At 43.6% G+C, this 123,871-nt stretch overlaps 4 protein-coding genes and 1 long non-coding RNA gene across 10 annotated transcripts; 3 read left to right on the top strand and 2 right to left on the bottom strand.

The window, feature by feature from the left end:
- Positions 1-4,741: 4,741 nt before the first annotated feature.
- Positions 4,742-24,358, bottom strand: FAH (fumarylacetoacetate hydrolase). The gene is made up of 14 exons (XM_013192842.3): positions 21,149-24,358; positions 18,654-18,764; positions 17,938-18,059; positions 16,990-17,039; positions 15,572-15,662; positions 14,956-15,053; positions 14,645-14,697; positions 13,679-13,778; positions 12,808-12,938; positions 12,052-12,127; positions 11,426-11,472; positions 10,533-10,634; positions 9,421-9,538; positions 4,742-4,985 (listed from the first exon to the last, which is right to left on the bottom strand). Exons 1-14 carry the CDS (start codon positions 21,227-21,229, stop codon positions 4,906-4,908), a joined length of 1,260 nt encoding a protein of 419 aa, XP_013048296.2. The 5' UTR covers positions 21,230-24,358; the 3' UTR covers positions 4,742-4,905.
- A 146-nt stretch (positions 24,359-24,504) lies between these two features.
- On the bottom strand, positions 24,505-68,811 carry ZFAND6 (zinc finger AN1-type containing 6). 4 transcript variants are annotated; one of them, XM_013192786.3, is made up of 7 exons: positions 68,516-68,811; positions 59,432-59,526; positions 38,104-38,273; positions 36,781-36,892; positions 34,487-34,587; positions 26,053-26,166; positions 24,505-25,434 (listed from the first exon to the last, which is right to left on the bottom strand). In XM_013192786.3, the coding sequence occupies exons 3-7, from the start codon at positions 38,252-38,254 to the stop codon at positions 25,286-25,288; spliced, it is 627 nt and encodes a 208-aa protein (XP_013048240.1). In that variant the 5' UTR covers positions 38,255-38,273; positions 59,432-59,526; positions 68,516-68,811; the 3' UTR covers positions 24,505-25,285. The 4 variants fall into 4 exon arrangements, with proteins under 4 accessions (XP_013048240.1, XP_066860135.1, XP_066860136.1 ...); XM_067004034.1 differs by lacking the exon at positions 68,516-68,811 and adding an exon at positions 62,000-62,140; XM_067004035.1 differs by lacking the exons at positions 59,432-59,526; positions 68,516-68,811 and adding an exon at positions 55,767-55,916.
- Positions 61,786-74,480, top strand: LOC106043369 (uncharacterized). 2 transcript variants are annotated; one of them, XR_007166175.2, is made up of 5 exons: positions 61,786-61,920; positions 63,130-63,218; positions 64,683-64,769; positions 71,284-71,449; positions 72,644-74,480. It is a non-coding gene; the product is annotated as an uncharacterized lncRNA (long non-coding RNA). The 2 variants fall into 2 exon arrangements; XR_010834288.1 differs by lacking the exons at positions 61,786-61,920; positions 63,130-63,218; positions 64,683-64,769 and adding exons at positions 68,945-69,541; positions 70,354-70,386; positions 70,502-70,555.
- Positions 74,481-87,842: 13,362 nt separating this feature from the next.
- BCL2A1 (BCL2 related protein A1) lies at positions 87,843-92,133 on the top strand. The gene is made up of 2 exons (XM_013192750.3): positions 87,843-88,671; positions 90,178-92,133. The coding sequence occupies exons 1-2, from the start codon at positions 88,252-88,254 to the stop codon at positions 90,280-90,282; spliced, it is 525 nt and encodes a 174-aa protein (XP_013048204.1). The 5' UTR covers positions 87,843-88,251; the 3' UTR covers positions 90,283-92,133.
- Positions 92,134-93,425: 1,292 nt separating this feature from the next.
- On the top strand, positions 93,426-119,966 carry MTHFS (methenyltetrahydrofolate synthetase). 2 transcript variants are annotated; one of them, XM_067004033.1, is made up of 3 exons: positions 93,426-93,994; positions 97,448-97,712; positions 119,281-119,966. In XM_067004033.1, the coding sequence occupies exons 1-3, from the start codon at positions 93,470-93,472 to the stop codon at positions 119,301-119,303; spliced, it is 813 nt and encodes a 270-aa protein (XP_066860134.1). In that variant the 5' UTR covers positions 93,426-93,469; the 3' UTR covers positions 119,304-119,966. The 2 variants fall into 2 exon arrangements, with proteins under 2 accessions (XP_066860134.1, XP_047927973.2); XM_048072016.2 differs by lacking the exon at positions 119,281-119,966 and adding an exon at positions 116,862-117,661 and having other exon boundaries at positions 93,461-93,994.
- Positions 119,967-123,871: the final 3,905 nt, after the last annotated feature.

The following is a 123,871-nucleotide window of genomic DNA, read 5'->3' as shown; positions in this document are numbered from 1 at the left end:
GCTCACCCCTGCAGCAAGTCCTCTGGCAGAGGGACCTTCATGCCTGCAACCCAGCTTGCCACAGAAGCAAAAACCCACTGATAAATCATTAACCATGTCCTAGTCAGAAACAGACTGCAGCCTCCATGCTGCTTTCAGAGCAGCTACTAGGGCTAGTAAGAGGTCAGACCTGAACTGAAGCCAGCAGTGGCTCAATTTGGGCAGACGCTCCAGGAAACAGCAAGCATAAAGCTTTTTTTTTTTTTTTGAAAGAAACAGGGACCGATGCCAGCCAAGAACCACACAAACACTGCTGCAGCATCCAAAGGTGTCCCCAGCTCGCTGGGCCCTTGCAGGTCTCAGCAGGTAACTTCAGCCCACGCAGCTGGAGCTCAGAAACCAGACCAACACAGGATTTGGAGGGAGAAAACACTGTGCTCAGACTCCAGCAGTCTCCACAGCACACCTGAGGAGGAGGTGAGCACAGAGACCCTGGCTATTGACCAGCCTCACTTTATCAGCCATCACTGGTGCCCCAGAAGAGAGAGGGAGCACACGAAAGATGAAGGCAGTGCCTTTCCCAGACAGACACAAATTCAACTTCCCCAGAGCCAGACTGATGCTGGCCCCTCGCATTATCTGCGCACAATCCCCGTTAGCACATTCGGGCCATATTCAGTGCATTCAGCACCATCGCAACAGCTTCAGCTGAGCTGCTTATGCTGTGAAAGTGCTGCCTAATGCAGGCCGGGCAATTTAAATTCCTCTTTTCCTCTGCCTCCCATCGCTGTCTCTGACCCTGTCAGCCCAGATTTGCCAGCCTTCAAACCACTTGTTTTAGCTGTCCTGTGGTTTTACATCTCGGGTGATTTGATTTAAATAAAGGATATTAAATCCTGAATTTTAACCATGTCTTTATGCAGCCATGGGAATTCTTGATTTCAATCTACATTACTTTGCATTTGCACTTAAATATATTTTCTTTAAGAGTAGTTAATACCCTCTGGCCAGCATTCTTTTTTGCTAACCAGGAGAAAAACAGTGATTACACATACATTTTTAAAACAATGCACAGCTTAAAACTCCTAGACGCATTTATTCTCAGGGTTCAACTCAGTCAGCACACAGAAGTATTAGGAAATGTTAGTTGCAAAGCTCTGTGTTTATGACTGGGACTTGGCCAGGCATCTCAGAGGAAAATCAGAAATCAGTCAAAATACATTAAAATTGCATTAAGCATGCTGAATCCATAAGGAAAGAGAACTTTAACAAAACATATTTTATATTTAAAACTAAATGGATTTTTCAAGCGCAGCCATGCTATCATAATGGGTTTGTAAGGGGCAAGATGGGGCCAGTGCTTCAGCATGTTCTTTGCGTACTTCCAAAGACTTCCAAAGCTTTAAATCAATTTTAAGGTTCCAGAAACACTCTCCCTTTCTCTCACTAAGCAGTGACCATGTGAGCATCCTGGACAGAAGCTGCAATCAAGCCTGAAAAATGGCCTCCCATATTCCTGCTTAAGGCCAAAACCTATGTGAATATCATTATCAGCAGTGCCCATTTTAGCAAAGTCACTACCTTGACCCTGAACAGCCACTGAAAAAGCATTATACTTTGAATAATTACTGCCTGGTTAATAAAGGAATTAAGAGTATTGCACCTGACTGCTTTCATCAACACCAATGGTTTTTCTCATCATATTGCATCAATTTCTAATTAGAACCTCTGCAGAAAAATATTTTTGGTGAAAAAGGCCAGTATTTCACACTGAAAATCCATTGTTTTGTTTAAATTCAGAACTATGCTTTAGGGTTTTATTCTGCTCTTTTCTTTTGGCACTCAATTATACCACAGTGCTATCATAAATTATACCCAACTCTTTCGTTACACACCAAAACCAGCTGACACTTTGATCTAGAAAAAGATGCATCTTAAACGGTATCAACCAGAAGCTGCCCTTAGTGTTTTTTTTTAAACAGCACAATAAAACCAGACGGATTAAGGTACAGGAATATGATTCACTATGTCATTATAAAGCAGCATGATGCCGAGGCACACCCACGCCCTTCCACCCAAGGTCTCCCCACTACTCGTCCCCAGGATGGCAGCGGGGAATTGCCACGAAACACTCACCGGCATGGAGGGAGCTCCAGGCAAGTGTTGAAGCTGAGGTTTCCATCAGCCGTGCTTTTCCCTCTCCTCTGCCCAGGGAAGCAGCAGCTCCCTTCCCATGCAGTATTGCACAGCTCCAAATGAGGACGCCTGGATGGGTTCTACTTTTCCTCCAGGCCTCTGAAGACAGAAGGAGGAATTTCTTCCCCTACATCCAGGTAGGAAACTTGGTGCTATGACACAGCAGAGGAGCAGGAGCTCTAGGTTTGACTTTTTTCCTTTCGTTGTTGTTGGAAGCCAGTATACAAGAAACCTAATGAAAGCAGACTTATATTGAATTAAAAGTAATCAACTCTGGAAGCAAAGAGAGCCACGCTCAAATCTAATTGCAGCAAAAGCTTCCAGAAGCATAGAGGAAGCTCTCTGTAGAGACGGGGAAGCCATTTCAAATGTCCCTTTAAAAAATAAACTCCTCTCAGTACGAGGTCTGTATGCTTCACTAAAAGCCCCTGAGCACCCTCCTGCTCCAAAGGCCTCATATCAAGGCCTTAGCTTCCTTCCACCCCTGCAGATGCCTTCCCCCAAAGAAGGGAGGCTTTTAGCACCTTCATCTTTTAAAGGCCGAGCCCACAAAGTAGACACAGCTGCCCCAGGTGAAGTCGAGCCCTCAGGAGGTGCCCGGAGCACCTGGGTGTTTTCCAGAGCTTTCTTTGTGGTACTGTGGTGCCCATAGCACTGCTGGTTCCTTAGCAAGTGAAAATAATGTGATTTTCGGGACGTTGCAGTGCAGATACAGCCTCACGTCAGGCAGTCTGCCCTGGCAGGGGTGGGGTCAGTGCTGTGGGCAGCCTGGGCCTGCTGGGCCTGCTCCCTGTCCCCACAGTGCACACCCAAACCAAGCCCGCGTCTTCCTCCTGGGGGTGAAACGTGTCACCTTGGGCATAGAAACCATTTCTCTCCTTTTTTAGCTTCTGTGGGACTGTGGCATTGTGACAAAGCCACAATGTGGGGCAGCCACAGCTTTGCATCAAGGACAGCATGAGTTATTTCTAAATCCGAGGGAAGGTATCAATTTGTGGTTGTCCTTTGGGGTCAAAAGAGAGCACAAAGCATCCTATCAATTGACAACCAAGTCACAGTACGATAAATTAAATATCTGGCTAGTAGTCCAATTCAGAGTATCCACAAGAGCCGGAAGAAAAAAATTACTTTTTCTTGATAAACAAAGAGCCACTGTTTTCCTGGCCAGGCCATCCCTTCTGGTAACAGTGGAATGTCTTTGGCTAAAATTTTAAATTGATTTAGGGATGATCCTCCCAGTATCATGCTTGGAAGGGACTATTATTATTGCACACTGAGGCTGCCTGGAAGAGAGCCCATTTCAGCAAATACACCCCGTTGCAGTGATTTATCCACTCTGTCACATTTTTTCATTAATCTTCATTCCAAATTCACTTTTCTCTCCTGCCTGGCCAAGGGGGTCACATTCCTGATGAGTACTGGATGCTCCCCCTGGATGACATTAAATATCAGCATGGCCTGATGCCATATTGCCTAGGCTTTGAAGTGGATGGGCCCAGACCCTCTCCTACAGGGAGCTCCACAAACAAGACTTTTGAACTCAAAAGCTCCATCTAGCCAACCCTCCTGCTGCCCACCAACCCCAGCACGAGGAGCTCCTGGCTCTTGGGATGCAGCTGCAGCTGTAGGTGGCGATGCTGTGGGGGCACATTGCCCAAAATTACCCGCAGGCCTCAATAGGAGCAATCGGGCAGCCATGGAAAACAGCTCATCCTATTGTCCCTGCATGAAGCCAGCAGCCTCATCAGCCCCTTCACTTTGAGGAACAAGCAAATATTTAGCGAGTTTCTCTTGCACCGTACCAGAGTTCATTATCTGGTCTCCCGAGCTCCTTCAGTCAGTAATACCCTCTAATTGATGTGATCTGGCACTTGGCCACAGAGTTAAATTGATTTGTAGGCCAGCAGGACGTAGCAGATGCCCTTTACACTTGAGAAAAGCGTCGTGTGGCTTTGTTTGCTGCCCGCTGCAAGGAGCTGCCATGGCACTGGGTGGCACAAAGGAGGGGGGCAGCCTCCTCCGTGTCATGGCCCCTGCAGGGTGACAAGGTGGGACAGCCACCGCTGGGGGCCTGGGGACCATGCCAGCCACCACGGTAACACTGCCTTCCTCCCTAACGTCAGGGAAGCTGGTGCACAGCTTTCGGTACAGCGTGATTTATTTTCACTCTGTTTAAAAGGTTGTTTAGTGCCTTGTTTCGCTTTCCTGTGCTTTCAGTTGCATCAATGATCACATTTGCCAGTTGCTTTGTTATGTGTTAGTTGAGGGCATGTTCCTGTAGCTCTTCTATTCGGAAAGGTTCATAAGTTTTTAGCATCCATCTGAAACTCACCTTCATCAGAAGATGAACACTGGAGGAACCAGAAGTCAGCATTCGATCTCTGCTGGTATCATCAACCCAGTGCTCTGAATATTTAAGTTTATTTGAAGACCTTTTTATAGCTGCGATAAAAATATTAATACAGAAGAGATAAAAATCTCACTTTCTCTTTAAATCACCCTATTCTCATTCCAAGAACATTAAGCTAGCATTGAAAACTTTTTCTTACCACACCACAGAGCCACATTCATCTTGAAGATATTTATTGATAATTAAAAACAGTAAGATTCCAATTGCTCATATAAAAATAATAAATCTGAGTAAAGTCGCATGTCTATTGGGGGGGGGTCCTCCTTCTCTCCTTCTCCTCCTTCTTCTCTTCCTCCTCGGACACCACCTTACAGCAGTCATCACGGACCTGACACGGCTGGAAGGATTTTTCCTGAGCACTGGCCGAACCCCACGCGGTAGCCGCTGCCCTGGCAGTAACCTGGTGCCAGAAAAGAAGGGACAGGTTGTGGTGTGAGGACAGGAGGGTTTTACCAAAAATTAAAGTATATAAAGATACAAAGAGGCCAAAAATGAGTAGAAGTATCCTCAGGTGGATATTTGAGGTTAAGAGTACAGCATTCTTAAAGTTTGACTGATAAATAAAAACTTTCAGAAATGCAATGGTGGAAAAAAGTTCAAATAGGCCAGGACTGTTAAAAAAAAAAAAAAAAAAAAGTGAAACACAGCAATATACAAGTTCAGTGAATATGATCAAAGAACAAACAAGATGTGCAATATTCTTGTTTTCAAACCCAACCTGCAGCATCATCAATCTAAGCTGATTTGTGGCTGGCTCAGCCTTGAAAATACTAAAATAAACCTGGGTTCTCTCTCTGCAGCATTGGGACTACTCATGGGACATCAGGGTGCTTAGAACCAGAGGGACAGTCATTAAAAGCCCCCAAATGACAGGACCTAAATAAAGCAGCATAGTTCCACGAGAAACTCAGCAACTAACACAAAATATCCGATTATCCTCTGTTGTGCAGACAGACGCCACAAGTGAGCTGGCTGCTGCTGAAGCTACCGGTCTGTGATGACATGTCCCTCTGCAGGAGGGCGCAGACCTATGGGAGAGGTGACACGGTGACACAGGTGCCACTGCAGCCCTTGCTGCCACGGGCCAACCCAGCATCCACAGCACAGCTGCAGGGGAAGGAGGGGAGCGGACACAGCAAGGGGCTCCCGGCCCATCTGGGAAGACTATTTTGGGAAGAAGCAGCCGAGGAGACCTACTGCAGCTCTCCGCTAGCAACGGCTGATCAAAGGAAGGACACAAGTGGCATATGCTGTGCTGATTTCATAGTTAGAGATGGGTTTCCTAAAATAATGGAACACATCATCTTCGCCGCCTGTGATAAAAGCCAGCTGCCTTTGAGAAGCTGGGGGGGATGTGAAAACAACAGAGCTCAACCCTCGATCCCCACCCGCAGGGGAGTCAGGGGAGGAAGAGGAGGATGGGGTGGGCTCAGGCTGCAGCAGGACAGACCCTGCCAGCACCAGCCCACCAGCGCTGCTGTCACGGCCAGGCAGAGATGAAGTTTTCCCGAGGACAGCAGTGTCTGTAAGTACCTGTATAACAGCCGGCCTGCAGACATCCTCCCAGTATCTGCTGGGCCATCCTCAATCCTCAACATTACCGGAGTAAGATGCTTGCTTTGAGGCTCAGCTCACTTTCCATTTTTCTCATCAGGCTCCATTGCCAGCTTTCCTTTGAGCACTGGCTTATTATTTCAGTCCAGTTTAGTTATCCCTGCTGTCAACTGCGATTTAGAGCAGCGCCAAGGAGCGGCACATTTCACAAAGCCAGCTCTGTGCTGCCGGCAGTGTCGGCCGGAGCAGCGTGCCAAGGAGCTGCGGCGAGGTTTGTGCAGCCGGCTGCTGCACGCCCTCAGAGAGCCACCGCTAACAGGGCTCCCTCCCCGAGATGTACTTTTTGGAACAGAGTATTTCTCTCATTTTGTGTGGTAGGGCGCTGAAATGGTTCCCACGAGGGGAGAAGAGATGAAAGTGAGCAAAAACACAAAGTTGAAATGGGAGACAAGGAGTTATGGGCTGGGCACTTGGCAAAAGCTAGTGGTGCTGCCTGGGGAGAGGATGCAATAGCAGCAGCCCTGCCTCAGGGGTGCCCTAAGGTGCTGGATCTGCCATACATCACTAAATAGGAGCACATCCCAAGCCGTCCCAGCAGGCAGTCCCAGCAGCACATGGCTCTCGTGAATGGCGTGATGCCCCCATCACCACAAGCTGCAGCTGGTTTGAAACAGCACAGCAGGCTGCTTGATGTGAGACCGTCCTCCTGGGGCAGCAGTGCCTTCACCCAGGTTAGCAGCAATGTCATCATACCAAAAGGCATTCAGGATTCTTGCTCTGGGCATGAAGGTCAACATGGGTTACAGTCTAGTCCCATTGTCCCTCAGCTGGACACCATGTGCCAGCAGCTCCCAAACCGCAAGGTGCTCATTGCAGATCAGGATGTCAGCATGGAACTCCAAAGGGACATTCGTGCACCTAACTGTACCCTAATTTAGGGTTTCTGGCATAGCTACTTGAGAGAGACCTGCACCTCTAGAGGGCAATGGACAGCAGCATCAGACATCTACACACTGCAGCATGAATATCCAAAGGCTTGTTTGAGGGCTGAAGTATGTCAGAGGTACCAGGGACTCCTTGGTACCTCTGTCTCCATCTCCCTCCAGCACATCTCAGTCTCCAGCTGTCTCAGCACCTTGCTATGGAAAGCTGGCAGCACCTCACAGAAACTCAAACCTCATATGGGGGCTGCCAGACAGGAGGCACTGGGGCTGCGGCCCCACTGGGAAAGCTCGCACAGCCATTGCTGGCAGACTGGAATGCAGCCATACTTATTTTTCTCCGCAGAAAGGTCCTTGCTTTTTGTTTAAAATGTTTCTGAAAGAACGAGAATTTTTAGACTGCTTTGGCAAAATTCCTGAAAGTCTTGGCCAAGAATAGCCCATAACCACCACTCCGATACATGGGGAGTGATAACTACAGCACAAAAAAAAGCTGTTTTCCAGCAAGGAGTTGTGTGGGAAAGTTTTGTGCGTTTTGACTAGTTTCTAAAAGCTAAATACAGCATGTGTCTGGCAGTCATTTACCCCAAGCTGGTTTGCAGTGTTCCTAGTTCCTATCACCTCCTGCCTCGGCTGAGGGTGATCAGAGCCAGCCAAGCCCTGGCAAAGAGCTAGGACAGTGGGGCAGTGCTCTTCCGAAAGTTTTAGCACAACATAACTCTGATATTTCACCCTAAAACAAACAAACAAACAAAACCCCAGCCATTCAACCAGCATATATATGTAGCTTATATATGACCAGATGGGCAGGCCCAGTGGCCATTACTGCGTGCAAACCCTCTTCTTCCTCATGCTGAGTATCTCAGAGGGGAGGTGCTGCGGACTGTGTGGTGTGCACCTACGTGCGTGCTGCTGGATTTTGTCACTTCATCCATTTCAGCATTGCCATGAACGCTGCTCCAACATGTGTCCTGCATAACTTCAGGCTCATGTTTTGCTTAGATGTGCTTGTGCTTTACCACGTTGGGTTTTCTCCAATTAAACACCTCTGTGGTAGAAATACAGCTAGGTAAAGGACCTTTGATTTTACCTGCATTAACTAGATCAGGCCATCATAGCTTGCAGCACATGGCACAATCTTATTTCGCCAATTGCATCCTGCTGTGAGGCTTAGCGTTGGCATCTGGATCACTGCTTGGGGAGTTAAAAAGTTTAAACGGAGATACTAAGGGGTGTGAAGTAAATGCCTTGCAGTGCAGAAAGAAAACAAAGTAGCCCATGCTTTTGCAAACACCAGCACTAGGAGATGCAGGCATATGGCAATGCCTCTATTGACAAATCCCATCTATTCTTATTACCATGTGGGCTGGATTAAGTAGGCAAAGACCTGTGAACACATACTACATCACGCTTTCACATCCTTCGAGTTACTGCATAGGCATTAGTCACTCACATTTTCTCTGTCCTACATCACATTTGTAAATGTTTTCTCGTCACTTCAGAGCCAGGCGTGTTACTGGCTGGGCCTCAGAGTGGGAGCTGCTGATGCACAAAATCCCAGCAGATATTCTCTAAAAATTCATTAGGCGACGTAGCAAGGCGTTTGAATAAAAGTTTCACATGACTGTTCTTGCCAACTGTTTGCCACCTCAAAGCCATAACGGGGTTGTCAAGATGAGAGGAAAGGAAAAATAGATTTGTCTTGCACTGGACTGTGGATTAAAAAGAGGTAGGAGTGGGATCTGGATCACAAACGGCCATGTTAGATTTTAATGCATAAAATCCTTGGTTTCTCAAAATGAAAATTAAAACCATGGCCGAGTATGAAAGAGTTCTCAAGCACATCCCTTTTCTGAGGGGACCTGGTCAGCTGTTCTAGCAGGCTTCATGCTACTTCCCACATATTGAATTTGCAACCCATTTAATTGGATATGCATATGTCGCCAATTAAATATTATTTGCAAAATGACTTCTTTCAAGATTTGCCAAGATTTGTAAACTCAGACCATGGTGGCAACAATTTATCAGATAATGCTAGTCCCAGGGTATTTCAACCCATAAAGGCAAACCGACCCCAACATCCCATTAGCACTCACACAGAGGCATAGCAAGGTCATTCACTCATTTAACAAAACAAATTAACTAACCCAGAAAGCATTTATTACAGGGAAATTTCTATCTGCCTCCTTTTACCTGGTGGTAGGTGGGATGGAAACAGCTGGGGCTGCACGGCAGGCACGTAGAGCACTGCCTGTGTCCTTGCCAGGGGCTTGTGCCACTGCCATCAACATCTGGAAACATCTCTTAGGTACAGTGTAAGAGCACGAGCTTGGCCATTACCTGTTAAAATGATTTCGTCTCCATCCTGCAGGAATTTACGAGACTGTCCACTGCCAAGGGGGATTTCTTTTGTCCCGTTCCAAGACAGCTCCAGCATGGAGCCAAAGCTCTCAGGTTCCTGCAGCAAAAGTTATCAACAAATAAACAGCTCTTTAGCACCTGTCCCACTGCTGAGCTACTTGCTGCTGAAGGTAGATTCAGAAATACATAAAAATATAGAATGGGCTTCTGCTGTTAATTTGATTCATTGATACACTGTCTTATTGTTTTGCCTTCACATTTTAATGTCTTGCTCACCGTAAGCAGCCGTGCCTTCCAGACTTTATCTGCTCTGTTTAAAATAGTCCTAAACCCTTTAAGAGAAGTTTGAGCCTGCTACAGCAAGAAGGGAAACAAATATAGGGCACTCCTGCAAATCCAGTGCTTTCATGTAGCCGTGGTTCACAGTTTTATTTACATTTTGTTCTTCAGAAGAGCAAAGCTGGCAAAGGTTTGTACATCTTCAATGTCAATCTGCAGTGCAATGAGTTAGAGGAAGCAGAAAGCACTTCAGGAGTGCTCAGAATGGAAGTACAGGTAACCCTGTCTGGAAACCACTTCCCTGAAGCTGTCTTCCAGACAGTGTGAAGAGCATTTATATTTGATGTTTCAGCAAGTGCCAATACCTTACTCAGATATTGCAACAACTGTCTGTACAAGAAGAATAATAGCTTGTGAAGTTAGGTCCATATATGTAGTATTAGAAAATCTACAAGCTATGCCCATGCACCTTTAATATTATCTTCACAAATAATCATAATTTTAAAAGCTGCATGTCATAAAGCAAAAATAGGCTTGTGTGGATGCTTATACACAGAAATTAATTTGCATCTAGAGTTAAATAGTTCTTAGGGAAAGGAACACAGGAGAGATTAAAAACAACAACAAACAATTTAAAAACATCTCTCAGTGTGATTTTGGGGTTGCAAAACCATTAGCACAAAATGCCTGGAAAGGAACTGCAAGCATTTTCATGGCTGCTCAATCCAAATAGGACTTTGACCCAAAGCCCTGCTCAGTCGGTTTTGGACTACTGACCAGGTAACCGTGGCTATCGGTATTTGAACACTCACGGGCCCACTGATGGTTCCTGATGCCAGGAGGTCGCCAGGCCTGAGGTTGCACCCGTTGATCGAATGGTGAGCCAGCTGCTGCTTCATGGTCCAGTACATGTGCTGCAGGAGGGAGGAGGAGGAGGAGGCTAAAGCAATGAAGGACAAACCTCTCGCATGCCTGTGCAGGAGGTATTGCATTCTCTGGATGATGCTGAACAGACTGTCCCTGAAGAAATTCCCTTATTTAATGAGGAACCTTCAGCAGCCTAAAAGTAACATCCACAGCTACTTCGTGCTCTAGTTTCAATAGTTACTGTGGCCTGGCTGATTGCTTTCTAAATGATGACAAGGAGCTGTTATGTACATACGAAATTCAGATTTAACTTGTAATTTTATCCCTTAAAATCTCTCCTCTTTCAATTAGATGTCAATTCCCCTTTTCTTTCTCTTTAAGGCCAGCATTGCTATAACAGGATCCATGGTCAGGCCCAGTAGGTTCACAGAAAAATTTCCTAATTGTTGATTTGCTGACTACTGATTTACTGATTAAGGTAATTGCTAGAGATGCACAGAACCACGTGCGAATATAAAATTGACTGAGTCGTGCTGCAGCTGGTCCACGCGCCCCCTGGCTTACCATGCCCCCATCAGCCCACACTGCCACAGCCACCAACCACCCTGCCCACGCAGCATCCAGGACAGCCCCGGGCTTGCAGCTGTGTCCATGTGGAAATTACCAGCTGTGACCGTGAGGCTCTCTTCCACCTCGGCACAGCAAGAGGCAATTGCCTTTGCCTGAATCCTAAGCCGAGCAGCAGGAGGAGCTGCTCCTTTTTTCAGTGCTCAGGCACCAAACTGGAGCTGATGGCATCAGCAAGATTTCCAGCAGAGGCAAGAGACCGGGGTCTTACCTTGAAATTGGATCTGCATATAGTAGTTGGCGTGCTCATTCCTTCTCCTGAGGAAAATAAAAAATAAGAAACGGGAAAACAACTCGTTTGTGTTGGATGACTGATGCTAGAGTCTTTTCATTTTACAGATGGATGACTTCTTTTATCACTGCGATCCCTTGCAGCAAAGAAGCAATAACATTTTCCATTCCCTTATGAAGGCCAGCATTTCACAGAAAACAAGCGTGTGGCTGGCACCAGGGTAACATCAAGCTACCCATTTCCTATTCTCTACTCTACTACAGGAGCAGCAACTAGACCTCCTGCTCAGCAGGGCCATTAGCTGGGGGCTGTGCTGGGCTTAAATCTGACAGTTGTGGACAGCTGCTCCTTCCATGCCCTGCAGGCAGCCCCCGTAGGGACCCTCCTCCTCATGAGCTGATCATCTGCAAGCCCCGGGTGGGCAGCATTCCCTCCTTGGTGCATCGCTGCATGGCCAATGGGGAGCACGAGGAGCTTCCTTCTTTCCCTGACAGAGGCAAAAAGGAGCACTGCAGAGCCAAGAGCAAATTGTCTGAAGTACCCGGTGGGTCCTGCAGTCCTTAATTGGCAATTTCAGCTTTATAACTCGCTCAGCTTTGCCGTACCTTTAATGGCAACAAAGAGATTGATGTCGAAAGTGTAGGGTTCTTCATCCTGAAGGTAGGGAAGTGGCTTGGGATCCTAATAACATATAAAAGGCATGTCAGTCTAAACAAGCAGAAAGGAAAAATTCCATGAGCCGTCCCGGTGACTTTTTGTTTATGCAGGCTGTGCTGCACGCTCCATTTACTTTACCACTATTACTGTTCAGATTATTGCTTTTCTTGCTCTCATGCACATGTTTTTAAAGACCTTTCTGAGCTGATGTGATATCCACAGATCCAGATTCCCTCTTTTGCACTTGGGCTCCAAAATCCCTCTCCATCGCTATGGCATGGATGTTAATCTAAAACAAATATGCTGCTGGCACAACTTTGTTCTCTGCCTGCACAGAGAAGATGGCAAATTCTCTGTGAGACCTTCATTATCTTTTTCCATTTTAACTAAACACCTACATAACGCAGACAACCGGAAACATTTGAACAAAGTGTTTTGGAATGAGTCCACTCTCTCTATCTCTACTGCTTCTTGGATGCTAAGCACTACCAAGAAGTTCTCTGATCAGTTTATTTTCAAGATGTTTTGAAGGAGATGATTTTTCTGCCCTGCTTGAGTAGGCAGAATGGCAGTCAGGGTGCCATGTGGCCATGCCAGTGACATCAATCAGCATTTGACTCAAAGAGTTCAAGGTTTCTCCGTGTATTTGGAAGCAGGATCATGCTTGTAAACTCTTCAAAGTTTCAAGTCTTCCCCTTGCTAACCTGGACAGGGTTGGGCAGCAGAAATGGCATGAGAGCTTCCATGGTGACAACCCAAGGCGAGATGGTTGTGCCAAAGCTCTTGCTCAGGAATGGGCCCAGAGGAACATATTCCCATTTCTGGATGTCGCGAGCTAGGAAGGAAAAATTGAAAGGAAAGCCATTAAACACAGTAATTGTTGTGAGCTTTCACATTGGTTGAAGACACAGCTCTCTGCACAGCTACAGAACCAGCTGCATGGACTTGGAAATGTCATCACCACCCATTTCCAGCCATTGTGCCCAAACCCTGATTAAAATCCATCCCTTTCTGACCCTCAAACCAAATTTCCCAGACAGGCTAGATTAGGAAGAAAAGGCAGGGATAATTAAAGTAGCCAGACCGTCCTCAGATAACCACATTTTCTTCCCCAGTTTAGTTAATGCTTGGACACCCAGCCAGGGGTCTGTGCCAGTCATAGGGCTAATTTCACCTCGATAACAATGCTTTTGTCTGCTTAAATCTCTGAACAGAGAGAGGGATTTGTGATTGTCAAATCCTTTCCCTAATCCTGACACTGAAATCAATCCTCTGATGAAATCACCATCCTTAGGGCTGCTCCATCCCTGCTCAGAAGAAACTAGATGGATATTAGCTCCTTCATAAGTAAATAAATCTTCATTAGGCAGCAATCACTGGTTCTACTGATTGATCAAAGATGGGTTTAGAAAGAGCTAGAGAAATGCAGGTAGTGTTTCATTTTGATCCCTTTCAATCACACACAGTGGTTTCAAGCCCACTAATCTGTTACTAAAATACATCCTTTATCCATATCTAGGGTTTCCCGCGATGCTGTGATCCCCCCTCCAGGCAGGTGCCCGCAGTGCTGGTTACCACTCCAGTCGTTCATAAGGACCATCCCAAAGATGTGCTCGTGGGCTCTGCTGATAGGGATTGGCTCCCCGTACTTGTTTCCAGGTCCCACAAAGAATGCCTGAAGTTAAAAAGCAAAGCGTTGATTAAGTTTCTGAAATCGGAAATCTTTACCATACAGACGGTTACATGTGTGAGCAACCAAGGCTGGGCAGGACGTGATTCTGCATCATTTCCCAGACACAATTAGACAAGGAACGTGGCCTACTCCCTCTCTCACCCCCTCCTTAAGGCTGGCAGCTTTGAAGTGCTTGGGAGCGTTGTGTTGCCAAGAGCCAGCCATTAAACAAGGGCTTGACTGCATCAAAACATGGGAGTAATATGGTCTCCCCTAATCACAATCCAGATGATATATATTGTATAAATTACAAACAACAATCCTACAAAATGCTCTCCTTTAGGACCAGGCTAAGCCACAAAATGCACTTCCCAAAGATGTTTTGTTCCAACACCCACAGAACAGGTTTTCTCTTCTTATCCAGGGCGAGGTGCTTGGATGGCACTTGCAGCAATTCCCGGCTTCCTCTGCTCTGGATTCATGGCACGGGCAGTCTGGGCTCCTAAAATCCCCATGTCTACTAAAGGATCCTGGCTGCAGGGCAAAGGCAACTGCTGGCCAGATAGCAGGCGGTGGTGCCTGATATAAAGAACATGCCGCATGCTTCCAGGTTGCTCAGGTCTGGCCAGACAACCTGTTTCCAGCCTGAAAGCTCAATTAGCAAAGCACCGAATGAGCTAAAACATCCTCCAGCCATCAGACAGGAAGATTTCCACCACAGAACTCTTTGTTGCCTGCTACACAGACCTATCAGACGAAATGAATGAATGGACCTCAAGACATTCATTTTAGAAGCAGCTGAATTTACCTTTTCTTTCCTGTCTTTAATGTTTCTCTATTACAATGGCAGGGCAAATAGCCTGTCTTACCATTTCTAACTCAATATCCAGACGCTTGCAAGCACCGAACACTGGAGGTTTATCTGTGGGCAGAAGGAAGAGTGCTTTATGAGAGGGAAGCAGACAGGGCAATGAAAGCATCATGCAGAAGAAACGAAGCAGCCAGTGCTGCCTGGCGTGCAGACATAAGATGGATTTAGCCCTGGGCTTTCCATTGCTCTCTGCCCTGACCCCAGCCTGGACGTCCCAAACCCTTGCTCCCTACTGCTGTACAATGTGGAGGAAAAATAAAAGTTAAGTAAGGAGTAAGAAGCCACATTTAAAGCTTGCCATGGTCTCACCATTGTCAGGTCTCATTTGTCCCACAGGTCTCCGGATAGGCGTCCCAGACACCACGACGGAAGATGCCCGGCCGTGATAACCCACGGGTAAGTGCAGCCTTGTGAAAGAGCATCACGGAGCATGGGTTAGTTCGGGGAGCATCACCACCCAGAGCAGCTTCTGGGGGCAGAGGCACCTCGGGGTCTGAAGTCTGAGTCCTGAGCTCTGCATAGATGAGCACAAACAATTACACCTTCCGTGCTCTGAAATAAAGATGTGAACAAACCACAGTCCTGCAGCCATGTATCTGTGCTTCTCCTGTGCCACTGCTCCCCTAAGTTCCTTGGAGCTTAAACCCCGTTTTCTTGTCATATGGCAGAACAATTTCTTAGGTAAATCTGCCCTTGAACCAGAGGTGTGCATTGCTATTGGTGCGGCTGCTGCACCAGCACAGGCTGGGGAAACGGGGCTTTTGGTTCTCTTCTTGAGCTCTTGACACACTCTCAAAGTTCACAGTTTCTTGTCCACTGTGAAATCAGTATTTTGCTGAAATACCCAGACCTTTAAAAATGTATATTATACCTACAGAGGAGCGTACAAAACCAAGTGCCCCAGAGAACCACCTGTGTGACCCACCAGTTGGGCATCAGCGCGTTCTCCTTCCCCCGGAACATGATCCCGACGTTGGTGGCGTGTTGTCGTGACGAGTAGAAGTCGGTGTAATCTCCTGCGGGGAAAAAAAAATTAAAAAAAAAAAAATATGGCTCAATGGTGGGAAAGCCCATCATCCACAGGGGCTAAAGCGCACGGTATGTGATGAGAAGAGCAGGAGGGGATGCAGAGAGCGAAGCAGGGCCATTCAGCATTTCACATTATTACTACGGGGCTGTGATGAATAGCATAAGAGTGGTGATTAACGTGGTTCGCCTGGAAAACGATGACAAAACCGGCTCGTTTTTTGGTTTCCAGCCCCCGGCGGCGAAGACAACCCAGGGGCTGGCGCGGGGCGGGCGGCTGCTGCCCTCTGCTGCCGCCGCTGCGAGCAGCTCGGCGGCCTGGCGTTCGTTTGCAGGCTCGGGGCGTTAATTTGCAGCCTCGTTGCATTATCTTGCAGCCTCGGTGCGCTATCTCGCAGCCCCAGCAGGGGATACAGGCAATGCTCGCTCTCAGAACAAGCAGGACCGGAGCACAAGGACGGAAGCGCTGCGGGAAGCTAAATAACGCACAGCTGCAAGGTGCTGGCAAGGGGATATTGCCAGGGTCGTGCTCTCACTAGCGGCGTGTATGGGGGCTAGGAGCCTGCAATTCTTCACCGAGATGTCTGCTGGGGAAGCACGGGCCTATTCAGCCTGGCACTTTTTGCAGGTGTCACGGTTCCTGCAGGAGAGGGCAGGCTGTCCCACAGCCCCGCTGCGCCCCGCGGGAACCAAAATGCTACTGAAGCAGTGCTTGGTAGGGGAATGGGCAAGCTCACGCGATCCTGGGCTGGTCACATCCCTCCAGTGATTTTGGTCAAGCTGGTTTTGGTTCAAATACAAATTTCTGTCAAAACCACAAAGATGCTTCTCGCTTCAAAACAGTCTGCGGCCTGATGTGGGCTGGGATGCAGGGTGACGGCCTGGCGGCAGGGACTCGCGCTTGTTTATGAGGCTGTGCCTGAGTACCTGGCTTGCAAAATTTTGCAAGATCTGGGTTATTTTCTGATGACAAATGGGGTCAATGTTTGAAATCGAACTTGTGTTTCCTGCCTGGCTCTAATCACAGAGGCCTTTGGTGATGCAAAATCTGATGACAAGAGTTTTGTGGTACCAGACAACCCTGATTTAGTGAAAATCCAGGAATTTTCTGGCTGCTATTGAGCTTCCCTGGGTTTTTCTATTCCTGTGTCGCAGACAGCACCTACCATTCATTACATACAATAATCTACTTCTGGCTCCTACAAAGCCCGCTCCCTGTCGCAGCTATGATCTGTCTGAGTAACCTGGACATAAAGCAGCTCCTCTGGGCAAGAGCAAAGGGCAGCGCCGAGCAGCCGGCGGCTCCGGGACGCTTACCGATGTGTGCTGGCAGGTGCATGGTAGCAGAAGCCTGAGGTACAAATGCTCTGAAATAAAAGACAAAGAGTTCAGCTCTCGGAAAAGTTGAGGCTCTCACCCTGAACTGGTTTACAAGCACGTAAGGGACTGAGCATTTCTCTTGAGAAGCTCCATCTTTGATTTGCTTTGCCAAACCTTGCAGTGATTCCTTTCTAAGTTTGGGGTATGCAGGAAAATTTAGACTGCGCAGGCTGCTGCTACGGAGAGGGTTACAACTGAAGCAGCACCCATCACGGTGGGCAAGGGAGGTGAGAAATGGATGCAGGAGCAGGCTGTTTTGCAGAAACGTGCTCTGTCCTCTGCCCTCCTTGGCGAGGAAGGGGTGAGGCTGTGTTTTGTGGATCTGGGGGTGTGCAGGGAAGGTCCCTGTGGCAAGCAGAGCTTCAACAGCTCCCTGGCACGTGTGCCACCTAGCAGGACAGGGAGGAGTGCCCTGCCCTGCCCTCCCCTCCCGCACCAACGCACTGCCACGTGTCTCAAGTCACTTTGCCCCAACAGGCTGGGGTTTGGCGAAGCGAGACGGCTTCTGGGGGGCAGCCGGAGGGGGCGTCCCCCTGGCAGAAGAGCCGCAGCCTGGGCAGACAGAGCTCTGCTGGGAGGCATGGACTGGAGGCCTCAAGGCCACCTCCCGAGTGGAGGCCGTGGTTGCCACAGCGTGTGTGGAGCCCCAGGTGTCCCCAGAGCCCAAGAGCCCAGCTCGTCCCTCCGTAGGGTTGCAGCAGATCCGGGCACACCCCAGGGCGTAATCTCCATGTTCCCAAGCAGGGGTTGACGCCCCGGATCTGCGGGCGGTGAGAGGATTAACCAGCGACATAACGAGGAGTGGGAAGCTCTCGGCAGGCCCCAACGCCAGGTTAAGTCCCCCTCAGACGGCACCTGGCCACCTCGGGCCTGGCGCTTGCTCACCGTTTCCGCAGGCCCGCGTTGTCCCGCAGCGTTGGCTCGGCGGCTGACAGCAGCGTCCGCAGCAGGGCCCGGGCTTCCCTCCAGGCCGTGGGGCCCAGCCCCATGAAGGCGTTGAGGGTGGGCTGGCGGGTGACAGAGAGGAGTGGGGAGGCAGATAACAGACTGTGCCTCGTTTCGTAAAAACACCCTTCAGGTCCCGAATCCCCCCGCTGCCCTGGCCACCTCCACAGCGACGGGTTCTCCTTCAGAGCAGAACACAACCGATGGCACAGGCCCACGTTCCCTGTGAGGGGAAATTTGCCCCAAATTTGGGCTCTGCCACAGAGACATGCCCCCCAGCACCAGACTCTGGGAAATTTGGATTCCTCTTTCTGCTTTGGATTCAAAGCCGAAGTTTCAAAAGGAAAGCTGCTAGTGCTGCTCTGTGCTGTACTAACCGATCTGATGGAGAAGGCCTTAAGGTGGTCTGAAATATTTTGCTAATTTGGGATGTTTCTCTTTCACCCGAAACGTCACCCGAAACGTGGGTGGCATTGCTTCATCGTGCTGCTATTTGACAGTTACACCAGGCTAAAACTGGACCAACAGAGCTTCAGTGCTGAGTAAAAGCCACCATTTACAGTTCATGGCCTACATCTCATCGCTCATTGCTAACAACTCATGAATATATCTAAAATGCATGCAGAAAGTCAAAAAACAGACTCTGTGATAAATACCTGATCAAAGACATGTTGGTGTTTGGCAAGAGCTGGTCCATTGAACAGATGCTTGATGACGCTGAGATCCAAAATCTGGTCTCCAATCGCTACCCCAATCCTGTGCCGAGGCTGCAAAGCGATGAGAGCGGGGAGAAGAGAAGAATTTATGCTTGTACCCAAAAATCCTCCAAAGAGGGCATGGGGAAATGCAGTGATCACAGGGAGCTGGATCCCTCAGGGACAGGGGCTCAATGTCACAGCCGTTTGCTACTGACAGCTAGCAGAAAAGGCTGGCTGATGAAAAACATTAAGGCTCGGAGGCAGAGCATCAACACAGACTCCTCACCGACTTGCAGGGGTGAAAGAGCACATTCCCCTCATCCTGGCCTTTTGGGGGAAGGAGAGGACAATAAAGAGGTTTCTTTTCCTGCTCCAGAAGTATTTGCCCATTCTTCATTAATGACAAACGTTTCAGAATGAGTTCACGTATTTGAAATAGGTTGCGAGGTAGGAAGATGCTATTTCTCCTTCACGTGGGGACCTGCAGCACAGACACGCAATGGGCAGGATTGATCTCATCCCTGTGTGAGTATTTTTAGAAAGAAATAGGTGTTTCTACACCCCAGCTCCGCCTGAGGTGAGAGAAGGTGCTCTGTGCTCCACTGCCATGCAACTTGCTCAGCCACGTTATCCCTGCATAAGGTTGAAGGAGGCTACCCTGCCTGGAGCATCCTCACAGCACACCAGCAGTCCACCACCTGAAGGCAAACCCTGGTGTAGATCCTGGTGTAGGAAGAGCTTCCTGTGCATATGGGAGGATTGCCGTGGATGCATTTGCCTGCCAGATGCACGCAGACAAACAAAGACCGCGTTCATTTGCTGCTGTCCTCGAAGGGCCCGCGCCAGGCGCGTGCTGAGCCTGTGGTGCCGGTGCCGGAGCAGCGCAGACTGTCCCACTGCAGCTCTGCCACAGCTGGGTGGAAATTATAGAAACGCTGCTGCGTTCAAAGACAAAATTTCAATTATTCGTGCCTTTAAGCAAGTAGAGACAAACTGGTCACAGTCATTATGAAAAGCAGAATAACAAAATGGGAAAATCATCGATGAAAATCCATGCTATTAAACCTATTTTTTAGCCTTTAATTTCTAAGCAAGTTTCCAAATGTGGTAATAAGTATTTATTCAGCAAACACTCCTGCAGAAAACTCTAAAGGTCACATCAGGTTAATTTGTAACTGGGATAGTCAGGAATTACATCAACTGCTTTAACCTGAAATCCTTGGAACATTGTACCACCTTTAAAACGTTATTTTCCCAAATAATTTCTGCCTTTTAATAAGATCTTAGCAAAGATGTTTTCTTCAGCAAACAGTCACTGGAAAAGGTGGAAAAAATAATCCAAACTTGTTAGATAACAACACATGCATCTATGAAGAGATTAAACGAACCATCTCATTTTATCTTGGGAAAATACCAGATCAGAAAACACAATCTTTGGGTTTAAATTCTTTTTTGAAATGGTGTTGATAAGCAGAGACAGCAGCAAGCAGGAGATAATAGCAACGTTTCAGTTAGCAATCCTCCAGTTTTTCCTTCCCAGAAATCACTCTCTTTTCCAGGGCACATTTCAGTGGCTCTGGCAGGTCGGGTGTCTGCAGGTCTGAGGTCAGCAGTCGGCCTAACTGGGCTCAGCACACAGGAACTAGGAGCCACCTTCTTTGGAAAAGGTTGAACCATGTTTTCTTATGTGATGGATAAAATATAAGGCCTGAAGCTGGCTCAAGATGTAGCCTTTGGGCATAGCAGTTATGGACTTTAGCACATTTAACTCATTGCTGCAATGCTTATGCCCAATAAACCACAACCGGTCAGCTGCAGAGATGGAAACGACACACTTTGTGCCCTGCTTAATGCTTCTGCACCCAGCTCTACCAAATTGATGAAGAGCAGGCTCTTAAAAGAAAACAGAACAAGGCACCCACTTGAAAATACAGCTATTTCGGGACAGAATTCATTTTTCCCCCTATGCCAGTTCATATTGTGCAAATGGGACTGGATGCTACAGAGTTAATGGCAGATGAAATAGATATTTAATGTGGCTTCTTGAGGGTGAAGGTGTAATTATATCCAGTCACAAAGAAAATGAGGAATTGAGTTCAAAAAAAGCGCAAACAGTGATGTGAAAGGATCAGATTTAATGATTTTACAAAAACAAACGAACAAAACACCAACAGTCAAAACCACATAAAAACTATAGGATGTATTTGCCAAAACACTCTTCAGGAGTATTAACACTTTCCCTTTCTTTTGCACAATTTCAAGGAAGTTGTCACAAAAATGACCACATTAAGCAAAAAGACAACACGCCAGCTACAGCTCTCAAACCAGGAAGCCTGCACCAATGTCCCAGCCCGTGAAGTTTTTCCTTATCCCAGGTTGCTGGGAATATCTCCTCTTACTCATAGGCTCCGAACAATTACAACAGCCCCAGTGTAATGCATGTTGTTACTCACCTCCTCCTTAGTGGAGAAAACCCCATAAGGGAGATTTTGGAGAGGAAAATCTGAATCCTTATCTACCTGGATGAAAGACATGCTGTACGCCAGCAGTCCCTGCTTACGAACCAGAGCCCCAACCTGCCAGGCTGCTGTGCTCCTACCTAGGAAGAACCTCACCAGATGTCGCAAAGGGGAGCACAGAAGCACCAAATCCCACCCTCCGTCCTCGGCCCCAAACCAATCGCAGCCCCGTCTCCATCCCACCCCTCTGCCTGCTCCTGCTGGCAGCCTCCGCGGTTAATTAGTGCCAGAGGTTTGCGTGAGTCAGCAGCTGGTAACTGTTCCTGGCGAGAAACAGGCTCTTCCTGCTTGATAAACCCTTCCGTGAAACCAGGGCCGCCTTTTACCGGCTGCATCCTTGCGGGTGGCCGAATCCCAGCAGACGGCTCCGGCTGGCGTGGTCAGAGCAGGGACACGCTGCTGGTTTACCTCCCGTGGGTTGCGTACCTGCCAGGGTGACGATGGTGCCCACATCCAACCCAGACGGAGCAGGTCTTCTCCCAGGAGCCCTGCAACCCCGAGAAAGTTGCACAACTTGCACCTGAAACCGCACTTCACGTGCACAGTAGTTTTGTAATGGAGTACCCAAGCCCTATTTTCCCCAGATAGCCCCCATTGCTTAAAAACATGTACAAACAACAAAACAACAGGTAGATTTTTTGCCTTTTTCTGCTCCCAGCCCCAGCTTTTTCCTACCCACAGGACATCCATATTTAGGAAAAGTAGAAACCAATGAGGGAATATCTGTGGAATTAAAACTAAATAGCAAAGACCACCCCCTTTCAATAAAAAGTTAGATGGCTTGCGACTGCCAAGCCAAAGAACTGAGTTGCTGCTCAACTTTTTAATTTTTTTTATTTTTTGGCAGAGAAGACTCATTAGAAGAAACGCAGCAAGCTGTAGAGCCAGATATTCAGTGTAAGATCACACAACACCATTGACAACAACCCATCTGTGACAGCTCTTCCCTCGTGGAGAAGAAAGCTCACATGGTGCTGTCTGGCATGGGGTCTTATTTAAAACAATACAACGCCTAGCACTGACTCCCGTAAAATTTCCTGTAAGCTAATGCAGTATCTTAGGTACAACTCCATTCCAATGACTGTTTAAAATGTTTAACACAATGAAGAGGTTTCGTGCCAAGCTTATAGGAATTGCGCGTATAACTTTACTCTAAAAACCAAAACCTTGGAAGCATGTACCAAACACTGCGTGCATCTTGAAAAAAACAGATTTATTCAAGTGTTTTGTAGTGCTGTGAATACGCTGGTATTAATTAAAGTGTTCATCTGCTAACCTCAAGCTGATGACAAAATATAAAGCATTACTGGTTATCCAGATTGAGAGGCAGATCAACCACCATGATAACATGGAGCCAATGCCAAAGCAAACAAAGATGACACAACTCTTATTGTTAGGGAAAGAAGGATTTCCAGTCCAAATGCAAGCTTATTGAAAGATATGGTCCTGATATATATCCTTAACTCCTATCTGGATAAACCAGGCCACAAAGTTTTTTAGGTTGCTTTGAGAACGATGCGTAGAAACAGAATTGCCTAACGCTGACCCAGGCTGAGTACTGCCACCACACTGCAAGTCAAGTTTCCTCTTGGCACAGTCACATTTCCTACCATACAATCAAGGGCCACAAGAGTTGTTGCTTCATAGCAGGCAGTGGTAAAGGCATTATGTGAATTCCAAGGGCAGCCGCTTTTCTACCCTTTCTTCTTCCAGTCTCTCAGATACCAGAGCTTACAAAGCTCAATTCTTTTTCCTCCATTGTTAAACCTACAGCATCTTCTCTGCTCAGCCCAGAAGCGTCACTGTCAGATGAAAGGCAGACTAGAGAGGGGCATGTATGAAAAAGACACTTTCAGGAAGAGAGCCCAGTAACAGTGAATAGAGAAGAAATCAAACTGAGAAGGGAAGAAGTAGCTAAGAGGAAAGCAGAGACAGCCATGAAAGATGCTGCTGCCGTTCTTCCATTGTCTGTGCTACGTCAGAGGAAGTCCAGCAAATGCTGTAAGGAAATGTAAGATCTTTGACCCATTAGAGCAGACCATTAATGAAACTTGCTGGAGTTATTTACACCCTCCTTTACTATAAAAAAACATTCCATAAATTGTGATTAAACCATTTTTGCAAGCTCAAGATACTTTATTATTGGGTCTTGCAAATCACTTTCCATTGCTATCTGATAGAGAAAGCTCCTTCTGCTGTGTAGTGTTTATATGCTAAATGTAGTGCTTTATCTACTAATTGCCAGCCATAGCTTTTAAAGAGCATTCAGAATTTTAAAGGATGCAGTCAGCTTTGATTAAAAATTTAACATTTTAAATAAAGCCATGCAATCTCATTTATTTCACAAATGTTCAAAAGCAGCAGGCGAGTCACCAAAGTGAAGTTTCAACTGGGGAGCAGTACCATCTGGAGAGGATTTGGTTCTACTTTAGTGTACTGTTACGTTCTGTGGTAAGCAACCCTGGCTGAATTTACCGTGCTACTACACAAACCACTCAACCTTTGTCATATAGATGACCGGGATGGATGAATAGTTGAGGCACTGACTCTGATCTGACAAAATAGGCAGTCTTAACTAAAAGGAAATTAATGAACACCCCCGACAAGATCATAAAAGAATACCCTCTACCCCCAAAGGAGGATTACTTACAAGCCTGTAGGTGCACTAAGGAGCATAGGGAGGGTGGTTGTGGCAGCGTTCGATGTTGAAACCCACAGATTTCAAACATCAAAAGAACAGCTCACTGGAGATGGAGAAACTGTCTCGAGAACCATTCTCTCACCCGTCTTTATCTTCAAGGAAGTTTGTGCAGTGCTCTGTCAAACAGTGGATCACAAACCCCACAGCAATATTACTTAGGACTACAGTCACACACACGGATCCACAGCCTAATCACTGACTTAAAGCTGGAGACATTTGTTCTTGTAGGCACGTCCCCAACCATAGTGCATTGTCAGACAGGAGTGACGCTGCACAGGAAGCGCGGAGAACTCCTTGTGTGGTATGGATCAATATATATAATGTAGAAGCAACTGGGCACATCTGAATAGCAGTGCGTACCACAGTAAGTATACAAGATAGAAAGCTTCTGGAGATCAGAGTCTTACCTGTAGTTATAAGTGAATAGGTAAAAAGTTCTCTCTATATATAAATCAGAACTTAGCTGGCATTGGATTAGGTACAGCCTATGGATCAATGCATTGTAAGTAAACGAAACACCAGTGTAAGGTCCCATGAAAATAAAGCAGGAAAAATCCAGATTACAGATGCTAGTGACAGCCACAGGGGCTCATTTTTTTTAATTTTATTTAATCAAAGTTAAGACGTGGATAAACATAAATACAGCACAGGTACTTCAGATCATTCTTCATATTTGTGTACAGACAGACTGATGGATGTAATCCCAATGAAACCTGCAGTCAGTGATGTGCATACAGCCTTCCCCCCATACACACAAAAACAAAAACCAATTTAAAAAAACACACAGACAATCTCAGCACACACTCTCATTACAAATGATTCATACATAAATAGGTAGAGGGTGCAAACAAGCTAATATGCGAACATGTATAACCTCTCGTTAATGGGGAAAAAAACAGAAGCAGCCATAATGATTAAAATACATTCAGTTACTGATAACTAGTTGTGCCATACAAGGCATTATCAAAAAAAAGGAAATTGTGCTGCAGAGAAAAGCTATATACAACAAGAAAATAAACTGCAAAGTTAACGCATGCATGTTTTAACCTGGAAAAGCACAGCCCTCCAATATTTTCTCCATGTTTGTTATAAAAGCCCTCTGCACTCAACTAAAATTAAAATGATCTTAAAGGATAATACTTGTAAAGTTTTACTTAAGTCTTCAGCCACAGAAACTGCAACGAAAATAAATGTTCAGTCATTTTCAAAAAACAAAAACAAAAACAAAATCTATTCATCTGATGACATGCATGATTAAAAGGTCTAGGCAAGATACACTGCTCTACATTCCTGATGACTAAGGAAAAAAGCTCAAGTCAATTTAATCTGCAGATGGTCAAAGGATTTTGTATTCCAGCAGAAGCAGCAGTTCAGATCTTCTGGATCTTTTCCCCAACAACTACAGGATTCTCTTTTCTGATTTTCTCAGCAGCATCAGCTTTATAATTGTAAGAGCAACTGTGTACATCTGAATAGCGGTGCATACCACAGTAAACGTTTCCACACCGACACTCGAACCCTGTGGACACAAATATTAGTTTAGACATTTCAACATTCTTAATTATACTGGCTTGTTTTAAATCCTGAATGTGTTCACTCACTATCAATAAATCTCAGTCACCAGTGTCAATCAGCCAAAGAGCCTCTGCTGCAGAAAGCATAAGAATCACAAATAATATATTTAAGCAATTACAGTAAGATTTGACTTGACCATTCCCTCCTATCACGATATATTAGTACAAAACACTCTTGGAGACCTCCTGCTCATTTAATTTGTTAATCTTCACCCCACAGAACTCAAGTTTCTCAGGCCCTTTCACTGAACCACTGCAAAGGGTGGTTAGTGAATGGCAGCAAACATCAGCCAATTCCTCAGCTATGAAGACTTCAAAAGGGCAATATCTGGAGTTATAAATTTCACTAGAAAAAAAAAAGAAACTGAAAAACAAAATGTGTACATGAAAGACTAAATCTAGTACAAGCCAGCTGAAAGCACCTTTGCCCAATTTTTATTTCAAATTTACAGCATTAAGAGATGACCAAGCCCCATTTTTGCCCTAAGAGAAGACTCTTTCAAAAGGTCCAAAGCCTAAATCTCCTTTTAGGAAAGAAGTAAAATAAAATTGAAATTTCTTACCAGTAAGTCCAACCTTCTTCCTGCACATGAAACAGCGATTCTTTTTCTGTTTTGGTTTGTCAAGTGACTTGTCTTGTTCTTCAGGTGTAGGCTCTGCATTCTCTGACACTGAAGCTGATATTAAAAAGTTGATGAGAACAGTGGAAAAGCATCTCTCTCTCTCTCCCCCCTTCCCCTGTTTAAGTCATATGATAAATCTAAATCCCACATTGTAAGTTTAGGCTCTGGGGTTAGCAATTTTGCTGCAACTTCCATGTCTGAAGTATGATGTACTCACAGTACTGGTACTGGAACTCCCTCCCTCCAAACCGTCAGTCTAATTCATGAAGAGAATTCACTGAACACTCATACAAAACCCACAGTACAACAATACCATAAAGGAAAAAATTGATGTCCATCCCTTTATACATCAGAATAATTAAAAATTAGGTTAAGATCCAGTGCTACCAGATTTCAGAAGAAAATGAACATCCAACACCAAGTGTTTCCTATTGGTGTTACTGGTCTGTTTCCTAAAATCTGCTTATAAAAAGTGTGAGAAGCTTTGCATATTATTAGGATTGGTTCAGAAAAACATTCCCTTCCAAATGCTGAAGCAACATTATTTTTTGCTGAAGGCTGCAATACTGAAGCCATACAAAGTGCAGTGTTTCAGAACAGTCTCTACTACTGTGATGCTGCTGCTCGTGTACACCTGGAGAAAGCCTACACAGGGGCTCGTCACTAATTAGGGGTAAGATACTAATAGCCCAAGATGCACAGAAATATAAGGGGAACTACACTACCCTGAAACTCAGGAGGTAGGTAAACACCTATCTCATTTTAAAGAGATTTGCTGGGACAACCTTCAGATTACCTTTATATTTTCCCATGTCTGAAAGGGACAGGTTACATGGAAGATTATAAACAAGTAACCATAGTATTTGCCTTACCTAGGTAAAAATAGATATTGGCTGGTTTTCCTCAAGTATTTGCACATTCCTTACATTACAAAACAGAAATAGAAACCAGAAAAAAAAAACAACACTTAATTCCAAGAAGTGCTAAGATCCGAGCTCTGCCAAGCAGCTATTGCTGTATGACAGGAGGACAAGTTACTAGTAAGGTACACAGAAGCTAGGAGTATTTGCAGCAAAAGAGGGAAAGAACAAAAGCAAGCTCCAGCTCAGAGGAGCATCAGTGGAAGCAGAACTAGAACCAGTGTGGTAAAGAACAAAATACAACAGCAAGCCCAGACATTTGTCAGGAAATAGCTGCAGGCATCTCTGTGCAGCTGGACTTTTGTTAGGCGCAGACTGTCAGATGCATCAAGGACCTTGCTAGTTCTGTGCCAGTTGACGGCGACTCTGCTAGATAATCCAGGTGGTTTTTGCTCTCCCCTCTCCTCGTGCTACTATTTCATTTTTTGGGCGGTGGAGGGTGGTTAAGGAAGTGGCACTTTGTCTTTTTTTTATTGTACCGAAACATGGTAGAGACATCAACAGCTAGCAAAATCTCTGAACAGCAAAGACTTTGCACAAGTGAGTAGCATATTTCAAATGTTAAGATAGCAAGGACAGGCTACTAAATATGGTTTATCAAACCATTTTAAAATCATCATCTATGTCGCAAGCAGCAGCTTTTTCTTTTCCTGAAATTTATAAAATAATAGTTTGCAAGTGGCTTTACATGGCTGTTAAAGGGCAAATATGTGTGTGGACAGATAACATTAAAAGGTTTGCAAGGTAAGTATAAAAGCAGTAAGGATTAAAAGATGTGCGGTAATATCAGAAGTAAGAGTTACTGAAATGAACTCTTGCAGTGTTATATGGAACAGACATTCCTGTGTTCATTAATTTGTTAAGAAAGCTTTATGCCATAAATTGGCATTTAGGAGCTAAAACTCTCCGGCTTGCATCTCCTCTTGTAGCAAGATCCAGTTATTTCAATATAAGTTCTACAGAAAGCCTCTAACTGTTAACCAAATTTAGGAAAAACTGGCGCTGTTCCCTGCATAACAAGCCTCTAATACATACATAGATCTTCTTTGTGCATATGAATCTCACACTAAAAAAGGTTTAAAAATATTTAAGGGCTGCTGCTTTCTGTGGAACCGAGTGGGAAGATTTTTCTACTGCTGCCACGAGTCATTTTGTATCTACTGTAGTAACCATAAATTTTAGATCCGTTTGCTTTTCCATGGAAGCCAGAGATTTAACTCAAAATCCTCTTTGATAATTATAGATGTCCTGACTACTAAACCACCTTTAGATAACAAGGCACCAGTGCTTAGTGCTCAGTCTATAAACTAAACATGATGAACACAATAGAAAAAAGCCAGGTAAAGTGCAATACCACCCCGCTTGGAGCTTGCAGGAAATATGTTGCAACCACTCCCAGCTGCTGTACTTTGTCTGGATTCCAGGATGCTGCTGCCTGCATTGCTTGAACCGGTTCCCTCCCTTCCCCCAGCCCCAGCTCTGCCTTTAGCTAGAGAACAGAAGCACTGGCAGTACCAGTACAAGCTGCCAACTAGCCGAAAAAGAATAAAGCATGAAGAAACACTCATTTTTCTGCAGGTGACAAGTTGGCCTGCCTGCTAGAAGTTCCTTGTTTTACAGAACATGTTCCTAGCTGATCAAAACAACCAGAGCCTGGATTTCCTCCTAGAGGCAGAAGCTTTTGCTACTGCTTTGCTTGTGCCAAGCCTGCTTGAACTTCAACATACTCTGACTGACCATGAAAACAACACCTAGGAGATGAAGCACGCTTCAGTCCTTGTATCCCTGCAGGCTCAACACAGAACCGAGCGCATTTGTTGCAAAGCTCCTGACATTTCTTCTGTTCTCTTCTCTCCCCCTGCTCTGGATGCTTTATGTTCGTTGCCTCTGTATTACCAGGCAGAGTTTCTGAAAGAAAAAGGTTATTCCCACAGGAAGGGGACTAGCAGCTATATTTACCTTTTAAGTGTATCTGACCAAACCTAGGAAGAAGAATACTGTCTGTCCCAAATGAATGCAATGTTTAAGGTTAATCCTAACCAGATCACTACTAACATCTCAACTACAAACTGAAGTAATGAACCTAAAATACACTGCACCTACAAAAAGACAACAGTAGGTTATTGCTGCATTCCAGTTTTGTGGTGGGTTTTTTGTTTGCATTTTTCCACCCACATGAGCTAAACAGTGCAGAGGGATTGTTTCAGTCTCAGATTAAAGATGGGACAAAAGGAGAAATCAAGTTTCTTACCACTTGCACTTCACACTAAGTTTCTATGCAGTTTAGAAAGGCTTGTTTCCTCAATTTTATCCACTTGGATCAGACCAGCATTTCACTAGCACAGACATAAAGAACTTCTTTAAAAGCTGAGTGTAAAAGAATGCAAGCACGTTCCCCTAATTTTCCTCAGAAACTTTTCACCTACACTCTCTTGAACTACTTCACTCCCCTTAAAATTCCATTACTGCAGCTAAACTAAAACTAGCAGCTGAAAAAAGCATCCAGCATCCTCTAACTTCTCAAACTTTTGCCAAACAACCCGTTATAATGTAGGGAAAAGCATTTTCCCTCCTCATCCCATACTTTTCATCTTGAGCCCACAGGTGAAGACCAGAAAGATAAAGTCCAGTAGATATTATGGTCTGAAAAAAGACTGGATTCAAATTCAGTTCCTTCAGCCAAGGGCTGATAGCTGGTAGCTCCATCTTTTCCTTGAGGTGAAACTCTTCAGATGTCAGAGCATCTAAGAAACTATCAGAAAACACAAGCCTCCTTTATCTGACCCCCAACTGCCTCAGAACTGCTGCAACTATTATGCAAACTGGGAAAGCAAACCTTACTTCCAAATCTGAAAGCTACATTTATATTCCATCATAAGGCTGGGATTTCCCCTGAAATTTTTTTTATGGAATAAAACTGTATGTAAAATTTTATATTTAAACGATGTGAGGTACGCCAAGTTTTCACTGATATTCTACAGGAGAAACTCTCAAACAGTAATAGAAAGTGAGGCTAAAAGTGATAATGTTTTGTGACAAGAGGTAAAACACGAAAGATCAGTTACTCCCATAGAAACCTGGAGAGGAAGATAAAAATGAAAGACAGGTAAGAACAAAACTAGCACCTGAAAAGAAAAAAAATATGCAAAGGATAAAATGTATTAAAGCTACAGTATTTATTTGCATTTTTTTTTAATAATTCATTTACTAAAACTATTGACTACAAACATGAGTTATTTCTTATATTATTTCTTATAAATATGAACTAGAAAGTAAAGTTTGCCAGAAAAACCACATCACTGAGCTACATGAGTAGCCTTAGGAGAAAAGCAGAAGTTAAAAAAATATATTCTACTACTTATATAAGAGTTTGTACGCAGTTTTAGTATGGAAGCACTAAGTAAAAGTTTACATAAGATAATAGAACATTTAAATAAAAGCACACTAACCTACAGAACTTAGCTTAAACCTCTATCATGAACGTTTCATCTCTCCCTGGATCATTCATCTGGTAAATCAGGCTATCCTACATCATTTTCTGCATCTGTATCAAAATTATACTCTACATCTATACTCTATACTCTACATCATCAGGGAACAGCCCTGATAAGGTCCACTGCAGTTGATGCCATTAGTACACTAGAATTCACATTAGGTCCAAGTTATCTCTACGTAAAATTCTACAGATACTCATTGATTTTAATATTAAGCTTTTTTTTATTTAATATTAAGCTTTTTTATTTAGTCAGCAATGATAATCACTGACATGTTCTACCTCTCAAAAAACCAAACTAGTGCCGAGCCAGGTGATTTCATTGAGAACAACAAACATGCACCTTTTAGCTAATTATTCAAGTTGGTTAAGCTTGATTTTTCAAAATACTAACAGTGCCATATTGCATTATCGATTGAGTTTTGCGTGCCATTATACGGACCTTCCTAATTTACAAGGTGTTCAAAAACCAGATCGGCTCTCTTGGCACTCAGTTTTCAGCCTCAGAGGCTGAGAGCTCACCCATTAATATAGCTTGTACTTAGATCCCAATGCTCTTGAGCTGCAAGATCTCCACTAAGTACATGTTGGAATAATCCTGTTTCCCGGGACAAGTTTCATTTACCTTTAAAAGCATCCCTGAAATATAAAGTACACATCCTAATCTGGATGTTTTCAAAGACTGTTAATCCCAGAGCAGTGAAATGCCTCGCTTGCAGGCTTGCCAGGAGTCAGCCCCATTAACCCACTGGCTAACAAATAAGGAATCCTGACCGTCTAATTATAACAGTGCTGTAATGAGTGAAAGGTACAGCAGTCCATGAGACATTTCAACTGAACTGAACTCAAGAAATGCTCCAAATAGAAGAAAGCTGCTAGAAAAACTGGACTGTACCTACTTTAATGTGTTTCATTTTAGGTCACCTTTAATGATATGTTCATAAAAACATTAAATTCAAAATAAAAATATCTATTAGCCACTATATAGCATCTGGGCTTTTTGCAGTGTTCAGTACCCACAAGCATTATGACAAACACTATATGTAAAGACTAGATTTATTAACATATTCTGTAATTTTTCTTTATTCCTTTCAAACAAATTCAATGAAGAGAAAAATCTCAACTGCTCTTTGGGATTTTAGCTTTGTAGTTTTAGCTTCTCTGCAAACAGCATGGACTGCGTGCACACAGCTCAAGTCCCATTTATGTCTGCTTTAAAACAATCTAGGAAACCAAGCATTCAGCTAATCTTTCATTGATTTTATATACCAGTAAATTCTAATAAATGTTAAGTAATGGGACTTCGACCAAACAACTGCAGTAGACTAACTTATTATAGTAGTACAAAACAATTTGCTTCAGACAAGTATTCTAATGAAGCAATATTTTTCAGAATAATAAATGCTGAACAAGTGATTGAATCAGACAATTTTATTTTTTGTTCCTCCCCCGCATCAACACGAGTAGAATTATAAGGTCTTCTGTCTGGGACCAATTCCCACAATACCGAGACTTTTTTTTAAACACTACATAGCTAGACAATGCTAAATAACTGATTCACACATTTCTATTACATTCTTGTCAGCTGCCTAAAATTCAAATTCTGAACACTGTGAGAAAAAAAAAGTCTTTAGGATGCAGAATTGTGACAATTCAATTAAGTCCACTTAGCATTCATTATAAGTTGCTTTCTTTCCAGACTTACACTTTAAAAGTAGAATATTAAAACTGGAAACACTAAATTTCAGATGATTTTCAGTTAAGGGACAGCACAGAAGCACTCTTCAGAAAATGGGGCTGACCCTGCCACCGTGAGTTATAAATAGAGATTGTAATTTAGAACTGCAATTACGTGCTGATGTTCTTAGTTTAGAAATCATTAAGGTACAAAGAAAAGGACACAGCTGAAGTACTCTAAACATCAGACATAGGTTGATCCTTGAAATGTGTACTGTAAAATAGGAATATACCCTTGAAATCAAAGCTTCTAGTTGAGAAGCCATCTTCTCCTAAGAAGAATTAGAAGGAGCAAACATTTATCCAAAGGGCTAAGAAGAAACGTTCTTCTGGAAATTTGTTGGGGAAAGTCTTTTCACAGGCCCAAGTTACCAAACAGTACCAGAACCAAAGATTATTCTAAAATACTCTTCCTTCTGCCTCCAAGTGAAAATGCAGTACATGCTACAAACCCGGAGTTTTGATTTACAGCTAAGCCAAGCAAGCAAGATACATATGTAAACAGAGGCACTAATTCAGGCACTGGATGGAAAACAAAGAATCATGAGACTAACAGGTTGTGGAAACTTTTGAAATAGCGAGGGAGAAAAAAAACATGATGGTCAAAGGAAAAACAGCTTACAAAAATTGACTTTATATTGCCTGATACATACTATGTCAATACCAGAATAAACCTGTAGTGCCAGATTTGCATATCTGCGGTGTTTGTTCTACTTCTGAGGTCCCTTGCAAGGGACATACCTGCATAGGGGCTAGGTTACACTTGGTACGCAGCACATCCCAGTTTGTCTATAGTGCTGAGCTGAAAGTAAAGCTATTTTTATTAGTGAGCAGTATATCAGCTGAAAGCCTAGCTTGCAAATCTACCTCCACTGGGCAAATATATATGACTTTAGAAGCATAAGCCTTTTCAGCCCTTGCTCTTCCCGCAGACCAGGTAGGGTCAGATGTCATTGATCTATATATTAAGAGCATGCCTTGTGTGCATTGTTAAAGCTGAGGCAACAAAAGCTTTCAGCTCCAGAAAACAAAGTAACAGGTATTAGAACATACATCTAGAATAGATCAAGACTAAACAAACATTTGTCCAATAACTGACTTCTCAAAGGCTAGTACAAAACGGCACTAGCATTACAACCTTTTCTGAGTTTCACAGCTACTGCTTGTGTGACCAACGACGTGGCCTTTACTCAGCACCAAGGAGGTAATAGCCACAAACAATGACTTGACTATTCTGCCCTATAAAAAGGGAGAATTCATGTTTAGTATAATATCTGAAATGCAGAACTTCAATACTGGAAGTTCAACAAAATAAACTGTATTTATCAACTTTAAGTGGAATTGTATGCTCTATTTATGGGAAAGCCCAAAGAACTATTTAAAGACAAGTCCACAGAAACAGAGCTCTACTCACTGAAGCGTTAGCTGTGTCAGCAAAAGAAAAAGCAGAATACTTACTGACTTACCTTTAAATAACTTTTATAATGTCTGCAGATTACAGGCCTGAGCAGATTTTGTATGCTATCTGTTATGTTTGCATTTTCCTAATAAATGCTATTAAAACACTTTAGTTTTAAGCTCTGCAAGCCCGTACGTAACAATCAACGAGGAAAAAAACACTTTACATTGTAAGAGCAATAAGATTTTAGGCCTATATACTTGAAGTGAACCACTCAGTTATTTTCCTTCAAGCAACCAGAGTGCATAGTTCCGCAATTTTATCTTTGATAACATTAATTTCAGTGGTTTAAAATATTACACCACAGCCAATAAAGTTCTTAGGTGAAAGGCTCTTTTGCAGGCATTTCACGTTTATACTAGAGAATAACACTGTTCTTAGCTATGTCTTAACATCCTATCTAACAAATATGCTTAAACTTCTGTGATATTTGCCCAACCTGAAAATGACTATTTTGGGAAGTAATATATAGTCAGAGCTCTATCTGCATGCAGCAGCTGTGGCACAAAGACTTAACAATAGGTTCATTTATGATGTGCATTTCTAACCCCAATTAATAAACCTGATGCAACAGATACTGAAATCCACAATTAAAGTTAGAAATTTCCAGTTTAAGGCTCATATTAAAAAAAATCCTTATTTTGCCATCTGATTTTACAGAACATTTGGTTTTGAGAATGAGCCATCTCTTGAACAGGAGTGTATTATGAACACAGATTTAAAAATATTATTCATAAGCTCCATCTCTGAAAACTAAGCACCAACCTTGCAAATCTTCTGTCTCAGGTACTGTTTTGTCCACGGCCGTACTATCCGGTTGGGATGATGCTACAGATTCTGTTAGAAGTGACTGACTTGACACAGGGCTAGAAGGCAAAAAAAGTTGTTATTTTTAAACAAGGCACATCCATATCCTAAGAGCATTCATTAAAGAAATACTTTAAGTCTTGACAAGAGAGCATGCCAAAACTTTTCACTCTGAAGTTGCTTCAGTAACCACTAAAAAAAAGTGTTACGCTAAGAATACCAGACAAGCTGAGCTGATGAAAAATTAAACATTTTTGCATTCACTGCATTCATAGTGAATATAGTAAGTCAGTTCAACTACCAAAAAACGTTTGGGTCTTCCCCCCCCCCCTTTTTTGTAGTTTGGCATACTATCCTTCCACACAGAAGCAACAATGCAACATTAAAAGCGCAAAGATTTCTATAACATATGCCATCAAGATAATTGTAGAGGAGCTACTTCTGGTATTCCAGTGATATGAACAAGAAAATTGCAGCATGTCAATGTTTCCAGCAATAAAGAATCTGCAGTTGTACGCAGAACCCCTTGTATTTTTGCAGGGAAAAAGCAGTGATGGCCAAATTTCTCAACCCTGTCAGCCATACTGCTAAAATCAGTGTGGCTGAAAACTCAGAGGTGAATACCCTGGACAGTTATGGGAGACAGATTTAATTCTAGCAGTCACAGACAAACTGCTCACCAGCACTTCTGCTGTGGGACAAGGCCCAAGTGAGGGGTAAAACTATCCACTTGTCCAACTTATTTCTCATCTTCCTCTCAGGGATTCACTCTGAATTCAAGAAATCAGATTACCAAGCAGTCTATGAACCAACAAAGCCCTACCAGTAGTCCGTGATGCAACCAGGGCATCAGAACTGTAATTTTTAATTGCCAAGTGTTACATAGGTCTTGAACTGCAGGCTAGGTCACCTACAAAAGTCCATTTCCAATTTAGCAGACATTTCCTCAGTGTATCATAACTCTGAAGTATGACCAGAGCACCTACTTTTATTTCGGAAAAAAAAGTGCAAGTGATACAGATGTTTTAAAATGCAACTCTCAGAGCCACCATCCATCTTTTCTTCTGTAACCAATAATCAAGCTAGTGATCAAAAAATACTTTAAAAAAGTTTATACTGTAAAGGCTAGGTGGGAAAACAAACCCAAGGCACTAACTGGTTCACCTCTGTGCATTGACCTAGATGATTTTACATATATATTTATATACAATTGTGTGTATATATATATATATATATATATAAAACAGGTGTTTCTTTTCAAATACAGATTAAGTGTTATATCAGGGTAAGATATACACTTTCTACCTCAATTAGAAATCCCAGAATAGAAAGACCAAATATAGCATCAAGCATGGCATCTAGCACTCAGTTCATATGCAGGACCCAAGCATGAGATAACACCTCCTATAAAAAGCTAAGGAGCAGAAAACAGTCTGAACAGAATCAGTCAACAATAACAGACGAAATCAGATCTTGCTTACCCTTGGCCTGTCCTTTATTACATTTCAGTTTTTTAAATTAGCAGTAATATTTATTCAAACTCATTTCACTTCCATAGTGTAACTAATGTTTTTCACTGCAAAAATTTCCAAAGCACTTTAAAAAAAAGGGTTGCTGTTGGTTATGTCTTCCTAAACTGAAATGCAGCTACCAAATAAATATTTAGCTTTCATAAATGGAAAGCACTTAAGTCTGAGGGATTTACAAAGGGCTGTTACCTCCCCTTGAATAATCCAGTTGGAAATTAGTTGTTTAATAAGACATCAGTTCAGCAGTACCACTTGTACTAAGATTCATACATCTTTTCCTCTGTATGCTCCACGTTTTGTGAAACTACTATTCCTTAACATATTATCATGCACTTAATGAGTACTAGTCAATAGCTTTCTGCCATTTTACAAAACCCTCAAATTTCTGGGATGGAAAGAGCTCTCCTTTGGTAAATATACAACCAACTGCACATGGCGGAGCTGAAAGACTAGCCAGACAAGTCTTTGTAGAACAGCATGAAGCTGGCAACACTCCTATTTGAGGCTAAATTCTAAAGACAAATTTACATTTGAATGCAAGATGTAGCTAACAGATCGGCTACTATTTACTGAGATCCATGCTTTAAATTTCTCAGTTAAATCTTACATGTTTTCCTAATCCAGGTCTTGGCATTTACTTATGCAGAGTCAGAGCACAGTTCATTTCATCATGCTGATTAAAACATTTTTATGTTCAAAAAGTAACGGACAGAAATGGCTTACCTTGGCTGCATAGATGGAGTTGATGTAGAATCTAAAGTTGACTGAGTTTCCTGGGCACTGCCTTCTGTGCATTGAACTGGTAAGGACTCAGTTATACTACTGACAGAAGTTGCTGGAAGGAAGACACTAATGTAAAATGTGTTACACTACTTCCTGGGATTACATAAATTACACAGTGCAATTATTCTTCAACCCCTGTGACACCAGCCCGGAAAGTAACTGAATCTCAGTCAATACCATAATGAAAAATAATTTTACAAGAAGTAATTCTGCTTGGCCATGTTTTGAACGTGTTCCAGCCCCAGGCCCCCACAAGCTCCACAGCACAAAACTGTAGTGCTGGAGCTTTAAAATAGTTACTATTTTCTGCTACCTCAAGTGTCTACAAACAGCCTTCTCAGGATAAACTCCAGTTTTCTGACATCAGTTTTATTTTATTAAATAAAACAAGATGGATCTGTGAGAAACAGTATTATTGCATCCTAGCATCACCTTAGGATCCATTCCAAAGTTGTAGAACCCTAGAACCCCAGATTTCAAGCAATGAAATCTATTGCTCTAATATTAGAAGTTAGTATTAAAAGTCAAGGAAGTCTTGAGGAGCACAACATGAGATTCTTGGTGTCAGCATCCAGCCAGCCAAAAGAGACATTTCAGGTTTTAGAGGGAAGCACTTCCTCTCTCTTCTTCCCCAAGCAGAAACATCAGAGTGAAGGTGAATAGAGAAAGGGTTCCTCTTTCTGAGGGAGCTGCCATGAATTTTAAGGGGGAAAGATCTCCTAGCTTATTCTTGGAGAGCAAATATAGGAAGAGTTCCTCAACCCACTGAAATTATCACAATCTGTTTTATACCAAAGTATATTGGGCCAAATAAGGATTAAAAAAACAAGAAACTATGACATTAGGAGAAACTTTAAGAAAAAGTGGAGGTTAATCCTTTAGCATCAGGCTACAAACCTAAATTCCTGTTTGTGAAAAGCATTTAAAATACATTCCCCAAGCTAGATGTTCTCTCTACTGTCAGTAATTTCAGGAAGTGTGTTGATGTGGTATTTTTCTGCATTTTTATCACGACATTGGAAACAGCATAACATACTAAAAGTATATTAGCAACTTCTAAGCAGATTAATCACAGCACAACTACACTGTGAACATTTCACACAAGTTTAATCTAACAGGTAAAATACCTGAATAGGATCGAGTGGTTTGCTCTAATACTCCTATGCTTCCAAGCGTATTTAGTACCTGGACATGGTGAAGAATCAAGCTACAGCCTAACTTTCCATCTCAAATTTCAAACAGCACTACAATAGCATTACTTACCAGGAGGACTAATTCTACCATTACTGTTCTGCCTTTGAAGATGTTCTTTGTAGCACACTGAACACATGCCATTTGTACGAGGGTTCCCATAAAATCCGCAACCAGTGGAACAAAGCATAGGCACTTGGCTACGGTTGGTTTCTTGAGCCATTTTCCCTTCTTCTACACACCTGAAATTGAGAGATATAACCCATTATTTAGAGGCCTCAGGAAAAACTCTTTTACAGTTAGCGTTCAGAAATCTGGATTTCCCTAAGGTTCATCGAAGTCTTCTAGAAAAGACATCTATGGATAACCTAAAACTTTCTTCATAAAATTACCACAAACACCCCTCTTCAATGGTATTTGAACCTCCTAACTATTCTCAAATGGTCAAACTTCTGGATGAATTATTGATACCTGTCATTCACTGAGAATTTTTATTTATTTTTTAACCAGTTGTAAAAGAAAAAAAGTTTCTCATTAAGGTACTAAGTATCTCAACACATTAATTATTCCATTCAAGATCAATTTAGGTCTACCATTTAACCCTCCTAATTAAAAATTAGACTGAAGCATAGACTATTTTAATTCTTGCAAGTCAAAACAAAGACAGATTATCAGTATCACTGCTAATCAATGCTTCAAGTAATATCAGTATATATATCAAAAGCAGAGATAAGAAAATCCAGAGGGAAAGAGGTTTCAAGATATTTGCATTTCACCAGTTGCCAAGTTATAAAACTAAATTAAACCACAGTCAGAAGTACACCAGGGTAAAAACATTTGCTTTTATATAAGATGTATTTGAAGCCAAATGCTAACAAGTTTCCCATTATTTTGTTTTTAGACAAATATCCTCAGCTCCTCTCACACCCACAACCATTGCATTTTGTTTTCATTTCCCAAAAGCACATGAAATTGATACCTCAAAAGTAAATCTCTGGGTTGCAAAGCTAGGAGCAACACAGAAACAGCCCAGTCTTCTGTTCACAGCAGTAAGCTGCTCTGCTCTAAGGACCACAAAGTACTCGAGACATAAGACAAGGGAGATGTACAGGCAGGAAGACAAAAAAATCTCAGTATTTTATTAAGCTTCAACCTGCAATTAAGGTTATTTCAGCTGTTTGACTGCACTCTCCCACCCCAATATAGAAGCATTTGATTTTGACACACAAAGCCCCCATTGACCTCAAATAGCAGCTAAATTTGATTTTGCTGAAGCATTGTACTTGTAGCTAAAAGAGCACTTTCATGCCTGCCTTTCTCCAGATAACCCTTTCGAATGAAGCTGCAAGTAATGCATGTGGGAATTCAATTCTTATGCTGGCTGAGCCCAACATTACACTTCACTCAAACGGCTCAGCTGAAATTAACACAAGTTTTCTCCGCTTTGGTAACTAAAACCACTTTAAAGGTGAAACCTTACACAAGTCACTCCTGGCATAGTACATTTAAGACTGAACGACTAATTAAAAAACGCTTTGGACAGAGTATTTCAATGGCTAATAGAGATTCGGTGTCACAAGGCAAGTATTAAACCTTTTAATTTTAGACAACAGCAGATTAAAAAACCCTACCATACTGACTTTCAAAATTTACTATGGTACCTGCTCAACAGTTAGCTTCAAGCAGCGTGCAGGAACTCAATAACAGCACCAGTTACTGCTAATTTTCTTATTCCCCAACACAACTCTTGCTGAAGGGACCAGGTGCTAAAGCAATCACACAATAACAATTTCTAACATGGACTTAGAGCCTGCCCCAATTCAATAAACAAATTGGGAAAGATGCATAAGGATGCCCAGAAGAAGAACAAGAAAAGCTGGACTGAGTTCCAGCTCAGCCAGCTCCCGAGTTCATTAAGCAGTGGATCCAGCCACCAGGCAAAGCACAAACCAATGGCATGAAGCTCCAGAACACTCAGATCTCCAAGGGAAGTGCCAGGGATTCTTCTGAAGAGTTTTAATGAAAGCCACAGGAAGCGGAAGATCCTGTATTGGTTGCTAATATTTTGGGAATAAAATGGAGAAAAGAGTATTGAACTGATGCAATGTTAGGAAGCCGAATTAGAACGGGGTTGAACCTCTACAATAGCTTGTGGCATTCAGAAGGGGGCCATGGCATACACTGCCCCCACCAGCTCCACTGCTCACCAGGACCTCTGCTGACCCACCAACTAGATCCCCGAGCCAGGAAGAGAAAGAAAGCCATCAAAAGTCTTCTGACAGGTCAGTGAGCTCAATCAGTCCATGCACACAAACCAAGATAAACAAGCACCATGCTCAGGGGAAAAACTTGGGAAGGGATGTGAAGGATGGCATGCGAACAGGCGGGATGCCACACAGGGGACCACCCCTTTCAGCAGCCTGCGAGCTCCTGGGTGAGATGCTTGACCTGATCTATCTAAACCCTAAAGCCACAGAATGCCAAACCAGCACAATAAGCTCTTGTTGCCGAGCTTCTCACTCCCTCTCCCATGCTGTTCCCTCCCTTTCAGTGCAAACAGGCACTGAAACAGATCAAAGCGATCAACCTTAGCAAACCAGCCACTCAAACGAGTTGCATCTGTCACGCTTGCTGGGCACAAGAGAGGGGTTAGGGTGGGAGACAGCAGCTGAAGACACACGGGGAACCACTTGTTTCAGCAACTGAGTGGGCTGAAAGCCTTAGGAAAACCATCGGCCAAAAGCAGGCGTTCAGAATACAAGGGAGTTGAGATCCAAAGTGCCGTGCCTCAGTGGCATTCCTGCCCCACGACTCGGGCAGGAGTCAGACAGCAGCAAGCACAGCAGGGTACACCTGCTGCCCTGCCTCTGGAAGCAGCCACTGAACAGATCACCGAACAGATGTTTGGGGGGAGCGAAGACTTCCCCCCTCCAGCTCCTGGCTCAACTTCAGAACATGTGCTTCAAAACCGTCTGTAATTCCTCATGCAGGAAGATCCACGACGTCGCCGAGCCCAATCATCACGTGTAATGGTGGGCTGTCACGGAAATTGCACCGTAGCAGGGCTGTGAAAGGGGTAATCCTGCTCGCACAGCCCCGGCCCCCGCTGCGCGTTCCCACCCCTTCCTCTGCACTGGAGCCGGCAATCAGGAGGTGAGTCAGAGCAGCTCCTTCAGCCGATGGAGAAACAGCAATATTTATGCTGGTGGACTGGAGAGCTTGCAGATCCGACAGACAACCAACTCGAGAACCGACGCACGGTGCAAAGGAAGTGACAGGGTTAAAAACAGGACGGCCCCTTCTAGTGGCAGCAGGCCATTGCTGGGGATGAAGCTACTGTACAATACACGCCAAGCACATACCCTATCTGTAGTTTCAGGACTGGTCTCCTAGCTTGGCTCAAGTACAAAAGTGGAAGTAACTTCATAGCTGCAGTGACAGCAAGGTCTTGGGACCAACGTGGCCGCCTATATGTCCCCCTCGGAGGTGTCACCAAACAAGCGTGGAGCTTGTGACACTGCTGGAGAGGTTTCCAGGCTCTGCCTGTTCCCTGCAAGCTGTGCTAGCGCAATGCTCATAGGGTCACCCTGATACTCCGAATACAGAATTGATTCATCTTTAAAAAAAACCTTTTACAATATTTTAAGCATGTTCCCTGCTGTGCTTTATAGTATAGCTGTATAACCAGTTGTACGAGCACTAATGCGAGGGAAGTGTACTAGAGGGAAGGGCAAGAGCCTTACACAATCTTCCCCCAACACAACCCCAGAACACCCACTTTGCTGAAGATTACGGAGGAGACGGCCTCTTTTCACATTAGCTAGAAATTGCTAAACTTAAGATGAGATTACCTCTGGTAATTTTTATTACTGCTCAATTCAAAAATACTCTTTGCTGCCACTAGAAGTCTGCAGTGCTGTGTGCTACCATGCTAAATCCTTCTTTTTCTAGCAATTTAGACTAAAATCTGCCCATTTCTGCTAGCCTTGCCATACAGATACCTTCCTGTATCTATAAGGCCTGACTCACCGAAATCTCACACACAAGTAAAACAGTAGCCTGCTGACACAGGTCCCACCGTTTGCTCCTCACCAGCACACGTCCGCAGAGGGTAAATTACTCTGCATACCAAGCAGCAACCACAAGGAACCATATAAAGGACATTAGTGATTATAACCATATAACATACACAGAGCTGAGGCTGTGGAAACATGAGAGCTAGTTAAATCTGCTGGATGTCAGGCTTGCTGTGAAGAGAGACGCCTCTTCCAACACTCCACAAAGCAAGTAACAAAATACTTACGTGCATCCTTTCCCCACGGAGCGAGCACCATGATACTCGGCTTTTTTTTTAATTAAAATGTGTATACGATATGAGTTTCAAATAACCAATACTCTAGCTTTACAGGCTTGAAACGTTAATCAGTAATATCAGAGAGCAGCATTTAGTAGGATTAAACACACAAGGTTTAGGAATAATCTCTCTTTTTCCCCCCTCCCCTCAACAAGAAGAGAAAAAAATCCTAACTCTGCAGTCAGCTCTCTCTTTATCTGTCTTCCCCTAAGGAAAAGATCCCAAATTCAAGTTCTCCTTAAACTTCCTTTCCATTCTGGGATGTCCATTTAAATGGCATTTATTCTGTTTCCCTTCCAAACCTTTTCTGATTACAATTTTTTGCGTCTTATTCAACACTGTCAACATTAAGGAAAATCTCCAGTAGGTGCGCAGTGCACAGGCAATTCCTACTCCACCACCGGTGCTTTAAGTTGCGAGGTTGTGTTTGCCATCCCTGCCCCATCAACCACCCCTGAAGTACACTTCTAAAATCCATTACTGGTATGAGAAGGATCCCTCCCCAGTGCTAAAGCTGAAGCTAAGGAGACCACCCAGCAGCACTCAGCTGCTTTGGCTGCGGTAGCAAACCCAAAGGCAGTCTGAAGCGCTCCGATGCCAGCTTTGAAAATGCTCCTCAAAGAGAAAGCAGAGCATTTAGTTCAGGCTCCTCTCCTCACTGTCAAGGACGATGGATCAGTGCACTGACAGATCTCAACCGACACTCATCTCAAATCACTTAAAGGATGAGTCCAATTCTTAAACAAGTGATTAGAATATTCCCTCCTCTATCATAATCACCTTTATAATGGAACAGTTCTCAGCACCGATTTAACAAGCACCAGTGCTAATGGTCATCTTCCCCTTGTGCTAACGAAGCAAGGAAGTAACTATAAAAATGGAAATTGTGCTGCTTAAACATACAAACCTTCATCCCAGGCCCAAACAAAAGCCAGATATGAAGTTGGGTAGACTAAAAATGCATTTAATTCTATAGCACATGCTGGTATGGCTATCTAATGCCACCTGTATCACCACAGGAAAAAGGCGTGTTAGTACAAAAAGTAATAAATAGGAAATGCATTCCTCCACAGGCTTATCAAAACAAATGACAAAAAAGACCTAAGAAAAGAGCTCTGTTGAATCTTGCTGCAGAGTTTCCAAAGGGCTGTGTTAGAGGATACCAGTCCCCAGCAGAACCCACAGCAGCAGGGAACGGCTGCTCAGGTGTCACACTGAAAGCAGGACGCTGCTCAGGGTATAAAGCCCCAGAAGCATGAATCAATAGCGAGTTACAAAATAGTCCTGCTTTCTCTTTACTCTTCTGCTCTCTCCCAAAAGGCTCCAATTTACATTCACAGAGCAGATACTTGTAGCTGCTTTAAGGCATTGCCATGTCCCAGCAACTTGCTAGGGAGCCAAGAAGAACTGGCAGATTTGAATAGGGGCCTCAGTCAGTAAGGCTCAGCCCAGCTTTCTGGTTGCAGTCAGACATGTCATTTCATCTACAGCTCACCCTGGCTAAAACACTCCAGCTGGTTCAGATTTGCCAGCGTAGCTGCATGCGGAGTTACACTCTGACCCAGTTTCATCAGAACGCTCTGGGTTAAAAAAAAGTGAATATGGTTAAGGACCAACTATGCAAGCAGATCTGTAAGGGCAGTGACCTCTTTGTTCGTGTAGCAGCAGAACACACAGCTGCTGCATTTTTCAAAACACAGGAGTTATCTAACTTCCTCAACACCCAGAGAATCCCTGCGTTTTAAAGCTTTCAGTTGACTCCAGTAGGCCCCAAGTTCTCCTCCTGCTCACAACTAAATGCAGCTTTAAATTGCAACTTGAGCTACTGAAGCAGATTTTATGTAATGACTTAATATTGAAAACATAATATTCAAACTAGTGACCAAAGACTTGCGTAACATGTTCTTGCAACTCACTTGACAAGTCATCTAATATCTACTTGTGTTCCAGTCTATTCCTGTTGAACAGCTTTTTATTTTTGTTTCATGCATAGACTTATTTTAGGATAAAAACAAGCACTTATATTAGGCACTCCATGCAGAAACTTTACCAAAAAAATGGAAAGAGTCTTTTCTCCACTTCTAATTCTAAGTAGGTAGCTAGTTCAGATTTTTCAGTACAAAAATTAAAATATAAGTAAAGTTTGGGCCCTCGAGAAAGCTACACTCACCCTACAGCATAAATCCCAGATTTAAGATGGGAGAAAGACTGCTTACTCACATAGTTCAGAATCACACTGGTAGAAAAAGCCACAACAAAGTGCAGTCTCAGAAACAGAAGGTGGACAGAAAACACAGAGTACAGGTCTTACGAAGGGAAGGAACATCAGCAACTTTCATAACTGCTCTGAGCCAGAGTACCGTACAAACAGCGTTACATCATTGCACAACCCAGGAACACTCGGTATAGACAAAGCCCCAGTGTTAAGGAGTTTATATTGTTAACTTCAGCTGCCTGCTCTTGCACTCAAGGTTACACGAGGAACAAGAGAACATTTCACGACCACCTCTTTGCTCTTAGTAGGGAAGAATAAAGATGCAGATTCTATACTGGTATCAAGAAGTTCGTTGATAATAAGGATTCAGCTTTCCATGCTTGCCTGCATACACTATTAATAGATGTTACTTTGTTTACTTGTGGCCATGTTCAACCTTTGCAAAGTACGGATTACGAGAACCAAAGATTAGCTTCTGTAAAACAAGGCACTTTAGAAACTCATTCCCCTCATACAAACGCATCAAGTTACTTGCAGTGACCGCTAAGTATGTCTACAGACAACAGAAGCAAGTTGTTCTTGTCTCCAAACCTTTTACTACCTTCACCATACCAAATAAAGTGGCAATTCCACGATGGTCACCACTCTACTGAAGGCTCAATCCTAAAAATAATGAGAATGGTAACATGTATGGTTTATTGACTAGTACAAGGAGTCACATGTCACTTAGATGGGATTTCTAAGAGGTAGAGCACAGACAAAAGTTGTTTCATGAGCGCTGGAATTCCAGAAAGCTGCCACAGGGAGCTACAGGCTTTTGGTACCAGATGTTACCCCAGCAGCACCTTACAAGACTAAATGCAGTACTCTGTATAAAAACTTCAAGAATCTTCCTATCTTGGATGTATTTCACACAGAGACTAAAGCAGCAAAGTACAACTCAAGATACCAAGGTTTGTGTGTTTAGATGTACTAAAAATAATGTTTGGATTTCTTAGTTCATCAAGACCAACACCGCAGCTTTATTAGCGTTAGGCCCTCGTGTATGGCATTATCCAAACTTTGTGAAATTCAAAGAGACACAAGTCTGGCAGAAGACCCAACAGCTGCTTCTTTAATTCTCATTCCCTAGCAGCACAATACCCTTGTAGACAGTCCCAGGTAAAGCAGGAAACTCCAGCCCAGAGAAGTACCTAGCAGCTTTCAGAAACACCACCGCTAGCTCAAAGCTTTGGCCTCTTCAGTGATGATTGTTAGAAAATCTAAGCTGACAAAGCTGCCTTTTCGGAGAGGTCAACCTAAATGCAAGTTAAAAAAAATAAAAATAACTGCGGAGCACAAAAATCACTTCTACCATTCAAGAGAAAAAATAGCCAGTAGCCCTTGGAGCAGGACACACTTGTTTACAGTAACACAGGACAGGGACCTTCAATAAAGATAACTAGTTAAACATTGAAAGCACCAAGAGCAACACAGTAACTACAGTTATTTTGTACAAAGCAAAAGACAACTTTTGCTTGAATTACAGGCCAAGAAAAGTGAGCAAGAGAAAAGAGCAGGTCATGTTTCTGGAAGCTGCTTTTGTAACGCTATCTCTGGGAGAAGTCCAAGAGGCATATCTGAGGAACGCAGGGAGGACACCGGCCAGCACCCTACTGGTCATGCTGTCCTACCCAACCACCCTTAGTCAGTACGCAAGCCAAAGGAGACACAAAGGCTTCTTTCTTCCAAAATGTGAAGTTGCACTTGCTTAGTCTAGCCTACCCAGTTCACCTACGATTTGAGACTAGAGGTAGCAGGTTCGTTTTCAGAAGATGGCTGTCTCTGACAGGAGGGCCACAGAAACCTTATGTGAAGTTATTATGGTGATAGAATACATAAACATGAATAAAAGAGCACAAATTTTAGGCAGTGCTGTTCAGGCGTCTGCTCAGGAGGAACAACGATTGTAGAGTTACACCCATCAGAAAACCAAACCATCTCAGTAACTGCTTTCCAGCAGCCTGCCACCTGAGCTTGCACAAACCAGTTTCCATCAAGTGTAGCTGAACTGGTGTCACGCTGCAGGAGCTGCTGGGTTAGCCCTCTTCTTCCCCGGCACAAACTCTAGAGAGTGCTATCTCATAGCTCTACTTTGGCATTGAGGTGCCTGGAGCCAAAGACTGCAGGAATCCTCAAGTTACTCTCCATATTTCTATCATAGCTCTATAAATTAAAAGAAGGCATGTCATTAATCTGTCAGGTTTCAAATAAATTCTCAAAGTGCTCCAGAAATGACAAGACAGCTTACTCTGAAACAGGCAAGACAAAGCCACATTTGGCTTGCCTTGGCACCACACAGCACAGTCAGCCATTTCAGAAATCAGGGGTTGGGTAAAATTAGAAGATCCTAAAATTCCCTACATTCCTTTACAATACCAGACCCAAGTTTAAGGGACGTACACAGAGGGCAACTCCATAAACTCTCTTTCATGCTGTGTTTCAAAACAGGTTTGGATTTACAAACTGATAAAAAATAATACGTAGGGAAGATTCAAACACTTACAAGATTACCCATATAATTACTAAAAGAATAGATACAGATTCAGTAATCGCTTCTTTTGATATTCAGTGAATAAGTAATCTTCTCACAATACAGCATAAGTTTCACTTATTTTAAGCATATCAAACCCAGAAGAGATAAAAGCCGCTTTAACACGAGTTCCCAAAATAGACAGCTTCTTGCTAACAAAACACCTGTTGCTGAGAACTGACAGTAAGCACAAAACACATTATAATTTGTTTTTGTAAACAGCACCATGTAGAATTTTAATTAGCTCATAATGCTACAGTTCTGCATAGGCCTAATGCTCAGGGAGGTCCTGCTCTAATATTAGGGTTCCTAGATGTTAATAAATAAAAGGATCATCATCATCACTTCTGGTTAGGGCATCTTGAATTCAACTTAACTTCCAAGAACATTGTGATTATCATGGATGATGTGTTGTTCTATTTAGAATGATGCACTATGTCTAATTTAAGTGTTCAAAATTATACAATACCCTTACTGTGGTTTGATGGGGAATTTAACCTAAAGCTAAAGCCTGTCCAAACAAACAGGGTATTTAGGGACAAGTTTTCAGCAAAAGGGGTATAAGTATAATGTTCCCTGTGGCAAAGCTGCATTCCTGGTCTTTTGCAATGCACTTAAATTTAGCCAAGGATTCAAAGGTGCTACTTTGTTTTAACCCCAATGAGATTCCAGTTTTGTTGTTGTGTTTTTTCAATCGTAAGGGAAGCCAGCTTACATGATGCCAAACAAGTTACTGAATTGTCTAAATAGTAAAACCAATCACCCTGCACCAAACATACAAAAATATTACACAGCTGAGCAGCAGCCACCATGCTGGGCAACTGATATTTATCCATCCCTCAACATTTACTGCCACGTTGCACCAAATACATGGCTATATCAGCTAACTGGTCACACTAACCATGAAATCATGTCTCTTTCCTTAGTTTCCTTTCAACTGCCACACTGCTTGAAACACTGCAACCAATGAGCAGCCAAGTGCAACCAACAAATGTGCATCCAATTCGTACTTCCACCTAACCAGTGCAGTGGTTTCATGGTATGGGTAAACTTAAGCTTAATGTCAGCACACCAGGAACTGATTTACCTCGAAGACTTTGTTCTTCCAGAGCCCGGAGGGGTTCCTGCATCTGGTTCACTGCGCAGCTCTACAGTTCTGTACCAGTAGTCAAGGTAGCATTGCTCTGCTGCAGAAAGGTGGAACTATCGAAGTGGTATTGGACCTCAACTCTAAGGCACAGCTTCAGCCATAGTGGAAGTCAAGAAAAGATGAAAGCTGCATATGGCACAAAGAGGCCAGGGTGGAAATTAGATATGAAATGCCTTATTGCAGCCTTAACTATCTGAGGTAGTGTCAGATTAATAGATGAAAAGTTAAAGAATAATCTGAAATTCACCAAGTGTAAGGCACCCTCCCTTCTGAAGGTTTCTAAAACTATACCACTTGCTCAGATGGAGTGGCTGTCACAGCGTTTAGGAAAAGCTTAAGAACTATTGGAAGAAACTTAACTGAGGACAACTGGCATTTTTCCCATTGCCATCACGGAACAGACTATCAGTTTTTTTCTACTTCTTTTCTTAGCCCATACAGAACAGACTGCATAGATTTCAGTTACTCAACCTGAGCAGGACAAAAGCCAGAGCTAACTGCCAGCTTTCGAGTAAAAGTCTACGTTGCAGGCATTGTGCTTTAATCACACTTTTCACTTACTAATATTCACTTCAGGTACAACTCCGACCTGCTTTTCTGACAACCAAGTTTGCTATTCAGTTTTCAGACTAGATTCAACTCCATGAGCAGGCATTTCTAGTACGAGGTCTCCCCCGCTCACTGCCCAGAACACTCAGATCAGCAAGTTAAGAGCACAATAGCCTAAAAATAGCATGGCTGGATGCCACTGTCTCCCATTTAATATGATGGTACCTTTGTACAGAGTTCTTTTTACAATTCTACAAAGAAAAATACAGCCATAAATAGCTTTAAGGGAGGGACTTGTATCCAAAGGACTGAGCTGTTAAGCAGTGCTCTGGGATTCCCCCTTTTTCATCCACCCATATGAGAAGAAATTTGCATTTTGAACAATAATTCTTTAAATACATCTGACTTCTTCTCTTGCCATAGTGATTGTATTCTGCCAGAGAACAGATCGACACATGACAGAGTAACAACACCTTCCAGAGAAAGGAAAATTCATGATCTAAAGGAGAAGTAGAAAAACACAAGCCAGATCTCACTTCAATTACTTTGCTTAGCATACTAAGGCCACTTCATCCGTTCTAACGTGTGATACAGAACCTGCTCAGAAGACATCAAACCTCATTTTGTGTAACTGCATGGCTTTCTATCACAGCACTCGTTCCCTTTCATTCATAAATACTGGCCAACAGGACTTCTATCAGGAAACATTGGAAAAAAGGACACAATATACCCCATTTATTAAGGCATAAGGTCAGAAATACATGGGAGATCAGCAAGACCAGAGCCCTTCAGACACATTCGCATGCATCACAGCTTCAGCTGCTACGTTACATTAGGCTAATTCCATGAGTACCATTTGTTTTTCAAGCTGTGGCAGTGCACTGGCATTGTCTCCCAGAAACGTGTCTCACACTCCTTTTCTGATGGGAACACACACAAAAATTACCAGTGTTGAAGAGTATTTGTATCCCTTGCATAAAAATCACTAATTTCACCCATAACCCTGGATTTTAAGAGAAGAATTTCTCCTATTTTAATAAATAGCACTGATGCTGCTTAAGAAAACCCAGCAATACCACAACATGCCTTTTACTTTGTATGTGCCACCCTGCGCAAGTTCACCAGATAGAGCTATCAGCTCATACAAAGAAGTTTCAGCAAATTCTTCATCTCAGGCCTTGACAGTTTGAGAAATTAAGGTGTCATAGCTGCATCAAGGACAGAAATATTCCTCAACAGAACAGACGGACTGATATTTCAAGCATTTTGCCTGCGCAGTGGGCAATCTGTGGTAAAAGATAGAAGGATAAGTAGGTAACAACTAATCAGGGATTTATTTAGATACAGAATGACTAGGTATAAACTTAAGACCATGGGTCACATGTGACTTTGAAGAACAACAAGCTAACTCTTGCAATAGGATCAAAAAGACAGAGCAAAACAGCCAAAAGTTTCACAGACACCAAGTTAGAGAAAAGAAAACACAGGAAGGCAACAATCAGCTAAGTGACTGGAGTGTGAAATTAGACTTGAATTTCAGGGGGTTTTGTTCGTTTGTTTTTGTTGAGTTTGTTTGTTGACGCTCCTCCAAAAAAAAAAGGTTAGAAGCTAGTCAATTACTCCACTGCTATGCTCAAGAGTTTTCAATTGAAATCAAAGCCCTACGCCAAGTTTCACTAGACTTATTAGGAAGGCAAAATATTCACGCACTGCTGCTAGGCCAGTCCACAACAGATCAAATACTCCTTGATCTGAGTATTGGTCTCAGCCTCAGCACAGTTTGTCACACTCAGCTGACAGTGTTTATTATGTAACTAATGACACACTTACCTTGACCTATCGTTACTAATGCCTCCTTCCTGCTCTTCCAGGATACTTTAAACAAAGCCCATGAAAACATACTGATATTCAAAACAACCCAGTTGAGCAATTCTCTAGTCTCTTCCCTAAAAACTTTTCTAGGTAAGTCTGCCCATGTTGACACTTTTTTCAGGTATGAAATCAAATGGTTTTGACATAACAAGCACTAAAATAATTACTTTTCTAGTTATTTTTCCCCAAGACAGTAACATTTGGTTGATAACTAATCCTAATTAGTCCCTACAAAATCACTTATTCAAGGACCGAACACCAATACCCAACAGTACATTATACTAGCATGACATTCGGATGGTAGAGGCCCAGCATAAGTCTTGTAAATTTCACTTAGAGAACTAACTAGGCAGGAAGAACAACCTGCAAGTGTTTCAGTTTCTAAACACTCACAACACAGTCACTTCCTTTGCCCCTGCCTTGATAAGGCTGTAATGCAAGACGCTTCTGTTGCACAGAAAATATTCTACTACGTGGTAAAGTTACATTGCACTAAAGATCCTGATTCCATATCATCATTTTAGAAAAACCATCTTAAATTCACATAGGAGATTGTAGAGACAATTTCATCCTTCTTTGCAGCCTCATCTGCCCTGCCCTCAAGAAACAGCACGATCAACAACTGGTTAAACGTTTTCTTCAGGCAATCTAACTCAAAGATAAGACTTGTGTATAAAAAGGCATGAAACTGCCCAATTTACTTACAGAAGCTCTGTAGTTTTGTCTGTAAAATCAGTGATACTCTTTTTGCCTCTCACCTCCAAAAATTTAAAGCCTTCGGTGTCAGCAGCTAAAGCAGCTGTCTTCCCCATGCAGTATTTTCAGCCTGATTTTGTGCATGTATTCAACAGCATACGCTGTCCAGCCTTCTGCCTTGTTCAAGCTAATGGTGAAAAGTCAAGTCATTGTTTGAAAAAAACAAAACACGCCCAACGCAAAACATTTAACCAAGCTGAGAGCACCTCACTTCTGTCCTCAAAAATCCTGCTATTAAGCTTCCACATTAATTTGATAATGAAGTTTATATTTGTTTCCCTAATCCTTCACATGGATAAAAATGCATTAGCACTGTGAATCACAGGACGCACCACCGCGGTGTTGTCTTAAACCCTGGGCTAGTTAAACCGTTCAGGTGGTTGTCAGGGCCTGCCAAGTCAGCCGCACTGTTTATAGTTTCGTTCTACAGATACAGGATTATTACATTTCAGACTGACAAATACCATACCCTGAAGGTTAGAGTGCTGTGACACAAATATATCCTGACAGGGCGGAACAGCGGAGCAGGGGTGGTCTTCAGCTTGGAGACCAGAGTGGAGACAGTTTCGGCTTCTGTAAGATTGCTGAACCATTAAGTTAAAGGAAGAGCCATATATTTAATGAAACTTGCTTAAAAAGGAACTATTTTTAGGAAATACACAAATGCAAGAGTTCATTTGTTTAAGTAATGCTCAAAACATTTTCTCAAGTTGATCTAAATGGAACAGAAGATGGATGAAGTTAGGATTTAACTTGGTTTATCTCGATGTATAATTTAATAGCTAGAAAAGTTACTTTTCAGATGCACAAAACCTGAGTTTCTGTCAACAACCGCAGAATGCACAAGCAAATACAACTTGATTGAGGAGAAACAATTTTTTACACTGTCACGGCTTTGTTTTTGCTAATCTCTATTTAACTCAAAAGCCCTATAAACACAGTTGGAAGGGATCTGTTAAAAATATATCACCCCACCCCTTCAATTAAGGGCTGAGAAGCTTATGACACATCTGAGACATCCAACAAGAACAGGGAAGAAAGACAATGTTCCTGATATTTCTAAAGGTAAAAAAAAAAAAAAGGTAGGTTTAAAAAAACTTAAACCTTTCATGCCTCTGTTAAATTGATTTTAAAGCAAGGACAGTCCCTTACCTTAGCTGTTCCTATTCCTTTGTTGGCCATGTGTAATTAACTGCTTATTTTCACAAAACCTTACTACAACGTAAACATCACCGGCCTGATCATCCGCCCCACCCAGACTGGGCTCCACACCAGAGGAGAGCAACCATCTCCTCGAGGAGCCTTGTATCTGTCCACCAGGGCCGTACCTCCAGTACCAACCTTCTCTGCACCAGCACCGCTGTAACGATCAACAGCTACTCACCCCTTCACCGTGTCTCTCCTAGGAACTGCAACGAAACCTGTTAGCAGGCATAACCCACGTCTAAAACCATGGACAGATGTCCCTTTCTGGTAGGGCTGAAGTTCTCTGAGATGACATTATTCACCCACTTCCCTCCCTTGCGCCTTGGGCACAAAGCAATTAGCAGAAATGATCCCTGAAGCACTTGGGGAATACGGGAAGGAAGAGTAAGGGAAAAGAGCCAGTTGGGTTGGCTCGAGCCACTAATTTAGAACAATTTAAGCGAGCCTCGTTGGCTTCACCCCCAGCGCCCACAGGACCCACTGCACTGGGAGGGCAGCAGGAGGCACCACACGGAGCAGAAAGCACTCGACAAGCAAGCAGGGCCCTGAAGCCCACCTGACTGTTTGCAGGGTGGACAGCTGCCCTCCCTAAGGCTACCGGCATGTTTTACAACAACTGTCCCAGGGGGAGGTGCACAGCCTTCTCCAGGAAGCATTACATGGAAGCGGAGTGCGGGGCGACCATCCCAGCGAGCGGAGAGCCACCCGCGTCACAGCATTGGGAAGAGATGCCAACAGACAAAAGAGCACAGGTCCTCTCTGCCTCACCAACAGAGGAGACAAGGTCCGGCCCTGAATTTTGTACAGGCTGACAATCACTGTGTGAATCTCTTATTCGCATCAGAGATGCATATCCCATCCTGGCGCAAGAAGCAGACATGTAAATCCCACAGCACACGACACTCACAGTGTTTAAGGCTTGCAGATGGAGCATGTGCGGGAGAAGGTTTTTCTGAACAAGGAGTGCTGGAGCAACCAATCGGCGCGCGGGGACAACACGGGTCCTGCCAGCGACGGCTCTGAACGCAGGCAAGAAACATTTGCTGTAGCCTGAATACAGAAGTTGTACAGCTGTGCCAGCAAAGTGGTATGTTTATCCTTTAGGGCAGATTTGCTTTCTACAAACTGCCTGCATTAGAATTGTATACATGTGGTGAGAGAGTTGAGCACTTCACTTCTGCACTGAATACATCAGTAAAATTGGCCCCAGATAATCTCTCTTTCCTAAGTTGGGGGGCAGAGGGGACCAGAGAAGAACTGCTACTCAAACACCGAGCAATACAATTCGCGTTGCCTGATGCACGCAGCTTTTCTTCTGTTTTAAGCAAAACCAGCTTTTGGCCAAACATAGTATTCAACAGCACACAAACACCTGAGTTTGCTCCAGTTTGTTTGAGCAAGTCTAATGCACGTACTCATACCATGATTTATAGGAACGAAAGCAAACTATTCTATTCTTCTTGCCCTCACCCGAGACGTGAAACCTAGCCACTCAGTCTCGGCCTAGCATCAGTTGTAAAGTTAAGAAATGAATCAAACCCCAGGGATTTAAACGTATATATCCCCTTCTTAATTACCTCCCCTTATGCAAGAGATCTGGCTCACCTCTCGCCTAAAGGACTAGGCACAGTCACTGCTCGTTCTAAAGAAGTATATCCAAGGTTTAAATATAATCTACAACAAAAAGAAACGGTGTAAACAAATAGCAAAAGCAAATTAGTAATTCAGACCTACAAGCCAATGAAGTGTGGCAAGATGCCAACGTGTCATGGTGCTTTGACATATTTTTTAAAGAAGTAATCCGCAACCAGCATTTTTGGAGTAAGCAAAATGGCTCAGTACAAAACTGAAAGCAGGAGGTACACTTTAATAGCCACACTTTTGTTTATGTTCGCTAGAGGTTTAAACAATAGCTTTCCTTTGCCGCTTGGAAGACTGCTGCTCAGTTTTCACAGCCATTCTTCTGTCATCTCGACTAATCATACAAATCCCGTCAAACTCCTTACTTAGCCTCAACAAGTATTAGGGCCACGAGTATTTCTTTCCAGTTCCCAGGAGCAGCCGTGTACAGGCACAAGTGTTTGTTCTATTTATTTTAAGTAAACAACAGGAAATATTTAGGGAAGCAAGAAAATATAATCATCGCTCTGAAAGCATTGTTCTGTATGTGGCCTCGTCTAACATACTTGTCAAAGATACCAAAAGGATGACGATTAAAACAAAAAAGTCTTCATTCTCATTAAAAACCCCGACTTCCTGACTCGCCACTTCCTGCTCTCCTCCCTCTCACCCTCATCCCATGCCACCCGTGGCAAATCACACTCGTCCTCTTCCTAAAGGTCTTTCGGAGGCACCAAGTATCGCTAAAAATAGTGCTAGGAAGGCCTTAGATGACACACCTGGTGCGGAAACTAAAAATAACCTCCCCTCGGAGCAGACACCCGCTCGCTACGGTCGGACAACAGAGGATTCACGAGAGCCGGAGCGATTCGGCAGCCGAAGCCGCTCACCCCCAGCCCCGGCTGGGAGGGCAGCACCTCCCTGCCGACCGGGGCACTAACACAATTCTCCTGCCCGCGTCGGTGAGCAGAGCCCCGGCTGTCCGCCAAGCTGAAGAGAAAGGAGGCGGCGAACCGCGCTTTCTCGGCGCAGTTTCCAGCTATCTTTGTTCTGCACGCCGAGGACCTGCGAGGCGTTCCTGCGAGCGAGAGCGAAGCCCGAGACAACGGCGGAGCGGGGCTCGGCGGCACAACAATAGGCGATTTGAGACAAAACCGCTCCGAGCAAACGCTGCCGCGGGCTGACCCCGCAGCGGCTGTCACGGCGAGCTGGCCCGAAGCCGGGCGCGACCCGAGGGGCCGGAGCTGGAGCCGCTGCCCGCTGCGGCTCCCCCCGGGGCTCCCGGCCGTGCCCGAGGCCGGGCGGAGCGCCCCGAGCCCCCCCCCCCCCCCCTCCCGCGGAGCCCCCCGGCAGCCGGGCTGCTGCCCGCGGAGCCCCTTTTGTTCTGCTCCCCGGCCGGCGGGGGGGCGCTAGGACCCGGCCGCGAGGGGAAGGTGCCTACCGCCGCCCGGCTCCCCGCTCCGACCCCGGCTCAACTTCACTTCTTGCTCCCGCGGGGGGGGCGGGGGGGGCTCTCCCGGCGCAACCTAGCCTGCGCGCGCCGCCCCCGCCGCGATTGGTGGAGGATAAGGAAGGCACCGCCCCGCCGGCCCGGCTCCGCGCTCCGATTGGTGGAGCGGCGCGTCTGTTAGTTAAAGAACTTTTTCCACGCTAGCAGGTTAGGTTGAGGCAGCGCTTCGAGCACCCCCCCCCCCCTCCCCGGTGAGGGGGGGGTGGCTCTTAAAGGGGCCGCACCCCGCCGGCGGCCGCCACGGGAGGCAGCGCTGGGCGCCGCGTCCCCCCACCCCCCACCCAGGGGGTCCCCCCCCCGGGAGCAGCGGGACCCCCGCGGCCCCTCCGCTGCCCCCGGCCCCCGCTCGCGGCCGGGGAAGGGCCGGCGGGGCGGCCCGGCTAAAAATAGGCTCGGCGGCCGCTGGCAGGAGGCTCCCGGCGCTGCGAAGCGTGAGTCAGCACGGCGAGAGGCGGGCGGCGCCTCGGGGGCAGCGGCTGCGGGAGCCGCTGGAAGCTCTCGGGGCTCGCCGAGGCCGAAAGGAGCGGCGGGGCGCTGCGAGGCTCCCCGGGCGGCCGGCGGCACGGCTTCCTCCCAGCGCCGCGCAACGCAAAAAGGTCGCCTCCCGAAGCACGTTCGCGGGTTTGTAACGGCTGAGGGGGGTCAGCCGGGTGAAGCTGGTCTGCGTGGACGTGCTGGGGTTGGTTTGTGCTGAGCACGGGGAGAGAGGAGAAGTCCTTGCTTTACAGGACGGTTCTTGCCCCTAGGGACACGCTGGAGCTGCCTCCCCCTGCTCTAGCTAGGGGCTGTGCGGCAACATGGCTATCTGCCTTAACTTTCCCGGTGCACGTTAATCAAGCTCAAACACCTTAGCGCACAGCTGTTCCGCACGTCCCACCAAAAAGAACAAAAAACACCATCGAGAAGGACATCTGATTCCTCTAAAACAGTCACGTAACCTGTTTGTGCTACCTTCTCTTCTAGAGCGATCTATCGCCCCACAAAGCCAAACCGAACTGGAAAGCAGCAGTTCGTACAGCTGTTAGGTTAATGAGCACAAAGCATTGCAAGACCGGAGTTAACTTTAACAAGATTTACATAACTTCCCCTGCAGAACCTAAAATGAGCTGTAAGAACCAGACGTTAACCCTTACACTTAAATCCCGCGCTGTACATGAGCCAGAACTTCAACAGTACTTTAGGAAGTCAGCCAGTCCCCTGAGGATAACCGTGAGGCCGCTTGCAGGACACTTCTGACCAAACGCTATCGAAGACATCAGATCCAAGCACACACTTCATGCAAATACAATGTACCAGTAAAGCGTCCTCCAAGAATCCCTGTAATCAATCTTGGAAAGCTTCAATTTAGAGCACGTTAACTTTAGGCCCATAAAAAAAAACATCAGAAGTCACCAATCTTATCACCAGAGCTGCCTAGTAATGGCAGAGGACATGACAACCCTAAAGTTACTTGTGCTGGTTGGGTACTTTCAAAAAGGAAAAAAAACACTATATTAACCTACAACTCTGGCTCTTTGTGCTACGAAAGAAGTCTAACCACCTGGCAACTGCAACAGTGATGAAAAATAACTTTTACCATTGAACAACGCAACTCATACTTCTGTTAAACAGGCAGCTAGCAGCTCCTTATCGCTAGAAGGGAGAAGTTTCATTCCTCTTTCTCCCCATCTTTCCCCTCCCAGCCATGCAGCCTGGCCTACTGCCTTACTACGGCTCTGGTGCTCATCAGACCCTTCCATGCCCCTTCTGACTCAATGATCTGGCAGAAGCTTGGCCAGCTTCTGATAAGCAAGAGCATGGCTCACCCAGAGCATCAGGGGAATGGCAAAGCAGATTCTCCTCTGTTCAAGACCGACCCCCTAGATTTGTTAGTCTAATTTCCTTAAAAAAAAAAACAAAAAAACACCATAACACTCCTACTAAGAATGCTCCAAGAGTAATTTGCTACCTTCACAAAATAAATAGAACCCCAAAATTGGTGAAATAGGCGATCAAAACTAGGTTCAGAGTTAGCCCTGCCTCATTGAACCAGAAATCATGGCTACACACATCTACATTTACATGTTGAAAATCCAAATATATATAAAAAAAATGCTACTCAAGTTGTTATCCCATGCTGAAGGAAACCTAGTGGAACTGAACACTAAAAAGCCCAATTTATAAGCTCAGTTTCTGCACACAAGTAACCTATTTTCCATGAAAACACAGGCACATTTGGGAGGAAGTGCAGAGGCATCATTTTAAGGTCTGGGCTCAAGTTAGGCCTTTGCTACTCTTACAATATCTTTAGTAACGCAGAAAAACATGAAACAGCAGATTGCAGCTGCAAGTACACTAAACAGGGAAGCTTTGACAGCAGCATAAAAAAGATTCGGTTTGCTGCCACTGAACTTTGCTCTGAGGACAACAACAAGAGAGAGCACCTGACTCTCATTTGACTATTGTAATCATGGAGCAGCTAAAAGCCCATTTGTTCTGCGATCTTACATATACAGAAGACAGCAAGTTTGGAGGACTCGACAGCTCAAGAGATCAAGAACAGAGCCTTTCATCTTTAAGTCACCAGTTCAAACAGAGACCAGAATAGTAGCGATCAAAAGCTACATGTGATGGCTGTTCAGGGATTAGATCGAGAGATGGCTACTGGCTCTCCAGTTCCCAAAAGATCCCAGTGAAGCACACCATCTTTCCTCACAGTTTGCACCTGTTTTTCACCGTCTTGAATACAACATACCTCCTGGATTTTGTACATGTTAATAAGTAGCACAGTAACAGAACTGGTGCTTTCACACACTGAACTTGCATTGTAGAAAAGGACTTTACCCTCTCCTTGTCAATTGTGTCAGCATTACAGCATGTGCCGATTTTTTTAAACAATTACAGCTCTGTCTTTTAGATTGTTTATTTATTATTATTAGAGATAGCTTTAAACTGAATATTTAGCTTCCTATTGTTTTTGTATCCTCAGATGTTGCAATACCTGTTTACTAACTACAGTTCCCATAAACTTGCTGTATAAGATTTTTTGGAAACTTTTAAATTTAAAAGCACATGAGCATAGGAATTTCAGAACTTTGCCATTTGAGAAACAGCTCTGAGAAGTTGGCAATCATTTTTTAATCAAACCTAAACAAACTGCCTACATAAGGAATGGAAGAAAAACCCCTGCATGATAAAAGAAACGTTCCTTTTTGTATTCTTATACATTCTTCAATATATCAGTGTGCAGTCTCTTGAAAGTTAGTTAGTGGTAGTCTCTTTCCAGCCTGCTTTTACTTTAAAGAGTCTGCAAAAAGTACCTGGAATTTCAAGGCAGGACAGGCAAGACAAAAACAAGTTCTCAGCATGTGTTGACTGAAGGTTCTGAAGTACAGGTTTGTTGCCCTGGTATGAATACCACTACCAAAAGCAATCTTCCACACTGCCCCAGCAATACAAAGTTCCATATTTGTGGTAGCATATTACTTTGTGAGAATAAAGTTGCTGGTAGCAAGCCAAAGTCCTAGAAACTTCAGTATCCTTAGCAGCAACTAAGGAGGCCCTTGCATACAAAGAATTCAGCTTGCTACTCCAAGAGCCTAGAGAGTGCAACATACCAGACTGATGAGATTTCAGTAAGCTTGAAGAACTTCCTGAGATTTCTCTTGCTGCTTTGAATCCAAGCTGTACTGCCGCACTGTGATAATCAAATCTGGAAATAACAAAAAAGGTACATGTGGTAAATATCAGGTCTTCATCAGAGAGGGCTGGTTAGTTGCCTGGACAGCCGTATTCACGCACACGACATTCCCCTGGAAGTCCGAGCAGCTATCTCAACCCACCCAAAGGTTAGCTACCCCGAGAACTTATTAAAGGTTATCCACATGTTAAATTCCAACTGCTTCCTTCTGCACAGGGAATAAGCCATTAAGAAAATAGCTTTCATTTCCCCCCCTCCTTTTTGTTCCACTCTTATCTCCTGGTTTATAAAGCTGCAAAGCCGTAATGAGTCTTAATCACTCAGCAGTCACCATATTGCTATTATGACTTTTTTTTTTAATATATGTATTTTTAATATCAGAATAGGGGATGACATCTTGTTCAGCTACACAGCTGAGGACTCCAGTGCCAGATGCCACGCATCACTCTCTTCAGAGTACTTGAAAAAGGATCCAGACATTTTGAAAGACTTTTTCTTGTCATCAGGTATCTCTTGGGTAGAAAAAAATGCTGATTTCCACTGAATTTAGCACGCTCCAAGAACATCTATATATAATCTGTAATACTCTTTGTAGTTTAAATCAAGTATCTTGAACACAAGTCAAAGTCTATTCAGTACTTAATTAAAAGAAAAAGGTAGCTGTACAACTACTAACTGCTAAGAAAATGGAGCTGGAAGTTTGTGTACTTACAATTCTCTCAGAAATCAAACTGATTTATACAGCTATTACAGAAGGACACACCTTCGCAGAAGCAAGGATTACCTTTATCTGTAACCACGGCAACTTTTCACTAGTTTGTGTCAATGCTACTCCCCTCCTGATAACTTGCCACTATCTCTTTCAAGCTATTTGTACAAGGTTTTGTATGTGCCATCTGAGATCATAAAGTAACAAAAACTTGAAGTGTAAATTTATGTTCTTAAACTCTCAAAAGTAGTCTGCAACATGCAAGTTTTTCATCTTTGTCAACAACTCATGATTAGTCGAGAAGTAAGTTAATTTTAATCTGTTATTATTTTAATATGATTCATAGTTTTCTGAGACAAAAGTTATTTTACAAGGATCCTCAGAAACACGTACAGGAGATAGAGGAAGTTCTTCACTGCTGAAGACACTATCTGGAAAGTAGTACAATCAAGGAATTATGCCACCGACGTGTCAAGGATTTGATACTCACTATCATAAGGAACAAAAATTCCCCCAGAACACACTGTTATTTTGGCCAGAACAAATATATACGAGGCAAGAGCCAGTCCCCTTGTTCTAGGCCAAGGGATAATTAATATAAAGAACAGGTGTAGGCACCCCAGCACTAACTAAACAAATCAGGCCGAATTCAAAGAGCAAAGCTATAAAAGTTAAAGGAGACACAGGAAAGAGACTAAGGAACTGACATATTTGCTTCCTCAGCCGTTGAGTTACCATCATCCACAGTTCAGAAGAGGATTAGCGCTCTGCGAAAGGAATTATTTACGATGACATCAGACAAAATCATTTGCTTAGAAGCAGGAGGAGGAAGAGAGGAGCTGCTTTATTTTTTTTCCCCTGGAGTTCATAGGGCAGCTCGCAAAGCTGCACCCTTCTCTCTGCAGTGTACACAGACAGCCTGGCACAGTCAGGAGGAGGGCACAGACCCTTGGAAGAACGAAAGAAACTCAGCACGCTGCCTGCAACTCTTATGCAATGACACCCATTATAGGGCAAGTCTGAACAAACATCCAGGGAATGGACTTCAGAGCACAACTGTGCGCTTTCAGTCGGTCCGCGGAGGGGGAGAAGGAGCTGCCCTTGGTTTTGCTGAACGCCTCCACCTTACGTCAGCACATTTGGTGGAGGCTTCGCCGGTAGCAGCGAGGAGACAATTATTGCTTTTTATTTTGCAAGGACCCCCGCCCCCCCCCCCCCCCCCCCCAAGTCCTTCGGGGGCTGTGGATGCCTGCAGCCCTTATCTCTCACTCCAGCCTTTTTATTTTTTTTTTTTTTCAGAGCCCAGAGCGAGTTAAGCTCGGTTAAATTTAGCAGGGCTCCTCGCCGAGCGCCACAACAACGCCGAAAAAGAACTTTTTTTTCCTGCTAAAAACACCAAAAACGCTGACGACACGGCGCAGGCTCGACCCCTGCCTCTAACGGCGAGGCTGCACGGGACTCACCGAGGGGCAGGCAGCGCCCTGACCCGCGGGGAAGGCCCGGCCGGCCGGGGGAAAGCCCTCACCCCGCCGGGGGGCTGCCAAACCCCTCACGACCCCCCCCCAGACCACCGCCCCCACGACCCCCAGCACCGCCCGGCAGCGGCCCTCAGCCAGCCGGGCGGGCCCGCGGCTCCCTCACAAGGACACCTCTGCCCCGGGAGGGCTCCTGCGCACGCAGCCTGGCGGCCCCGTGAGGTAAAAAAGGAGAAAAAAGGCAAAAAAAAGTCCCGAAGGAGCCCCCCGCGCCCCGCCGGCCCCGCCGCGCTCCCCTCACCTGCCCGCGGCCCCGCTCGCTCCTCACCAAACTTTTTTTTTTTTTCTTTTTTCTTTTTTCTTTTTTTTTTTCCTCTCCGCCTGCCCTCGCCCTCGGAGTGACGCGGGCGGGCGCGGATTGGCGGCGCCGCGGAAGGGAGGCGGCGGGGGGACGGGGGGGGGGCGGCGCCGCGGCTGGTTATGTATGGCGAGGAGACGGCGGCGACGTGAAACGCAGGGTGGGATTTAAAGGGGCAGCGGCCTGCCCCGTGTGCTCCCCCCCATCGCCTTCCCTTCTCGCGTTCCCCTTGGCCTGAGGCGACAGCGGGGACGGGGGGGGGGACAGGCGGGGACGGGGCACGCAGGGCCGGGGGGCAGCGGCCCCCAGCTCCGGGTACGGAGCTCCCCACGGAGCTGCAGGCTGCTCCCCTCAGGCCGGGCCGCGGCCTGGCTGAGAGGAGCCCGAGGAGAGGCCGCCCCCCATCACACCTCATAACATAAAATAAATAAAATAAAATGTTGTGTACCGTGTTTTAAATTCGTGAAGGATAAACGCCTGCTGGAATAAAACTCGCCTGAGGGGGCTGGCGGCGGCCTGCGCCTCCCCCGGCCCTGTCAGAGCTTCGTGCCCCCGGGGGAGTCGGCTGTGGGCTTCCAGCTCTCCTGATCTACAAAACGTTAAAATGTCACCTGGCCCGGCCTTCTTTGTGCTGCTTTTTTTCAAATTAGGGGCTCTGAGGAGGTGCACCGCAGCTTATTTTTACACAGAATGTTTTTATGTCGCGCCCACAGTACGGTCTCGCATAATTTCTCTGTCAGGGAAGGGTGTGAGGTGAAATTTAAGGATGATGGGGGCTCGTGGCAGATAGGGGGGAGGACGGGACTCCACAGAGATGGAACAAAGCAAATGAGAGCAGAATTTTATCTGTGGATAGCGCAGGGTAGGGGGCCACGAGTGGAGGAACTGGATGAGAGGTCAGAGATGTCAGGTGAGCTGGGGTCGTGGGGAGTTTTGGAGGAGCAAAAAAGCAAGACATTGTGAAGCTCCAGGGCAACAAGGCAAGACAGAGAAGCTGAAGGTGGGTAAATATGTTTCTGTTTCCTGTCAGGACAGTTAACAGTGTTCTAGAATTTGTCCTCTCTTTATTGCAGAGGAATTTGAGAATATCCTGAGGAAGGCATTACAAGAGGACACACAAGGATTTCAGCAAAGATAAAGTCCAAGTAGAGATGGCCCATTGGTAAGATCTCAGTAATGCCAATGTTGTGAACCCAGCAGACAAATCCATAAACTTGGCAAAAGGGCTTAATAGCAAGAAGTCCCCCAGGTTTTTTTGTTTTGGATATCTCAGCTTGGATCAACACCAGAAAATGCTGGTGCAACCAGCGTGGAAATGCTAACAGTTTTACGGCTATTTTGGTAGAGGTTATTCACACTTGGCTGTCTTTGCTGATGCAATAAGTCCTCCAAATGCCAAGTTGCATGAACAGAAGATGACCTGCATTGCATGTGGGTATCACGGCATTCCCCACAACATTATTTGGAGTGCTTTCATGGTCTTGGCAGTAATCACAAGGAGCTGTGGGGAGTGATGATCACATTCCTCCAAGCCTGTCTATGGCTGTCTCTTCTTTAAAACAAATTTTAATGCCTTTTGTTTCATCTTAGACTATTTTCTTTGTGCCAGGTTTCACCTCGTCATTAGAAATACAGATGCTTAGTAGAAGGGTAGAAGATTTACAGTGTCTCTTTAGAAAAAGGCCAGCTGATTCTTTTGCAGTTGTGAACAACCAACACAACAGCTGGCAGTACAGCAGCGGGAATAAAAAGGGAAATTCAGACAGTGAACAAGATGGACACCTCCTGCCAGGAGTTATTGACCAGCAACACATGGTGGAACAAATGTTAACTTATGGCATCAAATGTCAAGGGGGGGACAGCAGCATGTTCAGATGTAATCTTCCTTGATTGTGTTTGAAGCTCATCAATTTTCTGATGTGCTAAAATGAGAAAGCTTAGTTATAGTAATGCTGGAGTAAGTGGATTTCTTGAAGCATTCAAAATCAGTATGTTTGGAATGGTCAGAAGCTGCCACAACTCAAGACCCAAACAGCTGGGAAATGGGGAATGCAAAGCTGCATGTCATCTGCAGAAGAAGAGCCTGTAGTCAAACTGTCTGAGGGAGAAAAAAAAATCATGATAAAGATGACCACATTTATTTTTGATGTAGAATAAAGTGTGGAGGTTAAAAAAATGAATGTACATCTTGAACAACTGTGAATGGAAGACAAAGAAACAGCATTCAATTTTCTCATTTGAGGACCTTAAGATCAATAGGCTAAAAATCTTGCTGAATTCACATAGGTTATGGGGAGAGGGAAGTGTCTGATCAGAGAAGTGATGGTTAGCACCCAGAGAAGGGCCTCCTTGACTCAGAAAGGGTCAGAAATCAGCTAAAGAGGTTGGAAAGTTGAAAGTGAACCTGAGCCAGCAAATGAAAACAGAAGATTGTTTTTACTAGAGCACTGCAAAGAAGTTAGAGGCTATTTATCCACCTTAAGGTGATAGGAATAGTTTTGATTTTTAAGAATACACAAGCGTTGAGCAGGACATAGGGTGACTAGAAGCATGTGGAGCTTGATAGGCAATGCGTGGAGATGAACATCCCAACTTAGTTATACCAGGCATGATTTTTCTTTGACAGAGTAGTCAAAAAGAAGCTCCAGACTTTTAAGAAGATGATCCTTGGTACAAGCTGAAACATCTCAGAGAGGGGTGAAAGATTTCACAGGTATGCTGGTGGTTTGCTGACGTATGGCAAGATGGAACAACTACTTCACAACTTAAAATGTCACAATTGAAAGTGTTTAATCTCCTTGACCTGCATTATTTAAATGTTTGTCGTACTTTAAGTTTCCCATCACTTTGATATCTCAGCACAATTTATTTTCATATTCTTAAGGGCCATCTACCTCTTCAGAAAATGTTGGCAAAAAAATCTGAAATAAATTTCCTCTTCTAATTTTTACTCCCTCCTCCCAAAGCCATTTAACCAATGTGCCAGCACAGAGGACTTTTTTCTTTGGTTCCTTTTATGTTTCCTTCTACTATAGAAGGTTGTTATTTCTTCTTTTGCTAAAGCTTTAGAAATCACCTGAGGAATCTTAGTAATGTATTCATTTTGAGGTAGATTTATCTTCAGAAGCAATAAATAGAAAGTCTCTTCTTCACTTCAGTGGGCTTTGGATCAGGTGTTTAGTGCTAACATCATTTCAATCCTTATAACCTAGTTGTTTGGGGCCCAGCGTGCAGCTCCTGAGACTGCTGAGAATTTCACCATAGGCTTTAATGAGAGAGGAATTGGCCCCTACTTCCTGAGAGACAGCCTGTATAAATCCAAAAGAAATAAGCACAAGACTTTCTTGAACAGCTGAGGCTTCAATTAGATTGATTTCATTCTGAATCTCTCTGGATTTTTTTCCATGGTCACTCTGACCTCTGTTCCACACCTTACAATAACAGGATGAGTCGGAGTTTCAGTGATCCAGACCTACTGGAAATTTGGCCTAGCAGTCCTTTGGCAGTTCCCTTTAATGAGCAGCAATGCCAGCTCTCTCTTTCAATGCCCACATTCAGAAAATTGTAGAATTAGAATCCAAATCCTGCTTGTATTTGCAAGCCCAGAATGCCACTGACTTCAAGGGGGTTGTAGGATTTTAGCCAAGAGCAGAAATTGGCACAAGATCTTTTCAGATTCCCTCATGCTTCTGTTTATATGATGTTATCATCAAGAACTAACAGCATGCTTCACGCTGCATTTTACTTTTAAATTATATAAAGGGTATCTACTGTGCTGATGTTACATAGTTTGCAAGAAAGATGCACATATGGAAATGAAAAAACACTGATTACCATTAGGATTTCCAGCTTTCAGCATTCATTTTCCAAAACAACCCAGAGACTCTTTCTCACCAGAAAAATACAGAAATGAAAAATCCCATTTCTTGGCATTTATTTATGACATTCTGGAGTCTTGTTTATTAAGTCTGTTATTAAATAGTCATAATAATAATAATAAATATTTATTAACACACAAAAAGTTTGATACTTTGCTTTTCTTCTCTATGTACTGGTTTCCCAGTCAGAGTCCCTCCCTGAGTAAAATTAATCTCTTTCTGCCTCTCAAGGGGTGGGAGCAGAGAAGGAGCTCTAGGGAAAGCTGAATGATCACAAAGGACAACAGGAGAAAACAAAGTAGAGATTGACTGTAAGAACAGGTAGGTGGGATGGCAGGCAAACACATCTGACAGTGCCCGCTGCTGCCTGAGAGCACCCAGGCAGGCAGTGGAGCCAGGTCTGTGCTGCCCTGCCCAGAGTCACAGCGCCAGCCTCACAGCCACAGCTCCTTGATACCACTGGAGCTGGGGAAGGGACCTTGGAGCAATCCAGCTGCTGAGCATCTTTCTTGAGTAGGAAGGAGCACAGGATGGAGGTCCTCCATGGAGCAGAGCCCCGTCTGCTCAGCATTGTCCAAAACGAAGCAGATCGTTTTGCTATGCTATTACAAATCTGGGAGCCTCCTTCTAGATAGCCCTGTTTAGAAATCCAGGCTGGGGCCTTTTAAAACCTTAACAACTCCCTACTTAAGCTTTTAATATCCACGTTAAATAGATCATTGAGTATGGCCTGGTATTCAGGAGAACAGTGTGCCATTCTTGGCCAATGAGTAACTTCAGGCGCAGAAATTATTTGGTACCTCTGTGCTTTTTTTTTTTTTTTTTTTCCTGCATCTGCTTTGTCTGTGTAGATAGTGGAGGCTTTGAGGAAGGGAGCGGCTCATGCTCTGCATGTTTAGTCATTAACACAGCGAATGCCAGCCTCACTGAGAGCCTCTGTGCTCCTCAGTCCTACCCTCAACAGCAGCATCTTAACACGAGGGCCTCTGTATGAGCTTGACAATCACCCTGCTGCTGAAACAGGGGTATATTATTAATTAGTTTAAACCCCAAATCTGGAGCCCTATATTCTGCAACATTAAAATATCCACGTACCATGCTTGTGGAAACCCTTGCACAAGTAGGTCACTGTACAGAAAGCCCGTAGGCTACCAACTGCTAGGCTGTGAGCACAAAGGGACCAGAGATGCTCCAACAAGACGTCAGAATTCCTTCAGCCACCAGGAACTGAAAACCTCTGTGCACACCGTTTGGCCCTACGTGGCTCTGTTCTGGCCCTCACAAGTCGAGGGAAGCAAAGGTGCTGCCATCAGTGCAGCACTGTGGGGTGATTCCTTCCCAGCAGAGCTCCTGCAGAGGCGTTGCAAGCCAGAAGGACTGAGTGCATCCCTGGGGCCAATTTTTTGTTTTTGCAGTTTTCGGTTGCCTCCGTTACATGTAGCGGAGCTCTTAGTTAATCTCGTGCCACTGGACTTTGGGATTTAGAGACAAAGAAATGGCTGGCCTGCTCTGTGTAAATAATCTTGGTGCCTGGCCACACATCCCGGCGTCTAGAAAGCAAACAGCACACTTGACGTGGCTGTCAAGGATCTAGATACAAACGGTACAAATGACAAAAATGTCTGTTCATCCATCTACCTGCCTGTTTGGGAATGCCAAGAGCATCAGCCTACGACGGGTTTGACACTCTTGTTTGTTCTGTTACTGTCCATCTGACCTTGCTATTTCAGACAGGCTATTTGTCAATGCCAGAGGAATCTGCTGCAACAACAGAGGGAATATCCAGTGTCGGTGTTCTCCAGCTTCTTGATACAACCACCTCATTAGAGAAACTGAAGCATTGCTTTGATTGCTCAGAACGAAATTGGTTGTTTTGCAAAAATCTCCAAGCAGTTATTCACTTCTTGTAAAATTATAATGCCTCGAGTCTTTTTTCTAAAGCAGTCTTGGATAGCTGGAATGACTTGAAATTTGCAACCAATAAAAAGTTTTACAGCAGAGCAGATCTGATCAGTGTTTCCCTAAGTGAGACAATTAATCTTCGCTGTCAAAATGTCATCAGATTTTGCTGGATTTGAAAACAATAAAATGTTTTACTGGAGAGAGTAATAAAACAGGACATTTCCATAGACTCACAGATGTTTAGAATGCATTTGAGATTTGTCTATTTTCGTTAGGAAATTTGGAGCTGAAAGTCTTAATACACCTAGAACACACATTTTGTCCTATAATAGCCAAGTAATTTGTCATGATCAGCTTTGAGCTTTCTCAGGCTTTGGTGGGGGACACCAAAGCTGAAATGGGATGGCTGGTATTCTACCTTAGGAAAGAAACCAACAGACTTAAAAAATCGCATCTGTGGCCTGTGTGAGGATCACAATGACAGAGAACCCAGGAACACTAGAGGCCTGTCCATCCTCATTCCCATCCTGTCCCTGCTACATTTTATAAAACTGGATCTGGTCCAGCACATGTAAAGTTTAATTTACTTTGTTCTAAAGAAAGTCTTGGTGCCCTTTACTACATTTTGACGTCTTCTGCACTGTACAGAACATATTAAAAACACACACGAGCAACTTACCAGTGTTCCCCAGAAAATGCCCCGATGGGCTTCCTGAGCAGAAGTGCACACAGAGCCAGGCTGAGGCTTTGGATCACTGATGAGTCTAAAGCTGAAGAGAGGGTTTGTCCTAACACCACACTTGTAGGAAAATTCACGTTGCCTGTAAACTGCTTAGCAAATGTTTCTTTATGTGCATCAGTCAACGGGGAACTTCAGCCGCCTGTGATTCCTGCTTCCTTCCCCATGATCCTTCCCCCTCTTCATCTTTCTCCCTCTCTGCTGCTCGCTTTCTGCTCTCCTGCTGCCCTACGAAGTGTTCGCTGCTGAGTAGTGGGATTATGGCAGAGTTGATAATCCGGAAGATTATGACATCAGAGCACTCCATCCCACCCCTTCCAGCTTTCTTCTCTTTGCTTGTCTGCCTTTACTGCTTCTCCTCTCCTAAAAGAGAGGAAAACCGGGCCATTAGAAAGGACGGCATTACCATTCTGGCATTATCTTCTCTTCTGGTGTTACCTCTGCCTCATTTGCATTCTGTCCTTGGCATCCAGTGGATGTGTTGGTCGAAATACACGTCACACACTGACAAAATGCATCTCTGCACGTCGGTGTGAACTGTGCAGGCAGTTACTTGGTTTGCTCACATCAGCTTTGCGCACACAGATTTGTGTGATACAATGCTTCTTGCATTGGTCATGGGGATAAGAATTTTTTCTTGGCTGCTCGTCTACATCTATTAATTTTCTCTTTAAAAATATAGGGTGTGGGGGGGATTTTATCCCTTTAAGCACCTCTAAAATTTGTGACATTTTTGTGTCATATCTTTGTGCCTCCTCAGCCCTTCACTCTTCAAAATGAATGCATGTTAGCATTTTGTTTTCACAGTAGTGGTCAATTGACAATATTCTGACATTTTACAGGCTTGCAAAATTTTCCCTCCTTTGGGAAATTGTTAATTATCAGAGTTGCCACAATAAACAACAAGTTCTGCAGAAAGAGAGCAAGGCACCACAGTACAGAGCTCCGTCATGAGAAAATTGGAATGTGCCAGTAATTCAAATCTTTCAGAAATATTACTTTATAAAATCTATTTCAAGTTGTGCTTTGCTCTCTTACGTAACGTTCTCTGGAATCTGCTTGGGAATATTCGTGTTACCTATTTTCTTGTCCTTACTAGTACGAAATAATATTTATAGACAGCACACCAAGCTCACCAGCTCTTGCTAAGAATTGTGCTTAATACACCGCTGTTAATTTGCTGACATAACTAATTATGCCGTTGAATATGTCAAGCATTAAGTTATGTCTACCTGACAGTCATTGATGTGGCTGTGAAGTAACACAGATTTACCCAAACTACCTTTAAATGAAGCTCGGGTACTGCTACCAGCTTAGCCATTGCTGAGCCACACGGCCTGTAAAACCGACCAGAATAACTCCATAAATATTACAGTGCTGTAATAATTAGCCAGCTTAAAGTGCTGGTGGGGATGAGCTGGTGCTAGGATGCTGGACTATGAACTGCGGTATAAGACACAGTTCTGCTTTTATGCTGGTGTCAATAAAGTCCAGCAGAAAATACCGGGAGAAGCACTGCTGGTTGCAAACACCACTGCTAAATATGCTGGAGCTGATCTGCCAGGGCCCTTGCTCTTGGAAGAAAGGAATTGTGAGAATTACAAACCATAAAACAGAAGGCTGTCTGCTAACAAAACATCCCCGTGTAGTTCAAAATCAATACTGAGCCATAAGTAAATCAGAGAAAGCAAAGCAATAAGCAAAATAGAGAAAGTCATAAACATCGAAGACCCATGTATTAGTCCATATCTAACAAAAAGTTACCTCTTTCCGGACAGCGTATGAATAAATGGTCCCACAGGACACAAGAGGTATAAACTCCCTACAGTGTGTATCAGACCCTTTCCTTTGGAATAGGGAAATTAACTTCTTACGCTTAGCCAGAATCTAAACATGCTGGATTTTTTTTGTCCTGTGCTTCAACAGATTTTCCACATGATCTTGGGCAAGATGCATAATTTCTCTCTGCCTTGGAGTTAGGTAATGCTTCCCTACCCTGTAGCTTGTGTTGTGAGTTGCTGAATTTCAAAGGATACTTGTTAGCTAGGATTATATCAAATCCTGTAAAAGGTGGATAGAAATGGGATGACTTCAGGTGTCCCCCGAGTCAGTGGGAGCTGAGGTCTTGGCAGATGCTCAACAGCTTTCTGACTCAGCTTCGTGATAAGGAAACCTTTCCCCAACCAGCACTCTGGGAGCTGGTTTGGCTTAGGGGCAAGTAGTTATGCCCTTAATACTCAGTGGGCAAATCAATTGTTTGCTAAAAAAAAAAAAGATTGATTTCTCATTGGCACCACGTGTAGAAGGTATTTCAGTGGGGTCAGGGTTTATTCCGCTCCCGAGGAATGAGTTCCTGCTAACGTCTGGGGAAATATCGGAGTGACATTTCTAAGGGGTCAGGTCCCGTGAAAGATGGGAGGACAAGGAACAACAGCGCACAAACCAACTTGTTCGGCAAACCAGAGCAGTTATCAGACGTGCAGGGCCTGTGCGAGGACAGGGGATCTAGGCACATAGTTAGAAAGATAGAAGAAGGCAGGGAGCGTCAGCAGGTGGCTGGGCACGTTGCTCCTTACAGCACTGCATTTATTAGATTCAATAAGGCCTGATGGGAAGACACCAATACTCTGAATTAATTTATTGGCTAAATCAAGTGATTTTTCTTATGAATGGGTTTTCTACGCCTAAAAATGATTTCCACCCATTAGCAGGGTAATAACTACAGACAGATCCAAGCAAACAAACACTGACCTTTGCTGTGCACAGAAGAACCTTTCACCTGCAGTTGATCCCTTCCCTGGCTGCTACTTTTACGGCCTTATGTACGCCCGAGGATCAACACTTCAGCTTTGCAGCACTCTTTGTCATGTCCAGGTAATTAAAAGGATGCCACTGCACCTGGTAGAACTATAAAAATGTCCTTATAAAAGCCTCGGCAGTATTTAATGTTTTATTCACTGCAATGTTGTCGTGTTTTGCCTGCAGTAAAACAGCCTCATGGAAGCAGGATGCTACAGCTGAGCGCTAGCAAACATTTTCCCATCGACGTGTTACTTGAGCTCAGAGGCTTTTTTGCCCTTCCTATTTTGATTATTTTTTTTTTAATCAATCTTCCTGCTTTCAAGACAGAAAAAAAGAAAGAAAATTATTTTTCTACAAGCAAGGAACCAGAACAGGCAGTGTATAAGCTTCCACCCCCTTTAAATAAGTGGAAAAGACTAAAAACTTTACTTCCCAGGGAAATATATTCCATCTTTTAGTCTTGAAATGCCTGAATAATTGCCTTACATATAACATTATCTCTCCTGTTAGTGACTCAGGAACTAGAAGGAAAAATAAAACAAAGTTTAATATATACAAAAGAACATTGATAGCTTTATTGCAGAAGGTGTTGTAAGCCAAACTGCACAAGCATAGACATAGCTATTAAAGGAAAATTACAGAGTTGCCAACACAAACTGTTCAGAAATAAACTGTCAGCCCCCCCCCCCCCCAAAGCCACACAATTGCCTTATAGAGTGTTGGTTTCCAAAATACAGGTTCAGTTTGTTCTTATTTGTCTTCACTTCTTGATATGCTGGGAAATCACATGAAACCAGCTTCATTTTACAAATGTGGAGGCTGTAAACTTCTTTTTGACAAGGATTCTTGAGTAATAACATGACTCTGGAATAGTGAGATTTCAGAGAATAGCAACCAGGCCCTGTGTCCTGCAGTAAAATTGTGAGTTTTGGCAAAATTCATCTATTGAATTCCAGCAGGCTAACTGGCACACTAGGTTTTTCCACCCAGCAAACTTGTGTCAGAGAAAGAGGACTCTCTGCCTAGGATTTACAGACACAGAGGGAAATAAAAAAGCATGTTGGTATATCAAGAAGTTCCCACTATGTTCTGTATATGCTCAAATCATCCGTAAGTACATATGCAGGATGCCTGACTCATCCCCAAATCCTGGATGTAAGTATAGGAGCCCCGGGTGGAGAGTGTGCCAGCAGTGCAATAAGCAACGTGACTAACATCCATCATGTGTAGTTTGTTTTCTCATCCTTTTTTTTTTTTTTTTTCCAGGGAAGGACCGCGTCTCTTGGCAGGTCCTGTCGCGTTCCTGGATACAAGGAGAGCGCTAAGCTCGAGGAACTGCAGCTAGCACAGGAAGCAGAAGGTGGTGATGTTTGTGACAGCAGTGAGCCCCCCCCCCAAAAAATGCAGGGCTTACTCACGGATGGAGCTATCCCCAGCCTGGACAGGCTGCACAGTCATTTTGCAGCATCCCACTTATCTGAGGGGCATGACTACCAGCGAGGTGCTCAGTCTGAATGATCGGATATGCCAAGCGCAGCCCTGCCAGCATCTTGCTTTAAGGCTTGAAATTTATTTAGAGAAGAGGAAAACTGAGAGAAAGCTTGGAAGATTCGGCTTAACCACACCAAGCCACGTGAAGACAAGAAGAAATGAATATGCCGAGCCCAAGCCAAACCAGTGGCACACTCAATCATAAGTTGAAGGTGCAGTCTTGGGAGGATCAGCCCTATTGTGACTGTCATCCAACACCAATCCATTGACACAAATAAAAAAAATCTCAGTAAAAGCTATCTATATTTTCCTAAAGTAGTTCTATATATCCAAACCCTAAGTCATTGTGTTGTTGTGAAAATCAAACCCCTCATTTTAGATGGAAAAGGAAAATCACTTATTTGGTTTCACTAAGTACATTCAGTGGTAGCACCGGTGTTGTTAATTCTGGTCATTTTACTGCAGGTCTTGCATTATTCACTGTATTTTCTTAAAAAAAATAAAAAAAAATAAAGAAGGAAAGAGAGAAAAAAGTTGTTGTGTGTAGCTCATGAAAAATGAGTGCCCCAAGTTTCTAGCCTTCATGGTTGCAAAGACAAGCTTGCAGACCTGGAACGGGTGTGCCTTAACTTTAGAAAACCCAAAGGCAAGTAGAAAATATGCATTTTATTGTTTTTGATCATCCTTGTGATTTTAAGTCATGCATGACTTTTCGAGGAGGCCTGACTCACAGCATTTAAGTATGTTCATATTGGGCTGCAGCATCCCACAAAGAATGAAAAGCAACGGGAAGAGCTGTAGGGGGATGCCTACCCAGGTGAGAGGTTAGGGGCAGCCCAGCAAGTATGAAACATCCTGCCTGTGCCAGCAATCGCTGCTTCATGTTCACACTGGCCGGTTGGCAGCCAGGAGGAGCCTTACACTCCTGGTGCTTTACAGGAGCAGGGGAAGTTAATGAAGAGCAAGGAGAGGCGAGGAAGAATTCCTTCCCAACTTGAAAATGGGTGAAAGTTGATCCTGAGAAAAATAGACCAAATCTCTAACTGCTACCGCTGTGTTAATGAAAGGTTGGGAAAACAGAGAGGGAAGGCATGTGTTTATATCGCAAAGCTGGTAATGAGGGATTCTTGTTCTTGTCCTGATTCTGCCAGTGACTCATCTGGCAGGGTTAGGCTTCTTCAGTTCTCACTTCAGAGTAGGTTAGACTTAACTATAGACTCAGACGCTGTCACATTTACTTGTGTTGAGTAACACTTTCTTCCCTGGTGACACTCTTTGTGAAGCAAGAAACTGCACAGATCACAGAGCATGAATGACTGAGGCCCACTGCAGATGCAAGGAGATGATACGATGTACCTGCAGCACAAGAGATGCTCTGAGGCTTCACTAGTTAGGCCCGTGCTTAATGCATCTCTTAATTAGCTGGGCCTTAAGGAGATGTAGAGATCAGTTACTATTCTTCTCTACAGGCTCTTGGTTGGGAGCAAATGAGTAGGAGCAGGGGAGGTTTTGGAGCTGAGGTTTGCTCAGTTTGAGAGCCCACTGTAGCTGCGGGAAGGTTACAGGATCACGGAGCTCCTCTTCCATACTTAACCCTGAAGCAGCAGCAGAGAAGGTAAAGAGACCACAGTATCTTTCTGGAGATGCTTCTGAAAATACTTGTACTCAAGTCTAAGACGCTCTGCTCCAAAACTGAGCTGAGCTTGAGGCCCAGCGTAAAGCCCCTGGTTGTGGAAGCTCTGCCTTGAGTGCACACAGCATACAAACCCCCAGACTTGGTGGCAATTACTGACATTACAAGAGCACTACTCAGTAAACTCTTCCAGGGAGTTTTTTCGCGTTTAGCAAAGTGTTTGATTCAAAATACAGTTTTAAAATTCAACCAGTTGCACAGACCACTGAACATCAGTTGTTCAGGAAGTTTGGTTAGTACTGATGAATGTTATCAACATCAATGTACATTGTTTAGGGATGACAATTGATAAAATATATATGATTTTGTCAGCAATGGCACTGTGCCATGCCTCCATTCCACCTTGGAGGAACCCTTTGTGGAGTGATTGCAGATCTGTTAATAAGGACTGCACATAGAAAGTAAGTTTCAGAGAAACGAAGCTCTATTGTAATTGTGGGATTGTGGCTATGTTGTTCAAATACCAGAAGTGAACTCTTGATACCTCCTCAGATTTCAAATAAACTACATGTGGAATGAATTCAGGCCAGTGTCTCATTAGTGCTCTTATGGAGGCCCTTACATTTTTATTTCTGATTGGAAACACTTCACATTGTTTTCCTTTCTTCAGTGACCTCAGAGAAAACATTGCCTTGCTAGACTTCTTAATTCCTAAATTACCTAGTTCGCATTTATTGTCATTACTCCAGTACACAAAAATCAGGCTGGGCAGCTAAATATCATTCTGTATTAAATGCACACTTCAGAACTTACGGCTGCAATAAAACCCTCACCTTTATGCTCACTGGCTCAAGAACTCCGTGTCCCCCTTTTATTACATATCCATAACTTACAGCAACACATCATTGTTTTTCCTGATAATTTTGCCATCCTGCTGTTTTATGAGCCAATCAGATCATCTGCGAGCACATGCACCAGGTACTGTATCTCGACAAAAGAACTGGATTATGGCCAAATAAAACACTCAGACTAATATTATGGCTAATATGCCAGAAGTGTTCACAATGGGTTTTTAAATAATCCTCCACATTTATATCACACCATTCATCCTGAAGAGAACCAAGGCGCTGTGGAGGCTGATAGTGTTGTTTGTTTGCTTTTCCCTTTGCTGGAAGGTAATCGCTGCGGAGCTGGAGAGGAGGTGGCCATCCTGCACAGTGTTACGAGTACAGGAGGTAACGAAGCAATGAATATTACCATTTGAAATTTCAAGCTAATTACTTCAGTCGGAGTTTGATGAGGGCGTGAGAGCTGATGTGCTGTTGGTGGTGAAAATACGCCCCGAAGTGTTTGTGGGTCAGGTTTCATCAGTTGAGAGCGATGGCTGCTCCACCAGCATCAGGTTCTCCATCACCACACCATTTCCAGGAGAACTCAGGGACAAGACTGTGCCTTGGGAAGTGAAAACTTCATTTCTAACAGCACACAAGTCTCTCTAGAAAGTTTCCTAAGCAGCCCGGTGACCTGTGAAGCCCGTCTCCCTTTGGTTTAGGAGAACTTTGGCACAAACAGCTTTACTCACTGCAGTCCAGACACGCGCTGAGGTGTGGGAAGGTGCGTGACAGGCAGCCTTCAGCCAGGGACGCGTAGGCGCCTTGCTGATGTCTGAGTTGTAATGCAGATAATACCGTACTGTTTAATTCACAGTGAACCTTCCCTAAAGGTGGTAGGAGGATATATAGCTTTCTACTGGACTTAGAGCTGCATCATTAATGCATCCCCACGGCCTGCTCTAACTTCTGCGTCAGGGCTGGCTCTGACACTTACTTGAAGGATGGGAAGATCAGAGTTGAATACAGAGAAAGTGAGAAATTCCTCTGTTTTGTTATTTTTCTGCATTCACCGTGTTGCTATATGTAGTTATGGAAAGATTTGTCTGAAACAGCAGACAGTTCTTGACAGACTGTCCATATCATGTTGCCTGTATAACCCACCACTGTCTGAATGGAGCTGTAGTGCAAGGGACGATCACTGATCAGACCATCATTTAAGAAAAAAATGTTACCAAAGACAGATAGGAAGCACCAAAGCAGTATACACCGACACCGAGGTCTACATAACAGGAAGTCATAGGAAAAATCACTATGTGAAGGGAGCTTTCTGTCCAAACTGGATCCAACACCAAATTAATTTGCAAACCAGAGGACCTGCCCCAAACCTTATTGCTGAGCAAGGAACCCGGCTTGAGACTTCCCCTTGGTAAAGGCCTGGACCCAGAGACCTGAGGTAAGAAAGGCACATTCCTAGAAGCAGGATAAAGGGCGAATTCATGCTATACGCTCAGGATTTATTAGAGAAGGCACTAATGTCCTGGGACATCACTATCTCCAGGCCAGTCTCCCTCTCTCACTCCCAATACTGAGAACAAGGCAGCCACGTCGCAGTGCTGTCTCTTCTCTCTGGCTCCCACACATCAGGCATAGTACATCAAATGCTGTTTCAGATGGTGCTTGTTTTCTCTGCTTAACCAAAATCATTAGGCAAATTATGTAGCAGGGTGCACAGGGATTTAGCAGTGGGATTCCCATTAATACAGCCAGACATACATGGCTAAATCTCTGCACAGAATTGCTTTAATCTTTTCAACTTCTAAACAGTTTGCTTTGTCTATACAGAGATGCTGTAGACAAATTGAAGGTAAAACTTCACAGATTTTTTAATCAGTCAAGAGTCAATACTCTCTTCAGGTTCCTCAAATGAGAAGAAACCCTGTGATGTTGTATGACAGAAGAGGAATGCGCCAAATTAAAAGCACTGTAATAGCTGAGACTGATTCGTATCGATCGGTCCTTTGTAAGCTGATAACTCAACCGCTCTCCTTGAAATAAATTTCTACACATTCCTTAAGAGTCAGTGACCAATGCAGTCATTCACCCACGATAACAAGGGTGAGCCTTTGCTGACTCAGTATTCCTCCTAACCTATATGGCAGCAGGTACCCAAATCCCAAACTTCAGTAAGGGGTGGAGATGGCAGCGATATCAGCGTTGTTAGAGTAAGAGACTACAGTTATCTTGTCACCATATCCTGACTCATACAAGTACAGAGACATTGCCAGAAAGACACCACCAGTGAAGATACTTGGCTTTGACAGAGAACTCCTCGTCTATCATTTTGATTGTTTAACCGCTGAACCTGCTGCAAAATATACCCTGGTATCAGTGGTAGAGGACAAGCTTTCACTGAAAGCCAGACAGGTACCTCAGAGTGGAAAGAAGCTTTACAATATTCCTGCCTTGAATCCTATTGCAGCATCACTCTGATAGCTAAAAAGAAAAGCACACAAGTCATCTATACCCAGGGTATTGAAGAGGATTTTAAATGTTGCTTGTCCTCCTCGATCCATTGAGGTCCAAGGTGCAGCAGTTCAGGTGCTGCTTCACGAGCTGCCTTTGCAGTAGGGTCAGGACAGAAGGGAGGGAATGATTTCTGGGAGAAGGAGCCACAGCAGCTGTTGCAAGGCTAGTCGTCAGCAAGCATGACTGAGAGCCCCTATTCTGAATTGCTGATCTCTGCAAAACCATTACAAGAAATGAAATGACAAAGCTGTGGGGGATTCATCTAGCTAGCAGAGCCTGTCTTAGCTGGGAGTTATGAGCTATACATAAGGATGCCCTAATAGAAATTATAAGGTTTGTGTTAATAAATATGGCAGACTAGATAATCTGATTCAAATAAGCACTTTTATTTATTTAAATATTTATCAGAAGGAATCTATTTTGATCTTACTCACACCCAGGTGCGACCCAGGTAACAGATATAGAGACAAACACTACCAAGCCATGACTCTAACACTGCCTGGGGGAAATGACTACGCATGGTATAGGGCAGCAGAGCTGGAGCATAATCCCCTTTTTATGGCTGTTTGCTAAGGGGAAGGAAAAAAAAAAAAAGCATTTTTGCTTATAAAGTGAGCACATTTGGTCTGGCCTTACTGAGAGCCAGTAATCCTGCAGCTTGCAAGTGGCATTTTTACTGAGTCACTTTTCACAGCAGAACACCACTCGCAGTGTATTATTGGGGCTGTAAACATTTGTCTCAGCACTCCTATCTCGTTAACATTGCCACGTGTCAGGGAAGAGGTTTGCTAACGCTGAGCTCTACGCCACAGTGCAAGCTTCTAGATCCCATGTTGTCACCCAGCTCTGTTCCCTCAGAAGGTGATGGAAGTGCTCACAACTCCTTAGGATGGAGGAAGCCCCTTTACAGGCCAGGTCCTGCAGCGGGGTGCTGCCTTTTTCCACTCAGGAGGATGCACTGACAGCAAAACACATACACAGGGCCACAGGAACAGGTCTTGAAACTGCAGGAAGGAAGAAATGTGATTGTGTGGATGTTTTCAGAAGAAAACATTAAAGTCTCAGAGAGACATAATAGCTAGAGAACCCTGATGTACCTAAAACTCCTACTGATTTCACTGGAGGCCGTGGTTAACGTAGAGCCTTATTTGGCAAGGCATTAATACAATAAAATCCCAGTCTTTTCTTTGTTGAACATCCAGCTGGATACCACGAACAGAAAACCTGACTACATCATGCAAGTGTGTTGTGTTTTACCTTCTAAGAGAGATTAGTTTATATTAGATTACAAGTTAATTAACTATAAAGGTAGTTTATTGCTGTTACAATTACATCCAATTTTCCATCTGCAAAACATTACATACTGACAGAACTATTTCTTCATTTACAAAAAGATTTCACCCCTTTATGAAATCTACCTTTTTAAACTCCTTTGGAGAACTACACAAGTTAATTTAGTATACTAAACGCTGCAAAGAATCTGGCCACGACAGAAGAGGAATCTACTCACAAGCTGGCTCTCCAGAAGTCATCAGCAAACGACAGAGGAAGAACTAAAAAAGTTCTACACCAATTTCCAAATCATATGAAAAGTAGCTTCTATATAATGGTTAAAAAGGAAGAATGTTTTCAGAAGAAAGCACCTTGGAGCAAAGATCAATGCACAGGAAAATGAATCACCTCAAAGTGCAGTAACACAGTTTAATAGAATAATTTTACAGCCAGCAAGGCTTACTGTGAAAAAGAAGTGATTTGAAGAGACAGACTTGATTGAGCAGACTTTCAGACTGCTTTTCAGTACTTTTCAGACAAGTACTCAGTCTTTGGGGACTTGACCAAAACACACATCTGAAGAATTATGAGTCCTACAGCTTTGTCACCTCTAGGGCAGATCTCTCTCTTATCCACGGGGCCACATAGGAGAAAAACAGGACCCAATAAACAAACACACACAAGTGTCCAAACCAACATCTCACCCTATAGCTACATTAGGCTACCCTATTAAAAATAGCACATAGGCCTGGCAGAGATCAAGGCCCCAGTGCAGGACAAACAAATAACACCACTGACTTCTGACAAAAAAAAATAGAAGAAAACAAATACTAGAGCTCTGACTCACGTGCAGATGGCTGAAATGATGTTCATCTGAGTCAGCTCTTACCTGCTCCAGCTCTGCTGGGCACGTGGCCGTGGACTCATCGCCACCAACAGCCCAGGCGTTGGCATCCTAGTGTGCCCCAAACCAGCTGAGCGGCACCATGAGTGGCACTTCTCCTGGCAAGCCTCCTTGGGAAGGCTGCTAAATACAGGCAAAAGACAGACACCTGACTGTAATGCTCTAATTTCCTCTATTTTAGAAGCAGGGAAGTGAGTCACAGAGAGGCTAGAAGCTCTGTCAAGGTCATGCAGGAAAGCCGTGGTATGAGAGGCAAATGTTTGCTGAATCAACAAATGTTTTGGAGAAGCCCATCCCGCAGATGGGGAAACTGAAACTCGGAGACCCGAAGGGTTCTGCCAGACCATGTGAATGCTGACTTTTATACAGGGTATAAAGACTTTAGGTTTTGTGGCTTGCCACCTTTTGTAGAGAGCCCTGGTCCCTGCCAAGGCGTTCAGCTGCCGATTGAGTTGTGCTGCCCGGAGACAACAACTCCCCCAGTCCCCACAGGCAGCCGGAGAAACGAACTCCTTTTGGAGCTGCACTGGCCATTTATTAGCTCGCGAATATAAAGGCTGGATGTAAAGCAAACTAATTACTTCTGAAGGGGGCTTTTTGGAGCTGAGCTGTAAGTTGCAAAATAGGTTGGGAATGGCTGTTTATTGTCAAGCCTCCAGAAGGAGATTAAGGGCAAAGGAGAACCAAGGATGTTGCTATTATTTATGTTGCTTGAGCACTGGTCACTGGATATGCATTTCTGATTAGGTGATTAACAGTTATCTAGCACACAGAGCAAATAAAAACCTTGTCTAACTCAGTCAGCCCATTCTCTCTTTAGTTTTGCTGCACTAAATCACGTGAAACTGGCTATTTACTGTCACTCCTTAATATCATTAATCTGCTGTGATGTCATATGTCAAAATCAGGAATAATTAAGAAAACATACCAGGTCTTTTAACTAAAGTTCTCTTCCCTTGAAAATCAATAACTTTAGGCTTCATTTAGCTCCCTGTAGATAGATTCATGTCCCCGCACAGATGAAGTTACCAAAATCAATAGAGCTTTGCTGAGGCATGGGGGTCAGCCTGTGCAGAGCTCCTCTGACTTCATGAGCAAAGCACTCACTGCCGGGTCCAAGCTTCCATCTGCATTTGGGTTTAAAAAGGTTTCTCGGCTCTAGAATAAACTATGAAAGCCTTTGATTAAGTCATTATGATGCATAATTCCCTGGCACGCCAAGAATCTAGTCCCAAATTGATACAAAGGCAAGTCTGCTAAGGATGAATGGGTGCTCTGGGGTTTTATTGTGAAAACTCAAAATGACGTATGCTGAACTGCTGGTGCGGAGTTTATTTGTTGTTGCTACTGATAGCCATTACAGTGCCTTGCCAATTAAACGCAGTCATAATGAAGTACTATCATGGTCCTGCTCCCACTGCTTTGTGAAGCCAGCGGGCTTTGGGCAGGCTCAGCACTTCTCCCCACGCTCATGAACAGGGACAGGAGACTCCTTATGGGTTTAACAGGTGAAAGTATCAGCAGAAGGCAATCCATGTCCTGTCTGGGGCAAGCGGGTGTTGCTTTACTGTCTATAACAATCAGCACAAACTATCGATTATTTGAAAGGGTCTAGAAGAGCTCAGCTTTCTGAAAGGCAGAGCATTTGAGGGTCTGAGCAGTCACCGGTATTAGCATCATTACTGACATCGTTATAGTTTCTGTGCAGGCTTAATTCTGTGCAGGCTTTGGATGAACCAAAGGCTTTATACGCAGACATTACAATGAAGTGATGCACAAATGTGGTTCAAGGCACTGAACGCTGTAAAGATATATGACTAAAAAATGAGCTCAAAAGCAAAATTCCTTCTGCTGTGGTCAAAGAACAGCAGCAGGTCTGGATAACTAGTCATGGTAGCATCAGCTTCCTTCAGAATTATTTAATAGGACATCATTTCACTTAAAAAGATTGAGGGGCTAGTAATATATGCTCAGACAGCACGGTAATGAATGTGGTATAAATACCTGGAGAGACAGATTAGCTAGCTATTTCTGCTCACGGCCCTCTCCTAGGAGCACAAAAATGCCATCTCAGCAGGCCTTTTTTGGAGGATCACAAAATCATAACAAACACGGGGATAAAAATATACCATGGGAGCTACAGCTAATTTCTTGCTACAATTTGCAGCAATTTACACATAATCATTGTGGGTTTGAAAATACTGCACAATGCCAACAGCAGAGTGTGTGCTGAAATGGTGCAGATCAGCATGAGAAAGACACTTTGGATTAAAAGCCCCCCCTAGAATAGTTGTATGGGATATTAGGTTCGTGAGTTCTTCTTGGCACTTGGCTTATGCAGGACATTTTTATTCTACTATATACAGTCCAACTTCTTAGGCTATAGGTGGATGGAATGAATTTCATACCAAATGCTTTTACACTCTGGAAAAGTCCTACCAGATTGCAATGTAGTCTGTCTTCCTGGTACGTTAGGTGAAAGGCTTTTTTTAAAAAAATAAAGCTGAAAACAGCAGGCACTAGCACCACAATGTTTTCATGCAAATACACATTTGAAGAAGTAATAAAATTGTGGTAGAAATACTGAATTAGGGTTCAGAAACATATTTTAATATAAATATTTATTTTGAGCATATGAGACTTGCTAAAATCACATTACACATTCATGTCATTAAACATAATTTCATTCAAAGCAGATCTGGATTGATTATAAAAGAGGAAAATATCTGCATACTGTAAAGATGTATTTCAATTCATTTTTATAACTTGAAATAATTCAAGACAAATTGCAAAGGGAATAAAAATAAATGCACTCCCAGACTGGACCCTGCATATAAAACAAAATAAGGGCGAGTTAGAAACCTCCATGAAGAGTGATTTATAGCTGAAATACTAGCGTTGCTACAGCCCTCTTTTATAGGGTCATGAACAGAGGGGATATCATAAAAGGTGGACTAAAATGATTTATTAGAAGGGTACATTATCTTCTAAAGGAGAGATATTTAACCTATGAATCACTAATACTTGACCCAGTGCAAAGGTTTCTGGTATTAACAGGAGCAGATGCAGGCTTGATTTGAAGGAGGGAGAAGTAGGGAAGCAAACGTGCTCCTGGGAGAGCTGGTGCAGAGGACTGCGAGCCTCTGAGACATCCAGGTAGCTTGCACCTGGTGAAGTGAATTGAATTTTAAAGCAATTTATTTTAAAAACATGAGATACATAAACTTCCTTTGGAAAACCACATAGAAATGAATTTAAGAGCACTCTCGACTCCTTTAATCTGTTAGTCACCTTATTGAGCAGCGACAATTTTTTCGGAAAGCACCAGAAGGAACTGGGCACTTATATCCTCTTTATGCTCAGCAGAAACTTTTTATTTCAATTTTGTTTTTGTTTTGAAAATCTCAACCACTGGGCCCTCTGAATGCTAAGTAAGGTTCGGGTATGTGTCTGAAGTGCTGTGCAACCACATTTTAAATGTCACCACGATTTAAAGTATCTTTAAAGCATCGACGCGGCTGATGTTGAATGCCTGCCTCCCCTGATCCCATTACGTCCCAAGACACAGGTCTAAACCAAAGCTGCGGATCAATACACAAATGGACTTTGCACATGCTCACGTTGCACCTGCTAGAACAGTGAATCAAAAGTCAAGAGCACTCTTGCCTTGTGGGAGTGTGGGACACACAAAGTTTTGGTTATCCTATTGAGGCATGAGCCTTTGACTTACCATTTCATGAATATTCCCAAGCAGACCCATTCCTTTTATTTAGCTTCTGGGAGCAAGTATTTTCAGCAATGAAGATGGCTTCAGTCTGAAGTGCTCCTGCTGGGATCTGCAAGATCTCGCTAAGTTTCTACCAAGAGTTGTTTGTGCTCCATTGTCCAGGAGGCTTAGGGAGCCTGACTTTTTCATGGCTCACTGCTGACAAGCTCTGATGACTTGTTCAAATTATCCTAATCCTGGATAAACATTTGGAAAGGCATGTGAGAACAAAACATGTGTCCACACACATGCACATGATGACAAATGGCACATGCATCGTGAAGCAACGTGCTCGGCTGCCCCCTTGACTCATGGTGTTGAGAGAGGTTGGATCCAGAAGGCAAGTTGTGAGCTGTTACCAGAGGAAGTGGTGAGGCAGTGGCTGGCCCTGAATAGCACAGCCATCCTGCCCCTCGCGGTACTCCCCTCACATCACTCCAGGGGTCAGGATGGCCTCTCAGAGAATTCTTCTCATGCTCAGTCAATGGAGAGCTGCCGTGTGCGTCTTCACCTGAAAAATCCTCCCAGACACACTGCATGGTATTTTGAGAGCAGGAGAGAGCCCGTGCCGTATTTCTCAGCCCTCTACCATTCAGGATTACACCACAGCTCAACAGAAAGCTGTTGGAGCTACTTGTTTCAGCTTTCCGACTGGTTCTGAATCTCTCAGTTGGCCCAGAGGATGCAAAAATAGCTGCCCCTATCCTTCCTGGAGTTTGTCTTCTGTGCTGCATCAGCATCTCCTGAGGCACACAGAATGTAAGCGGGCTCTAAGTCTTTCTTTTAATTGCCACAGAATTTGAGATCCAGGATCCTGCTACAGATATTCCCTATTATATTTCCATCCCAGAAACATTAGGAGATGGGAAGGAGTTTTTTTACGATGAACCGGTCCCCAAACTCCTTATGGAGATAAGCTTCCCAAGCTCCGGGCTAAAGATCTTGGCTGATAACAAGTCAGGCGACGTGGTATCATTGATTAATTTAGATCGTTACCCGTGACGAGTCCCAGCGCTGCAGTATTTCAGCTCTTTGCTGCATACAGGATCTAAAGCACCGCGAGCTGGTGTTGGAGACGCTGAGAGCCCAGGACCCGTGCCTGCAGCCAAGCCGGCTGCGACTAGGTGGCAGCACTCCACTGGGCAAAGCAGCCCGGGGACTTCTCATCCCAACACAGCTCCGCAGCTCGCGGAAAGCCAGCTTGCATGTTCCATGCTGTAGGGGAGTGGAGGGTAAATAAAAGTCACCAGAGCCTCCTCAAGTCTTGTATCAGGGCTGTGCGGGACAGCTGGAAAGTTACAAGTGAACCGAGCGATGAAATCCAATACTGCATGAAAATCGTCCAGGTTTGGACACAAAAAAAATGAAGAAAAACAGAAAAATTCTGCAAGGATTTTCTCAAGGCCTCAGACTGTTCCTTCAGACAAAGCCTGGCTGCCTTAGAAGAGTTCACTGTTCCCAAATTTACCTGGGATGTGAACAACTCCGGCAAGGCAGATGCAGCACAAATAGCTCAGTGAAGCTGAGCTATTGCCATTTTGCCATTTTGGCTTAATTTGGTCTGAAATAAGATGAGATAACATTATCTCATACGAGTCCATTTTATGAAAAATCTGTCAACTCAGTTCCCATCTGTTCTAGAAAAAAAGCCTTTTCAGGTTAGGGGAGGATGTGGAGCTAACTCTGCAGAGCACAGATTTAAATTAAAGTATTTGAAGCCCCTTTCTATGCCCGGTAGCAAGGGGAGGGTTTGCATTTGAACTTCCATGTCAAGCTGGTTTCTATTTCAAACCTATTATCAAAAATCATCCTATATAAAAGAGAGAGTACATACAGATAAGAGGAAAAGAAGAAAGAAGTAGTGCGCTGTACGAGAGTTCACTGTAGGCAGCAGTGTGGAGATCCAGCAGGTAGGAAGAAGAGCAGAGATTCATTAAGTTCAAGGTATTCACTTGTAACTAGAAAATGTGAATAAAATCTGGTAGGAGAAAGGAAGGCACAGCCTCATGTACAAAATGAGAATCGGAGCATTGCAGTGGCACGATGCAGGTAAGAGATCCCGAAGCTGACTTCTTGCTATGCTCAGAGCTCAACTGTAGATCTTGAGAAGACTGCTCTGGTCTGACCTTTTATATATACACATATATATATATGTATATATATATATGTACACACACCTTTTGTATATATATGTATGTATATACACACATATACACATACACATACATATAACCTGTCAGGGCTACTAAACATCCAGCACTTAGAATCACACCTGCCACCACATGCTGTTGAAAAGCAAATGTGTCTAACATTGAGGTCGATGGACCTGGGGCACCTTCAGCAGCTCCATCCCCAGTTCTGGTCACCGGTGTCACAGCTGCTGTTCGAGATGTCTGCTCCGAGCTGCCACCCCCCTTCTGGGAGCTGCGTATGAGCTTCACCTTTCAGCCTTGTAAGAGATCAAGGGGCTGGAAGTGGCAGTGTTTGTACCCAAATTGCCGAGATATTAACATTGATTTCTTTCCATAATGGCGACATATTCATAGCCTTATTTCATCAGCCTCCTCGGAATCCTAAATGTTCCACTAATGAAGAAATATCTGCCTCTGCCTCTGCTCTGATGCTGCAGGTGGTGAAGAAAACAAAACTTGTCTCTGTAGGTATTGTTCACTGTTCCCATATTCAACTATTACTTATATTCACAATGAATACAAACAGCTTTTCATTAATCAATTATTAAGAGAGTCAGGAGTGGGTTATAACTTCATAGATTGTGCTATATAGAAAAAGGGTTCTTGTGATTTTTCCTTGAGTTAGCCCTGTTTGCAGCAAGCACTTGACAGGAGGGAAGCTGTCTGGGTACAGCATTTTCACCCCTTTCTCCCAGAAATTTCTGCCCAGATTTAGGTGAGTTGGGTAGAGGTAAGAGCTGTCACGTCCTTCTCTTTTTTTTTTTTTCTTTTTTTTTCTTTTTTTTTTCTTTTTCTCATTTTGTTTTGTTTTCATTTGCATTCCTCATAAAAATGTTGGCAGTTTGCTGAACTCTTCCTTTGCTTCCAACAGAAAGAGAGGCAAATGGTAATGGAGTTTCCCAGGAACTACAGCGATTGATGTCTGTGCTGCGCTGGTGATACCTTGAGGTTTCGAACCCCGCTGTGCATGGAAGATGACTGTGTCACTCTGAACCTGGTTCACCTCATACAGAAGAAAAACCCAGCGAAGGAAGTGGAAAGTACACGTTTGTAATTAACGGGTTTCTGCAAAACTGTGATGTCAGAGCAGCAGCACATACAATTTGAGTGGGCTAACTAGGGCTAGCGATACACTGACAGCACAGTTGTGTTGCAGTTGGAGATTTGCCTGATGCTCCGGCAAGATCAGGCTGCCTCGGGAGAAGTGGATTTGTCAGGAAAAGGGGGGGCTAGAGACCTCTGCCTCTTCTCCCCCAAAACAACTGCTTGACCAGAAATTTGAATCGCAGAGCAGTCATTGTAGGCATCGTGATGCTTTTTTGTTATCTGTCATGAAAGAATCGGATGGTATTACACATCACTAGCTTGGCCCCATATTTTCAGCATCGTGTTCTGACATGCTGACTCCATTAGCATTGTCTTTTATACTAATATTTTTTTTCACACCAGAACCCCCCAGTGGGGGAAGGAAATCCTTGAAGCCATTCACTCAAATCTTCAAAGAAGGACCTTGAAGAGCACTCACAGAGAGAGTGTGGGAAACTTTGGAACGGGGAATAATGCTAAAAAGCTGGCTTTCCCCTTTTCCCATCCATATGTGCACCACTGTTGTTTTCCCACTTCTAGCTGTTACATAAAGCTCCCTGCCTGATGAAAAAGGTTTATCCATTTTTCCATAGTGTTGGAAACTTCCACCAGTTTCTTTCAAAATGAATGTGAAGCAGAGATAACCCATAAACCTGCAATACAGACTGCAGCTTTAACCGCTGGCACTGAAGATTGGGGTGGGGGAAGCTGGGGATTAGAGCAGACTGCAAGTTCCTATAGCATGCAGCTTTTCAGGCTTTTTTTTCTTTTTTCCAGCTAAATGCTTAACCTTTGCTAGCAAACACCTCTCTTAAATGCCAAATCTTTGCAAGTGTTACATAGCAAAAGTCCCTAGGAAATGACAATTTACACTGCTTAAGAAATGTGGTAAGTGGTGTTTTTAGTTGTAGAATCATACTATTTATAAAAATAATAAATCACTCAAGATTTGTTTTCTCCCCCGAGCAGACGTTTTTTTCTTTCACTTCCGCTTTGACATATTCCACAACCCACACGATCATTAAGTGACTACACTTTTACAGGAACTTCCGTGGTAAAATAAAAAAAATTCCATCTAAAACCGAAGATACAAAGCTGTGTGCATGTCTTGTGGCTGCTCATTATTGACCCTGATTAAGAGCGGTGCACTGCTCTCTGAGCTTCATACTAAATGGAAACTGCTGAGTTCTATTACGTTTATTATTTAGCTCAAGATTATCTGCAGTATGTGCTTCAGGAATCACATCTCGGACCAGCCCAAACCAGAGTTGCTCATGTCTTGCGAAACATTGCATCTTCGCTGCAAGATCAAACAGAGGAGGCTCTCAGACCCTTCCTGGACAGGATTGATATTACTTCTGTAGATGTTGCCAAGAGAATTTTCAATGGTGTCATGGATGAAAAATTTGCTGATGGAAATACTAATTGGGGAAGAATTATGACCATATTTACTTTTGGGGGTCTTCTCACTAAGAAGCTTCAAGAGCATGGAGTTCAGCTCACTGGAGAGGAGAAGGAGCAGATCTCTTATTTCATTACAGAGTACATCATAAACAACAAAGCCGAATGGATAGATGCAAATGGTGGCTGGGTAAGTTTCAGTTCAGCATCTTCTAATTTTTCCCCAAAATATAGAGTCGGAGATTTTTCTTAATTAAGGAAAACTTGTTACAGACACTTTCAAAAACATTTTATTAAGGGCTTTACGTGGTGGCTTAGTTTATGATGTCTGTAATGTCTGCTTGAGACTTACAGAGAAATCTTTGCTTCTGCTTTAAATGGAACAATGTTAAAAGACATCTTTCTTTTGAAAAAGGCACTTTCTGTTAACAATCAAAACCCTAGAGTTAATCATAGGATTGTACGATAATTCAGGTTTAGAGAGACATCAGGTAATCATCTAGTGCAACCTCCTGCTCCAAGCAGGTTAAACAAGGCATTCCATCAAAACTTCCCATTATTAAATCTAAAATGGAATGCATCCTACAGTTAGTGTAGCAATTATGCTTTTGTAGAGGAGTTGGTCCAAAAATACTGAAGTTCAGAGTAAGGGAAGAATACACAGGTCTCATCCTCACAGTTAAATCAGTACTTCTGCTGTGGATTTCATGAAGCCACTATTTAATCCCCCAAATCAGTTGACTTAAACACATTTAGAGGTAAGAACGACTGGAGACAAATCTCTTCTGTTTGTTTGGGCTGAGATAATCCTAGAAGTTCCATATATCAATGGTCCAAGCTGAGAAAAGCATTTGTCAATATGTGGATTACTTCGTCAAGCTGCTGAAATTCGCTTCTGCTGGTGGAGGGGAGGTCCCTGTTGCTTTGCACAGTTTCATCCCACCAATACCTTTTTCTATTGCAGTTAGGGGAAGCTGAGTAACAGTGACATCAGAGTTAGTTATTTCCCTGGTACTTTTTTTTTCTTTACCTATTTGTAAATGTTACTTTCTCTTTCCATCCCCTTCTAGTCCTACTTCTCTTATATTTCCTATTTTCTATTACTGTTTTTCCCTCAGTTGTTTTTTAGTGTTTTTCTTTTCCTTTATTCTCCCTTTGTTTGTTTTGATCCTTCTCTGGCTGGTAACAGTAAAAAAAGGTGAAAATGAGTCATGGACCCTTGATGCATCAGATTTATTGTAGAGGCTTCTCTCTTCATCTCTTGCAAATAGAGTCATTTTTATTTTAAAGAAGTATCAACTCCAGGCAGCATTCTGTCATAACATGTGGCCCATCATAGTAGAAGAAGGAGGCTTAAAGGAAGATATTTATAATCATATTATTATATCAGAAACACAGTACTTGTATCTTCCTTTAAGATGTGGGCTCAGATGATACAGTTCACATTCATTTTCTATTTACACAGGGAGGGCATGGTCTTGACTTGGAGATAAAACAAACACTGAGCAAGGTGCAGCTATTTTCACCTACTCATTTTAAAGCTCTATTCATCTTTTTGAGGCAGAGCTCCGAAGAGCTGCCTCTCTATGCGCAATGGTGTAGCACTTTGTTAACCTGATACTAGCACAATGTGGTCCATTTTTCCTGTACATGTTGCTTCTAAGCTGTCCCTAACTGTGCATGTTCTTTTCCACAGGAAAATGGCTTCCTAACAAAGTTTGAAAGAAGATCACTACTGTCTTTCTCCAAAATTACAGACATATTCGTAGCTCTTTTTTCCTTGTTCAGAGAGTACTACTGAAATAATGGACCCGCCATTCACGCACAATCTAGATATTGCCACAAGCTTCATTGCTAAGCTTTCCTCCAAGCAGTATCAACTAGAAAATAATTTTACTGTTTTTTTTTTTAATTTATTTGTATTTATTTTGACTGAATGCAAAGTTTAACATGCTCTCCTAATTGCCAAACCTAAAGAAAAGACCCCTCTGAAGAGGAATTGACACAGCAACATGCAGCAATGCAAGCCAACCTTTCCAGGCAGGACTGCTTCGAGAGAGAGAGAGAGATCGTCCCCCACATCCAGACAGTTCTTGGAATCTCTGTTGCACCTCCATGAAAGGACATTGATTTACTGAAATACAATCCAATGGGTTAGGAAACAAACTTTAATCTCATTTGTTTTGTAAATGAATACTATTGTAATGCATTTTTATTGCAACATTTGTATAAGTAAAAGGAGGGGATTCCTCTGAAGAAAAAGGAAATGCAAATTCCAGTGTAAAAGTGGGTACAAATTACTGACACAAAGCAATCTTCATAGTTAGAACGAATTGTGGAAACTATCACCTTGGACTTGTACACTCACTCACTGTTAATGCAATGGTATGTGTTTCTTTGTTGTATTTTTAATTGCTCATATCTACAGTGACTGTTCCTTCAAAATTTTGTAATGTAGTCACCTGAACTTTTTTAAACTAGATTTTTTTAAATAGAGAAATACAAATTATTTTAAAATAAGAAATTTGTGTAAATACACTAATATTTTTGAAAAATACATTAAAATATATATTTTAAAGTCTTATGATTGGCCTCATCTCTTTCAGAAAAACTGGAGGAAGGGGAAAGATCTATCTGGGTAAGATAACTCTCAGAAAAGCTGTTACAGAGCTACTGGAGAATCTAAGTAATAGATGGGTTTGAGCTGAAGCCCAGGGATGTCAATACTTTAATTTTCTGTAGTACTCTTAAGTGTTATATGGTAGTTTATACAAGAAATGGATAGCTTTTTGCAAAATTAATGAACTGGATCAGCTTCAATGACAGTAATTGGTGTTTTGGGATACACGGCCTAGTCAGCAAATTCACAGCTAGTTCCTAACAGATTTCCAGACTTTTATAGTCTGGGACAACTATTGTTTTGACTCAAGTTCCATTTGCTTTCAAAATTTAAACTGTCAAGAATTCATTTTAGAAGGGTTTTCTTTAGCTGTGGTGAGTGCCCTACATTTGGGGACTAAGACTAGGTCTAAATAGTCTTCTTTTGTAGACATGGTGGGAGGTGAACCGAACAAAGGCAGCCACGGGCCTGTGGCACACAACAGCAGTATTCCTCGAGACAAATCCTCTATACCATGAAGGCTTTATGACACCAGCAGAATGAACCAGCCTCCTTCTGGTATTGGGCTCTCTCTCCAACTTGCTGGGTTTAACTAGAGAACACACGCACGCGTTAACATTCGCAAGAAACAGTACTGCTCCCTCTTCCTCTCCAATGAAAGCAATAAAGATGATTTAGCATGTATAGCAGGATTTCTGAGATTAATTTTGTTGCCGCTGAAGAAGAGATGGCAGCTTCCTGAGGGCATATGGCAGCTAAAGGAAAACATCCCCTTCAGGACAACTATGGAAGTTTCTGTCAGGAATGACATTTTAAATATATTTTGTCATATTTATTTATTTATAGTCTCAGTCTTCAGGATAAGGTCAATAGTTCTTATTCAGTTCCCTTTCTTATGCCATTTAAAGCTCTTACTGTGTTATGGCTAATACCAGCCTGTTAATACTATATTCACTTCCTTTTATACTAATCTAGTAACTTATTTTATACTGGGGGGTACAATTTTTGGATTAAATATAAAAGACTATCCGACCCCTTAAAAAGTCTAGATGTTGTAATGATTTGATAATTGGCCTTTCATGGATAAGGCCTGGGTTTAAATAAAAGAAACTTAGACCACTGATAGTTCCTTAAGCTCTAGATTATCTTCACTAGGACATAAATAATGTGTTTGCTCTGCATTTAAGAGCAAAAAAAGCTGGGCTGAGAGGCTGCACCTCGAGTTCTGTGTTCAGTTTTGGGCCCCTCATCGAGGCCCTGGAGTGTGTCCAGAGAAGGGCTACAAAGCTGTTGAAGAGCCTGGAACACAAGTCCTGTGAGGAGCGGCTGAGGGCACTGGGGTTGTTTGGTCTGGGGAAGAGAAGGCTCAGGGCAGGCCTTACTGCTTTCTACAACCACCTGAAAGGAAGGTGTGGGGAGCTGGGGGTTGGCCTCTTCTCACAGATAACTAGTGATAGGGCTAGAGAGAATGTCATTTAGTTGTGCCAGGGGAGGTTTACGTTAGAAATGAGGAGACATTTCTTCTCAGAAAGAGTAGTCATGCACTGGGACGGGTTGCCCAGGGAGGTGGTGGAGTCACCGTCCCTGGGGGTGTTCAAGGAAAGCTTGGACGTGGTGCCTGGGTACATGGTTTAGTGGGTGACATTGGTGGTAGGAGGACAGTTGGACCGGATGACCTCGGAGGTCTTTTCCAACCTTACTGATTCTACGATTCTATGATACTCTGTCCAGAATCTAAACAGACTATGTCTTAAAACAGCAGTGATAACAGTTAAATCTTCTAAAACAGTATAGATATGCTTTATTAAACATCATGGGTTTATGTATGACACTGTCCGACATGTTTTACCCCCTGTTCCAGGGCAGTGCTGTTTCACCGACAGCAGCTGCCAGTGGTATGTTGGAGTACACAATGCTCTTTCCAGAGCAAAAGATGCAGCCAACAAGCCGCACGTAGGACAGTCGGTGACATCAATACACACAACAGTTAGATTGAGATGTTTCTCAGTAGCACCTACAGCAGATGTATGAAAGTGCCTATTCCCATATTCCTGCCAAGGGAGAAACCAAAGGACACTTGCAGCATCTCCATTTTGACACCCCCATCACCCAGGCCAGCACCCGTGGTGTGAGGGGGCGTGAGGCTGCCATGGGCCGGTGCCAGCGCAGCGCTTTCTGTTCCTCTCAGGGCACAAAATCTCCCCTGCATTCCAGGTCCACCAGCCACCAGCAGAGCTTGTAGGGATGTGAAACCATCTGGTAGGCAGCAGTCAAATATCCTGCTGAAGTGTAATTTCCCTTTCTATAGCAAAATTAGGAAAGGGGAGATTCTCTGCAATGAATGCTAGATTGACATTCAGCCTTGAAAATGGTTCTGCATGGCACATGGCTCACCCTGACAGGCTGTGGTGGCTGGTCTGGAGCAGAGACAGTGGGCAGAGCACACCAGGCCTCAAAGCCACGACCTTTCGCTGGGAATCACCCTGCAGGGAAGGCTGACCCCATGGCTGTGAGGGACGGAGGAGGTGGCTGCCCCAAGCAGGGATGGAGCCCTGCCAGGCTGCGTGGCCACCGGGCTCCTACCTTCCCCCAGACCTGGCCGGGGCACCCTGCCCAACAATCCCCTCCCCGGACAGCGGGGCTGTGCTGGGACCTCAGCTGGCTGGCAGCCACCCGGGAACCCAGTCCAGCAGCTCCACAACGCTGCCCCGAAGCGCTGCGGCCCGGCTCCCCGGGGCTCATGGAGCCGCCGCGGGAGGGCGGCGGCGGCGTCCCCGAAATGGCGGCGGCGCTGCGGGCCGCCAAGCGGGCGCTGCGAGCGCAGCTGCGGCAGCGGCTGCGGGCGCTGGGCACGGCGGAGAAGCAGCGGCAATCCCGCCTGCTGAGCCGCAAGGTGGGTGCGAGCCGGGGCCCTGCCGTCACCCGGAGGCTTCCAGGAAGACCGGGGCCCGGGGGCGGGCGGGGAGGACGAAGGAACCGGGCCCGGCCCCGGCTCTCCGCGGGGAACCCCGCCGGGGGGTTTCCAAGCCCCGCTGGGGGCCCAGGAGGTGACTCGGGGGCGCCGCCAGCTCCTCGGCCGCTGCCCGGATCCCTCCTGGAGCAGCGGGGTCCGCTTGGCCATTGCCGTGCCCCGTCCTAAACCGGGTACTGCCCTCCCCGGCGGTGATCAGGCCGGAGCAGGGCGCTGGGAGAGGACGGGGCAGGGATTTCAGCCCCTCACAGGGATTTGGGGTGGCTGCTGCGAGCGGTGCTGCCCAAAACGCCGTCACGCGTGTGGTGGGGCATTTGTGAAAGTGGGGACGTGCTCTGTGATGAAACCCAGCGCAGTGGGGTTTCACGTGGGTCCGTGGTGGGTGTTTATCTTAAAATGTTCGCGTCGGTTTCGCTTTATAGCCAGCGCCGTGTAAAAACTTAGCGACTGTCTCACCCCGGCCTTTTGCTTAACTGGCTGTAATTTCCCTTCTGTGTCCTTCAGTGTATTTCTTCCCTGCAATTTTATTTCCAATGTAATTTTTATACTTTAAAAGGTATCAAGCGGGGTTTACCTAACTGGTGTCATAGCACAGCGTGATACCAGTGTGTTCTTTTGAAATGTCCTGTTTGCATTTGGATTGCAAAGTTTTTATATAGATGTATTTTATCATTTTAATAAACACAATAAAATTTTATTTTTCAGTCACTGCATGTAATAGAACAGTCATCCCCCCCCTTTTTTTTTTTTACAGCACCAGAGTGTACTTCCAGATGATCTATGTTTATATTGTTATTTTCCTGCCAAAGGATCTTAAATCATATAAACTTTGCTTAATACTAATGTGTAGCCACCTCATGAATGTGACATGGCAGCACGGAAACTTTAGGTCATAGGTTTACTTGGAACTCACGTAAACTTTTTCATTGCTTTTATATATATATAAATATATATAATATGTATATATGACATCCTACTACAATGCAAATATATTTTAATAATCTCACACCCTAGACTTAAATCACAATTTTTACAAAATACTGTCAGAGTCCTCTGCCAACTTTATAAGCACCCAGGCCATATACAGAAGTTTTTGGAGCTCTCAGCCTTAGTCTAACTGTAGCTGATAAACTCAGCAACCGGACACTTATTTTTGTGGGTGAGGACATACTAAAAGGTAAAGCTTTTGTTTTGCTTAGAATAAGGCATTGGGAAATATGACATATAAGTTGATGTTATCATGCCGTTTTAATAATATGACACAAGTTGAAATCATGAGCTTTCTTCAGACACAATGGCATTGCACAGCTGACAGAAAAGAGAGTCAGCTTCCTTATAGGAAGGTAATGCAGCTGACATGAAGAAATTCTTGAAAATTATGAGAAAATACTTGGAACAATATGAGGCTGAAAGTGTAGCTCTATAATGTATATCAGTAAGTGTAGCTAATAAAAGCGAGTATGTTATTTTATAGCACCTGAACAATATTTTTAGTAGTAAAATGTCATCTCAAAATGATCTTTACATTCAAACCAAAATTGCTTATCTTCTGGATGACTATTCTTTTTTAATGTGTCTATTCACGACTAAAGTCATGCTGGTTGCATGCTCTGATTCTGCAGCAACAGCCATCAACTGATGTGAACAAAGGGCACACAATATTTGTAAGTGCGGAAATTTCTCACTCTTCTCAGAAACTGCTCAGAGTCTTAGCAGCTTCGTCTTCACATTTCTGAAAACATTTGAAGTCATGCCTTTCTGATAGCTTGTGGTTTTACATCTCCAACCTCACTTCTTTCTGTAGTGCATAATCACTGTGTTGTTGGACATGTCAGAACAGATTTGACCCGTGTGCTGCCCACAGCACCTCTTTGACAGAGGAGAGTTTTGTGTTTCGGTTTCTCAATGCTGTCAACCCATGAAAAGATTCAGCTCAGGAGCCCCTCAGTAACATGAATCACAGGCATTGTCTGGAGTCTGCAATTTGACTAAATAGTTGGTTCTTTCAAACAAAGGCTGCCATGGAAATTCTGTTGTTTAAGAGCTTAATCACTTAGTTGGAAAAATCCATGTGCAAGGTTGAACAAATTACAAAAAGAAGTAAAGTACGCTTTTGAATTGTTAGGCACTTCTATGGCCTAGCAACACATTACCATAATTTGGGCCAGCGTGTTTCATTATATCTTGCCTTACAAAATATATCCATCTTTTGAATATTTCACCTGGGCTTTTAGCTGGTGTGCTAGAAAGAAATAAAAAAAAAAAGAATGAAAACCAATTCTCAACTCAGATATGGGCATATATCTCTCAAAACAGGGAAAGGGCAAGGGGTAAAGCTCAGGAGAGCAGTTACCCTGCAGTTACGCAAACACAGAACAGAGGATTTGGTGTAAGCACAGTTTCTCAATTGTCCGATATTTCTGACAGCTTTTTGCAAGTGCGTAGAATAAGCATAAATCACATTTAAGTCAGAAGGGACCCATTTGTATTTGTCTTGTCTTGATGTAAGTAACAAAATATATAAGGTACTGAAGAAAGAGAAGACAAGCCTTAAAAAAAAAACTCACAAATTTTAATGTGGAATTTAACCTGGAATTGGGCAGAGACATAGTAAGGTATGAATCTGTTAACGCTTTTTCACCATATAAGCATTTTCTATTTTCCTTCCTACATTCGATCTTTCATAAGTCCAGCACAGACAACCTCATGAAAATAAAAAAAAAAAAAGGCAAGGCCATCTTTCCTTCAAGCTCTGAAAAATGTGCAGTAATAAGATCACCTATCAGAAGCAGGTGGTGTTTGTAGTCATATATCTAAATTTGCTGGAGGTAAGGCATTTCAGATTTAAAAAAAAGAAAGAAGGACCTGATCTTGCAAGACTTTGAGCTCTGCAGTCAACTGCTTTGATGCTAATTTTCTTTAGAGTTATTTTCGTTGATGCACTTTTCATCCTGCCTAGGCCCAGTTGTGAAATGCAGCATGTAAAAAGGGTGGAAGAAAAGGAATGCAAAATCCTCATGTCTTGTATAAGTTGGCAGTTCTGACCTGCTGTATCTTTCTCAAGTGATGTTTGGTGTTTGAGGATGCCTGTACTATATGGCACAAATATTTAAAGGATCCTGACTGTCTCTAAAACTGTTTTTTGATGGCCCAAACCTGTCTTACAATGTTTTGTTCCCTGGGTGCAAAAATTTGGCCATTTTGATTTTGCTCATGGTAGCAAGTAGGAAACAAAGTCAGTTTATTCTCTTTGTGACTCATGGTAGTTTGTATCTCTATTCTTTCCAATGGATATTTTCCTCCAGTTGTGTTTTTAATTAAAGTCGATCGTTTCGTAAACTTTTCATAAACTCATTACAGCAATTTCCTGTATAGGTGATTGGGCATTCAAGGTACCAAGAATCCAAAAGAATTGCAATCTTTCTGAGCATGCCAGATGAAATCCAGACAGAAGAAATCATTAAGGACATTTTTAAGCAAGGCAAGGAGTGTTTCATCCCACGTTACAAACCTGACAGCAATCACATGGACATGCTAAAGTTATCATCAGCTGAAGACATTTCTTCACTTACTTTGACATCCTGGAATATTCTTCAGCCTAGTGACGATGACAGTGCAAGAGAGGAAGCTCTTGCTGGTGGTGAGTGTTTTCCTCCTACATTGCAGGGTTGTTGATCAGGAGTAGTCAGGATGCTGGTAAGAAGTAATCAGATAGCGAGAATTAAATTAAATGTTATGCTTTGGTCTAATGTGTTGTGGTAGAGATGCTGAAGTCGATGTCAGCAGGTGCTACTTTCTCTTGCCTGTTTTTCTCCAACCTGTGCCACCCCTGTGATATGCCAGCAGAGCTGGCAAGAACAATACTGCACAGTTGATCCAACTGAAAATAGTTTTCCCTCCAGATAAATCCACTCCCTGGTCCCCTTCCATTGACAGGCTCAATGCAGTCTTGGCAAGCACAGCACAGGGCCTCACGGAAGCAGGGGCTTGCTAGGAGTTGCTTGGGCTGCCATTGAAAGTCACGGGGATTCGCAGGTATTTTCAGACACACTCTGAGAACTTCAGTTTCCACTGCCTGAAAGGTACAGAACTTTTCAGGTGATGCCTGTAGGCTGACGAGGATTTTCTGAAATCTTTGATCCTGCAAATTGTATTGCGTGGATGAATCACAGTGCTGATGTGGAGCCTGCCCATGCAGAACAGCTTTCTGGACTGAGACCTTAGACTGAAAATAAAAAAACTTTATTGCAGGCTTGGGTAAACATTGCAAACTCTTTTCGATCATGGTCTCTTACATTTTCGTTTTGATCTTAAAATGCTGTCTCAGACACTGGATTCTTCAGAGTTGGAAAGTTACAAGTTCATTTAGGTCTATCTATGACATATGTGTTTTGGTCCCAAAAGAACCTCTCTCTTAACCTAAAATTCCCCAGCTTTTACAGAACTGTAAACAAACTTACTTTTTCTGTGTCTGCATTAATTATTTTCATTCTTTTTGTAAACACATTAACGTCTTCCTGAAACATCTGCAGAAATGTTTAGTGGATCAGGCTTGAAACCTCAGGCTGGGGAAGTTTTCTCTAGATGGAAATTTACCATGCAGACAGCTTCCACACCTCACAGACTCACCAGCTTTTTAATGCTCAGTACAGGAACATAAAATTTATATGAATCTGTTTGGTTGAACTGGGTTTTGTGTTTGTTTTCGGATGCCAATGTGCTTTCCCAGAACACTGCCCTATAGACAATTATGCTGGAAGCGTTAGCTCTAGTGCGTAGTCTTCATTTATCAGCATTTTCACTGTGTTTGTTTCTCTTTGTTTTTTGGATTGCTACCTCTTTCTTAATTCAGAATCTTTTCCATGTCCACAATTTAGGTAGCAAGGGATTTAACTACTTCATTCAATATTTAGCACTGTTACTTGTTTTCTTTTTTTCTTTTTTTCTTTTTTTTTTCTGTAAATTTCTATGTATCGGTGATACCTAGTGGCTTTTGAAGGTAACCCTTGAAGTGTCCAGGGTTCTGTTGATTAAGTCTAGTTAGGTGCTTGGGACAAGCTTTTGCACTACTAACAAGCTGCTGTTAGTTGAGTTTAACAAGTCTGTTGCAGAGATCACAAAGGAAACCTACAATATTAGGTGTAATGGGAGCAGGGACTACCAGGTGCAGAGTGCACTGGGATGGACCTGCTGCAGATGGCCCAGATGTGGCAGTGAAGATGCAGGAAGGCAGGAGCAAGCTGTGGTACCTGGCTAGCCCTGGAGCTGCTGTTTCATTCTCGGCACTAGGGTATGCTTATGGGCAGAGAGCGACGCCAAGAGAGCTACAGCGGTCCTGTGAGTCCTGCATTTAGGCTGCTGACTGCAGTGAGAGATCAGGGGGAGAGTTTTAAGAGGCATTTCACAGAGATCCCATGTATCGTGTTTTGAGGAGCATAGAATGATAAGCGTGCATTTGCTCTAAATTACTCATACTTCTGTTTTGATGTAACTTTTGAAATGGTATTCTGTTTTTCTGATCAGCAGTTGTAACAACTGATATAAGGCCACGTCAGTATTGTCCCGTCTGAAGCTTGAGTTTAGTCTGTTTTTACTCTATAATGCAGGAATAATTTATTGTGAATTGGAAGTCAGATCCTGGTCCTTTTTGCTTGGAAAGCTTTTGAAGATTAGAGAGTAAGTTTAGTTTTTTTGCACTATTACATAATTGGACACATACACTCCAATTTGTCCCCACAGAAACAGACACCGTATCTCAGTGCATCTTTAAAATACTTCTGCTATATTTTTGTGTCAGTTATATCTTTTGAACTTTGGTACATTTGCAGGAATGCAAATTGCCTTGCTACTACATTTGTCCTTCATTGTTGGAATTATGCATGGATGAAACATTTATCTTTGTGATGTTATCAAATACTGTGGTGATCTGAGGCATTTACATTGTTATAAAGAGATGACATGGTGTTATACTAGTAATGTTCCCATTGCTTGCATAAGTTGCTATGTAATTTCCAAGGAATACCCTGCAGGTACATAAATAAGTCATGTCACTACTGAGTGTATTCATCTTGCATGACGAAAAGCTTAAATGCAGACTGTCCTTAAAACTTCTTTCCTCTTTTTAAGGCAGAGTTATTGTGAAGAACAGCTCGAATGTAAAACTAGGTATAATTTTTGCATAGTTTCCCAATGTTTGGTAGTACTCGCAAGCCGTGTTTACTAGACATGAGTCCCTCCTCTGGGAGATGGTCCTTTTTCTGTTGGATCAGGATTTACCTGTTTTCATCTTGACAGCACAGCACATTACACCTTGTTGTCATAAACAAAGATCATGTAGGTTCTGTAGTAGAAAGTCTGTTGTCTTCTCTACCATGCATGGATAACTATTTTAATATGAAAAGTTCCTTTCTTCAGGTTAGTGGACACAGAAACAAAGAACAAGGGTGGAAGAAGTTCAGATATTTTACTTGGAGTAAGGGTGTATGTAAGTGCACGACTTGTTTGATTTCCAGGTATGCCCACTCTAAGATTTAGACAACTTTTGGAACAAGCCAGTGGTACATTTTCTCAATAGGTCTGAATTCACATGCTTATATCCTTGCCCACCAGAAATATAAATATGCACTGGTATAGTTTGTTGCCCAAGGTAATACTTTTGATGAAACTTTAGGCAGGTTGCAGCAATTGTGTACACGAGTGTAAACACCTTGCACAACTATGGAAGGAGTAAATCAGATAAAACCGTGCTCCCTGTTTGCTTCTTATCACGACTCCTACAGAAATTTAAAGGACACCTTCCCAGCAGCTCTCATTTCAATGTGGTTTAGGGAGGCGGTGTGATTCAGCAGGCTGGACATGGGTTTCCTCATTTGTAATGTTATTTATTAGTATTTAAATCTACTCTGAGTGCTATGGGTGAAAAGCTAAGTTGTTCCTCCTAAAAAACAATTCTTACTGGGACTTGAAAAAAATGATTGGGTTGAATATGTCCCTGTGGTAAAATTCTTGGAGGTGACTTCTTTGAAGGGAGTCAAGTGACCAACGTTGGCCTCAGGGATCTCAGCTGGAAGTCTTGCATCCAGTGCATATTACAATTAAATGTCCATAAGCAAATTGTAGACTGGTAGTTGAAGATGTACAATAAATTATAGACAACTTTTAAAACATTCACCTGGATGATGGGGAGAGGAATTTGGGCCTAGATACTTGTTTTTGGCTGAAATAGGTATTAGAAATTGTGGCTCTGAATCTGCTAACTCTAGTGGGTTGTGAGGTACTCTCTGAAGAAATGCAAGAAGCAGGATTACATGTACAAACTTAGTTCAGCCTCTTTATCTGTGTAAATTCTGCCCCAGTCTTCAAGTAGGCCATTACATAGTCCTTGCCCATTGGATCTGGAGTCATTCAAGATGAACCCCGATGCAATAATCTAGACTCTTTCAAAGATGCAAAGGTTGAATGCTGTTAGTGAATGCATTAACATAATAAGTATGCATTCAGTCATTTGTTTTCTCCCTTTTGTTCAAGTTAGAGCTGCAGGCCTTTTTTGCTGTGCATTATTCAAACTGTGACACAAGTCTTCATTTCTGTATGGGCTCTTTATCACTATAATGTGATAAAGGACCAGCAGAGGCTCGGGATAGTGGGTTCCAAGCTAGGCTGTAGGGAGGAGTTGCCCCCAGTGAACACAAACTCTTTTGCCTGTCTTTCCAAACAATATGGCTTCTTCTCTGTTCCCTCCAAAGTGATTGCTTCCCAGGCTTGTCTCATCCTTGGGCTGGACCCCTCTTTTCCAAGTTTTAATTTCTCTGCCAGCAGAATGCCTGCCTCCATCCCTCCTGCTCTTTGCCCAGAGTCTCAGTCTCCCTCCCTGTGTCCTTCTTGGCCTTTCTGACCATACTCCCCATTTCCTTTTCCTCCCAGTCATAGGCTGTCATTTCCTGGGCAGCTGGGCCAACATAAATAGCTTGCCACCGCCAAAAGGAAGAAGATCATGTGCTTTCTCTTTTTTCGCTTGTCTGGGTCCAGACATACGTGATTCCCTGTCCCAGTTTTCTCATTTTCTTCCTCACTGTTGTGGCTTCTTTCTCATTGCCTTAGAAAAAAAAAACAAACAGCCTTTTCTGTTAAATAGTACTTGTACTAAACAGCACAAAATTCATTCTGGAGTACTGTGTTCAGGTCTGGGGCCACCAGCACAAGAAGGACACAGAAGAAACTTGGAGAAGAGAAGGCTGTGGGGAGACCTCACAGCGGCCTGCCAGTGCCTAAAGTGGGCCTACAGGAGAGCTGGGGAGGGACTCTTTGTCAGGAAGTGTAGTAACTTCAGTTTAAACTAAAAAAGGGGAGATTTAGATTAGATATTTGGAAGAAATTCTTTACTATGGGAGCAGTGAGGCACTGGAACAGGTTGCCCAGAAAAGCCCTGTACCTGGAAGTGTTCAAGGCCGGGTTGGATGGGGCCTGGGCAACCTGGTATGGTGTGAGGTGTTGCTGCCATGGCAGGGGGTTGGAATTAGATGATCTTTGAGGTCCCTTCCAACCCAAACCATTCTGTGATTTTGTGATTCTCAAGCAGAGTTTTGTGATCCTTTCCTTTGGGCACTGCTGGATTAAATCAGCCGCTGTCCTGTCTTGTTGCCTTCTGTTTGTCCCAGACCTCCGCTGTGGTGCCGGTACTGTTATCCATGTGGCACCACTGCAAGCTGCACGGGGAAACCCTCCACCAATTTGGACTGGTGCAACTAAAGGCTTGGCAGGAAGCTGGTGATGAGGGGTTGCATAAACTGGTGACTTTCCAGAAGAAATGTTAGTGAAACTCCAGCCCTCATTTCCTTCCACGTTTCAGTTCCCAGTCTCGCCCCAGTCAGAGGGACTGGGGCAACCCCTGCAATAAAAGTCCTTCTGAGTCCTCACAGCTCAGTGTGGATCTGAGCCTGCAGCTCCATGTGCTCTTCTTTGCCTCACTGCTGGCCTAGGGAGTTCTCCCTCCCTGTAATTTCAGCGTATTCCTACCCAAGCCTCTCTGTGGCAAACTGGATCAATGAGCTTCTCTGGATGAAAAAAACATTTTCTTCCTCTCTGCCTGTTTTGGTTGGGAATTTTGTAACCCAGATAAGTGAATGCATCTAGTTTGCTACGTGGCCATCCTGATGCAAGGTGCAAGGAGTGGGATTGAGTAGCCAGAATGGAGACAGTGTCCCTTATAAACTGGCACTAGTTCCTGGTGAGCTGTGGGGCTATCCATGCGCTTGCAGCTCCAGCATTGGTACAGAGGGCGGCATCCTCAGGGAGGCCCAGCATTAACCCTAACAAATCTTTCCTAAGCCTGTGCAAATGGCAGATTTTCAAACATTTACAATATTTTATAAGACCAACTCAAATGGATTTGAGTGGCTAAAGCCACATCGTTGACACAGGGGCTACTCTGATCAAGTTTTCTACTTGCCTCAAAACATGGAGCAATGGAGGTTTCCTGGTCATTTTTTGCTAGCATTGTTCTTAGAAACCAGTGAACCATTTTGCCTTGAATAAAGAAGAACATAAAAAACCTTGGTTTGTCATAAATGCCCAGACTGAAAAATATAAGCACTTGGAAATATAGCATCTTATATATGATGGGGAATGCTGAATAATCTGGTACTACTCTCCTGGAGCATAATGTATTTTTGCTTCCAGAAATGAATGCATTAAGAACTGGACTTGTATTTTGTAATTTAATTTGGAGACTTCCAGAATTTTTAGTATTGGAAACAGTAGTGGCCTACTGATGACAATATTTATGTTGTCTTCAAATTAATTAGTAAGATGCTAACTAGATAACCCATGATATAAATACCAGAATATTTATTAAGGAAAAATCCAAAGTTCAAAGTGAGGAAATGCTAACATATGTCTATCAGTGACTTATTGCTACTTCATTTTCACGTAGCTCTTTGTACGTTAGCTTTTGAGGTTAGAGTAGTTATATTTTTCTGTCCTTACAACCTGCAGAATACTTTGAGCCTTGCTGTAACATAAATGACAATAATATGCTGGTAGCAGGAATGGACAGGGACAGCTTGCCTATGTGGATTGTATTTGGTTTATAAGAGGTATTTACACTGGGAAGTGTGAACCTCTTGCAAGCAAAATGCTGTCTACCTCTAGACTACAATTCCGAGCAACTCCAAGTAGTTTGAAATTTTTCCAGAATGACCATTAGCCCCATTTTAGAGTTTGCCATTGGGATCTGCCCTGCAGAAACATTTTAGTCTGTGAAAGCTCTGTTTCACCTGTCATTAAAGTCCCACAATTTTATTGCACATTCAAAGAGTCTGCATGTGCTGCCAGGAGTGATGGCCTTTTGATGACATTGGTATTCTCAGTCATTCCAAATTTTAGCAAAGTTCTTTAGAAATGTGGCTGAGGTTGTGGCAATACAGTCTTAAGAGGAAGAGATTAATTTACAGCTGCAAAGTAAAATAGGATGTAAAAAAAAAGATAATGGGTTATAACCCACTTCCCCTCCCGCCCTCCCCGCCCTGCCCCCCCCCCCCGCAAAATGCACCAGAAATTGGAAGATTTTGAAATACAAGGCTCATGAAAGTTTAGAAATAGAAATGCAGTGTCTTGAAGCACAGGGAAGGTCTAATAAGCTACTTCAAACCCATTGGAGGTTGTAGAGTTGTACATGGAGGCATAATGGGAACATAGAAAATGGTGTTAATCAAGCTGAAAAAACGCTTGTGGTAAATAATACTCGCGGGTAACTGTGAGATATTTAAGTGATATACGCAGATTGGAAAGTATCTGGAATAAATGAAATACAGGTTTGTGGAAAGCAGACGTTAAATATTACTGCTTAGTTAAAAAAGTGTGAAGTGATTGAGGGTAGTATTAGATTTTCTTTTCCTCTGGGAGTCTTGATTAAAACTTACAGTACAATATATGTCAAGGGGTAGATTACAATTTAAAATCTTTTTACACTGGTCATAAAAAAGAAAATCTGAGACCATGGGATGAAACAAAATTGAAAATCAAGGCTTGGCTCTTAATATAATTTATTTTTTAATGATATGATCAGAAGTTTGGAATGAACTTCTGCTTGGAGACAATGAGCCATAATATTGTGATATGCATGAGGAGAGCAAATTCAGTGCAAGTGAGGCGTTAACATTCTGGTGGTGAGTCTACTTGTGGAGGGAGGATGCTTCCCCCACGCAGCGCAGGGTCACAGCACTGGCCATTCAGTCCAGCATCATGAGTTTTACAAGACGTAGGAAACCTCACAACTTGCAGCTGTGTTACAATAGCTGAAATTTCTTCCTACCACTGCAGCTGCAGTTCCTGGTTTATCCCCTTGCAAACAGGTTCTGGTTTTTCTTTACCTGTGGGCGTTCTGGTCATTCCTATAAGCAACCATTTTTATTTCTATTAAGCCCTTGGTTCTGCAACCTTCTGACAGCAGTGAGTTGTAGTCAGTTAGTTGTAATGTGAAATATTATGTTCCTTGTTACGTTAATATTACATTATGTTCCTATGCTACGTGAAATATTATGTTCCTTGTATTCATTTTAAATTTGCTGCTATCAGTTCAAGTGATACCTCATTCTTCTACGATAAGAAGTAAATAAGGATGTTTGATTTACTTTCTTTTTATTATTCATTGCTTAGTTAAACCTGTATTATATCAGTTGTACCTTTTTTTCTTTACTAAATATTTTCTGTTTTCTTATTCTCATATGGAAGTTTTCTAGATCTGTAGCAGTTCTACCCGTTGGTCTGTCAGCCTTTGCAATTTTGGAGAAAATATGCCTGAGAAAACGTTTTACGCCCAGGTGAAGAAATGTTGTGAAATATGTGTAATAACAGTGTACAAGTTAATTCATGCTGTATATGCCATAACACTGCTTTCAAATCAGCTCACTGGGCAGGCCTTTTTTACTGGGTTCCACACAGGTATGCCACAGCTACAAGGTCATTACAAAAATGTCTGTTCCAGTATTCCTGATCCATAAAACAGACGAGATAAATTATTCTGTATAGGGTGTTCCCTAACAAGAAACGCTAGGAAAATACTTGCTTGGAAATAAAATAGTTCAGGTTTTGGACCCAGCTGTGGCAGCAGCTGCTTCCCCCAAGGTTTTCCTGCATTCCAGCCTTCAGTTGCAAGCTGCACGACTCCGTCCCCATGCCTGCCCTGCGGTCTGCACCACCTTCCACAGCTCTGGAGCAGCCTAATAACAATCAGCACCCAATTTGCTGGGCGAACAGCCATACTTTTAGCTGGGCTTCTCCCAGTACTTCTGTTCAGAAACATTCATGCTGTGATATACACAGAATCTCTTCTTTGAAAGACTTTCGGATAATAAAAACTTTGAAATGCACAAGTTGATGTGTTTCTTTGGCATCACTTTGTAATGCCCTTTTGGTATTCTTCAGTCCTGAATTTCCTTGGTGAAGACTAAGCCACGAACACTGTGGTTTAATTTTAATACTGTGTCTGTGCAGAGGTATCCTGCAGTGAACCTGGAGGTCTGAGAGCTCTGGAATACTCAGGTTTTTTTTGCTTTTGTTAAGGTCATTAAGGCTTTAAAAGTGCTTTTCTTTGTAATCATCCTAAGTGTAACATCCATATTTGCTTTCTTGCAGAAAACATTCTCCTTGCACTCAGCAAAACAGCTAAAAAGATTACTTCTTCTGTCATCAACTAATGTTGAACAAGAAGTGAAAACAACATAGGCGCAGGCTTTAAATTCACTGCAAGTGGACTCTCAAGTGTTTTGTTTCAGAGGGCTATTTTGCTACAGTGTGAATAGTGGTATTGTCATTTTCTTTATACTGTTTCCTAGGTACAGGAGTCTTTCAAAACCAAATAAGAGGTTAGGTTGTTCTATGGAGCGTGGCATGGGTCTGTATACCAAACTAGTCTAGGGAAATGCAAACATGGAAGTATCTTTGGCTGCATTAACTAATCCAAACAGATTTTTGTCTCCCTTTTTTTCCTTTTTGGAAAGGAAGAAGAGGCACCAAGCTTGTCTCTGTGCCTTTGCGCACATAATCTGGATAATCTGGAGGACAGGAGAGGACGCCTTTACCTGGTGCTCACCTGTGTACAGTGATGTGGACTGAAGATGCAGTTTGGTGAGATAGCTGAGCCCTGCAGCTGGTGCCTGGAGGGGCAGTTCTGCTGCCTTTTCTTTGCTTCCAGCTCTGTTCTCCCCTTGTCCTCACAACAATGCTGATGTCATCTCTGGTGAGCAGATTTAGCTCATGAATCTGGCAGAAAATTACTTTTTTTTTTTTTTTTTCCCCTAAGATTGGTTTTCTGCCAGCTTAGTGGGCTATTAAATCAGGTCAGCACTTTTCCAGCTACAAAAAAATTTGTCTTCCTGGCACAGGTAATCCCTGAGATTCAAAATACTCTGTCATTTCCCCTGTACGGTGGGAAATCCCTTGGACCTGGCAGGGAGCTGCTGGCTTTCAGAGGGCAGGATTCACATGCTGCTGTTCCACCGTGTAATGATAGCTCATAACTGGATGCAGTTCTTGCTTGTGTTGCCTTTTGTGTGTATGGGACGGGCATCAGTTTTTGGGTGTAGATGGAGGGCAAATTACTGTCCAGGAGTGACGTGAAGCCCTTTGCCGGCAGGTGTCAGTATTCCATAGATTTACTATGGAGCACTGGTGTCATTTAGGCAGTTTTCCTATAATTTAAGTCTCATCCAGGCAGTGTCAAACACACAGAGAGCTGGAGGGAGGTGGAGGATTCCAGGGATGGTGTTTTCTTTGTTTTTTTTTGGTTGGTTTGGGTTTTGTTTATTTTAAGCTGTGCAAGTTTTAAAAATAAAACCTTGTGATGGAAAGAGCTGGATTACTCAGCTGTTGTGACGTTAACATGTTTGACACTAACAGTGAAGGTGCTGTCACCTACAAACCAGCTGACTACACGTTCAGCAAACCCTGCCTGGAAGGATGCCTAATGTTTCTATCAAGTGGTGTAACTCCTTACCGGAGTCAGGTTTATGCACTGACAAAGAAGTTGATGATATTTCACAAGCGATTCTCTGTATTTTATGATAGGCTATCTGCTGACTGAGTCAAGGGGTGTTGGAAATACTGATAGTGATACATGATGTGTTGAAAAAATCCCCAGATGATTCACTTGTGTCATATTTTGATTTAAAAATATCCAGACAGCAGCAAGCAAAAGAAGACCAAGAGTAAAGAAATGAAGTGCACATGCACATGTATCAAGTGGAAGTATTTAAATAAGTGCTTAGATAAACACTATGGGAAATGTAGCTGATAAAATCTTAATGAATCTCACACAAGCACACACAAAGATGCACAAAGATCCTTGTATTTTAGGCTGTAGCAGAGTTATGACAATCCCAACATCAACAGCTCAAGCTCCTGTGCCTTGTTAGTTTCTCTAAAGGAGAAACTCTGCAGTCAGCATTTTCTGATTTAACAGGATGTGTTGATGTGCTCTAAAGTGGTTGTAATGTAGTTTGTTCTCCCTTCAGAGTTGTTCCTTTGCACATCTTGTTTCAGAGTATTTCGGTGGTTTAAAATCACAGGAGAGCGCAGGTGCAACCATTAAAACCAAAAATCGTTCATTGCCCAAGTTTTCCCAATCAAACTGTTCTAACTGCTCAAATGTCGGAATAGCAGAAGTAGGTAAGTCATTTTTCACAGACTGGTAACTAAAGCATTTCTAAGCAATGATTTCCTTTACTTTGAATTTGCAAAACCAGACATTTTTGTAGGTGGCATTGAGTGATTATGGTTTATTTACCGTGCCTTTGCCAACTTGATGAATAATAGCGAAATAGAAAAGAGCTAGTTCAAATTTTCTCTTAGGTAGACATTTGGCAAATTCTGAAAATGAGACACTAGACCTCAGCTGACAATAACTTAAACCTCAGGGGAAATGAGTGTGATGGTTATAACCTCACACAGCCTTCCCACATGGTGAAACCAGCCAGAATTTGAACAAGTCTTGGCCTTATACAGTAGCTTCACTGATGACACATGAAAGGATAATTATTTGTGGGGCAGGACAGGGTTGTTTGTGCAGGGCTGAAGTAGCACATCTGAACCTGTGCAGTGCCCTTAACCTCTCAAATGCATTGGCACTAAATTTTGTTTTAAATAAATTCAAATTAGAAGGAGAAGGATGTTTACTTTTCTGAAGCTCAGTAGCACAGCAGCTGATCAAAAGGCATTATTAGTGGGTTTTGCAGGTTCGATAACAGGAGAGGGACTGACACTCCGTTGTTTTAAACCTGAATGACTGATGGCTATCATGTAGCTTCTCAGAGAGAAGTATAAATATTTTATTATGCTGTAGTTCAGGAGGGCAAGTGTGAACTGCGGATACCAATGTTTCATGCTGACACGAAGCACAGACATGGATGAGCAGACAGATAAGTGCTGAGTTGCTCCGTGCTTGTTTGTAGATTCTGCTGATGGTTCTATTTTCTGCAAAATATTTTATTGAAGCAATAACAAAAGCTGTCTCAGTCATTCTATAGTGGACCAATTACCTGTGGCACATGGATGGCAGAGGAGATAGTCTACTTGACGTATATATGTGTGTAAAAGAGATTGGTGGGCCACGTGTATGCGTGGATGTAGATAAAATGTTGTTTTCCAGAAGACAAAAGGACACAAAAACCTTCCTGGTGCCTACAGTGCCCTTAAACAAAGAGGAATACAAATGAAGCAAGTGAGCGCCCCTGGATGAGGTGAGCATTAGCCTTGGGGACCTCACGGCGTACCCTGTACCCAGAGCAGTGGGACCTGGTGTGCAGAGGTGCTCAGGGAGGCTCTCCTCCACTCTATGGGTGGTGAGGGGCTCAGCTAGCCCTTGGCATGGGTCTACAGGTAGTCACGCCCTGCGATGCTTTGGGTTTTGATTTCTGTGCCTGGCTAGTACATGCAAGCATCTCTCTGGCTTTCCTTCTTGGGGGAAAGACTGTCCATGAATAGTCAGAAGAAAGGAGGTCATGCCGAAGTGCTGTGGTACCGCACAATTAAAGTTGTTCATATGATGGAAACACCTGGAGGAAGAGCTCGTGTCTGCGGTTTAAAATGAGCTGTATTTTTAATCTAATACGAAACACAACTTTTAGTCCTGTTAAGTAACTGTGTTTGGGATCACAAGGACACTACAGAGTGAGCTCTCTAGGAAAGCTTTAGAGGAGAGCTGTTTATGAGCAAACAACAAATACCTACAAGAGAAAAGAATTGATTTTCCTCAAACGTGTCAGTAACTTGTGATACTTCCTATGTAGTTCTCAAGGTCAGTGCAGAGGGGACTCGGTGGGGCAATGCTGATTTACAATAACTGAGGGTCTGATCCTTTATGTTGTAGCTTAGGTTTCAAAGGAGATGAGGATTCATGTTGAGCTTCTGATATTGATTTTCAAAGGCTATGTCATGTGAACAAATCAGAAATGAAACTCTTACCAATATTTCTTTTTCAGGGATTGTATTTGCATTTTAGCAGCCTGTCTGGGGCAAAGTTAAACAATGCTCTTGTTTATGGCTGTGATCACTTGTGCTACTGGAAAAACTTGCCATAATTGGTTCTGGATGAATGACTTTTTTTCAAATGCTTATCAATTGCAGCAAAGGGTAATGCTTTTGTCTCCTTGCACATTAGTTTGGGGTGATAACGCCGCATGGCTTCCAGAGCACAGCCTTTTGCTGGTGGCAGGAGTGTGTCCTGAAGGACACGAGCCCCAGAGAGCAGGAGCTGCGGGATCAGGGCTGGCTCCAGGTCCTGCCATCGGGGCAGGGTGCTGTATGCTGTTCCTTACCCTCTCCTGGGCTTAGTCAGGATAATGAGCTGGTTTCCTCTGGAAGCGATCCCAGCTCCGGGAAGCACACACACCGGGTGGGTTCAGGATTAGGCCTGTAGTGAACAGATTTGTCATTTCCCTTTCTGAACTTCTACCGTGGCAGGTGTGTAATAGCAGAGATGCTGTGCTTGAAACCAAGAGCAAGTTTTTTCCAAAGGGCAGAAAATTTGCATTTGGAAGGAAGTACTGGGCGGTTAGCAACCTCAGTAGCGGTGCAAGGGGCACCCAGGGCATTCCAGGGGGAAAGCTGAGTACTGTTTCTCTGCAGCATAATTGAAATATTTACTTCTGTGGAGTTGTTTTCCCTGAGGTCTGGTGATTAACCGAGAGCACACTGTATTAGGTGCTGTGGAAAGAACAAGATGATGATCTGAGTCCTGCGGAATATATGTTGAGAAGCTAGCACTTACCCAAGAGGCCTAACTGTGCTGATGCTGACAGTAATTAAAGTTATAGTAATGATTCTGCCATTAATTAGAACTTTCTCAGTTATTCCAACTCATTGGCCCATACCCTGCATGTCACCAAGAGTGATTCTTTCAATATTAGGATCAAATGGATTGAGTTAATGTTTTCTTCTCTGCCGGGGCAGCAGATGCAGAGGCAGCAGGCAGTTACCATGTCCTTTTCATTCTGAAAAGTGAAGTTTTCCTGCATAAGGGTTTGCTTTTCCTCCATTGCAGTCTTCGGTAGATCATGAAAGCACCAAAGTCGGCTTTCATTCCTTGTAAATGAACAGCTTTCAAGTGCTTGTCAGCTCTGCAGAGGCTGTGCGTAGACTGATCTGACACTGCTTATGGTGAGCATTGTTCAGAAAGGCGCTCCTTTTCTTTAAACAGAAGATTGTTCTTGGCCTGGTTCTTCATGGCCCTGCACCTTATGTAACCTTTTATGTCTGAGCAAAGCAGAGGGAGTCCCTAATGACCACTGCGGAATGAGCTGTGCTTGGAAAAAAAAAAAGCAACTGCTCAAGAGCTCGCTGGTGCCGCAGGCACTGTGCTGGGAGAGCCCAGGCATCTCGTGGGGACACAGCAAGCCCTGTGCAACTGCTGGGCTTGGGGGAGATGTGTCCCCCAAGAGAAATTGTGGAGTAAATGTCCCTCACAGCGGGGTGGCAGCGGGCTGGTGGCACCTCTACACGTCTGGGAGGAGAGAGGCTGCACAGGCTGCTCCGTCTGAGGGCAGGCCAAGGCCCCAGCAGTCTTTCCATGACCCATGTCTGGTGCACTGTGCTGGACTCTTCTATAATTAACCATTGTCAAGAACACTTCAGAAAACGCCGCTTGGCATTTCAAATAGGAACATCAGATTAAGGAGAAGAGAGGTAATGAGGTGCAAGGAGAAAATCCTTCCCTGGGGATCAAATCAAACTTGATATTATCATAAAGGGTAATGAGAAATGCACTGCCGAACTGAGGAAATTCACCGCAGCTGCCTAGAGGAAGCGAAACTGTGTATTCCTATTTAAAACAGCAGAGAGAGGATGCTAATGTTTCGGTCTGCTGGGTAAGTCAGGGGACGCGCAGCATGCACACCTGCCTTTTGCATGTAGTTCTGCCACACATTTCCTGAGTCCTCGGGCCAGTCATTTCACTTCTCTATGTAGACATAAGGTATATAGACCTAGATGTTGCATGTCAGTGCAGACAAAGCGTGCCTGTACACCCACATGGCAGGTTCTGAAGCTGTGACTTGATACTGCTAAATATAGTGGGGCCTAGTAGCACAGACTGGTCCTGTCCCCACCACACAGGACTTGGCTTGCCTCCCAGCATGTGGCCTTGTGGCAGACCATCACAGCAGTATTTTTGTAGCAAGAATCCAAAGATTTGTGTGGCATAAACTGACATGAGGCAGGAAAGCCTGTGTCTGGAGGAGCAACACCAGTTTGGATGGTGTAGGAGGACTGTGCAGGGTGAAAGGGGCCAGACCTGCACACTTCTGTCTTTGCTGCTCACGGGTACTGGCAGAGCCAGGCAGCATACAAACAGATAAACAGTGTGGACCACCTGGGATCCTGTAAATGAGTTTGCTTTCTGGTCCTGCTTTATTTAGCTGTATAAATGAAACCTTTGTGGCCATGTCAGCACGGCTGCATGCCCATGTCGGTAAGTCAGGGTGTATTATTTCACACATGGTGGTACACAGTTGAAGGAGCTGTAGCCACAAGAGCTCATGTCACAGGTAGAGTGAGTATTAGGTGACAGTCATCATAATTGCCAACCTTACTCGGATATCCTGTAGCTTAATTAAAGTTTATAAGAAGCATTGGTATTCTCTTCACGGAAGGCCTGGGCTGGTGCAATGTATTGTTGCTTGTGTGTTTTCAGCCCTCAGCATTTTGCAGACCACCTGAGAGAAGCATTCTGAGAGAACTGTCGATTAACCACAGCAAAAGACCTCTCAACAGTGGTTGTGCTTTTCATGGTTCCGTGTCCTGGGCTCCTGGCCTGTTGTCACAGGAGGCTCAGGGATTCCTGAGCCAGCAGTTAATGACTGCAGGCACATGGGGGACAGAAGGCATTACAAGGACAGGGACAGAAGCTGGTGGCCATCAGGAGGCCTCATTTATACCATTTTACAAGGCAGTAAAAACTGATGGGTGTTTGATGCTCAAGAACCTCCTCTCTCTTCTCAGGGACAAGGATGTGGGAAAGGAACAGGCCTTCAGGGCATCCTGAGCGGCAACTCGTGGTCCTGCAGGGCTGGAAGGGCTGGTGAGCGTGAGGAAGGCCACATGCCTGGAGGGGCAAGATGTCCTTCCCCTCACCTGCCATCCTGTTGATGTATGCTCACCGCTGATAGTAATCTTATGTGTCTGCAATCTTGGTCTCATCTGTGTGTCACTCTCATCCAGCAACAGCTCTTCCCCCGCGCTGCCACAGGCACCGCAGGAGGTTTTGTTGCTCCCCAAGTTATGTGGAGGGGAAGTGTTTTCTCCATGCAGCTTTCTGTCATTCCTTCTAGCTCCCGGGGCAGGATTTGGGGCTAATACTGCTTGAACTGCCTTCAGGCTCCTTGCAGGGAAGCTGTGTCATTTTTCTACTGAAAGTCTTGCTTGGTATTTTACTTAAATCTTATGCGGTGTGAGTTGCGTGGATATCAGTGTGTTGTGAGTCAGAGTAAAGGCATTCAGTGTCACACTGCTCTAGTGGAAAAAAAATATAACGGTAACTATTACAGTATTTACAGCATTGTTTTTTATATTGAGATTTGCACAAGCTTGTTTGAGTTATTCAGCATAAAAAATCCATGATTATAGCGGAGCTAACTCATTAAAGCAGACTCCATTTCTCCAGAGAACCCAGAAGAAAACACAGTGCTTTAATACATCTGAATTCACTCGAGTGTGCCCTGTGCTATCAGTTAAACGACACAGAATATATATTTCTTCCCTGCACTGTTCCTGCCAATTCCCTCTTTCCTTAGTGCTTCCCCGGCTTGTCTCCTTCCTGTCTGTAATATAAATGTAAAGAGAAATTGCACCTTTTTCCTCAGCAGATTTGCCCCTTGTGTACATTCCTACCTGCCAACAGTAGCGACGGCAAATGTTTTCTGCTTTTTTCCATGAGTCACATGGAGTGAAAACAACTAAAAAATGTGTACGCCAGAGTGTGTTTCTTTTTAAACATGATTGGTGCTTGGTCTGCACTGGTTCTTGGACCACCTGTATGGCTGTGCAAAGCCAATGTGAAGCAATTCATGGAGAGAACAAGGAATGAGCACAGGATTAACTGGGGGAGGATTCGACCTGCAGAACCTCCATTACCGACCATGCTAACGGGGAGAAGACCAGCTGGTTTCCAGGTCCTAGTCTATAGGCCTGACAATTGGCAAATACCTATTTTTATTTGAACACTCAAGAGATTTGACAAGGTATGTCCAATATGGTGTACACGGTGATACCGTAAGAATGTCATCCCTATCCAAGTGAGACCATATTTCTGCTCTCTTGCCTTTTTTTTCTGTTTGCTATTCACCATTTGTCTGTCTTAGGAAAAAAGTTGACTGTAGTGTGGTAAATTACTGAGGCTCCCTTGTAATTCAACCAGTAATATTCTGTAGCCTCCCCGTGGGCTAATTCCCTCCTCATGTTTCCTTGACCTCTTTAAAAAAAGTATACTTCTTAACTGTATGATGCCAGATTTACAAGATTAATCTTCTCCAAGCATCGCATGTGCATTGTTTTGCATATTTTATGTCTGTGTTCTAGTTTGGTCAGGTCATGATGGATGGGTGTTCACATCAGTGACTCTTCCCTGAAGGATGAGCAGTGGAAGGTGATCTCCAGGAGCCTGAGAAGGATGCGCAAAGGCATTGCTCTTGTGTGCATTTTCAGCATACTCTTCCAAGCTGAGTTCAGAGCTGATACTTGGTCTCACATAGGGTTCTGTGGAAACTGAAGAACTCTGCTTAGCTCTGGTTTTCTCAGTCCATGCTCCCGTGTATCTCCTTGAAAGCTGAGTGTTGTCCCTCAGCTAGATGTGGTAAGAGCTGTGCAGTTCAAAGTGGCAGTAGAGAATTGGTTTGGAAAAGTACTGATGCATGCTAGCTCTGGTGAAGAAGCAGAAGGTAATTATAAAAATGCTTCTTAAGGCAGTACTGCTCCTATAAGGAGGAAGCAGTGGACTGGGATGCAATATTTGCTTTCTTTCTAAACTCATCTGAGTTGTGTTTTAGTCCGTGCTAGCTTTCCCCTGCCCCTCCTGCTTTCCTCAAGTGTCTGTCTGCTACAGCAGCAAGTAATGAAAGACTTTATTTGCATTGTGAAACTAGTAAGTGGTGTGTTCCTGGGTTCAGCGGTCAGTACCAGGCCAGCCAAGCTCATTTGTTTAGAGGATGTCCTTGCAAGACTTCTAACACCAGCAGAACAAGCCTCGCATAAGGGATGGAAGCTGCGTGCTGGCTGCTGTGCGCCTGGCGGGTGCTCAGCGGGGCAGCCCGTGCCCTTTGCCTGATGGCAGAGGTGTGATCAGCTCCTGAAACGAGTGGGCAGCAGCATGTAAATTGGAGCACTGATGCTCCTGGCATGATGCTGCTCCACATCTGGTGATGGAGTATGAGCAAAGCAAGTATAAAGGGCTTACTTGATCCCGTCTCTTCTGTCTGGAGCTGGCGGGTGGGATCTGTAGGCAGGGTTTCCCCAACTGCTCGGATCCGTTTTGCCCAGATAATTGGCCAGCTAAGCAACTTGCTTCAGTATTTTAACCGATTCTGAGTTCCAATTGTACAATCTCAGAAGGGTCTCAGAGAACCCATACAGTCCTCTGTAAGGAGAGAGATTCGGGGAAGGCAGGCAGAACACCTTGGTGTGCTGCTGGAGCAACACAAATTGCTGGAGACCCGGCAAGACAGTCCTTTAGGAGAGGGACCTCACAAAGAGACAGCCCTTCAAACCTTCATCGCAATGTAAAAGGGCAGATAACCACTTTCAGAATACTTTGTATTCAAGCCTCTTTGAGTCATAGCATCTCACAGTTGTGTCAAGAAAGTACTCTCTGTCTTACACATCTTCTTTTCATTCTTTTTTTCCTTTCTATTATTGTGCCTGATGTAGAAGTTCATTTGATTTTCTGATTCTTCCTGCATTTAATTTCTCTGAGTTCAATCTCTGTCTAGATTTAGAGTCATAATCATTAGTATTTGGAAGTGTGAGGCTAGAATGATATAATAAATTTGTTATAAGGTAGATTTTTTTTTCTTTCTAGCTTTTCAGGGTCTAATTATTTTACAGCTGATCTAGTATGCAATTGGTAAGATGAAAATGTAAATTCACAGGTTTAGTATTCAAGGTATTTTTCATCTGATCAAAGAGAGGGTAGCATTTTGCAAAACACAAAGCTAGCATTTTTGCTATGTATGAAATTATGTGCATGTAGTCCAGCCATCAGGAGATCCACAGTGCATCCACTAATGTTTATTTCATTTTTCTACAGGGGGTCTTGACCTTATCTTCATGCCAGGCCTTGGGTTTGATAAAAAAGGCAACAGATTGGGAAGAGGGAAAGGATATTATGATACCTATCTGGAAAGATGTATGAAACATCCCAGTGGAAAGCCTTACACGATTGCCTTGGCCTTTAAGGAACAGATTTGTGAATCTGTGCCTGTGGCAGAAAATGATGTCCAAGTAGATGAAATCCTTTATGAAGACTGCTGAAAGTATCTTGATACCAACCCGCCTTCAGAGTGACCAACCAAAGACTTCAGATCCATCAATCACAACTTTTTAATAGTCATATATGACATTGGGAGCAATAAATACATTATTTGTATTCAAACAGGAAAATAAACACAATGTAAATGTGGTAATAGTAATGCAGATTGCATTGATTTGCTTCTAATTAGCAAATATCTGGAGTGAATTCTTGTTCTAGAATCAATAGAAATAAGAATATGTGACTGTTTATTGCAGTAAGAATCATTTCTTCTCATCATACTTGTGAGGAACAAGCTGCTTGATACCTAACAGTTTTATTATTCCAGTTTCAAAGTGAACTGTCTACTGATGACATTTCTTGATCCATTCTGATATTTGTTATGGTAAACTTTCTTAGTACTGAAATATTTTGTGCATCCGTGAGCAAAACAAGAAACCACCAGATAAGTCGTAGAGTAAGCTGGGCAAAAACTGGTGATTCAAAATAAGTTTTAATTGATGTTAGTGTATGCAAGTAATGTTGATTGTTATTTGGCTCTGTGATCTCATAATAAAAAGAATATCTGTTAAGAACAAGTTTCATGTCTATGACTTTCATACATGTTTGTTTCTTTTATCTGAATATAAAAATGTCATGTGGCCTCAAATGTGGGCAGGGAGTTCTTGATCTGGAGAACAACTTATTTTTTTCTTTTTTATTGTAAAATAACATTCAAAATTACTTCAACCTCTACAATTTTGTACATTCATAACATCCCAGAATATTGTAGGAAGTATGGGAACTATGTTGAAGGATGAGACACTAAGAATTGCAGAGAACAGTTTTTATGGATTGACTAAGGTTTTGGGTGGGAGGTTATTATTTGCCCCAGGCAGATTAAAAACAGTATGTATGTAATTACGCTTTAAGTGTAATGATGTCGAGGGGCAGATTGGAGGAAGATGGACACCCATTAGTTAGGTGGATGTGGCAGAGACTATCAACCCTCCAGACCGTCCTGGAAGTCAGCAGGAGGACAATCAGTTTTCCTCTGCAAGCTGTCCTCACGGTAACAGGACACGGTATTTCTGACTCTGGATCAATCACAGTCAAAATTCGGTTTCCATACCTAGTGGTCCAAAAGCCTTACAGAGTTTTTGCCATGTAATCGTGCATCGCTGTGTGTGTACTGCATGTGTGAACTGGAACTAGAGCAAACTAAAGCACAACTCTGTCTTGGGGTCTGCACAGCATCGAAAATGTGTGTGCCCAGGAAAAGTGTGGTGCCCACTCGGAGGGAGGATGCTAGGTATTAGAGTAAAACAGGTTTGGGAATTAAAGGCCAATAATAGGTGATAACGAGGGTGACAAAATGCTCCCCTTCTGTGCTATTAATAATCCTACCTGCCTTCTTCAACATGACTTCACTTTTCCTATATGTGTCTAATTCCTCAATCAATGAGTCAGCGCACTTATTTTAACCAAACTACTCATGTTATCATTAAAAATTCCATGAATTCTCAGGGACCAGATGCAGACCAGAATGCCCTTAAGACTTTGTCCAAGGTAACTGTCCTTGTGAACAAAACCATGCCTATGTGTGAAGATATGAGTCATCTCAGAATGCTTGCATTCAATTTTATTTCCATTTTTGCCAATACAGTAACTAATTAAACCCTCTTTCTCTGGGGTTAACATAGCTTCGTTAGCTCAGGTCTCTCTGGCCTGTGCTCCCTGGTGTTTCTTTACCCCATGCTAACGCAGGTCCACCTTCCTAGGATGAGCATGCACCTTCAATATTGGCCTGCTGGCCTTCCCACCAGTGTGCACAGCAAAGCTGCAGCCTGAACAAGACAGCTGGTAGCAGTCTGCAGCACGGGCTGTTTCGTAAAACGATGGTGATCAGACTTGGCTGTCTGTCGGTGCTTTATCAAACTGAATCCTTCCGCCAAATGAAAGATGCATTTTTTCACTTGGCGTGTTGCAAACTATGCAGAATAAGTTGTGTTCAGGTGTCATACAGCATTGTGCAAGCAGAAGGAGAGATGATGGTGTCGGTGCATGCAGCAGAGCGTTCTCCAGCTTCTCTCAGCTCTGCAGCGCTGTCAGCTGTTCTGCTGTACAGGAGGAAGGCAGACTCTTAAGATTCAAGACCTTCAGGGAATAAATATGATGAGAAAATTGGACTTTTTCTTTTTTTTTTTTTTTTTCACAGAATCTATCCTGGCAGTGTTTTAATCCCTTCTTCATTTCTGAACTTCTGTTGGCATATGGAGAGCAAAAAGGAGAAGACGGGGCAGGCTTCACGTGTAGCAGGTTTGTCTGCAAGGCTGTTGGAGTTCACCGGTCACCTTAGGATGAGACCTATGCCAGATGGCACTGCCTGCCATGGACATCAACAAAGCTATGCTGAAGCCAGTATTTTTCACAGCAGAAACCTGGATCCCAATCCTGATAAATGTTTTAAATGCATATACTAAGTCCAGCCCTATTCAAACAGCCATGTCCTTCCATCCCACCCAAATTGGGGGGCTTATAGTGGCGTCCTGCCTCTAAGTCTAATCCTGGCAGCTTAGCTGGAGTCCTGAGACGCGTTTCTGTGCTTTTGGTTAGTGTGACACTAAGCATGACTGCGTCAACGCCACTCCAGTCCCACTTTAGGCACAAATTGAGAGCCTATGGCAGCATAACAGAACATAATCAGGCACTAATGACCTCTCGCTGTTACATTCAAGCTGAGGGGAAGCCATGATGTGTGGTTTTGAAGCTGAATAATTTTTTTTTACTCCATTTTATTAGAATGCTTTATATTATATAAATCAAATAGCTATTCAGAAAGCCACCTTTTTATCCAAAACCTCTGTGTCTTGTGGCTTTGCTTTTCTTAGGCATTCTTTACATAAGAGGGTATTTTATTATTATTATTATTATTATTATTATTATTATTATTATTATTATTATTACTACTTTATTTTATTTTTATTTTATTATTATTACTATTATTTGACCAGTTAGATGTGAGGTTAGTCACAACACTTTATGGGCCTTTTGGATTAACTTTCAGTCCTTCTGGCTGAGCTTTGGTGTGTTCACCAGAACAAACCTTGGTTTGACATACGTATTTCGCTACGGGTGATAACAGGTGAGCAGCTGTGCACAACAAGGCTAGCAAATGATGCAGAGACTTCAAGGCCAGCACTAACAGCTGTACAGAAACTAGAGAGAACTGAGGACTTGGTCACTCATTTTGGTGTGGGGGAGTTTAAAATGGGGTAAAAGTGAAAAGCAAGAATTTGGCTGCACACTAGGGGCTCCTGTCCAGCACAGCCGCAGGTAGGTGCCAAGCCACGTCTTTGTGGGCCAGCTGGAAATAATTGGTACAGAAAAAGAAAGCATACTTTGAAGGCCTTCTTATCTCTCCGATAACATCGCAGGGCACCACGGAGCCGATCTCTGCCGCTCGCGCTCCCAGCCGCCCTGTTGGCTACGGCTGTGATGGGAAAGAAGGAGGGAGGTATTTAATGCACCTTGTCACTGGGAACAAGAGGAGCAGGCACCATGCTCCTTGCCAGCCCCTCCTGGGTCGGAAGGAGATCAGCACAGGCCTGGGGAGCCGCAGGGCCCCGGCTGATGCAGACAGCCCTTAACATTTGGCTGGTGGGGACAGTAAAGCAATATTTATGTATATCGTCTCGAGAACCACAGAGCTAAATAAATGTGACAGCTTTCATTTGACACCTAAAACTTGCCGCTGTCGCTCTGGGTTTTTCTGTTTGCCACATAACATGAAATCACTGTCAGTTTGATGGTATATAACAGCGTTTCCGAAGCACAAAGGTTAGGGGGCTGGTAGGTGCGTCAGAATTATTTACGTTTGCTATGCATAAAATGGCACTTGGGGAGCAAGGCAGGCTGCCAAGAAGGAGAGGAGCCTGGGCTGTCTGTATGCTCCCTCGTATCAATGCTGGATTGTCAGGGTAGGATTTATAAAAATTACTTCGAAACGGTATCATCCTTCCCCAAATGGATGTGCCCCTGTCTGTTGCAGTGAATGTCATTATTGCTCTTCTCATGACAAAGCACCTATCAGGCTTTACTTTGTTTATAAACAAATCTGCCTGCCCTGCATAAGAAATGGGTAGTTTAAGGAAAAATACCATTACCAAAGGAATAAGGTAATTATATTTCAGGATCCCAGCAGGGAATGCTATCTCAGAGTATTCAGTAAGATCTGACCAGTGGAGTTATAATTAAAAAATGTCCCCAGGGAGGAACTTGTAAATTATTTACCGTAAGGGGCTTTTCCAGGCTCTTTTAGTTTAATTACACACTCTGAAAGAGAAAGGCCTCGGAAACAAATTAACTAAGAGGTTGAAATGGATTTGTTAAAATCATGTTCACGGCTAAGCAAGTGGAAGACTGTGAGTAAGGTTCAAATACAGGACAAATCTTTGGAAGCCAGCGTTGTTCGTGGTTTGAAGTCAGATGGAAAGCACCAGAATGTACATGCATGGAAATGCAGTCGGTGGGTTTGTCCAGGATTTCCACTGGCCTTTGTATGTACTCCACGGGCTCAGATCCAACAGTGCTTCATGTCCTCACAGCCGTTTGCTTTGTGAGAGGAGGAGCTGATGTTTGTGAGCCTTTGGGAAGGTGCAGATGACGTCCCAGTGCAGGGGAATGAAGGATTAGAGGTGATGGAGAGGCACAGTCAGAAGGTGCTGGGACAGAATGAATTTTCCATTGCTCTCACACCTCCTGTGGCATTTTAGCTCAAACTAGCCTGGTTTGCTAACCCTTGGTGGAAGGTGGTCTGAATGTGGCCCTTGGTGCTGAGCCACGGGCACCCGTACCATTAACAGCTGTCTCCTTTTCAAATGCCTGGCTGAAACCTGACTTGCTTGCTGGAAGGCAGCTGGAGTGGTCTCTGGTCAGATGTGGAGAGGGGGAGTCAGGAGGCCAGAGCTCTCCTCTCATCTCAGCCACTGACTCATTGCTTGGCAGAGAAGGAGGCATTATCTAATATCGGTTTGCTAAGGAATAAGGCAGCCAGTAATACTATATCTGCCTGCCTGCCGGTGCCAAACCTTATGTATGTAACGGCCCTTCTAAGCTGCTTTTCTCCTTGCATTTATCTCTTTCTGAAAATAAATATATAAATAAATAATCCGCTGTGGCACCCGTAGCAAACAGCCAACTGGCTGAGCAGAGCAGCCTGCCAGGCCCATGTACATGCATATAGAATTTCTCTTTTCCTTGTGTTTCCTTTTTCTTTCAATTTATTGCACTTACGTGTCTTGCTTAGATGGAAACTGCCCCAGAGTTAGCAGTATTTCTACCCCCTGCATGTGCACAGTCTTCACCACATGCCATTTGGTTATAGCCTCGAGGTTCTGCTATAATGTCCTAAACAATAAGTTCTCCACCTTCAGGCAAACTAGCTGAAAATCTGTAGATGAAAGCTGCTTTAGTCATTCATCAGGCTGATGAGATCTCAGCTTTTATTTTGTTATAGTGTAAATCTGCTGCTTAGTTTTCTAGTCTCTCTGAAAACTACTGAATCATAAAATGCTTGTAGCAAATGCCATCTTGCCTGTCACCAGAATAATACATTAAATGGCTTATCAACTCCAGGAGACGACTACAATACCTTCGAGATGATTGGGATGTATAGTTAGGGAACAAAATATGTTGACAGTTTTAGAATTGTCTTGATCAGTAGATTTTATTTTGTATTTTACTATAGTATCCAGTAATACCTGGGGAGGAAAGAGAAGACCACTAAATTTCTGCAAATCTAGCTTATTCGTGGGGAAAACCATAGAAGAAAAGTGGAGTATAAATGTAAAATGAAGGACTGTTCCTGAAAGGGCAGAACTGTGAGGTTTGACTATCCTCAGCAGGAGTATTGCCATTTAATTATTAGAAGTGGTAAGTCCATATTAACCTTTACGGAAAGGTACTATAGACCATAATAAAATTGAATATTTTTCTATAGCCTTTTGTTATTGCCGTGTCAAATTTAATAAAAAATTATTAATAAAGAAATTCCATTAGAACGACTAAAAAATTACTGGAAAGGATCATTTGCTATTAAATAGTGTAGATTCATAGAGTGATTGTTATTGGACCATATAAAAGCATGTATGACTTTTTCCTTCTGCATACGGCTGGAAAATGTAGTTACAGATAAACCTCAAAGGGCCCTGGCTGATGTTGCTGCGCCTGAAATGAGTGCCCCAGGCAGCTCTCCATCACTGCCTTCCTACACATGGGGTGCCTCGAGTAGGGCCAGGGGCTGCCCCAGACCGACCCAGCTAGGACAAGAGCCACGTGTAAACCTTGGATGAAGTGAGATAGCCCCAGGGATCCCTCCAGGTCGTCTGTGGGTTTCACGCTGAAGCAATCCCACCAGGGCCAGCTCTCTGGCTTGCTTTCCGTGGGTGTGTAGGTCAGGATGGCTCGCCAGTGCCCTGGAGAAGGCGCCCCTTTGCGTGCTCCTGGCACTCCAGTTCTGCACCTTTCTGCAGAAATCCTGCCGGCGTGAGGCTTCTCGGCAGGCGGATTGTCCAGGATTTCTCTCCTGGTCTGTCCTCAGTAACTCAAGTGGGAGTCTGGGGAGGATTAGGGGAAATCACGTCATGCTGGAAAAACAGAAAAACGGGTCACTCTCAGGGAGCTGAGCTGTGGTAGGTGGCCCACTGGGAGGAGAAAGGGCTTAGCTCAGACTTCAGCAAATGAGGGTTTTGCAGATCCCCTCCTGAGCAAGCGGCCAGATGCAAACTGCTCTTTTTTTTATGAGCGTG

The sequence above is a fragment of the Anser cygnoides genome, chromosome 11 (assembly GCF_040182565.1).
Source record: "Anser cygnoides isolate HZ-2024a breed goose chromosome 11, Taihu_goose_T2T_genome, whole genome shotgun sequence".
NCBI lineage: Eukaryota > Metazoa > Chordata > Aves > Anseriformes > Anatidae > Anser > Anser cygnoides.
The sequence above is the reverse complement of the archived record's forward strand: the minus strand, read 5'-3'. Positions and strand labels throughout refer to the sequence as shown.

What these genes read in the sequence shown, in the direction of transcription:
- ZFAND6 (XM_013192786.3), bottom strand. Translation starts at nt 38,254, where the DNA reads ATGGCTCAAGAAACCAACCGTAGCCAAGTGCCTATGCTTTGTTCCACT. An exon ending in ACTCCATCTATGCAGCCAAG is followed by an intron (nt 34,588 to 36,780) that starts GTAAGCCATTTC and finishes TTTGCCTTCTAG; the next exon opens with CCCTGTGTCAAGTCAGTCAC. An exon ending in GAAGAAGGTTGGACTTACTG is followed by an intron (nt 25,435 to 26,052) that starts GTAAGAAATTTC and finishes TTGTGTCCACAG; the next exon opens with GGTTCGAGTGTCGGTGTGGA.
- FAH (XM_013192842.3), bottom strand. Translation starts at nt 21,229, where the DNA reads ATGTCTTTCATCCAGGTAGATAAGGATTCAGATTTTCCTCTCCAAAAT. An exon ending in AACGCGCTGATGCCCAACTG is followed by an intron (nt 15,054 to 15,571) that starts GTGGGTCACACA and finishes CTCTTTCACAAG; the next exon opens with GCTGCACTTACCCGTGGGTT. An exon ending in CAGGAACCATCAGTGGGCCC is followed by an intron (nt 9,539 to 10,532) that starts GTGAGTGTTCAA and finishes CTTTTGCTGCAG; the next exon opens with GAACCTGAGAGCTTTGGCTC.
- MTHFS (XM_048072016.2), top strand. Translation starts at nt 93,470, where the DNA reads ATGGTTCTGCATGGCACATGGCTCACCCTGACAGGCTGTGGTGGCTGG. An exon ending in CCCGCCTGCTGAGCCGCAAG is followed by an intron (nt 93,995 to 97,447) that starts GTGGGTGCGAGC and finishes TTTCCTGTATAG; the next exon opens with GTGATTGGGCATTCAAGGTA. An exon ending in AGAGGAAGCTCTTGCTGGTG is followed by an intron (nt 97,713 to 116,861) that starts GTGAGTGTTTTC and finishes ATTTTTCTACAG; the next exon opens with GGGGTCTTGACCTTATCTTC.
- BCL2A1 (XM_013192750.3), top strand. Translation starts at nt 88,252, where the DNA reads ATGGAAACTGCTGAGTTCTATTACGTTTATTATTTAGCTCAAGATTAT. An exon ending in TAGATGCAAATGGTGGCTGG is followed by an intron (nt 88,672 to 90,177) that starts GTAAGTTTCAGT and finishes TCTTTTCCACAG; the next exon opens with GAAAATGGCTTCCTAACAAA.